Genomic DNA, 144,179 nt, shown 5'->3' on the forward strand with positions numbered 1-144,179 from the left:
TCTCAGGGAGGGGGAGGTGAGGAAGGGAGAGAGAAAATTCAGAACTTGAAATTTTAAAAAATGAATGTTAAAATTGTCTTTACATGTAACTGGGTAAAAATAAAATACTATTTATTAAAAATTATTAATACTTATTGCAATATGGACTGTCACAACTTCTTAGTCATCATGATGATGTCAAAATTCCAGTAATGTCTTTATATTCTTTCCCTTAGGATAATGAGATTAGATTGAGCTGAGTCAGACCTTAAGGCCCATCCTGAGATCTTGCCTTGTGGGGGAGCCCAGCTCAAGCTTGATCTAGGCCTTTCATGTCCTTGCTCCCTTTCATTGGAATTCATGGCATAAATGAAGTGATTCCCCTTGATGGGATCAGCTGGGATCTCATAGATAGGCCTTGCTACCTTGCGCTACCTCCTCCCCCTCTTCCCCTAAAGGTATAAGCAGTTTTTGCATGGGTCTTAGAGTTGGGAAATCCATCAGACATCTCCCAGAGTGGCAGGTTTGTTACCCTGCTATCTCAATTAAAGATGCTTTATTCCTCAACTCATGGCTTTGATTTATTTTAGGACTTGACAATGAGCAGAAGGAAAAGCTTTTGTCTTTCGTGAACTTTGGAGTAATCCTGCATTGAATTACTCTAATTTTTTTAAAGGTGACTGGTACTGTATCTCATGTTTTCTTTTATTTTTACATTTCCATTTTTCCACCTGGTTACATGGCATTGTGGGTAGACCACTCACAGCCTTGCTTTGCCAACAGGATTTGTGATTGGTTGAAAATGGGTCTGGGATTGGAGAATAGGTGAATGAGCTCAATCCAACTCAGGCAAGTAGAAAAATTCTGAAATTATGTGAGGATTTTCTTGGGCCATTTTCATCCAGAATCCACATTCAAGGATACCCTTGCAAACTATATATGGGGAACTGAAACTAGGTGGAATAACTTAGAAATGAATTATTGTCTAGTTCAGGCCTAGGGTTTTCTTTTATAATGCATTTTAATTATCATTACTGGGTAAATTATTTTTGAATTTTTGTGGTAAATAAATGTTGTAAAAAGTTGCTGAGATAAGAAGGGAAAGAAGAAAATAGGTGTGATAGCCAGATATAGAGATATGGTCTAAGTAACAGAAGAAGGAAGAAAAAGAATTGGGATCTGACTAGAATAAATCCATTAACCCTTGTACCTTAGTAGGCTTAGGGGGCCAGGAAAGTCAGGAGGTTCCTTGAGTTAGTAATCTTAGGGCCAAAGGCAAAGATCCTTTGGATTGGCTCCAAGAAGGAACTGGTGCCTCCTGGGAGTTAGCTTGGATTAACAAGGCCTAATACCCAGGGCTAGACCCTTCACTGTGGCTTGTAGAGAAGGTTTATTGAAAGATGGCACCTAAATTGGGCCTAATCTGGGAAGCAACATAATGTAGTGGAAAGACTGCTGGATTGAAGTAAGAGGACTAGGATTTGAAATGCAGCTTTACCACTTGCTATTATTTGTGTGATCTTGGCAAGTCACTTTACCCTAACTTGGCCTTAGTTTCCTCCCTTGTAAAATGAAGGGCTAGAACTAGATGGTTTCTAAGTCCCTTCCAGCTTTAAATCTTTGATCCTTGGAGGATGGGAAAGATTTCAACAGGTGAAAATTAGAGAGGATTTATCATTCCTGTCATGGTGGATATCATGAAGCCAAAAAAAAAAAGACTTCAAAAAAAGATGAATCTGGCTAATGATGAATTGTCTATAGTTTAGCTGAAACATGAAGGGAAAAAAAGTGAAGGGGAGGATAGAGAGATAAGGTGGAAAGTTGCATGCCTTTTAGGTTCTTCCCAATGATTATCATTAATTGGGTGATGCTTTGATACCTTAAAGAAGTTATTCACTGGCACTGAAGACAAGATGAAACTCTCCTGTAACGGGAGTAACACACCTCATAAACCATGCAACACCTCTCATTGCTAGAGAATGGGGGAATAGGACCAAATTCCAGACTGATTCATTTGATGCCGCCAGCTATTTCTCCAAATGGTTTGGTTCCAAGATAACCCACAGCACAACCTGCCAAGCTCTCTTCTCCTGAACTTTTGAAACTATAAGCATTACAGTTGATACTTAATCCATCTAGTTCTACCTCATTTACCCCCCACTGACCAGAATCAGCTTCTTGCTCTCTATAATCTATCTGGCACATTCAGAGTTATTGGAGACTCTCTAAGTCTCTTTCTCTAAGTCTTTTTAAGCCATTTTTTCCTAAGGACACGAGTTCATTTGGCTGGGGGCATGAATTCCAATCCACGAGGTTCAAGCTCATTTCATCATAGATGACACTCAAGCCGTTGAGGAGAGACTTTGCAAACAGGCTTTTTTTTTTTCTGTAAATTTTATTATTTATTTTAAACTTAAGTACAAAACAAGAAAAGGAAAAAAATGCCACATACACAACAGAACATGAGAGGATTCAACATAAAACAATAAATTTCCATTTCAAGAAAAGCTATATAATAAATACTACACATTGTTTTCAAAGCTGCCCAGCTTTTCTTTACTTCCTTATAGGTTTTCTTTTGTTCTCGGCTATGTACTTTTTACTTTATTTTTTTCTTTCCCTCCCTCCCCCCAATTCTTCCACCCTTGCCTTAAAGAAGGCTACAATGAAGCATGTGTAGGGTATATTGTATGTGTATATATATACACATACATACATATAGATAGATATTTATTAGCATACACATATGTACACATATACACTCATATACATATATGTAAGACCATACTATGCTTATTTCCACTTGTCGTCTGTTTCTCTGAAGGTGAGTATTATCTTCCTTCATAAGTCCAAGTCTTGCCAATAGGTTTTTAAAAGTCTAATAACCCATTAATTTAACACTGGTGTGTTTGTCATGTTTTACCAGCTCATTTCACCCAAACTTAAAAAACATAACAAAGAAAGGCGAAGACTTGAACATAAGCTGTTGTAGCTTGAAATCAATCAGTCTTAGCTGGGTCTATGTTATCCTAGGCCCTTTGGTGAATACAAAACAAAGAGAAGATGTGGAAGGACATCAGCAAGCCAAAGGGCATTTAAAAGAAGGCAAACAACATGTTGAGATCATTCCATATTAGGATCAATGCAACCATTCAAGTAGCCGACAAAAATTACTAAGTGTTTACTATGTTCCGGGCACTGTGCTAGCTACTAATGATACAAAGATAATAAAAGTCGTTCTCCTCTAGGTGGTTTAGTGGATAGATCTCTGTTCCTGGAGTTAGGAATACCCGAGTTCAAATCCAGCCTCAGCCACCTACCAGCTGTACGACCCTGGGAAAATCATTTGGTCTCTATCAGCTTCAGTGTCTTCATCTATAAAATGGAAATAATAGCATCCCAGCACTGTTGTGCGGATAAAATGAGAAATATGTCAAGATTGCTTTGCAAACCTTAAAGTACCATAAAAACACTAGTTATCATCATCGTCAATAAGAGAGATAACACACATAAATAACCTGGAGTTCCAAGGCTAATTTTGGAGATTAGTGTCTTGTGCCATATATACATATCACAATGACTTTTCTGCAGGAGGCCATATTAAAGGTATCATTGAGGGTATGTATAACTGGAGAAAGAAGGTGCACCAGCCATGAAACAAGATTGAGAGGTAAGTGTTGAATAGCCTGAGCCATACATTTAGTTTCATGAAATACTAGAAGACCTAGAGGAAGGCCTTCAGTGCACTGAGGAGATAGATCATATTTATGGAGGGACGTGGAAAAAACATACACAGGATATGAGGTGTGTACAGGTTGCAAGCTACACCAGCAGAGAGATCATGCCCATTTAAAAGATTCTTAATCTACTGGAGTAGCAAAATATATCAATAACCATAGTTCCATATGTTTCCAAAGAGACATCAATGCTTCTTTTTTTAAATATTAGAACCAGACAAATTGGTTTTCAAAATAAAAGTGTTTTAGATACCTTTTATCATTCATTATTTATTCATTCAACAAACACAGGTTTGCTGGAAAATGTTTAACAACCAGCTCTCCAGAAAAAAAGTTTAAAAGTGCCACTAACACAATTTTACGTTTAATTTCCATTATTAACACTTTCTTAAGTCTAGACAATCAATTAAAAAAACCAAGCCCCGACTTATAGTATTTTCTGATTTCTGTGGTGTAAATATTCATAATGAGTATTTAACAACTGGTCCTTAGAGCTGGCTCCAGCTCACCCCTGCTCCAAGTGCTGATGATCAATTTCTTTACTAAGGACCTCCTTTAGAGCCAGTGAAAGACATCTCAAAGGTAAACTCTTTGAGACTGGGTAACAGAACTCTGAAAAAAGGTGTCTGTGTTTCAGTCACAAATACCACTCCTCTTTCTTTCCCTCCCTTCTTGTTTCCAGGATGGGAGAAACTTTACAAATTAAGTTCCTCAGCAACCAAGTAAGAGGCTGAATAGCTTCATTCCATTTGCTTATCAGTGTTTCATAAGATGATAGAATGGTGTGGTAGGAAGCATACTAGTCTTAGAGGTAGAAAATGGGATTTCAGCTCATTTCTTCCACTTTCACATTCCCCTTCTCTCCTCTGGGCTTCAGTTTTCTTAAATGTCAAATGGCACACTAGATAGGGTGACCACTATGGTCTCTTCCAATTTTTAAAACCACAGTAGCAACTTCCTCATGTGTATCTACTGGTATTGCTCTGTTTTGACTACCAAACACTGATTCATCTTTGGTGAATTTGTCATTGCTACTGTACAGTCAAACATCTACAGTTTTGTAATAGCAACACTGCTTTTCTGCTTACTCCCATGTCATGTGTGAAAGGAGACAGGAATGAAGGAAGTGGGCAATGGGACTTCATTTTTCAGTTTGTGTATGGAATCCAAAGTTCAAGTCAGGGCTACCAAAAGAATTTTGTAACTTCTTTCCTTTGCATGGGATAAGATCGCCTTCTTTGACCTCATGAGTCATCTTTTAACACACTTGTTATGAAAGTGATGAATATTCAGACAACTGAAGTATGGAGATAGCAATGGTGGGTAGAGGTGCAGAAAGAATCCCCTCATATAGAGGGATATGACTATGGGTAAGTGTTCACTGTGGTAACTTTTTACAGGATTGATTGTGCCATTTAGTTATTTGACACAAATTTTACTGAAAACTGAATCTTATCCATTTATATAATAAAACTTAAACTTTGATTTTTACCTAATTTTCACGGAAATCTGTATTAGAAACATGTTTTTCTGCCTTCTTAAACTGAACAAACCAAGCATAACCTTTTCTTGGTGACCTAGGGCCATCGCTGAGAGCACTTTATTCAACAAACAGTTATTGAGTGTGACTCTATGTCATTATACTATAACTTTCCATAGTGAAGCCCTCAGGGACTATTGAGATGGAGGTATTTGCCCCTTCTGAAATGGCCCTAGATTTCCATGTACCTTGAGATATTTATTTCAGATTTTTATAGTTTTTTTCTCTTCTATCATTCACTTTTTTTCTTTTTCTTTCTTTCTTTCCTTTTTTTTTTTTTTGGCTCAGCAATGGAGCTAAGTGACTTGCCCAGGGTCACACAGGTAGTAAGAGCTATGTGTCTGAGGCTGGATTTGAACTCAGGTCCTCCTGACTCCAAGGCCGGTGCTCTATCCACTGCGCCACCTAGCTGCCCCCATCATTCACTTTTGCCAGTGGTCACAATCAGCATCCCTGTTATAAGCAGTACTTTTCCCCCCTTTAATTGATATTTCTAATTTCTAGTGGGATGTAACAGCAGATAATCAAGTTTGTCAAATTAATATCTAAATTGAGAATTAATAGACTTTAAGTGAGGGTCTGAGTAGGTTCCCATCAATAAAGTTTTAGTGTATGACTTTCCTCCCATAAAGTGTTTCCCATGCAGATGCTAAGATGATTCAGGGATTTCTTGATAAATGACAACCCGGAGGTAAATTTATTGCGTAATCCTTGGATTATCAACACTAAACTAGGCATCAGTCATGCTCACCAAAGACTGTCCTTCACCATTATGGAAAATGTCTTCCACAGAGTGTGAATGATAGATTCCCTTACAGACGGTGAGTTACAAACATATGTTCGTGTTCATGAAGGACATTTGGCTGAATTCATAAAGCTCCAGAATATTATGGTACCTCTTCAATAAAAGCCGTAGCTACTCCAGATTTCTGACAATCCATACAGGACAAATTGAGTGGATGAAAAATACAGAAGGACAGAAAGGACAACCAGTTGAGTCCATTTACTATTAAGTATGTCATGAGTAGGTACCATATATGGACAATGACCTGGGCCCAGAATTGAATAGGGGGAATAAAGAAATTTGGGAAACTACATATCATTCCAACCTGCTCTCTGACACAAAAACTCAACTTTATCTTGTGATGCTAAATAGCTTCAAATCACAGAACGAGATATTTATGAAGAATCAAGATTGTGTATGACCCAAAGATGAATTGAAAGACACACAGCAAGTAAGAGTAGGCTGCAATAAATCACCAACAACGACTTACAGGAAGAAAGAACAAATAGTAAGAAGGTGATCGTCTTATTGTCTATTCTTGCTGTCCATGATAGTCTGTGCTGGTCAGACTACATTTTAGGACAGACATTAATAAGCTGGTCAGTGTACATAAGGAGTGCAGGTGGGTGTGAGGAAGAGCAGTGAGTTCATGCTATTGTGAGTGTTGATTGAAGAAACTAGGGATGTTCATCTCAATGAAGAGAAGGAACAGTAGGGATACTTGCCTTCTCACATTTGGAGGCTGCCTTATAGTAGAGGGTTGATTGTTTTACTTGGCCCAAAAGGTAAGAATGAGGAGCAAGGGGTGCAAATGGCAAAGAAGAAAATGTATATGCTGTCCCTAGGGTAAGGAAGAAACAAACAAAATAAAACTCCCTAATAATTAGAGCTATCTAAAAGCTGAATAAGCTGCCTTGTGGTATGAATCCTCTCTCATTTGAGATCTTCAAGGAAAGGACAGAAGACCGTTTGTTGGTTACATTTCAGCAAGGTTTCTTTTTCAAGGTATGGGTTCAGCTAGATGGCTGCTGAAGTCCCTGACAAATATGAATATATAGGACTTTGCTTGTTTTGGTCTGGAAACTGGTGTAGAGAATTCCTACTGTGGAAACTCCCTCTATCAAGGAAGGTCTGCTACATTTCTGTAACTTAGAGAGTTTCCTGATTCACTAAGAAATGAAGTGACTTGCCCAGGATCACAGAACCACCATGTGTTAGAGGGAGATTTGGAAAGCTGGTCTTCTCAATGTCCAAACTGACTCTTTTGGCCACACTGCCTGTCTGGCAGAAGGATTATGATTTGAAAAGTATATAATAAGAAAAGGAGGTGGGCTGATCACATAGCGAAAGTAAGGGATAATAGAGGGAACACCTCAGAGACCCCCAAAAAGGTCTCCCGTGTATTAGTAAGATCCTTTCTGTAAGATTTATGAGAGAATATGTACAAGAATCACACCACCATCATCATCACTGGCATTTGTAGGTATTTGAAGTTTGCAAAGCTCTTTTCACAAATATCTCATATTATCCTTACAACAAATCTGGAAGGTAGGTGCCATTATTATCCCCACTTTACAGATGAAGAAACTGATGCAGACAGATGTTAAATGACTTGCCCATGGATACACAGTTACTTTCAGAGACTGGATTTGAACTCAAGTCTTCCTCTATCTACTTAGCCACTTAGTAGGATGAGAAGGCATGGTCATTTGACTAGGCTAGTACCTGAAAGACAGACAAAAGTTACCCCCAATTCAAATTCACAAATGCTTATCGCTAGAGGACTGCCCACTGGGCGAGAACATTTTGGCTTTTGTCCCTAACAACTCATGAAGACCATCTATTATGAAAGGTATGTCCATGCTAATAACATTAATGGATCTTTAAAATATTGACGTATTATAAAAGAAATGTGTAAGTCCCTTGAGGATCAAAGATGGAAAACACATACTTCCTGGCCTTAACCAGTTTGTGACTTAGTAAGGGAAAATATATGTGTCCTCATTTAGATACTTCATTGGATCCATGATTTCATCGATGTGACCACTTATTCCAACGAGATAGATCTCAACCTGACCATGCCTTCTCATCCTGCTAAGTGCCAACAGTGCATTAATATCTCATTTCCCCTACATCCCCTAGGGCAGATGTTTTCTAAGACAATGTTACTATAGTTACCTTTTGGGAATTTGAAAATAGAAAAACAGTGGATTTGGTCATGTGGCAACTTATCCTCTTTCCCAAGTAGTTGGGTCTGAAGGGAAGAGAGCTAACTGTATAACTGAGTTAAGATCTTGGCTTAGGCTGCTTCCCTTTATTTGAAGTAAACAAACAAAAATGTAAGCAACAAGAAAAAAATGATGGTCCAAGATGTGCTGGCTGTAGTGTATCCACGTGTAAGAGTGTATGATAGGGAAGGAAAAGGAGTAATTTTAGCCTTCGGTCACTAAGCAATAAAATGCACAGCCTGGAGGTTTACTGTTTTTATGTTTTTAGGATTCCTTGAGATCAGTTCACCCTTACATTCTACTGAGGGATAAAATATTAAGGAGATGCTGTCCAAGAAGCAGCTTTTGTTCTTGACAAGAATATGGTCTTCAAAACGAAGGCAGTGTCAGTACATATATCTCTCTACCTTTGACAGAAAGATGGCAGATTAAAAAATCACTATACTGTAAAAGTATCAGAAGGCATGTAATAGGAATGTGGTGAATCATCATTTCTTATTAACTTCTGAGGATCAAGAGACATATATCACTGCATTTGGAATCTATTGACATTCTGGATTGAACTTTTACATGACTGGATTGCCTTTGGGAACATGCAAAGCTCATTCATGAGCCTTGTTTTTCATTAATACAGAGGACCAACTCTTTAATACTAACATTCTGCTATTGTTTCTATATCTCAGAGGTTTGTACTATAACTGCCCCAATGAATTAAAAATGAGTTGTATAACTTAGATTGCTTACAGTCTCAGGGAGGGGAAAGGGAAGGAGTACTGGAGAGACAGAATGTGGAATTCAAAACTTTAAAAACTTAAAAATTATTTTAACATGTAATTGGGAAATAAAATAAAAATTATTTAAAAATAAAAATGTGAGTATCACATAGACAGCAGAGTAGAGAAGCATGGAGTTCATTGTAATATATAACCATTGAAGAACTCCAAATAATAGGAGTAAAAGATGTCATCAAGGAGTTGTATGATAAAAGAAGATCATAAGATCATAAGATCAAAACGAAGGATGACAAGTGGGTACCCAGCACGCTCCACTGCTAGTTCTACCTTTGCAATGTCAGGAGAAAGTGAAGGAGGCCTATGGTATATGAGGTGGATACCACATAGTGAACTTATGTAAGGACATGCACAAGATCCCCAGGATGGTCAAGCATAGATGGAATGTGGTCATTGCAGGGAACTCCCAAATGGATGAGATCGTAGATGCATTGAATATTTGAGTTATAGACGTTTGGTGTATGGGAATTCTGAGTAGCATTGCATTAATGTCCATTCAAGTACCTCTGCTTCACAGGTAAGAAACTTGAGAGTCAGACAAAATAAAGTAATTTAAACCACATATCCCAAAAGGACCCGGCAGTGAATGGCACAGTAGACTCCAATGCATTGCCTTGACTCTCAAAAATATTGTCTCAGAAGTTCTAAACTTTTGTGAACTGAAAGTTTGAAACTGCTTCCTCTTTACATAAAAGGAAATCAATTAGTTACCCAATTCTTATCTTGTGTGATTAACGACAACAACAGGTAGAGATTCAAGAAAATATTTAAATCATTGTAGAGAGACAGGAAACAGACATATCTCTGATTTAGTATGGCTAAGGTGTGAAAGGAGAGGGAAGAGTAGACATTGATCTCACAGGAAAATCTCATAATAAAGGGAGAGGTATGCATATCATACCCTCATATATACATATATGTTGTTATGTATGTATATAATTCTAGGCATCTGTAAATACCTAGATGTATATACCTCTTTAACAGAGCTAAACTCTTGAAGGAAAAATGAGCTAAGCCCAAATAAGATCAGCCTCCCAAACGGCTGCTCATGATACATATGAGACACCCATCCCTAAAGCTGCAAAAGGGAAACAGAATCCTCCAGGTGAGAACCCACCACCACAAACAATCCCTATATTTAGTTAGATGAGGGGGAAGTAAATTGTTACATGTGGGTTACCACGTTACCTTTTGCTTGAAAATTAAATTTTGAAATGTAGTTTTTTTTTTTATTTCCTATTGCTTTCCCTCCTGATATTGTGTGTGTGTGTGTGGTGTGGTGTGGTGTATGTGTATGTGTGTGTGTGTTTGTAAGTCACTTTAATACTTTCTTGTGATTTGGACTTTGAGTGACAATTTACATTTTTTGAACTTGTATTGATTATAGTTAGGCAGAATTTTGTATTATTCACTTTCCTTGTACTTTTTATGTTTCCGGTGTTTAATATGAAATATTTTTAAGCTTAATCATCGATTTCCCCTCCATTTTGACATTTAAAATCCTGGTTTTCTTCTCTTGTTTTTTTTTTTGTTGTTATTGTTGTTGTTTTGTTTTGTTGTCTGGTTTTTTTTTTTTAATCTCCAAATAGACTTTCATTTCCTAGCTCTGGAAATTTTGTTTTATTTGTTCATATGTCATTTTCTCTGAGCAAGCTATTCTTCTAGCTTTCATGATCTTGAGTTTATTTCTGTGCTTTGACATCAATTTACATATTTGCTTGTTGTTTGTCTGCTATATTAATCCAACATCGCCTTGCTTATTGTTCTGGTATGGTAAAATTCCATGTATACTGATGAAGTTAATGTTCCTGATTTTGTTTAATATCTTAAGCTCTGAACATTTTTTTAAAAAAATGGGTGTGGAATTGATTGATAAGAATTATGGTATTAGAATTATTGAAATTGATTTGGTTTAGTGAAGAAGATAATGAGTTCCATTTTGGTAGGAATAGTAGATGTTTTATTTAGTTTGGACTTGTTTCCTATTGAGGAGTCAAGGAAGCTATTTGTAGGATCAAAATTCATTTGGTTTCCTTGCTACCTGAGGCATAAAAAGCCTGGCTTACGGGAAACTGATGTTAGAAGTTTAAGCAAATCACCCACTGCCCAGTAGTAGAGCCCCCCATCCTATTAGGTTGGCTGATTTCAGTGGTGAATGTAGAGGCAGAAGGGAGGAGCTGTTTATCTGAATTGCTATGTTTTTAACATTGGGAATTATATCTTTTGTACTTTTTGCTATTAGCAAATTTATTATTATTTCATTTTATTGTCCATAAGTACCTCATTACTTTTTAACCCTGAACCTTTATCACTGGACTGGCCCAGAATATTCATTCTGGAAAAGTTGAGTTGGAGCAGACAAGGTAGAGAATATGGTAGAGAATCAATCACAGAAGAGTGAAAACATTGATATAGAGTAATTATGGCTAAGTTGAGATTAGATAAAGTGAAATTTTATTGGACCGAGTAGTATTGTATGACTTACTCCAGCAGAGTATAGGAGCATGTGAGTAGAAGCCTAGGAGAAAGGTACTTCATATAATCTAGAGTTGACAATTGGAAAGGGATAACACAGACAGGATAAGTGGGCAGCAGATTAGAAAGTAAGGTACAGTGTGCAGATGAACAGGTTGACTAGAGGGTGTAAAGGAAGAAAAAGCCAGAGAATAGGTCAAGGGTGGGGAACCTGTGGACTTGAGTCGACATGTGGCCTTCTAAGTCCTTGGGTGTGGCCTTTTGAAGGAGTCTAAGTTTTACAGAGCAAAGTCTTTCATTAAGGTGATTTGTTCTGTGAAGTGTGGATTCAGTCAAAGGGCCGCACTTGAGGACCTAAAGGGCCACATGTAGCCTTGAGGCCACAGGTTCCCCACCCCTGGTGTAGGTCATGTACTGGGAAAGTAGACAGGAGTGGAGTAACCAGAGGTCACAAAGTAGATAAGGAATAGGTTTAGAATAGGAATTCTTAGCCTGGCACCTGTGAACTTGTTTACAAAATACATTTTAATAACTGTATTTTGATACAATTGGTTTCCTTTGTATTCCTATGTATTTTATTTAATGCATCTAAAAACATCTGAGAAAGGGCCCGTGATGCAAAAAAGGTTAAGGATCCTTAATAAAAAAGGAGTATGATGTTAAGGAGAAATAGAATAAGGAGGATGTGATCAGAAAGAAAAAAATTCAGAGTTCTAGCTTATAAATATGGAACATGTGAGTAATGATGAGATCAAGTTCATGACCATGTTTGAGTATAGTTGATGTAGAGTTTTCATTCCGTCCTCCTTTCCCATTCTCCCCACCTCTCCTAGCCAATCTCAAGTTTCCTTTTCCTATGTGGAGACTAGAGGGGGTTGAGGAATTTGCAATTTCAGATAGAGAGAATCTAATTGGGCCATCTTAATCATTGTTTTCCAATGTTGGTGTCATTGCATGGGAAAGGGACGAGTACCCAACCTCTGTCCTGCATGCCCTCTGGTACTAGAGCTTAGAGCAGAGTGCCAACCTCTGAACTACCTTTCTGTCTCTACTCTCTGTCCCTCCCTCCCTCTTTTTCACTCTTGTTCTCTCTCTCTCCTTTTCACTCTTTATCTCTTCTCATGCAGATGACTGCAAGGACTCCCAATTTTGGGATGCTTTGTCATATATGTTGATATCTATATATCTACACACACACTTGCCTTACATGCCACTCCTCTCTTTCTCCCTCTTATTCACACTGCTGAACTCCATGCTAACCTAATCCTTAACAATTCTTCTTTCCTCTTGAAAGCTCCATATGCTAACTTCACACAGCCAGGAATTTGTTTCAGCCATTACACCTTCTAACAACAGCAGAGTTACAGTAAGTAATGTGCTCCTATAACAGCAGAATCCTCTTTGTCTGTGACACAAGGAAGACTGTACTTTTTCAGGTAAATGTACTTAGAGGAAGTTGGGGGAGGGGGACAAATGAATGATAGATAAGAAAAGATTGGCCTAGTCTCTTGTTACACACACACACACACACACACACACACACACACACACACACACAAAATATAGGAGTGATCAATCAATCAAATAACAAACATCTACTAAGCTCCTATGCTCTTACAGGCATTGTGCTGCAAAGAAAAAATAACATCACCCATTTCAAGGAGCTCACATTTTGCTGGGGAAATAATATAAAATATATACAAAATGGATATATTATAAAGGTTTATCTAAGTTGCAAATTTTTACTTTTGTTTGCCCTGTTTCCCTGTAGTGCTTAGGAGTAAAATCATAAAAATATTCCTCCCTCTGCTCTCCCCAGTGAAATGTGTAGGGTGTTTAGGTGTATCAGGACAAGAGTGAAGAGTAGAGTCTAGATTTTGTTCTATAGGCAAAACTGGGTAGTGAGCAGCTCAGGTCAAGAAGGGAGCTTGTGGCAGCAAGGAAAAAGCAGAAGATCCCAGAGCACAGGAGCTTTTGGTAAAGGAAAAGTAAGGGTCATGGTGTACCTCATGGTTAGCTAAGAGTTGTCTATGCCATTGAATAAAAGGAAGCAGTCTCCTAGAGCAATGTTAAAACCCTGGGAGTCACCTAGAAATGGATACTTGTTTCTCTTTCATTATATGAAAACCAGAAGCAGCTGGACAAGTTTTTAAAAACAACAACAACAATAAATGAACAATGAAATTATAAAAAGTATGGGAGACAAAAGATGGCAGAACACATACCAGTAGCTCAATGACTTTGGAAACTGTCCAGGAGTCTGCCAAGATGAATTTTTTTTTTTCCATGACTACTGTGGAGAGCCAAAGAAAAAGTATGATTCTTTCTCCCCCCGAAATTTCTTAACTGAGACGTGTTCTCAGAAAACTATAAAATTGTTCTTCCTTCCTTCATGGATGATTATTGGGAAGCGTTTTTTGTCAAATGACACTAAGGAGGGTGTGTCTCACACAAGCCTGAGAGGGAGGTTTCTAAAGGTATGAATCAGTGTGGAGGAAAGAGGGAGGGGGCAGGAAAGGTGGCACCAAACCATCACAAAGCCTCCCTGAGAGTATGCATTGTGGGCTCCTCCCTTTAGTTCCTTGGGTTTCCAAGCCATATGTACCTAATGAAGACATGTGTGATTCCAGGAAGTCACTAGGTAAGCCGCCTGCCAGAGGCCACACAGGAAGGTGATGTATCTAAGAATAAGTAAACTTTGACGTACACAGCCCTGTAATTTGAGGAGTAGCTTGTGAGAAAATTGAGTCTGACAGCCATATGGAGAACTATCACTCTTCAAAACAAAATGTCTGCTTGAGTTAGTGTCAAGGCAAATATGGGAAATAGATCTTCTGGGGCAATTAAATCTACTAGTATATCCCAAGAGGGCTTTTCATATCAAGTTAAACCTTCATTCATCCGAAGGGGGTGAAGACGCTGGAGGGGTAATTAATATTACTTGAGAAAGGTATTGGAAATGAACTTGGAGCATTCTCAAAAAGCCTGATGTGTAGAAGAAACTCATAGATTACTCTGTGAGCCATGTTTTTAAAATTCAGCCAGGGGTATTTTAAATTCTCCTCTATTTCCAACAGCTGGTCTGATTCCAGCTTGAGCCCAAGGAGGAGGGAAAATGAGCTGAGCTCAGAGCAGAACAAGGTATTACTCTAAAAATTTGTATAGCTCTTCTACAATGCTTCTCAAATGTTATATATATAATATGTATATATAATATATATTATATATATATATATCTATATACATATATATACATATATATATATATATATATGTTATATATAATAATATATATATATATATATGTATATATATATATATATGTATATATATATATATATATTTTTTTTTTAATTGATTTTTCCCTCACAGAATCAACAGCTTCTAGAAGAGGCAGGATGAAAATGTAAAAAAAAGCCCCTGGTTTGCATGAAGAATCAGAGGAGGGCCTCTTTAGGCACACAAAAATCAGGGTTTTTATTTATTCATGTATTAAGTCCTATCAGTCAAAGAATTTGGAAATAACTTTTTGGAGAAGAAAACATTTTTATTTTAAGGCCCCTATTTTAGGATTGCTTTGCAGAACAGGGTGGGTTAATGGTGTAATTCTTTTCTAAAAAAGTTCTCTTGCTGAGAACTCGTGTACTCTCATTTGTCAAAACAAGCTACCATCATAAGACCTAAGATTCGCAAACTGTGTTGTAAGAACATCAGTGCCATGTGACATAAAGTTAGGCCAGGGAATGTTTGTCTGTCTTAAAAGGTATAATCAGAGTGGTGTAGGATGTCAGAAGGGGTTTCAGAGTTCATCATAACAAATGCTAGTTGAGTGATCTAGTCCAGCTCTGTATCTGAATAGGAATCTTCTCTATGATATCTCAGAGAAGTGAGATCTCAGACACTGGGAAGATCAGATGGTATTCCAAAGTGTTTGCCTTCAGTGAAGAGTTATCATTCAACTCATTTTTATTGATGTGACCTTCATGTGAGATAGCTGGGTGTGATGAAGGTCCAAAGATAGAGTACATAGAAAGCACTTTATAAATTATTGTTGAATAGAATGGAATTGAGGTGTCATTCTAACACCCTAAGGATGAATTGGTCATACTTTCCCTATTTTACCACATTGTAATTGTTTAGGGACTACTATGGCAATTAGCCAATGGATGGACATAGGACCACATGACTGTGGCAGAGTAAGGAGTGTAGTTAAAAGAAAGTTTTCTGAGAGGGCGGCTACAATGACATTCTTTGTGTAAGAGAAGTTTCGAGTGCTATAGTCTTACTTCATTGCCTACTTTGGCTCTCTGTAGTGATTCCCTCACTCCTTCATGGCCCCCTGGCACTGGATAACTGCTATGAAATTTTCTTTAGCTTCAACTCTTAAATTTAGTGAGCTATGAACTCTGGCTTGACCAGGCAATATTTTCTGTTTACTTGCTTAATTTAGAACTTGTATAATGCCATCTTTCCCCAAGGAGGGAATTAATTACTATTCTTATTCCTTTCCTAAAGACATAAATTACCTGGGACTATGAGAGACTCAGAGGGAAGGCTCTTAGGTACCAGTCAAAAGCACCTCTCAATCCAAACTGAATCTATACTTAGAGCACAGGTTCTGAGGGCTCCCCTCACCTCTGATTATGTCAGTATTGGGGAGCATATCACCTGACAATTTTCTCTGAATCACCGGAGTTACATAAACATTGTATACTGCCCGGTACTTTGAATTAGTCAATGAGAATGAATGAATGAATGGAGTGAGGGAAGAATGAAGAAGAGTTTCTGATAGGGTCTCTAAACAGAGCCAAGATAATTTTAAATAAAGATAATAATTCTATACATGCATTTCTACAATATCCCAGAGGGAGAAACTGAAGGGTAAGATGAATTATATTTCCATGTCAAACTGGCATGAAATCAGTGTGGAGGGCATTTGATCACTCATCTACCACTAAAAGCTTTGTATTTGAGAGGAAAACCATAGCAGCTCTATTTCCAAGTCAAGTATTGTGGTGAGGGAAAGAAAGTGATGTCCAGGAATAGGGGAGGGAGAATATAAATTATAAGGAAAGTCGGCACCTACTCCCAGGAGGCCTCCGCAGCCTCATTACATGCAATGTGATCTTCTAAAAAACAGTAGGCTTCTATTTCCATTTCTTATCCCACATCTTCAGCTCTGCCTGCCCCCTAAGCTAGCACTGTGTATTGCTCAAATATGGAACTCCTTCAATGTCTACTCAGAGCCAAGAGCAGTTGATGAGAACACATTTGAAGTGACTGGGTTTGGCCAAGCAGGAGAATCAACATAGGTGTAGTGACAGCCAGTTTCATCAATGTCTGAAGCCTTCTGGAAACTGGCAACAAAGGAAGAAAAGTGGCGCAACAGATGTTTTCCTGATATCTCTGTCTTTAATTGCCATCTTGTATTCCACGAAGACTCACGCTTTCCAAGTTTTCTTTCAGGTTTTTTTTTCTTTTTCTCATGTTATTACTATGTTTTCTTAATTCCTCTACAAAGTCCCACTCCAAAGACTCATCATGGCTTGGAGGTGACCCTGGTTTGTCAAAGGACATGCCAACAGAGTGCACCCTGTAGAAGATTCTACCATGTTGGAAAGTCTTTGAGTATGATCCTAATAATAGATCAAGTCTGTTTTCTCAGGACCATCATAGCTAAGTACAGAGAGGCTCATGCCCTGTAATCTCACTACTTGGTGACAAATTATTTGATTGTGGCAACCTTTGAAATGAAGAAAACTACAAAATGGTTCTTGGTCCTATGAAACCTTCATGTGCTTCTGCCCTGATGGTGGCAGAGTAGTGAGAAAGGAGGCGAAGGTTGTTAGGAATGCAATAGTCTGTTTAGACTTTTTATAAACTTCAAATTGACTGTTGTCACTCTAAATGTGGGATCCTTGCCCATTGACCTACGGTGGTGGATATACTATTATAAGAACTGAATCAAATCAATATTGACAGTTTCACTATTTTAAAAAATAGAAAAAAGGAAATTTCTGCAAAGTAAAAATATAGTTAATAGGTAATCTCTAGAGAATCAAATAGAGGTCTAATGTGGTCTAATAATTTACTGAGAAAGTAGAGACCATTTACTGTGAGCTTCCTCTTTTTCCTTACTTTTCACTTCACAACCCGTTGTAATCATCCCATATTCCCTATATTATTCCAGTCTCTAATGATGAGCTAGTCCTTCCTATTAAGGCTAATCACTTTACAAGTAGCCTTGATTCCTTCCCTTCCATTTTCTTCAGAAAACTGTCCCTACAAGTATTAGCCCTTTCTAATCTTCAATCTTTTCCTTACTATTCTATCCTTCCTTGCTGCCTGTTAACATGCCTAAGTCTTCCCATCCTCAAAAAATCTATCACTAAACCCCATCATCCCCTCAAGCTATCATCCTTTATTTCTCCTCCTCTTCTCAGCCAAGTTTTTAGAAAAAAAAAAGTTGTCTACACTTGTTGCCTACCCTTTCCTCTCCTTTCACTTTTTAGCTCTTAGCAATCAGTTTTCTGACCTTGTCTCTCAGCTAAAACTTTCCTCTCCAAAGTAACCAGCAATCTCTTAATTGCCAAATTGGATGATGTTCTAAATTTTCCTCATTTTTTTTTTTACTTCTCTGTAGCATGTGACTCAGGTAACCTTTTTTATTCTACCAGGGTTTCTGTGACACCTCTCTCTGTCAGTTCCCCTTTATCTGTCTGACCGCTCTTTTTCAATGCCCTTTGCTGAGTCATCATCCATTCCATGCCCCCTAACTGTGGATATTTGCCAAGGTTTTGTCTTAGGCTCTCTCCTCTTAACTATCTATATTCTCTCATGACCACAACTTACATGAGTTTAATTATCATCTGTATATTGGTGACTTCCAAATTTGTATTTCTAGTCCTAGTTTCTCTCCTGAGTGCCAGTCTCATATCTCCAAAGGCCTACTAGACACCTCAGATTCAGATACCCCCATGCATCTCAAACTCAACAATTCCCAAATTCACTATGGAATACTTTTAAAAAAAACTTTATCTTTTCCCCAAAACAATCCCTCTTTTGAACTTCCCTCTTTCTGTTGAAGATACCACATTCTCTACAAAAAAGTGCGATGGGATATTAAGTTCTATACATACTTCAGCCAACTGCAAAGTGCTAAAGATACAGTCCACTGTTGATTATCACTTGCATAAGCCTCTTTGTTTACCATTATTTTCTTCATTAAGGATGCTCTTGATTTTTCTGTAGATAAATAATATAAAGCTTTTGTATAGTGGATAACTAAGCAGTTTGTTTTGTAGTCATTGACATTTTTTTGATAACCTTTTTTGGCATTAATAAGGTCTGAGACTTATTTCCACATAACTTCCACTCCTTAAGGCAACCTTGTAGATTGATCCTTCAATGCCATCACAATTGCGCCTGTTCTAGAATAGCTCTTATTTATATATATATATATATATTTCAGTCTAGCTCCTTCTTTCATGTTTGTTTTCTGTGGCACCATTTCTACTTTCCCTGTAAGAATGTCTAGGACTTCAATATTAGGTTGAAAATGTGAAGGTCCCACCATCTCTAATAGTGAAAGCAGCATGTTACAGCAGTCTTTAAAGATATGAAAAAAGTTCCTTCTTTTATTTGTTGTCATTACCATCCTTCCATGATCTTGGGACAACTTTCCTTAGTTATATCTCTTCTCAAGTTTTCTTTAAACCAGTTTTTACTTTCTCTCGGATTTATAAAACAATACTGCTCATAATCATGTAACATCCTTCTTTATAAAATTTTGTAAACAACTTGACATTCTAAATTGGTTTTAACTTTGGCAGCTCTCTCCATTTAGCAAGCAAGTCAATTGTTTTCTGAACAAGGGACTTTCTGGAGGTTCTTTTGGTATTATTCTGTGGCAATGACCATAGATTGGCTAAACATTTATATAAAATTACTATTATAATTGTCTATGTTCTTTATTCATTTTTCATCGCTAAATATTCATTTAAATATTTCAGGATTGAGTTGTTTTATTTCTATTATTATTCCTACTTCTTTCTCTTTACTAATTCTAATCTATTCCCTGACAAGTGGGTGGTCTGGTTATAGAGAGCTGATTCAGGGATAGTTTCCATGTCAATAAAGAGTCTTTTCCAATTTATTAAAATACCATTTTGTCATGTTATTGGCATCTGGTATGGCTAGCATCTACCAATTCTTTTTCAAAGAAAGCTTTCAGGATATAAAGATGGAAGGCTTCCTTGAAATCTACAAATCCTTGGCTTCTCTTTTCCACCTTTAAACTGAGATCTCCAAATATGAAAGTTTATGGTGATTTCATTTAGAAAGTCTTATCAGATTTCTCCACCAGTCTCTAAACATCCTTAGAAATCAGTGTTCATGCATACACTGCAATTATTTTCATGGTGGTCTTTTTTGCAAATACTTATTGATACTGCATTCTGAAATATATTATAAGTCTTAGTCTCCAATTCACTTCTTTGTGTCTCCAAGGAATACTTTTGTGGCCCATTCCTCTTTTTAGCTGCACCTTCCTTTTTTCTCTTGGTTTTGTTTGAAGTAGGTATGTCAAGATGGATATGATTTAACTGTTTGAGACTATGTGTCTATTGGACAAAGATCTCACATTTAAAACAAAATTATTCAAATTATAGTTTGTAGATGGTTTAATATTCTTTGATTCTTAGAGCTATCTGACTTCTTTTCTACTATTCTGTCACCTTCAGTGATGAGAAAGAAGGGAGCTGCAAAAGACTGAAGGCCAGCTTGTATTTTCCTTTGTCAAAATAGGTTTCCATCACCAAATTATTCATCACCAAGTGACTAGACTACTGTGACAAGCCCTTTTGTATTAAGTGGGCCTGTTCCAGCAATCTTTGTCTGTTGCTAGAGGGCATAAATGAAGTATTTCAAGTGTTGTACAATATACCTGAATTTATAACATAGACTTGGAAAACTTATATTATACCTAAATCATTTTTATATCAATCTAATTATCCCTCTTTTCAGTTTTCTCCTAATTCTGCTCCCAGGCCAAGGATAATTTATTGTTAATTGACCATAATTCATCTAATCCCTTTCACATGTTATATACTTTGATTTATTTAAAGAAATTATCATGTCTTCAGACTTGTTCTCCTTTCTATTCTTTTGTTATAACAGAGTTTCCAGTCTCCTCATTATACTGGTGACATATACTCAGTGCTCAGATAAGACTTTTCAAATCTCCTTCCAATTGGTGGGTTCCAGGGTTTTGCTGGAGTTTTTTCATTCACTTGAGAACAGAATAACCAGTCCAATGAAGTGCCTGACTATACTGCTGAATTAAATTTTGTGTATTAGAGAGATAAAGTTGGAAAAAGTTAAAATGCAGCATCCAGCCTGAAATGCTGAGAGGTCATCAAGGCAATAGCCATAGGTAATTAGTGGTGCAGGAAATTCAGTCTCCCTTTCCCCCCCACCCCCATTCTGGCCAGCAGTAGGGCTGGCCAACTAGGAACCAGATAACATGGACTGATCGAATGCATTAGATAACAGCACTTTTACTTCCATAATGGCAACATTTCTCCCTAAGGATTGAGTAGAATAGGCTTCAACTAAGCTAATTTTTCACTTTTGACCTTTCCTTTTGAACCCTTCCTCAGCCTTTCTTTCAAGGTCATACAGAGTTACAAACAAAAGCAGGTGTGTACTGATGCATAGACTTGCCCTATGAGGAGCCTTTCTTTTCTCTAGGAAGAATTCATGAACGCTTGTCTATATGTGAACTCACATCACCTTGGGTTTCTTTTTGTCCCATTGATACGAAGTTGTAGATATGAAGTTCACAGAATGATGGAGGAGCTCCTGAACCAATCCAAGGAAATAATAGAAAACTCTTAAGGATGATATTCTGGTGACATAAAGCTGTGTGACATTGCCGAAGTCACTTAGCATTTCTCAACTTCAATGTCATCTTTTGTAAATGGTGATAGTAACAGCACCTATCCTCATAGGGTTGTTGTAAGAATTAAATGAGATAATAAATGTGAAGTGCTTGTTAAAAGTTAAAGCAATATTTATTTATTTATTATTATTAATTATCATCTATTTTTGCATGTTTGGACATTTTATGACTCCAGCCCTGCTCTTTCATGATCTGGTCTGTCACATTTAAATCTCTTCCCAGTTTTTCAGTACCCTGAGGGGAATGGTGATTGTCTCTACTGTTAACTTGGCTCTGTTTCTCCATCTGCTCCATTTTAAGGGCCCATTGACTATCACCTCAATGTTATTTAACTGCTTAACATCAGATTAACATTTATGAAGGGAAATTTACTTCAAAGACATAACAAGAATAAACATATAAACTTTCCCCTTAACATTTTTGGAGTTTATTAATCCCCCTCATATAACTTCTGTATGGGATAGGAGTGAGAGGATTAAGTGCACAATTTAGCTGAATTCCTATATAGCATTGGTCTTACCAAGTTCAAGTTCAAAGTTGCTCTGGCTGAAATCCCGGGACCAGTTCCTCATTGTTGGGCTGGCTGTAACATTCCACTTGTATTCACAGACTCTCAGATCCCAGTGGCTCAAGCTTCTAAGTGGGATCAAAGACTCCATTCCATGTACCTAAAATGGAAATGTACATATGAAAAGGCCAAAGATCCAGGTTCATCTTGGGAGCCACATAGGGGAGGGAGATTGAAGGAGGCTCTAAGGCCCTCCTCTCTTTCTGCATGGTGTGAATGAATTAGCTGCTTCCTCCTTCAGACTAAGTGAGCAAAAGCCCCACCAGCTGACTCAAGGCTTGTGAATACTCTGACAATTCTAATTACATAGTCAATGGGGAAAAAAGTTCCTTTTAACCTCAGGATAGACCAACAAAGAATGAATCAGTCGTCCAGTCTCCTGAAAGCAGTTCCACACAGATGAGGCCCTCTTAGGTGGTCAGGGAATTTACCAGACTACCTCATCTCATATGTAGCTGTTGTTGTTGAGGCCTCAATAAAAAGTAAGCTGGTACAATGATGACAGCTGACTCCTTCTGTTGGGGGTCAGCTCTCAAGGTAGAATACTCATTTTTTGAGGACTCATTCTTCTCCTTTTCCCTGTAACCTCTTCTGTGTGTGCTGTAAGAGAAATTTCCCTTCCCTATGCCAAAATTAGTAGTAGTGATTTTGAGAAGTGGCATAGCCATAAGAAGCATGTGCTCACACACTGCCTAAGAGAACATTGCTCCTGAATCATAAGCCATGTAGAGGAAAGGGAATTCTGAATTTCCTAGGTTGCATCATTCTAGAATTTAGTCTTTTAAGAGATAAAGTAAAATTTCTCAGGCAACACCTGAGTTTTCTTATGGGTAACTCTAATTTCAAGAATTCCACATAATTCCACAGTATCATACTTAGAGAACAAAATCATCAAGAATCTCTGCTGAACTAGAAGTTAGAGGTGGTGGAAATTATAGGCAAGTGGCATCTCCCCACAGTGACCAACAGAGCAGCTTTTGGCAAAGACTGTGAAACCAAGGTCAACAGGAGCAGTGTGACCATCTCATCAATGTAGCAGCACTGATGGCATAACTATACCCTGCCTGTGCACACTCTGGCTATGGGTGTTCTCTACAAATATGACTCTCTATGTATTACCTCTATATGCATCAATTCTCCATGATGATGCTGGGTGTATCTTTGAGAGAGCATCCAGGTTTATGGAGAAGTTCTGCTGCTCGTTTTCTTAATATGCTACTTTAGTAAATGCCTTTGTTTTCATCTGATTGTGTCTACTGGCTGATTATAGGAATGTTGTTGGGGACTTGTGAGTTATTGTCATTGGGATGAGGATCCCCAGAATACCTCATCTAATCATCCTCTGCAGGATCTGACCTGCAGGTTGGGGTGCTATACACTTGCTATGTAGAAGGCATGGGGTTTTGGTTTGTTGTTGTTGTTGTTATTGTTCTGTTGTTTGTCCTGTGTTCTCAAAGAGGACCATGACGTCAGGAAGGTGATATTTTAAATGAATTGGATTTAAATGAGGGACAGATTGCGAAGTCACCGTCCTCACTTTCTCCTTCAGAGTCATCTAGGTCTAGTGGCAAAAGACTGGAGATGGCCCCCAAAGCGTGGTGTTAGGTGCTGGAGATGCAGATACAAAAATGAAGCAGTGTTTGCCTTCATGCGGTTTGCATTCTGCTAGGTTAAGCACAACATGTCTATTGATAAGAGAATGGAAAGTAGAATAAAAGACAATACAAAGTAAATTCTGGAGGGAAATAGAAAGCACTAGCATCTGAGCAGAGGGGCAGGAGAAGCCTTGATTAGAAGATGGCATCTCAACTGAGACTTGAAGGGAGTAGGGATTCTGGAAGGAAAAGCTGGGAAGTAAGAACATTCCATGCAGAGGCTACATTCTGGGCTAAGGCACAAGGATGAAAGATAAAATATTTTGTATGAGGAGCACCAAACAGGCCAATTTGACTGGAGCATAGAATATGTGATGGGTGATGATATGAAGTTAAATCAGGAAATATTGGAGCCAGACTGTGAAGAGCTTGAAATACCAACTAGAGGAGTTTGTGAAGTATTTTGGTGATGATAACAGTTAGCTTAAGAACTCTGATGGAAATTGCTGATGTCAAAGAAAACAGGGCATGAAAATTGTACAGTTTTACACTAAGCATTGAATAATCCCATCTTAATTTGTTTACCATGTGAATCTGTGTTTACACAGATCAGGTTTCTTTAAAGTAAGGACTAGCTGTAAAGTACCTCTCAGTTTTTGGTTAGTGGAAGTATCAATGCATATATAATATTCCTAACACCTCAATAAATGTGCTTAAAACTTAATTCTCACTTTTGATGTACTGTCAGCTTCATAAGGAAGTTTGAACTGTGAAAGAGTATTTATATTCTTTTTATGTCGAGACTCACATGTGAATCTAAGTGTCTGGATATATTTGGGAGATTTATCACTACTTTGCCTTATTTCCCTCCTACAGATAGTCTGGGAACTTCACTCTTCACTATATTCTATTGCTCAAGGTATTGTTTATTGACTCATTTGGCAAGTAAATGGTTCACAATGTTAAAGGAATGAAAAAGATGTTACTTGCAGGTTGAAGAAAACAGATACAGCTCATGAAGGCCTCATAAGACATGCCAATCACCTGTAAGAACAACCTGCTCTAGAAACTTGGGTAACCTCAGGAATTCATATTCATGCCCTTGGTGGATTTGCAACAGGTGCTTATTCTAACATGGAGCAGATGTCTATCTAATATGGAGCCTCGGTATGTCTTCTACAAGATTCTTGAGGGTATATCTCACCAGCAGGCACCTCTGTGGCTCTTCTGGCCATCTGTGCAATGTAACTTACAATACCAAACAGATGGCAGAGTCATTACTCCCTGGTGCCATTTTCCATGTTGATTTCTTCATCTTCTGGTGAGGAATAAACCTGGCTATTCTTCTTTAGCAGATGGCACTCTTAGCCAGTAATGTTTTAGACAAAAGTTAGCAAAGATGTCTTTTAACTTGATAGAAACACTCGGCTTGATACTAAGCCAAAAAAAAAAAAAACCCTGCCTTCTAGATTTGTCCCTTGACTACAGTTCTGATGACCTCAAGGCTCTCAGAAGCAGGCCCAGAAACACATTCCATCTCAAAACTTGTAGTAAGTTCTCTATCTCCAATATCAGGTTGAGTTGGGGTCGCTCCACAGTCAGATGTCCTTTCTTTCCCATCATTTGGACAGCATATCTTTTGCCCGGATTAGCAATTTATATGGGTCGTATTTGTCTCCATCCCTTCAGTCGGGTCCTTTCCTGCTTTCCATGCTATTCAGGTAGGGAGATAGGACTGGATAGGGGTGGGGGGGAAACAAAGATTTCCCTTTCTTTTGACACATGTAATGAGGAGAATAAAATCTTACTGTATTTGCTAAACTTCACAGTAAGAATCAAACTAATAATGATACTCCTTAACATAGTTAAATTAGCATAAGTCAAGGTCTAAAAATTTGGGTTCAAATAATAATAATAATAGTCATTATAAATTAAAAAAGCCCTAATACTTAAGTATTGCTTACCATGTTCCAGGAACTATGCTAAGTGCTTTAGAATTATTATCTCATGCAGTCCTCACAAGAACACTGGGAAGTAGGTGCTATTATTATCACCCTCATTTTACAGATGAGGAAACCGAGGTAGAAGTGAAGTAATTTGCCCAGGGCCACACACTAAGTGTCTGAAGCTGAACTCAACTTTTTATCTTTAGTCATATGAAAAAATGCTCTAAATCAATGTTGATTAGAAAAATGCAAAATAATACAATTCTGAGGTACCACCTCATACCTATCAGATTGGTTAATGTGACAGAAAAGGAAAATGATAAATGTTAGAGAGGATATGGGAAAATTGGGACATTAATGCACTGCTAGTGCAGTTGTGAACTGATTCAAACATTCTGGAGAGCAATTTGGAACTATGCCCAAAGGTCTATAAAATTATGCATACTCTTTAACCTAGCAACACCACTACTGGGTCTGTATCCCAAAAGAGATAAAAACAAAACAAAACAAAAAGAAAAAGTATATATGTATATGCATATATATATATATATATATATATATATATATATGTGTGTGTGTGTGTGTGTTGTGTGTGTGTGTGTGTGTGTGTATGTGTGTGTGTATATATATGTATACACACACACACACATACACCCCCACACACAAAAGGTTGAGATACATATGTGTATATGTGTGTGTGTGTGTGTGTGTGTGTGTGTATCAGCTCTTTTTGTGGTGTCAAAAAAAAGAAAGGGAAATTAAAGGGATGCCCATTAATTGGGGAATGGCTGAATAAGTTGTGGTGATTAATATAATGGAACACTATTGTGCGATAAGAAATGATGAGCGAGTGGATTTCAGAAAAACCTGGAAAGACTTACATGAATCGATGCAAAGTAAAAGGAACAGAATCAGGAGACTATTGTACAACAGTAAAAGCAACATTGTGTGATGATCACTATGAATAACAGTTCTCAGCAATACGATGATCCAAGATAATTCCAAAGTACTAATGAAAGAAAATTCTGTTCACATTCAGAGAAAGAATTGATGGAGTCTGAATGCATATTGAAGCATACTATTTTCACTTTATTTTTTATAGTTTTTTTCTTTTGATGTTTCTTCCTTTACAACATGACTAATATAGAAATATGTTTTACATGATTACACGTACACAATCTATTTAGAATTGCTTAGCATTTGGGGGAAGGGGGAAAGGGAGGGAGAAAAATTTGGACCTCAAAATTTTTAAAAAATGAATGTTAAAAATTGTCTTTACATGTAATTGGAAAATTAAAGTATTTATTTTAAAAAAGAACTCATCTCTTTCTGACTCTAGACCTAGCACCACCTTCAAACTGACAAGATAGGGTATTTTTTTTAATTAAAGATGTTAGAAAGCATCAGCTATTTTGATCATATATTAATTTCCCGTAAATAGAATTACCCTAACTGGAAATTTCAAAATGGTTAGCAGGAATGAATCAGGATCATTTTGAATACAGATACACTCCCACTTTAATAAAACTCAAAATAGATAAAATTAAACTTATAACCACAAATTTCTGGAGGAGAGGGGATCATTTTGTATGGTAAAAGGAACATTCATTTTTACATGAATGATTACCCATAGATTTTCTTTGCATTATTGTAGTGATTTGAAGCATTTTTCAAAATATTAAACTTTGTCTGAAAAGAAAATAATGCACATGGATTGGATTATCTCTTCCATCTCTAAGTCTTGTGTTACTTTCATATGTGATGGAAAAGCTGAGAGGTCAAAGAAGTTAGAAGCAATTGCCAGATGAAGACCAGACAGAAATGAAGACAAAAACCCTTCTAAAGTGTTGGTGTAAGTCAACAGGAAAGTAGAACTTTATTTGCAGATATTTTCACTTACAGATTTAATAATTACACCTAATAATATTAATAATGATAGCTGACATTTATACAGGCTTTAAGATTTGCAAAGCATTAGGTCTCAAAAGTGTTTAAATCCTCACAGATTTAAAGCTTATTAAAGCTTAAACCTCCAACAAGATTTTTGGGATAACTATATGCTATCTCATTGTAATTCCACAAGTACCGGTGAGGGAGGTACTACATTATTATCTCCCCTTTCACTCTAGGAAAAACCACTTTGATAACTGTATGGAGGATGGATTGGAGTGAGGAGGGACTAAAACAGGAAGAATAAATAGGAGGCCCTTAAAATAGTCAAGGTAAGGGGTGACAAATCCCTGAGCTAGGGTGAAGAGAAGAGGACCTCTACAAGAGATATTACAGAGACAGAAACAGGAAAATTTGGTAACTAGTTGGTTGTATGGGATGATTAAAAGTGAGAATTCAAGCACCACATCGAAATTGCTAACACTGGTAGTATATAGGTAAGTTTAAAACAGCATAGTTTTTTTTGGGGGGGTGGGTGGGAAAGTCAATGAGTTCTATAAGAGGACCACCATTTTTCTGAGGCAGCTTCTTATCTTGGGTGCATAACAGATCCTCTTAGACTTGGTGAGTGGCTGAGACCAAAGGCAAGTGGTCTCCAGATGATGATGATGAGATTGAGTACAGAGAAAATAAGTGCTGTGTATCTTTTATGAGTTTGGGCAAAATAAACCTTTATTCAATGCCTCACCAGCACCTCATTTCATCACAACCTGAAACCGAGGCCCCAAATGAATTCTGTTTTGGACATGTTTAATTTGTGATGCCTATGGGGCATCCTTTTGGAAAGACCCATTAAACTGTTCATGATCTGAGACTGGAGTTTGAGAGATTAGGGATAGATATATGCACCTGACAATGATCTGGATAAAAAGGTAATATAACCAACAGGACCTGATGAGGTCATCAAGAAAAGGAGTGCAGGGAGAAAAGAGGAGAGGGGCCAGGACAGAGCCTAGGGGGATACTCATAGTTAAAGAATGTTACCTGGAAGATGAATTAGCAAAGGAGATTGCAAAGAAGCAGTCAGTTGGATAGGAGGAGATTCAGAAGGGATCAAGGTCATGAAAACCCAGAGAGGAGAAAGTATTCAGGAGGAGAGAGAGGGTGGTCGACAGTGTCAAATTCTACAGAGAAGTTGAGGACAATGAAAATTGAAAGTGTCTACTTTCACTTCCTTTTCAGGGTCTGGACCTTGGGCCAGGAAAATGCCCCTACAAATGCAGATCATCAACACTTCTACAACTTAGTCTCGGAGAGTTATGTGAAGTACTGAGAAACTGAATGAATTGACCAGGGTCACATAGCCAGTATGTGTTAGAAAGGGAATTTGAACCCATATCTTTGACTCTGAGTCCAATTCTCTATCCTCTATGCCAGGCTCCTTTTTTTTAACTGTTCACAAAATTTGTCCAATGTTTTTTACCTGTGAGGTCAGCATGGAAAGGAAATTGAATGGGGAAAGAAGACATGGGTTTTGTGCCTCCTTTGCCACTGATTCATTACCTAACTTTCAGAGTCACTTTCCCTTTTCTGAGCCTCAGTTTCTTCATCTGGAAGATGAGGAAATTGAACTAGATGATCTCTAAGGTGCCTTCCAGTTCTGTGATTTTCATAGTTTAGAGAAAGGACACCTAAGGTAAAGAGTGGGGAAATGAGTTGCCTATGCTGATTCATTGGTTTCCTTTTTGGCTCCAAATGCTCAGCTCTTAGCCTTCTAACTGTCCTCACAGGGAAGCTCAGCTCCTGGTGCATGAGGGAGAAGCATAAACTAAAGACTTGTGAGGAACAGGAAACTCTAGCTGAGGCCATACTTTTCCAGGCTGGGACACTTGTGAAGAAAGCAGAAACAAATCACTCCCACCCTCTTCTGCCCAAAGAACATGAAGAACAATGGAGGAATAAACTTCATAAGGCATTTCCTTGGACTTCAATACCAAAGGGACAATGATTTATCTATGATTGAGTGGGTTTAGGGATCTCTTGCTTTTAAACTAAGACATATTATAGACAGAACAAAGAAGACCGGTTATTGGGGCACGGAGACAGATTAATTTGGTTTGAAGGAAACACAGCTCCCATTGTATGTGCAAGGTCCTCTCCCTGCTTCTGTAAACCATGCAGTCAGAAATAGGAAGCTCCTTTGGGGCCGTGTTATTTTAATGTTTAAATTTGGAGAATATTTGAAGCCAGGCAAGCAGAGGAGGGACCTAGTCCCATATCGGAAACACAGGCTTCCTGAGCCAAGCAAGTGACCTCACATGAATGACCTTCTCTACTACTTGGCAGCCCTATTTACTTTTCAGTTCCTGGAATTGTTAAGAAAATCCTTTTGGTAATGAGACAAGGACTCAGTATAGTCACTGCCTTCTAGTGATGCATTAGAAAAGGAAGGGGGACAGACTGGCTACTGAAAACTGAGGTTTGTGGTCTGAATCTCAACCAATCTCTAGGAATATAGTAATTTTCAGTATTATACTTTCTCCAGCTTCTGTCTGCTCCTCCATTCCCCCCACCCAAAAAAAAGGATCCCAAGGAGCTTGGGAGATTAAAAATGAGACCAGGCAAAGGGATTCTATCATTCACAGCCACCTTACCCTGCCACTCCCCTCCACATGTCACCATGCTTAGGTTGGAGCTTGCTTGTTGTTCTGCTCCAACCCTTGAAGTGGGAACTCTAGGTATGGAAGGGCACTCCTATCAATGCAGAGTTACCTGAGACACGTAGAGCTTAAGTGACTTTTCCATGACCACTTAGCTAATAAGTACTAAAGATAGGATTTGAATCCAGGCCTATCTGACTGCAAGCCCAATATTTGATCCACTATGCCGCACTGGGTCTACTGCAACAATAACATCACAGAATTGAAAATAGGAAAATCAGTAAACTGAAATGTTTTCCAGAACTTTGCAGGTCTAAGTTTGTAGGGCTGTTTCTCATTCATCATTCTGTCTATTTCGACTATGTTTCAGAGTGATTAACTCAACCTAATCTTTATAATGCCAGTCAAAATGTAGCTTAAAACTATAACTGCCAGGGGCAGCTAGGTGGTGCAGTGGATACAGCACCAGCCCGGAAGTCAGGAGGACCTGAGTTCAAATCCGACCTCAGACCAAACATTTGACACTTACTAGCTGTGTGACCGTGAGCAAGTAACTTAACCCCAATTGCCTAAAAACAAACAAAACAAAAAACTATTACTGCACCCAAAAGTACCCATTATTCGTGAGTGTGCCAGATCCCCCAGCTCATATACTATAGATATATGATTACCACCATAATACCTCCAAAATTTTTTTCCATAATATTAAATTTAGAGCTAGAAGGATCCTGAGACTCTACTTACTGAAGCCCATCATTTTACAAATGAAAAAGTTGAAGCCCAATGAAATAAAGTGAGTAGCCCAAGGTCACAGAGTTATTATATTGAAGAGCTGAAATGAGAGCCAAGATCTTTTGACCAATGCCTTAAATAGGGATTTTTGTACCTGGGGAAACTTGACAAACTGAGCTTGGTAAAAGCAGGATGGAATGTGCCCTCCATCAACAGTGAGTGGTCCAGGTCACCAGTAGGGACAGCATTTTTGTTGGAAAAGTTATAAGGTGAGGAGCTATTGGAGTGGGGAAAGCTCATCCCAGAGCACTGAGGGACTACAAGTGCTAAATTTACCACCTTGGGGCAGAGTCCCCATTGCCTATCCTAGTTTCACCTGTGCTCTGAAGTCCCATTTTAGTTTTTTCTAGTTCCTAAAAAGCTTGTCATTCAGGTTATAAAACACAGCAGCTATTGGGAAATTTTCAGCAGTGCCATCTTACATGTTATTTGAAAAAGGCAACACTATTCACATCAAACTTAGCACTGTGTTGGGATGCCAAACATAGGAGAAATGGATTCTACTTTCTCTCTCCCTTAGCCCCCATACACTGTTACTACCCTGTTCAGTCATTTGCCTTAAGTTTCTTCATCACTGTCCTGTGGATGTGAAGAATATTAGCATTATGACTTCAGAGGGAGCAAAGATGGGGCATGCCCACTGTTAGAAGTAAGAGGCAATCACTGAATTTCTTATGAATAGTTTCCCTTGTCAGTATTCTAGTTCAATACATACTTATTGAATGTTTCCTATGTATAAGGCACTGTGCTAGTCCTTGCCTTCAAGGCATTTATAAGCCTGGGAGGATGCACATAAGAAAAATGCACAAATAACTATGGTATGCCAATATACCAAAGATATGTGATCTTCTTGCAAAGTCAGATTGTAATCCATCTATAACTTAGTAGATACATCTTAAAGAGTTGCCTAAGGCTCATGGTCACCCAGTTAGTAAATGTTAGAAGATTTGAACTCAAATCTTCCTAACTGCAAATCCAGTATCTCATTGTTTTTCTATATTACAAGGTAAGGGGATAATGACAGATAACATTCATAAACACTAAATGCATATAAATCATTTTATATCCACTATCTTCTCACAACAACCCTATAAGGTAGGTAATATGAATGTAACATCCAACTTATTTCAGGTGAGAAAAAAGTGTCATTTAAAGAAGTTAAATGATTTGTTCAAGGCCACACAGATAACTAGGGCAGTTAGGTGGCACAGCGCATAAAGTGCCAGGTCTGCAGTCAGGAAGACTCATCTTCCTGAGTTCAAATATGAGTTCAATTCACTTTACCCTGTTTGACTAAGTTTCCTCATCTTTAAAATGAGCTGGAGAAGGAAATAGGAAACTGCTCCAGTATCTTTGTCAAGAAAACCCAAAGTAGGGTCACGAAGAGTCAGACATGACTGAAATCACTGAACAACAACAACATAGAAAACTAATAGCCGAGTGAGGCCTGGATGAGGTAGCATATCCTAGTGGAATGAGCACTGGTCTTGATGTAGGGAGTTGGGGCTCAAGTCCCAACTCTAACACTTAAGGTATGGGACCTGAAGTTAGTCACCCACGTTCTCTGAGTGTCAGTTTCCCTAGGTATGAAACAAGGGACCAGCGGCTCTCTAAGGCCACTTTAAGTGGTGCCATTTCTAGGGTTCTATAATTCTCACCCAGGTCTCCTGCTTTCCAGGCCAAGGTTCTTTTTACTATATTGTACTGTCATATGTAATAAACCATGAAATGTGTCATAAGACAGAGTTAAACTAAGTGGTTTGGGAAGTTGAGGAAAGGAGTCAAAGGGGAGATATTAGTAGTCCATCCACTAAAAAACTAGACTACAAATTCCTGGGCATAGGAATTGTGCTAAGATTTAAATTAAATGTCGTCATGAAAACATGAAGAAGGGTACAGAGATTTGGTGTCATTATAATTATGCTCATATCTGAGCACACTCAACCTTCTCTTTGTGGAATAATGGCTGTTAAATGCATGTACCTTAAAAACTTCTCAATGTCTTTAAAGATCTTTCAAAGATCCTTTAAGATAAACCGGTACTAAATCACCTGACTCTCCCCATTACAATCAGGAGAGCTTATCATTTATATAATACCATCTTTCACTGATACTATTATATCTTTTGTAGATGTAGTCTGCAGTCGTACTGGGCTTGGAGTTAGGAAGACCTGGGTTCAGTCTCATGTTAGACTCATGTCTCACAGCATACTCGATAAGCAATTCAGGGCAAGTCATTCAATTTCTATGTTTCAGACATCTCTCTAGAATTTTTCTACTAAGTCATGGATGGATCATGATCTGAATTGTTGGAGCTCCCCACCCTGACAAATGACAGATCCTTCATATATTGGCCTATCATCCTGTCTGATTCCAACTCTCCACCTCTCTCTCCATTACATCTAGCAAGACAATTCCTCCTCTCATTCCCCTTCCAGTGTCACATAATAGATACTGTAAATGTTTATTCCTTCCCTCTCCTTCATTTCCCTCTCCCTAGCCAGCCAAAAGGAATAGGGGCCAGAGAGGATTCAGAGGTTATATAGGGTGCTAATTCTACTTCAAAGTAGTCCAGACAAAGCTCTTCCCTTAATAAAAGGGAGAGATTAGTTCTCTCCACAAGAGAAAATTAAAACCAGGGGCTTCTTTCCTTCCTTGTATTGAAAAGCCTTCATTACCTACTGTTAATTTTTAGTTCAATTCCTACATAATCTGATTTGGAAGCACCGATGTACATATTTAAAATATTTACGAATCCTATTCCACCAACTTTCAGAGTGACTCCCTATTGTTTCATCTATCATCCTTTCTTGATGATGATATCCTATTTTACTTGTGACTTTGGGACAATGGAAAATATAAAGAAGATAATTGTTTTAATAAAGGATTGGATGTCACCCCCTCTAAATGTTGGGCACAATCTCATGATGTCAACCAGGCCACAAGTGCTATTTAGGTCTCCTTGCTTAGATAGTAATCAGAATCTTCAGGACTTTCTGAGTTAGAAGGGTTCTATAGGGTTAGAATTTTATCTCTAATTGCTCCAGGAAAACTGCAACTTCTGGTAGATTTGTTTAATCATCTTTTTGATTCTGGAACAATCATTCCACCTGAGTCTACACACACCATTGACAAGCACATACCTGGGGCACACATCCATGGATATTCACATATAAGCCAACACATGCACACATGTACACACACGTGCATGCCTTACTATATATAGAAACTTGAACTTGTACTTTTCCTTATTTAAGTATCACTTTGCTAAAACTCACATTTATGTAGTATTTTAAAGTTAGCAAAGCTCTTCACATACATTATCTCATTTGAATTCAAATAGAAAGGGAAAAGATTAAGCAGATAAGTATGATCATTAAGTGAAATGTTCACAAATGTTATGTATATTTCACTTGATAATTGTATATTAAAATGCATTTTTCTATTCTAGTTCATCTATGACTGTGATAATTTTGCATGGGTAAGATTGAAATATAAAATGAAAACATAATCAAAAAGGTGCAGAGAGAAGACCTTATTACACATATGGACCATTGCAATAATCCCCTAACTGGTCTCATTATCATTGTCACTCCTTTCTAATCCATTTTTATGTTGTGGCCACTTTGACCCTTCTAAAGTACTCCTTTCATTGTATTACTCCTTTGTTCAAGAAGCTAAACTTCTCCCCATTGCCTATAGCGTAAGATTTTGAATCCTTAGTATGATATTCAAGGCCCTTTCCAGTTTGACTCTAACCTGATTTGGCAGCATTGTTCCCTATGACTCCCCCTACATGAAGGGACTTGGGGGTCCAACCCCCTTATTTTATTTAAACCCTTTACTCCATTTAGATTTATCAATTACTTAACTATCCCTCTTAATACAACTTGTATTTTCCAACCTCTGAATCTTCAATCAAACTCTTCTCTAGAGTAGAGGTCTCAAATTGTGGGCCACATGTGCTGAAATTTTTAACGTAGCCCAAACCAGAATAAAATGGAATTGGGAAATATTTAACAAAATAAACGAAAATATAATACGACATGGATAATGTTCATTTGTGATTTTCTAAATCAGTATGTGGCCCACAGAGATCTAGTTCTATTAAAGTTTAGCAGTGCTGCTCTTGGGTATTTCTTATCAAAGGATCGCTGACTTGGAGTTGAAGAGGACTCTGGGGTCACCTAGTAAACCCTGATGATACGATGTTTCCACTGCTCTTTCCTCAGAACCATGTGATTCCATCTCTTCAATTTACTAAGTATTTACTCATACTTCAAGACCCAGTTAAAGTTCTATCACACTAGGAAAAGATATTCCTTGAATATTCAGTACCAGAGTGGCCTCCCTCAATTCTCTGAAATCCTGTAGTGCTTATTGGTACCTCTCACTTATAACTTATGGCCATAAAATCATCCATTTTGTTGTAGCAAGGAACTTAGAAGTAATCCAATACAAGGCCTTAATTTCAGAGATGACAAAAGTAAAGCTTAAAGAACACAGATGTTAGTAGAGTATGGATCAAGGTGTACTCATCAGGGGAAAAGTCTGTGGAAATACTTATCCCAGGTGTGCCAGCACACCCAGCTCACACTTTATGTTCACTTACACTAGGGAGGTGAAGTGAATTGATTTAGGTCATACAGTAGTATGACCTACATACATACATACATACATATATACATACATACATACATACATACTAAGTGGCAGAGCCAAGCTTTCAAACTCAAGACATCCCCTAGACATCTTAAACTCAACATATCCAAAATTGAACTCATTATTGGCTCTCCAAATCCTTCCCTCTTTCTGATTTCCTTATCCTTGTGGAGAGTACCACCATCCTTCCAGTTACCGAGACTCACAACCCAGGTGTCATCCTAACTCCCTTTCAGCCTTCTCCATATCCAATTTGTTGTTGCCAAGGCCTGGAGTCTTTGTCTTGGTAACTTCTTTCCCATATGTCCCCTTCTATCCTCTGACACTGCCACCATCTTGGTGTAGGCTATCATAATTTTTTCCCTAGACTATCCATCCCCTTATTCTGGACATTTTCCCTGATTGACTTCTGGAATGCTCTCCCCCCTCATCTTTGCCTCCTAGCTTCCCTAGTTTCCTTCAAGTCCCAGCTAAAGTTCCACCCTTCATAGGAAATCTTCCCCAATCCCCCTTAATTTAGATGCCTTCCTTCTATTGATCATTCCCAATTTATACTGTATAGATAATGTTTGTATACCTTCATTTGCATGTTGTCTCCCCCATTAGATTGTGAGCTCCTCATGAGCAGGTACTGCCTTTTGCTTTCTTTGTATCCTTAGTGCCCACAGTAGGCACTTAATAAATATTTATTTACTGACCTCAAATCTGTCACTCTTTTCATTGTGCCATGTTGCCTCTCAAGGCATATAATACTGCTTTGGATCAAAAGATCATGGGCAGAGCTAGAATGGAAACAAAAAGCCTATTTAGTCTAGCCCTATTGTCTTATAAATGAGGAAACTGAGGCACATAAAGGATAAATAACTTACTCAAGGTCACATGGGTAGCATGTGGCAAATGTAGAACTTTAACCCTGGTCATCTATCTGTCTATCCAACGTTCTTTTCACTCAACTATGTTGCCGCCTTCAGGAAATTAACTGTGTATAAGATGCTTAATCAATTGGAACAATTGCTTCCACAGGGCTATGCCACAATAACGGGTGGAGACTGTCAGGAAAAGACAAGGGCACTAGGCTTGGATTTCAGTTGGGCACCTGTGCTTAAAATAGGTCCCTAGACCTTCAGACTAACTGTTCTAAGTTCTAAGGGGATTCTTGGTTTCCTTCTGAAGCTCCTTGAAGTTTGAAGGTCAGCTGAAGCTCGTGAGTGCCATGGGATGTTAACAAGGAAAGTAAAGTCAAATAATGGAAGAATGAGTCATGTTTTCTTGATTGGGTCTCTCAACAAAGAACAGAAGGAAATAGCAACTCACTGAGACATGACAGATGGGCTCTTCTTCTGTGAATTTAAAGACTCGCCCATTATGGGGAGCAGAATGAACAATAAAGAAAATATTCTGAAGCAGAATTCTTTTTGGCCATATCTATGGGATGTCAAACATCTGGCTAGAAAGGGGAAGAATATAAAGGCAATCATCTTGATGATTTCAAGTATCATAATACCAACATCATGCTACCCACATAGTTGGCACTTAATAAATTTTTGTTTATTGACAGTGATTTGGCATGTTGAAGACAAAACTTATGGAGAATTGATATCATTAAAAATTTTTTTCATCCAGATGTTTTTTGAATTATTTTGTCATTCAAATGCAGGAAGTGGATAGAAATGGAATTCTACCCTGATGGTCTTGTGGAAGCTTTTTTTAGATAGAAATGTGCCATAATAGTTAAATAGCTGGACTTCGTGTCAGGAAGGCCCAGCTTCAAATACCAGTCACAATATTTACTTGCTGTGTGACCATGGTTATACCATATACCTTCTCTGACCCTCATTTTCCTCATTTGTAAAATGGTAATGATATTATTATAGAATCTCTCTCACAGGACTTTTGTGAGGCCCCAATAAATAATGTTTAGAAAGGACTAAATAAATATTAGTAAATGAATGGCTTAATGAATTAAAAGGGGGGAATTAAGCACTTACTATGCACTCAGGATTGGTCTAAGCATTGAGATATAAATACTAAAAATGAGACAGCCCCTAACCTCAAGGAGCTTATATTCCATCGAGAAAAGACAACAGGTTTAAGCAAGGGATGACTATAGTGTGGTGAGTCACAGGGATGGTGAGTTAATCCACAGAAGAGTTGATTGACAGAGTCATTCCAAAGGCAATGGTAGTACTGATTATTTGATTACTATGTCCAGTAAGAAAAAAGAGGTGGAAAGCAGGGAATTAGAGGAAGCGGCACAAGTGATCATCAGGCAGATTGCAAGTTGGCCTAAGTGGTCTGAGGTCAGTCAGATATATGTTTGCACTCACTCAGTCACACCTCTCTCTCTCTCTCTCTCTCTCTCTCTCTCTCTCTCTCTCTCTCTCTCTCTCTCTCTCTCTCATCATCATCATCATCATCGTCATCATCTCAACACATAATTGTATGCTAGCCTCAGAATAAATCTCCATTCTTCTCTTTGTGCCTACAGAAAATGACTCAAGTTGTTAAAAGACAACTAGCTCTTTGTTGCACTGAATGGGCAAGAGAGGCACAGATAATGCAAAAATAATGAAAAATCCAAAAGGCACATTTTGACTTTATAATAGAGTCTCTGATTTCCTTTTATTAGAAAATTTGGTTTTGCAATAATGTTTCACTTAGGCTAACATTAATATCAGTTTTCACTCCCTTTGCATGCAGCAGATATAGAAATGGTGGAGCATGCGATTGTTCTATGAATGAGAAACTGACTGGATGCAACTAAAGACCCTTGTACAATTTCCAAGTCTATGTATACCAGTGTGTATGTACTGTTAAACATGTTTATAAAGACAGTGAGAGGCCATTTGTATTTGGAGACACCACTTCAATTAAGGAACTGGTGATGTTTAGCATGGAAGAAACTTGGGAATAGTTTATCGTAACTGAATTTAAATAATCAAAGGACTATCACATGAAATTAGAATTAGATTTATTTTAATAGAGAATAGAATTAAAATTAAAAAAAATACTAGTCTGGAAATAAAGAGATAAAGGTTCTTACTTAATCTCTTCAATGAACTTGTCATGACTGGCCAAGTCACTTTATGGCCTATGCCTCAGTTTCATTACAGGTAAAATAAATCAGATTTTATAATAAGATTATCTCGAGGTATCTTTTTGATAAAAGATCTATGATTAGTGCCTAATGGGTGAATGGACAGGGAAGATGATTTTCAGTTAAATTCAGTTACCATGTATTAGGCAAATACCATTTAAAAAAATTTTTTTAAATCTTTTTTTTTAGGCAATTGGGGTTAAGTGACTTGCCCGAGTCACACAGCTATTAAGTGTCAAGTGTTTGGTCTGAGGCCAGATTTGAACTCAGGTCCTCCTGACTTCAGGGCCTGCGTTCTATCCACTGCGCCACCTAGCTGCCCCCTGGCAAATACCATTTGTAAGGCAATGGGCTGTTAATGAGGATACAAAGATGAAAAATGACATTGTATCTGTCCTCAAGGAGTTTATGGCTTACCCACTATAAATGACAATGTACACGGCTAAGGAAAGTATATGGTAGACTTAATAATGACAATATAAGGAAGAATTTTCTTATAATTAAAACTATCTAAAATTGAATAGGATGCCTAATGAGGTTTCAAATTCCCCAGAATCACATAATTCTAGAACTTCAGAATTGGAAGAAGTCTCAGAGGTGATCTAGTCCCTCTACAAGAGGCCTAACAAGTGACCTTTTGCTTAAAAACTTTCCAATGAGGGTGACCCACTGCTTTCTGAGATGTTCAAGCAAAGGTTGAATGGATGATTGCAGGGATATTATAGAAGGAATTCCTGCACTGATCTGAGTCTTAGCCTGGACGCCCTTTAAAGATACCTTCCAGTTTTAAGTTTCTATAATAAAGTGTCTCTTACTTCAATCAATGAATAAGCATTTGTTATTCATGTACTCATGCCAGGCAGAGCACTAAGTTCTAGAGCTTGCACTCTACTGGCACAGCAGTTGGGAGCCAAAGATACCTACTGTGTCATAATGAGATTTTTGGTGTAGGATTTAACCATCAGGAAAGGCATTGGTTGCTGTCTGGTAGGAACGAACATTTTTTATACGGACTTTATGTTACAACACGTACTTTATAAAACACTGGCTATAGGATCCCATAAATGTGATGATTTAGTCAATTTATTCAGTTTGTTTGGTTATTCTATTTCTCTAGCTAACCTACACTTCTATCCTCATTTTCCAAGATGGCTTGGAAACTCATAATGTAAGAACTCATACGCTTGCTTGGATATTTAGTTTTCGATCTTTTCCATGAACATATAATGGATATCACAAACAATCTGCCTCTTTCCCTTTCCTTCCTACCCCCAATCCAAAGGTTGTTTACTGTCGAAAAGAATTATTTTCCTCTTCAAATCGCCTGGTTGACACCTGGCTCTAAAATTCATCTCCTCTCCCCTCCCCTCCCCTCCCCTCCCCTCCTTTCCATTGTTTCTACTGCATCAGGGATACATGTTTTAAAGGTTTCTAACAATAACAATATCCTGAAGGAATGATGTTATTAGACAAGAAAAGTTGAAACCACAGTCAAATACATTTGGGTAATAGAAAAATACAAAGCCCAATTCTTGAATTCTGTCAGAATCCCATCAGCTAGAGTGTCTTTTTTTCCCACTTCCCCACCCCCCATCCACTCCACCCCCAGGGTCCTTCTCACTGTCTAAGAAAATCCTCATATTCTTCAGGACTTAGCTTAAGACCTCCCCTCCCCCATCTTTGTTAGGGCTTTATTACTGTATCCCACACTGACCTATCCTTATTCTGAATCCTTTTTTTGTGCTTCTAGTTTGTACCAGACAATTGAACATATGTTTTTGGTTATTTCCCCTCTGATCCTCCTTTTTCTCCTCCTCAACCAGGTTATAACCTAGTTTAACCAGTCAACAAGTACTTTAAAGCACCATATGCTAGGCACTGCACTAGGTGGGTATATAAGGGAAAAATGGACTGCATATTGTATCAGAGGAGATAACATGTATTGTTTTGTGAGTATATGTTCATACAGAATAAATACAAGAGAGTTTATTGGGAGAAGGGTAATAGCATTTTGGGGAAGAGAGTCAAAAATGCTTCATATGGAAGACAGTGCTTGATTTGGTTCATGGAGGAAGTAATAAATTCTACAAAGTAGAAGTGAGGAGGAAGAGAATTCTCATGCATGGAATGGATGATCAAGTGCAAAGGCATGTATATGGGAGATGGAGTGCCATGTGTGAAGAAGTCCATTTTGGGTAGACCATAGAGTTAGGAAAGTAGAATAATGTACAAAGAGGCCAACAGAGTAGGTTGGGGTCTCATTGTGAAGGGCTTTACAAATCTAACCCCGGAGTTTATGTCTTCTCCTAGAACTAATAGGGAACAACTGGATTTTATTAAGCCAAGGACTGGCATGGTTAGATATGTGATTAGTGAGAATCACTTTGGCAGCTGTGTGGAGGTTAGATTGAAGTGGGAAGAGACTTGAGGTAGGCAGATCAGTTCTAAGATTATTACAATAGTCCAGGTGAGGCATGATAAGTGTCTGAATTAGGGTGTTGGATGCGTGAGTAATAAGAGGAGGATGGATGTGAGAGATGCTGTGGAAGTAGAAAGGGAAAGACATAACAACTGGTTTTATGTGTGAAAAATAAGACAGTTCCTTGAAGGAAGGGATCATTTGATAATTTTAACACTATGCTAGCCCATAATAAGTACTCAATATGTGTTTCATTTTATCCTTTCACCTCTATTAAAGATCTACTCTGATAGCTTTTCACAGCATGGAGGTGACACTGAGTCTTGAGCAGAAAACAAGATTTGGCAATCTTACCAAGGTAGCCCAGTGACATCTGCCATCTGTGGACCAGCTAGACTTCCTGCGTTAGGGGAGACTCATCACTAGAAGTCTGGCTTCGCCATGAGAAAATGCTGCCCACTGTAAATCATGAAAAACTATCTATGAAGGCATGGGAGGGGGTTGCAATCCTTATCAGGTAGGGGTTCCCACATTGGAAAAATAATAGAGTTTTAAAAGCTTGAAGTATTGAAGTATGGTGCTATCATTATTATAGCAGGTTTGGCCAAGAACTCAGCTAGGAAGGTCCATGGAGGACACACTGCGGTGAAGCCTGAGGATTACACATGCAGATGTCAGCCAGATGGCAAAGCTCCATCATGGACACACAAACACTTCAGCTTAGTTTGCCCTCTCTAGGTAATGGTTCAAAGGTCAGAGGAGAAAATGACCCATGTAACTGCCCCTGGAGCTTTACATGTGTCCTACTCAATCCTTTCCTCGTGGTCAGTTCTTCAAGGAGGCCCTGGAGAAGACAGAAGCACATTATATAAAAAAAAGAGCTATAGAATGCAGACACCTTCACATCTTCCTGGTGATCTTGTCTTTTCTGATGTACGTGGAGCCACTTCTTTCTGTTGTGACGACCCCATGGATGTTGTGTGAACCTGCTTGGTGGCTAATGTTGGGAAAGTCTTGTACTGAGAAAGAATTCCAAATCCTGGGAGACCTTCTTGTGAAGATCATCAAGTGATGAAGTTAGTATCCACAGAGTATTATTATCAATGGAGTATCCTTCCTCAGAATCTATGATACAGCAAAAGATAATGTTTCCAGATTCTTTGGGATAAGTTAATTGATTGCACAATCAGTGACTGCTGTAGCTGATGTAGTTTCCTGTCCCTCTGATACAGTAAGTCAGCGAATGATGATGCAGGCTGAGCACAGCAGAATTGATATTGTGTTTAACAAGAATCCTGGAGGAAGATTGCTAAAGGCAAAGGCGTCACAGCACTCTTGTAGTGTGGCTAGTACAAAGTTCTTAGAGGCATGGATGGAATTTTTAAGCCCATCCTGTATGATGTTTAGCACCTGGCTAGAGTCTGTTGAACCAGCCAACTTTTATAGGTCTCAACTGGGTATTCAGCTGTTCTGTATGAAGATGGAAGACCTGAGCCTGCTTTTTGCAGATGTCTTTCCAGTTCCCCCAGCTGCCTTCCCTTTGTAATTACCTTCAGCTACTCTGTGTTATCACTTATATGTACCTATTTATTTACTTGTTGTCTTCCCCACTAGAATGTATGATTCTTGTGGGTGGGGACCATTTTGTTTTGTTTTACCTTTCATTGCAGGTCTACCAGGGGTGGGGAACCTGCAGCCTGGAGGCCGTACATGGTCTCCTAGGTCTTTGAGTGCGGCCTTCTGACTGGGTCCAAGTTTTACAGAACAAATCCTTTTTACTAAAAAGTTTTATTCTGTGAAGTTTGGATTCAGTCAAAGGGCCACACTTGAGGCCCTAGAGGGCCACATGTGGTTTTGAGGCTGGGCCTTAACTCAGTTCTTAGTACATAATAAGCATTTAATAAATTCATTTGAACTGATTGTCTGTCTACCTGACTCTCCAAATCCCTAGGAGAGTGATTGCCACAAACAAGTTACTGATTCAAGAAGTTTTATAAGACCTGAACAAGTTGAAAAACAGCTGAGTCCACGCAGATCTGAATGTGTATCACCAAGTCCAACTGCAAAGGCAAAGGGTAGATGGGGAAGAAACAGGCAGACTTATTATCATCCAAGAATAATCAGAGCTCAAAATACTGCATTTTGAATAAGCAGACTTGATAGCTCAGAGGCCCAGGAAAAGAAATCCTTGCTTTTAAATAAAAAAAAGCATTTCTTCTTTTGGGGGAGTTCTGTATATTTTATAGCAGAATGTCTAACACGGATCATAATTGCCAAACACCCAGCTGTGCAAACTATTCTGTGTAGTCTTTAAGTGAAAGCACTTAAAACATACATTTTTGGTCCTATACATTGCGATTTAAATTAGATGGTCCAAGTTGATCTGCCTCTTTATCTCCTCAAACCAAATGAATTAATATACTGTATCATCAATTTAACCAACTGAATAGCAGCTTGAAATAAATAAGTCCTTTTTTTCCCCCCAATTGCTTTTCTTTTTGTCTGCCATTATGATATGGCCTGGAAAAAAAGACACTAGGGATTTCTTGAAGGTCATTGATCCAAAATGCCAAGTATGTTTAAGTATTCTTTGTAATCTATATTCCCTGCTTTCATTTTTAATCAAGATGCCCTGAGATTACTTTCTTCATTTCATCATACAGGATGGGCTTAAAAATTCCATCCATGCCTCTAAGAACTTTGTACTAGCCACACTACAAGAGTGCTGTGACGCCTTTGCCTTTAGCAATCTTCCTCCAGCAATTTTCTTGGTGTACATGTATATGGCCAAGCCTCGCCAGAAGGATTCTTGTTAAACACGATATCAATTCCCCTATGCTCAGCCTGCATCATTCGCTGACTTACTGTATCAGAGGGACAGGAAACTACATCAGCTACAGCAGTCACTGATTGTGCAATCAATTAACTTATCCCAAAGAATCTGGAAACATTATCTTTTGCTGTATCATATATTCTGAGGAAGGATACTCCATTGACAATAATACTCTGTGGATACTAACTTCATCACTTGATGATCTTCACAAGAAGGTCTCCCAGGATTTGGAATCCTTTCTCAGTACAAGACTTTCCCAACATTAGCCACCAAGCAGGTTCACACAACATCCATGGGGTAGTCACAGCAGAAAGAAGTGGCTCCATGTACATCAGAAAAGACAAGATCACCAGAAGAATATTTCCAGAACTGGGTGTTTATCTACTCCTTCCCACAAATACCTGCTTACATTTATCCTTAAAGGCAAACTTAAGGGCCTATGTGGGGAAGTATCTGATGGCATTTTCTAGGTTACCCCATCAGAAGGAAAGTACCCCTTATTTCTTTGAATATGAACCATATAATCCATTATGCCTTTGTAATGCTTATCAGTAGCCATTTTCTTTACTTGAATGATGCAAATACAGTAGTATTTTGACTCTCTTGATGGAGGTTCTATTTTTTCGGAAATAGTAGTGGCGATTCCACTAGCCGAGAAATTCTTGGTGAAGAAGATGGCCTATTCTGTCATAGTCATGAGGTGGTCAAGAAGTGGAATTGGAGGCATATAGCCATAGTAGAAGAGCCAAAAGGTGGGGAATATGTTACTGCCTGCATAGCCCCTTCCTCCAGTTCATATCACAATAAGTGCCAGGACAATGACTGTCTTGGTCCATTATAAGTGAAGGAGTAAAGACCTCTATAAAACCCATTCCCTGATGACTGAGTTATTTTATAGGAACCCTAGTAGCACAGCCTAATCCTATAAGACCACTTAGGGATGTGCTATTGAAATAGCAAATGTGGCTATCTCAGGCATCATTAATGAAAATGGCTGTTCAAATTACTCCTGGGTAGAGTGTCACCTACTCCTTTAAGCAAAAGGATAGGACTGGTTGAAAAGCACCTAAATTTACTATCCATCATCCAAAATCAAATTAGCTGACTATGCCAAGTCTAATTACATACAAATGCTATTATTATACCACATTGATACCAAGGTTAATGTGTCAAAGAAAGAATTTTAAAGGCTAAGAGGATTGCAATAACATAAAATTTTCTATTTGTTGAAACCATCCACCGTTTTAAATACTACAGAAAACCTCAGTCTCCTGGTAGCTGATGAAGGAGAATTGGAATTGGCCACCCATTCTTCTTTCCTTTCTCTTGTAACTGGACCTTCCAACAAGATGGTCCACCTGGTTTGTCTCAACTAATCTTCAGACTTGGAAACTTAGAATCTAATGAATTACTTTGCTGGCTGAATAACAAAAAGAATGAAGGGAGCAGATGCTGAATGCAGGGAGACGAAGTAGTAGGTTATCTCAATAATATAGGTTAGAGGTAATGAGAGCTTAAGGTGGTAGTTGTGTAAGAGAAGAGAAGGGAATGGATGTGAGTGCCATTGTGGGAATAGACTTGACATTTGATAAATGATTGAAACTGGGGTGATGGGGAAGAGAAAAGGAAGAATCAAAAATAATGCCAAGGTTATAGACCTAGATGACTAGACAAGATAATTCTGTCCTCAAAAGAAATACAGGAATTGGAGGAGGAGCAGCTTTAAGGAGAAGGTGATGAGCACCATTTTTGGACATACTGATATGGGATACCCAGGATGCCTCCTAGAAAGCAGTTTGATAATGGGGAACTAGCTATTAGGGGAGACATTAGAACTGTGTGAAAAAAATAGAGACCTTTACATAGAGATAATATTTTAACTCATAGAAGCAGATGAGACCGCTAGGGAGAAAATATAGAAAGAGAAAGGAAGAAGGCTCAGAAGATAGTTCTGGCGATTATCTGCGCTAAAGAAAATAAGAGATGGATGATATTCCAGCAAAGGAAAGTAAGAAGTGGTTATTGGGGGTTAAATCCGGGGAATTGGGGTACAATGATATGAGTAAAGTGTCCAGAAACCCCAAGGCAAGTTAGAGTTGGGGAAGTGGTTGCGCTAGGTAGTCTCCAGTTCCCATATCAGTGTGCCACTCAGTGTCAGCAGAGTGGACATGCCTCAAAAATGGTCCACACAGTTTGCAGAATTTCAAATGATGGTCTCTTTTCTTTTGCTTGCCTGTCTCGACTATTGTATATTCACTGGGGATAGAGATGGGGGAGGGAGAGAGGAGTATAATGGGTTGAATTGTTCCAGGAGTCAGGAAGGAAGAGGAAGAGTTCTCTTACCGAAAAGTACTCTATCCCTACCTTTATTTATGTGCCCATTTTATAAATCCTCTCAGCTTCTGAACAATTGTTTCTGATCTGGGTGTGACTGGTTTGTTCTTGCCTGGTTTCCTGCCTTACCATTAGCCTCCCTCTTGAAACAGATTGATTCATTTCAATTTCCAGGGGAGGCCAGGATAGAGGGACTGGGGGAATTGGGGAATTCTATCATGTGACAAATTGCTAGACCTAGAAGGAATGCTTGCCTCCGAGACCTACCATTTCCTTACAGGAATGTCTTCAGTTCAAAGGGCGAAGAGAGCAGTGATTGATTTCCCAGGGACTGTACAACAGGCTCTCTGTCACCATCCCAAGATTAACATTCTTTCTTGTTGCCAGGGCATTGAAAATATATTCCTCATTACAGTAAAATTGTTATAGCACTCTCTCAGGTCAATGTTACTAAGGGTGACAAATTGTATACTACAGAGAATAAGGAACATCAGAAGTCATCCAATCCTACTCCTTCATTTACAGTTGAGGAAACTGAGGCCCAGGGAAGCTAAGTGAATTGCCCAAGAGAAAACATCAGATGCAGGCTTTGAACTTGGGGTCCAATGGTCTTTTCACTATACCAAATTGCAGAATTACTGAATTTTAAAACTGGAATGAGCCTTAGAGACTATTTAGAGATTCTTCATTTTATCTGTTGGTAGAACAAAAATAAAAACAGAGAACCAGAGAGGTAGTCTATAAGACTACCCAGGTTTCCTGATTTCTCATGATCTTTTCCCAGAGAATCTTTCCATCAAAAGGAAATTCTGAAAAGAAACATTTTCTATTACGCTAGAAAATACCTGATGTGAGCGTATCTCCGTTTTATACCTTGCCTATTATCAGTTCTCAGTACGTCACTGAACAAAGTTATCATTACAATCATATATCATAGAGCTTCATTTGATTTATAGATGTACATTTATACACACACACACACACACACACACACACACACACACACACACACATACACACACACACACACATACCTATAGGAACCTAGTAAGCCTTGTCAAAGAATACAAAGACTTAGGCAAGAAACCAAAGGGCTTTCATCACTGCTGCTCATTGAAAACAAGGAATCCAAAAGGAAAAAAAATAGAGATAAAGAGCTGTCTAAGAATATGGTATCTGAGAGCAAAATTTGGATCTCTAATCACAACACAAAGTATAGTTATGTTAGACTCCTTGCCAGAATGTGTTTGCTGGGTATCTTACAAGCATATATACTTATATGTAAGTGTATATACATAAGTGTGTATATATATATATATATATATGTGTGTGTGTGTGTGTATATACATATAAATGTATACAGACATACATTTACTTGTTTGAGGAGAGTCTACAGGCTCCATGTTGGAATGAGCAAGAGAAGAAAGAACCCTTGAGAAAAGTAAGGAGAAAGCAATTGTAAGGAAGTTGGAGGACCTTGAACTTGTGGAAAAGAACAAAGATTGAATTTGGCAAAGAGATATTTGGGAGAACTTGAGAAGAAGCAGAAGGAAGTGAAAGTCTCCATCTGATTGAAGTAAGAGATTGAGGAGAAAGCACCCGAGGAGAACTCAATGAGAAGGAGTGGGCGGTTGGGAAGACCAGGGAGAAAAGGCAATTAGCAATTGAAGCAAATTGGGAAAAAAGTAGGAAATAGTGAGTAAAGATAAAGGAAATGGATATGGCTATCAAGTTGTTGAAGAAAATAGCAAGGAGTTATATGTGACTCTCAGCTTATTAGACATGATAAAATGGAAGCAAAGTTCTTAAGGAGATAGTTAGGAAGTGAATTGTCAATATATACAAGCAATTGGATAAGTAAGTCTGATGACCTTATTCAGCGTGAAGAATATGAAAACAAAATTTCAGTGACTGACATGTGTATGTGGTATTTGTATTTCAGCCAACAAGTGACCTGTATATTTTCAAAGTTCAACCTAGCTTTTCTACTAGAAGAAAAAAGGAAGGGACTTAAGAAACACTTAGACGCACTCAAGGAACAGGGAAATATCCTATCAGAGGGGGCAGCTAGGTGGCACAGTGGATAGAACTCTGGCCTTGGAATCAGGAGGACCTGAGTTCAAATCCAACTTCAGACACTCAACACTTACCAGCTGTGTGACCTTGGGCAAGTCACTTAACCCTGACTGCCTCCCCAAAAAGCAAAAAAAAAAAGGAAAAAAAAGAAAAAAATATCCTATTAGAAAATGGAAATGGGACATCAATATAGAAGAAAACAAGTAGAAATTTTTTTTTGTTTTAAAACCTCTAAAGTGGCAGAGGGAGAATTAGCACAGTGTTTGGCATATAGTAGGTGCTTAATAAATGTTTATTGAATTGAATTAAAATTGTGTCTGTAGGTTGGAGAGTAGAAGAATGGTATGCAAAGAATGAAGGAAAGAAAAAGGATTGTGGCATATTTGGAGCTAAAATACAAATCTGAGGGTTTTTCAAAAGAAGACAGAATTGAATGTTCATATAGGAAAATAGATGCTTGTCTTCCATGGAATAAGGTAGCTACAGCATTTTTGTCTCATTTGAGTGAGAGATTATTTAATATGGGTCAGAGGAGAAAGGAAAGAGTAGTAAATATTGGTAGCTCTCTGCTCAGGGGAACTGAGAAAGCTATTTGTTGATTGATAAAAATGGAGAAATATATTATCTCCACAGGACAGGAATTCAAGACATAGCAGAGGTTTTCCCCAAACTTATTAAAAACAATTGCTACTACCTACTTCTGAGATTCATTTGGCACAAGCTGTATGATAAGGTCTTGTTTGTACATAGCTGTTTATGTGTTTACTCCATTTGATAATGAGCTTCTTGAAAACAGGTACTGTATTTTGCCTTTCTTTGGATATTCAATTTTTAGCATGGTGCCTGCCACATAGTAGGCACTTATCAAATGTCTGTTGACTGGCCTTGTCGAAGAATACAAAGTCTTAGGCAAGAAACCAAAGGGCTTTCATCACTGATGCTCATTGAAAACAAGGAATCCAAAAGGAAAAAAAAAACGTGGGAAATAAACGGCTGTCTAAGAATATGGTACCTAAGAACAAAATTTGTATCTCTAATCATAACACAAAGTACAGTTACGTTAGACTCCTTGCCAGAGATAGAGTGTATCTAACAAAGGATGGCAAAAATGTGTTTGCTGGGTATCTTACAAATCCAGTCAAAAGGGATTTAATCTTAAAATGGATAAAGGGAGGAGAAACCTAATATCAACCCAGCTAGACACCATAGAGTAGCTACAGCTAAGCACAAATAATAGCAGCTGAAAGAGCTACAAATTTATGAGATGACATCCAGAGAAAAAACTCGTACCTCAAAACATTCACACTCAAATGCCCAAAGTTTAGGCAACAAGCAAGATAAACCAGAGGTTCTAACACACAGAGCAAAATATCACTTCACAGGCACCACCGAGGCTTTGTCAGGTGATACCTGTGCCTGCAATATGGATCTTGACGTGCATATCTTGTACAAAATAAATAGAGTGGGCAAAAGGGAGTGGGGTGGCATTGTACTTGACGAAAATAAACTCATCTGACTAAATCCACAAACCAGAGAAGAGAAGAATAGTGATGAATATTTGGTTGAAGATCAATGAAAGAAAAAAAAAGATGCGGTTTTGTCATTAGAGTATATTATAGAAAGTCTGGAAAGAAAAAGAAAATAGATATCGACAAGGAGTCTAAGAAACAGTTTTTAAGACTGTCATAGAATTATTATATAATAGTGATGTAGGAGGTTTCATATCTGCTAGAGGTCTTTCTCTTTAAAAAATCAGAACACCTAATTAATTCTTGGGTTGCTTTAATGGTGTTTGTTGCTGTTGTTGTTGTTTTATTTATGCTTCAAAAGGTGGAAATTCTACTCTGGATCTGATTTTCATCAACCATGAGGAATGGGCTGGTGCAGTGGAAATGGCAGGAAATGTAGAGGTGACAACTAATTGCTAAAGGTTGTGATGAAGAAAAGAAAAATACCCCACAGTCTGATATACACTTTAGGGGGAAAGCACATTTCTGATGATTTAGATTAAGAATAGGTAAAATTCCATGGATTATGCTGCTATAGGAAAAGTCAGTCCAGGAGAAATGAGAAATCTTAACAAATGAGATTCTATAAAAGTGAAATGATTCCATTGAGAAGAAAAAGGATTTGCTGAAGAAAACAATGTGGATACACGGAGAACTTGCCAATGAATTAAGGTAGTAGTTGGGGAAAAGTTATGTATGGAAAATAGAAGCCATGGAAAGTAAGAAAGGAGGAATACAAAAGCTGGCACAGTTCTGTAAGAATAATTTCAGAAGGAGTGGCTGCTGGGTGCCATAGAACTACAGACAAGACTGGGAGTGGGTTAAGCAGGGGAGGCTGAAAGTGGTTAGGCACATGGACCATTTATGAACTGTAAGGTTTATAAGAAGAGTGATGATGATATATGCTTATCATTTTTTGAAGGAAAGGCGATAGACTAGAGGTTCAGAATGAGATATACCGAGACATACATCTTTAGTTATACGGACTGTTTTCTTTGGTTTAACTATTACTTATTTGTTATAAGGGGAAAGGCATCAACAGGAAGTGGGTCTAAACTAGTGGGTAATGACAAAAATGCAGAAGAAAACCACATTAATAAAATATTTAAAAAGAAAAAAGTTCCAAGGGGACAAAATGACAATTTTATTATGACTTTATTATAGTTAATATACACTTTTTAAAGCTGAAAAAAAAGAGTAGCATTAGGAGAGCTAAGTCATAGAATCTGGCTTCAAATTTTGGCTCTGCTACTTATCAATTGTGTGACTTTAGGAAAATCACTCTATTTCTGTGGTACCTCTGTCTCAAGTATATAATTAGGATGTTGGTCTAGATGACCTCTAATGGTCTCTCTCAAAAAAAAATGGGGTCAAAATCATATGATGCTCTCCAGTTAAAGTTTTGTGAGTCAGATTAAGGGGAAAAAAAAACCCACTACTCTGGGAGCTTCCCTATGGAAACACCTCCTCCCTCCATTTGCCTTTTATAGGTATAACACTTTTAAAAGCCAAAGTCTAGAATTTCTTGAAACCGTATTTGTAAAGCATACACAGAGATTCACACTTATGGAAGAAGCCTGCCCAACTTTGGGGATGTATCACTCTAAAAGGATATTAAATGCCTCTTACAATTTCCAGAAGAAAATGTCTTACAACTAGTTCTGAGCTTCCATTTGTGTCCTTCCTGAGCACCAAATTCCCTTATTGGATTATGCCCCAGTCCAACATGAGTCTAACACATTAGTAAAAACAAGCAGATATCTCCCCAAGTCCCACAGAACAAACCTTGAGAAGATTGATGGAATACTCCTGTTTGGGTAATGTGGTCCCAATCTGGTCCCTCTTCTCTGCAGTATTACAAGTCCTGGGTGGTCTTGATGTTCTGTAGCATACATGACAGACAATAGGTCAACCAGACTATTTGCATTATGTACATGATGCTTAATTTGTGGCGCTTTCCATTGTCCTGACTAGTGGACACATTCCCCAGGAGGCCTTTGGTGGGAGTTTGGAGTCACACTGTCTTCTTACTCTATGCTATTCATTTTCCAAATGGGGGATATGTGGAGATTTTGTTGGTGGCGTTGAAATTCCAAATGTGTGGCAGGACCATCTGGCCATGAAGTTAGAATTACAGCAACAGAATCAGAGAATAAAACTTTGTGGTGGAGAAATGGCTTTAAGCATTCCATGGCTCCTCCCCCCCCCCCGCTGTGTTTCTCTCCTCCCCAAATATCCAGAAAGCAGTGCCTTTAAATTGAGCAAATGTCAGGGGAAAAAGTCAAGAACAGGGTGGAAAAAAAAAAAACCAAGCAAATGATTCCAGTTAGAAATCCTTCCTTTCAATAAAAGTGGAAAGGGCTGAGCCCAGCAGTTTCTCTGTTAGCCAACAAAGATGTAAATGCTGAGCATCTTTCAGAGGAATGTGCCTGTTACCTAAAGCACAGCTGCTATGAATTTCTTACCCATCCCTTCTATTTTATATGCTTATGTCCAGACAGAGCAAGGGTACTTCTGGCCTGGCAATGGCCTTGTAACTTAGATTATAGTGTCTGTGGTTATCTTAAAGACTCCAAAATTGGTTTTTTTGGAGTCTAGGATATTGGATTTCCACTTAAGCTTCCTAATCGGCCAACACTGAATCACTGTAAAATTGTGATAAATCCCTCAACGTGTATAAAATCCCACTCAGTAGGCAATCCAGGGTCATATTAAGGCTACATGAAAATAAAGTGGGTACAATCATAAGAAAACTAGATTTAAGGGCTATATATTGGGTCAATTCACATTCAGGGAAACTTCAAGTGTATCCACTAGAAGTTCTTATTAGAACTAGCTGCATCACTATGTAGATCACTAAAGGAAAGAAAAGAAACACTTCAATAGACACAGACATAGATAGAGACAGGGACATGGACATAGTAGAAAGGTAGGGGACCCTAAAAGGCAAGGTCATGGGCCAGAAACTAGGAGAAGACAGTTCTACATCTTCACTTATCTGGGTCACAGTTCCCTCATCTGTAAAATTAAAGGACTGGATTAAATGACCTCTAAGGGGTCTTCCAGCTTCAATAATCTATGCCTATATTGCTTATCTTCTATACACCTTATCTCTAAATAGTTGCATTCTTACCCTATAATATAGTCTTCAAAACTGGAGTTACATAACCAGAAATGTAGAGATAAGGCTAAGTCTTACAAACAGTCCACCATGAAGTTATCTCTGTCAATCAGTGATCTCTGGAGAAACTTCTGAAAGGTCCTTTCCCCACCTTTGAGGTTGTGAACTTAATTTAACTATGCTACCCCAATCACATAATGACAATTAATGAAGACACATTTGAAGACCACTTAAAGAAAGAAAGGAATGAAATAAGGATCCATCAAAATCTTTTATTGAGTGCCTTCTCTGTGAACATCATTGTGTTCAGTTTATTTGTGTACAAAAGAAATGGGACACCCAATCCTTCCCTCCAAGGAGTCTATGATGTAATTAAAGAGATGAGGCATATAGTTATAAAACAACGAGGGAAACTGATAGATTCATATGATCATAGATTCATATGGCTCTAGAAGAGATGAAAAAGTGTATTTTTCTTCCTTCTTTTCAGAAGTGGGGGGAATACACTGTCAGACTAGGTTGACATTGATTATTTTGGTTACCCTGTTTTTTTCCCTCTGTCTCTCTGTCTCTGTCTCTGTATCTATCTCTGTCTGTCTGTCTGTCTCTCTTGCTCATTCTCTTTTTTATTACAAGGGATAGCTCACATATTAGGGAAAAGAGGAGGAATATATTTGGAAATGCAGGTGATAGAAAAATGTAAAAATCCATAACTTTAAAAATATATAATATCAGTCTGGGGAAAAAAAGACAGCACTGTATGCTAATATAGTATGATGATGGGCTAACCTGAGTGGCATAAACAATAATGCAAAGGGAGATAGAAATCAGGGAGATCAATATGGGCTGAAGTCATCAGAGAAGAACTGAGTTTTTAGGGATGGGTAGGATGTAGATGAGGAAAGAGTGGATCAAGCAGAGGAGTAGCATGATGAATGGCCTTTGAAAGGAAGATTCATGTGGCAGCAATGTGTGAGATGATTAGAGAAGGAAAAGATGAATAGGAAGAATTGCATTATCATTATTCATACTTTATACTCATGTCTTAGGGTTTTTTTTAATCTCCACTTTGTTTGCACATTTTGTTGACTTTCTATTCAGGGCTAGCAAATTCTGCATGGAACATTGTAGTCTCTGAAGAACTAAAATGGAGGCTCACTCAAAGGATGATGGAGAGATGCATCCTGGGCATGAGCAGGTTGTAACACAATGGAAATAAGGAATTGCTCTAGGGAAGTGGAATTAAGGATGTGATCAAAGAAATATATTTGAAAAAAAAGATAATGAACTTATCACATAACAAGAGCAAGAAATAAATTGGATGGCCTATGTTGCCCATTTGTATTCTCCTGATGTCGAAAGAATGTGAGGAAGAAGGCCGCTTGCACATTGGGTGGACTCTCTGTGGTAAAATTATGGGAGGATATGGACAAGGGTCACATAGCATAGATAGATACAGAAGAATTCCAATCTACATTACTGGAAAGAAAGAACTCCCAAATTGTTAAGATCATAGATCCATTTAAACATTCGAGAAAATTCTGTCGTCCTACCCCTTAATTTTGAAAAAACTCACATCTTCAAATTCAAATAAAGTAACCATCAAAGCATGTCTTGATAATTGACCCAAAATATTTGATTATGAGACCTTTGGTTTATCCCATATGGGATAATGCTTAAACCACTTAAACTTTCCTAAGGTTGTATTTCCTAATTCGAAAAAATGAGATAATAAATCTAAACAGGTATTAACTAAGTCATAAGGTAGTAACACACAGGGCTCTGTAAATAGTAACGTCCTACAGAGGTACTAATTGATCTTGGAAAATATTACACAGTTATCAATCCAACGTCTTTCAAGTTAGCAAAATGTAAACATGCAGTTTACATAAATCATGACATAAGTATTTCTTTGGACTCGCTATGTGTAACTATAGAGCACTAGCAAAATACTTTACACATACTATCTCTTAACCTGGAGTCTATGAGCTTGTTTTGTTTTTAATACTTTGATAATTGTATTTCAGTATAAGTAGTTTTCCTTGTAATTGTATGCATTTTGTTTTATTCATTTATTTATTCTAAGAAGGGATACATAGGCTTTACTAGACTGCCAGAGGGGTCCATTACAAAAAAGGTTAAAAACCCCTGAAATAGTAACTATCTCATTTGACCCTCACAGCCCAAGGCAGATGCTATTATTCCCATTTTCTAGATGAGGAATGGTGAAATGATTTGCCCAATCACACAGTTAGTAAGTATCTGAGGTAAGATTTGAACTAAGGTCTTAACTCTATATCTAACCTGCTAATGCACTTCACCATTTATTTGCCAGTAAATTAGAACAGAAGTCAGGACACAGACTGTTGAACATGCTTTAACTCATGACTCCACCCTTCTTTAATACTGCCAAAAATCTATTATTTCAACATACTACCTACATAGATCACAACCTTGCCAAGCCTTAATAAATAATTTTACAGTTTGCTGTGGTCAATAAAACAAAACAAAATACTGTGGTAACTAATTTTCTGATCATGGACCTCCTCTAAATTAGCTATAGCTTGGTTTTCAGATGACAGTCTTAGACTGCCCACTTTTTCCATCTTGGAAGGATCTGCCAGAACTTGTGATCCACTGACATAACCTTGTATAACTCACATCATCTCCATTTCACTCAAATAGAACTTCCGCAGGACTCCACACAGTGAAAAGCTGTTTTGTGTTTGGGAGCCAAATGAGGCAATGGGCCACAATGGTATTCTCATAACCAAAGCCTGTTTAAAGTTCCTAAATGATGGAAAAAGGTAATGAGGTTTTTCCTTAATTTGATGACTGGGTCAACAGAGTGACTTACCCTTCTAATAAAATTATAGTTGAAGTCTTTGAGGCATAAGCTAAAAGAGAGATGGCAGAACCTACTCCTATCCAATCTCTCCTGTCCTGCAGCATTGCAACCTGGAAGCCATCCTCAACTCCTTAATATACCTCACCCCAATATCCAGTCAATTGCCAAGCCCTGTTGAGTCTACACCCACAAAAAGTCCCTTGTCCATCTCTTTATCTCATTCCTAGCACCACCACTGTTATGTAGGTCTTTCTCATCAAGTCCTGGGATGTCTGGGAGAAGCTCCTCACTGATCCACCTACTTCCAGGCTCTTCCCTTTACAATCCTTTCTGGTTTGCTTAGATCTTTCTCCCCTCCACCTATTCTGGGATCATGACCCTGGCCTCCTCAGATGCAACACTCCTCCTATCTCCCAGCCCTGAGCATTCTCATTGGCTATCCCCCATGCTTGCAATACTCTCCACAGAATATTTTGAAAATAGGATAGCTTTTTAAAGAAACAAACATGGAGTAGTAGGGGGGTACCCTCTCCTAATTTCTACACATGAAATTCTATAACTAGTCTTCTTTCTATAACTAAGGCAGCTAGGTGGCAAAGACCTGAGTTCAAAGCTGACCTCAGCACTTACTATTGTGTGACCTTGGGAAAGTTACTTAACTTCTGTCTGCCTCAGTTTCCTCATCTGTAAAATGGGGGGTAATAATAGCACTAACCTTCCAGGATTATTATGAGGATCAAATGAAATAATATTTGCAAAGCACATAGCATAGTGCCTGGCATATAGTAGATGCTATGTAAATGGTAATGCTAGTAGTTGTAGTAGTAGTAGTGATATTAGTAGTAAGTCTGGTCTTGTCTCTACTGTTCAACTTTCAGTGGTTCCCTACTGCCTTTAGGATTAAAATAAGTGGCCTTTAAAGCCCTTCACAGTGTGACTCCAGACTAACTTTCTTGCGTTATTACTTCAAGTCACTTTTAAGGAGAAGCAGATGACAAAGTGGCTAGAAATCTGATCATAAAGTGAGGGAGACCTGGATTCAAATCCTGCCTTTAGCATATACTGGTCATCTGACTGAGCAAGTCACTTGCCCACTTAGTTCTGTAGGCAAAAATCTATAGCATTTTAAGATTTGCAAACTCAATATCTCCTTTGGTCCTTACAACACCACTGCAAGGAAGGAGTTCTTTCATTATCCCCATTTTATAGATGAGGAAACTGAGGTTTAGGACAGTCAAGTCATTGACCCATGGCCACATAACCATCATGTACCTAAGTAACTAATCTCTCCTTTCTCCAAACACCTTGCATTTACTAATCTGTTTACATATGATATTTCTTACTAGAACATAAGCTTGGTTGGTACTACAAAGGTTGATATAGTTTTTTTTTTTCATTTGATGCAGTAAATAGAGCACCAGGCCTAATGTCAGGAAGGCCTGAGTTTAAATCCAGCCTCAGAAACTTACTAGCTATGTGGTCTTGGGCAAGTCACTTAACCTCTGTTTGCCTCAGTTTCTTCAACTTTAAAATGGGGAAAAGAATACCACCTCTCTTCCAGGGTTGTTGTGAGCCTCAACATGAGATAATATTTGTAAAGCTCTTAGCGCAGTGCCTGGCACATAGTCAGCACTCTATAATGATAGATATTATTATTATTATTGTTATTGTTGTTGTTGTTGTTATTACTACAGGTGATTAGAAAATGCTTGTTGCATTAGACATTTCTTCCTTTCCTCCCCTACCTTTTTCTTTTCTTTTTGTTAGGACAATGCTTTCTAACCTGTGAAAACTCAAATATCTCTGGAAAGGGGAAACACATATAACTGATATCAGTCATTTGTACTTAGTATTAATTAATTAATAAAAGCCTTACCATTGTGGACTGCCACAGGCATCCAGTATACTATGTGAGAGCACTGAGCCACTACGAAGATAAGAAAGGACAAAAGAAAAAGGAAAGAACTAAAAAATGGAGAATGTTGTAAAAATCTTCACCTAGTTTACAATTTTTCTCAAGAATAATACTGTTGGGTCTCTGGCATTGGTCAGAATTAAAAACTGCCTTCTGGCTTTCAAGATGCTACCAAATCATCGCTCAGAACTGGCAGAGATCTGATTTCCAATCATGCAAGCTCCACACTTTAGAGACCACTGTCTTTATTCTTGCCTGCGTTATATGATGTAGCTTTGTGAGTAGCATCATTCAGCTACAGCTAGGGAAATCATTTGAAAATATGCATTGAAACAAAGGGAAGCTAAAATATCTGCATTCTAATATTACTGATTGTGGCTCATGTTGGAATCCCAGCCTGCCTATGAGGTCTAATACAACATCTAAAAGTCATGCCTGAAGTCCCAACACAAACAATGAATGGTAACATTTACAAGATTTCCACTTTCCTTCAGAATTCAGCCTGACCACAAAGGCGTTGGTGGTAGTTTCAGCAATAGTCACAAATGGAGCCATTAACATAATTTCTTTTCACTTCAAACAGGAAAGATAGGAAGAAATGCAGCACATCATTTCCCTGGGGCTCCACGGGAGAAACCAAAAAATGAACAGGAAAGTGGCTGTAATGAAACAAATTAGCAGATGAAAGGCACGTATTCATATGGTCTAGTTCTCACTCCAGGGTAAAGATCCCCTGTGGAATTCAGCAAATATTAACTGATTTAAACATAAGCTTAACATAACAGTGCATTTCTTCCATCTCAAGCCAGATAAAAGAGAAAGTACAGAGCTGCCCTCAAAGTCAGGAAGGCCTGGGTCCATGTCTTGCTTCTGCTACATAGTAACTGTGATCCTGGGCAAGTCATTAATTTCTCATTGCTCCAGGCAACTCCTTAAGACTTGAATAAGATGTTTCCTCACCTGGGATTGTTGCAATAGCTTTCTGGTTGCTCTTCTTGCCTCAAGAATTTCCCCACTTCAGTCTGTCCCCCCCTTCAACTATCAGAGTGATTTTATTCAAGTGTAGCTTGGACCACACCATGCTCCTCTTCCTCCCAGCATCTCTATTCTATAAATACTACGACACCCTATTATTACCACCATGATCAAATATAAAATCCTATTTGATGTTTAAAAACTTGTCTAACTTGCTTGCTTCTTATCTTTCCAGTCTTCTCATTTTTTTTCTCCTCTCCATGTAATGTGTGATTCAGTGACTTTGGCCTCCTAACTGGCAACTTGCAATTTAGCTGGCTGTCATCCATGCTTGGAACTCTCTCTTTCCTCACTTCTGAAACCTGACTTACCTAGTTTCCTTCAAATCTCATCTAAAATCACACTTTCGTCAAGAAATCTTCCCCAGTCTCCTTTAATGCTAGCACCTTCTCTGTATATTTATTTGCAATTTATCCTGTATATACATTGTTTGTACATAATTGTCTGCAGGCTATCTTCCATGTTAAACTGTGAACTCTTTGAGGACAGGGCCCGTTTGTGTCTTTCTTTGTCTTTTCAGCACTTAATAAATGGCACTTGATAAATGCTTCTTTTCTTGACTTGACTTGGGAATTATCCATCCCTATGAAATCATAGGTCCAGTCCCTATTCCTGACCAATGCGAAAATGTACGTATGTATGTGTGTGTTTGTAAGTGTGAGTGTGTACATGAACACAAAAAAGAAAGAGCTGCATAAAGTATGAATAGGTTAAAGACAATGGCATTAAAATATTGAAGGCTGAAACACAGGAAGATTAAAGACTTCATTCTCTTCTAGGAAACAGAGCTGAGAATCACAGGTTCCTGGGATAAATCTGGTTATTTCAAAGAAAAACTGAGACATGATGAATAAGCATAATCATTATAACAACTTCATGTTTATGTAGCACTTTAAAATTGGGAAAGAGGTTTCTTCAAAACAACTCATTGGATAATCATTATTGGTATTGTAATTCCGGTTTTACAGATGGGGAAGCCAAAGTTGAAATGACTTGACTGTCTTCACAGAGTAAGTGACAAAGCAGGGAGTAAGAATAGTAGCTGGCATTTATATAGCTCTCTTAGGTACATAAATATGTATTTTACATGCATTATCTCATTTTTTGCCCCATGGTCATACTGTGAGGTATATTAATATACTCATTTTACAGATTAGGTAACTGGAGTAGAAAGAGGTAAAGGGACATACCCAGAGTCACACAGAAAGTAAGCGTCCGAGGTTGGATTTTAACAAGATCTCTCTTGACTCCAGCAATGAAAAATAAACTTAGGTCTGGGAGAGACACAAAACCAGTAACTGTGTGAAGAGGAACACATCCATTAAGAAAGAGTTTATTGTGCTGTGTGGGAACACATCACAGAAAGTTATTTCAAAGAGTCACAAAACCATTGAAAATGAGGAATAAGTAATTATGGTACTTAGGAAAATTTGAGAGGCTTTTCACAAAACCAACTGAATTCTTTTGAATAAACACTAGAAAGCCAGGAGTATTGACCACACTTACAGGTTCTCCATTATGGATAAAATGCGTGTGTGGGAATGAATATATAACTGTGCATGAACAAACAGCTGTTACAATTCATTTTCTGTCCTCATCACCTTTTGGAAATAAAATGATCTTTTTTTTTTAAACTGATACTATACTTTGATACTGTTATGTACAACAAAGCCAAACTTTGGCTTGCTAATCTCTTTTTCTAGCCTTGTCTTTTGAGAGGAAAGCTCTAAGTAAACCTTAAAGCTCTATATCAATGTAAATTGTTAGTATTGTAAGTATTTTATCTTATCTTGCAGGCTTGCCATCTCATATTAACTATGGGAATATTTCACTGTCTCATTGTTGGTATCCATCCATGAATTAGATTGTAAGTTACTTGAAGGAAGAAGGAAGGAAACAAGCATTTATTAAGTGCTTATTATGTTCCAGACACTGTACAGAGCACTTTACAAATATTTCAGCTGATCTTTGCAAAAACCCTTGGACACAGGTACTACTATTATCATCATTTTGTAGTTGAATGCACTGAGGCTCAGTGGATAGAGCTCCAGCCTTGGAGTCAGGAGGACCTGGGTTCCAATTTGACCTCAGACACATGACACTTACTAGCTGTGTGACCCTGGGCAAGTCACTTAACCCCCATTGCCTCACCACCCCCCCCAAAAAAAGAAAAAAAGAAGAAACTGAGTAAGCTAATGGTTAAGTGATTTGCTCAGGGTCTCACATCTAGTATGTGTCTGAGGCTGGATTTGGAGTTAGGTCTTCTAAGACTCCAGACCAGCAATCTACTCATCATACCACTAAAATGCTTCCTTCAGGGTAGATATGAGGTAGATGCCATTTCTTATTTTATCATTGTTTCCACGATGGATTTAGGACAGTGCTTTTTAAAATAGTACATGGTTAATAAATGTTTGTTGGGCTTAATAGAAATAATACTTCAATAAACAAGCATTTATGAAGTATTTGTAATGTGCCAGGTACTATGCTATGTTCTGGAGATACAAAATCTGAATGAAACAACCTTTGACTTCAAGGAGCTTAGCTTATACCAGGGGAGACTTCATGCACACACATGCATATGTGTGTGTGCATGTGTGTTATCTCCCACTCACACATACACACCCCTCCCCCAGGGTATATGGACATCTATTTATTCTCTAAGCTGGATGGCTCATTCTAACAAATTCTCAAAGTAGTATGTTGAGCTATTTTAAGAAGAGCCATCATATGCATTATCTTGGCGTCCTAAGTTTAACCCTGTTGAAAGGAAATATACTCCCCCTACATATCACCTTATGTCTTGAGCTCTCACCAATGCATTTCTGTTCACACAACCAGCCATTCACAATAATTACACTTTCAAATCTTACACATATATTACATTTATCCAACAATTAGGAAAATGAAATAGTAATATTATTACATGTATTCATATATTAAAGCAAATGATAAATAATAAGTACATCAAAACTGCACATTGACCTCAGTCACGCTTCCATGCTAAACTCATTTTCTGTGGAAGAGAGTCAGCACACAGTTACAGAAAGTTGTGAAGGGCATAGATGAATGAGGAAAACCTGTGTGTTCAGAGTAATTTACATCTCAAGAATTAGAAACTTCTGCTCTAGAATTTTGGACACTTTGCTTCCACTTACTTCCCCACCCTACTCTCCCCCAGCATACACCTCAGGTCTTTCCTATATACCTGTTAAGTAGCTTTTTTTATATTGTTATTTTTCAATGTTAAAAACAACAATAAAAAGCAAGCAGCGCCTCTCCCTTCCTCCCATAAATGAAAACATATCTACTATTCAACATGAAGAAAATTCCAGATTGTTGAAACCCACAAACTTTTCTCTTGTAAACTGCCTTATTACTTCCATTCATCTTAGTAAGTACTATCTATAACTCAGTTTTCCTTGGGAAAAAAAATTGGTTTGTCTTTGACATTGCAGAAGAATGATCAACTAAAGAGCAATTTTCCAACTGTTGTTCCCAGAATAAACATCAAATAACCAAACATGGAGAAGTCTGCTTTTTATTTTCTTGAGATTATTATCCCTTGGCTTTTGGGATAATTCATAGTCTGGCATGCAACAGTTCTAAGCAGACACATACTAGTCACAGAGTTAGAATCTAGTACAAAACCTTTCACTTTTTCCATGAAGGCTTCCTGGATTGCTTCAATTCTCTCTGCACTGTTTGGTTCTTCACAGTTGTGTTATGTTTCCTTCCTTCCTTTTTCTTTTAGCATCTCATGTTTTCTTTAAGGCTCAACTTACATAAGTAGCATCTGTCGAAAACCATCAGCAAGCATTATATGTAATGGGGATAAGCTAGAAGCATTTCCAATAAGATTGAGGGTGAAACAAGGATGTCTATTATCACCACCATTATTTTATATTGTACTAGAAATGTTAGCTTTAGTAATAAGAGAAGAAAAAGAAATTAAAGGAATTAGGATAGGTAAAGAAGAAACAAAACTATCACTCTTTGCAGATGATATGATGGCATACTTAGAAAATCCTAGAGCATCAAGTAAAGACCTACTTGAAATAAAGCTCAACTTACATGCTACAGTTTATATGAGGCAGCTTGTGGTAAAAATAGGTAAAGAATAGAACTTAAGAGTAAAGAAGTCCTCAGTACAAATCCTGACTCAGATACGAGCTGTGTGACCCTGTGTAAACCACCAAACCTCTCAGACTCAGTGTCTTCATGTGTAAAATGGGGATAATAATAGCACCTGGATTCTAGCCTAGGACTTCCTGACTCCACATTCAACCTTTATTTGTTGCAGCAAGATGTCTCTCTCAAGAGAAATACCATTTGTATGGCATCTTAAGATTTGAAAAATACTTCCCAATTGACCTAGTGAGAAGTCTGGAAATAGCTGTAATGTTTACAACGGTTGTTAACATTGTTGACATTTTCCCATAATACGGATATAGAGAGGCCCCATAATATAATAGATAAAGAGCTAGCTTTGCAGCTAGGAAGACCTAGGTTCAAGCCTTGCCTCTGACACATTCTGGCTTTGTGAACCTGCTGGGCTAGTCACCCAACATCTCTGTATTCTAGGCAACTTTCTAGGATTATAGATGTAGACCTGGATTGGTAGATAGAATTTCCTTACCTGGGATTTCATTATACTAATGAAATCACACATTCAGTCCCTGTGTCTACAGAAATATAAGTTTTACCCTTTAGTCAATGAAAGAAGAAAGGAAAAAAAGCATTTCTTATTTCCTGTGTGCCAGCCGCTCTGCTAAGATGACAAGGTAACACGCTAAAATATAACACGGCCAACACTATTACAGGAGAGATTTTGAGGGCATTTGTAGTTGTATGAGAGGCTAGAAAATTTCAGGGATCCTTGAAATGGCTTCAGAGAATGTGAAAGAATAAAGATGTGATAATTCTTAGTTCATGTCCTTCTTGTTCTACTCATGGACTATGAAACTTTTCTCTTCATCTCTATTGTCTCCCCTCTTCAATCTATCTGGAGCAACATGCTACATTAATCTTCCTAAAAGTGTTCCTTGATTAGATCACTTCTGTATTCATGAATCTCCAGTAGCTCCCTATTTCCAAAAGATCAAGTCAAAATTCTTTAGCCAGGACTGCTTTTCCATTTTGTTCCTGTGCTTTACATGGTACCTTGTACAGAGTGGGTGCTTTTGATAAATCCTTATAAAGTGAATCAGAGATGACCTATAATTTGATCCTGACCTACTTTTCTAAATTCCACCCTCACTACTACCCTCTGTAAATCCTCCACAACAGCTAAACAAGGGTATACACAACACTGAAAATTCTCTAACCTTCACATCATTTCCTCATTCATGTCATCTGCAAGCTCGGCATGCCACCTTCACTCCTCTCTGCTTAGCCAAACCCTATCCTGTCCTTCAAGGTCTAGCTCAAATTGTACTTCCATGAGGCCTCCTACGATCTTTCTAAACCACAATAATCTTTCTAACCTCTGAGTCCCAGTAGCAAATGCTCTCAGTATGGCCCAAGTGGTACTTGTTTTTCTTCAGTTATGTTTGACTCTTAGTGACCCTATGTACTACAGAACTCCAGGCCCTTCTATCCTCCAATATTTCTTGAAATCTATCCAAGTTCATGTTCATTGTTTCCATTACACTAGAGAGGATCATAGATCAAAGCATCATAAATTTAAGACTTAAAGGGACAACCTCGTGTAACTTCTCAATTTTAAATATGAGGAACAGAGACCAAGAGAAGTCAAGTGACTTGCCTTGAGTCACACAGCTAAATAAGTACTTGAAGAGGTATTTGAACCTTTCCAAGTCTAAGTCCATCCCTCTATTCTCTCAAGATACTGCTCACCAAACAGGCACATTTGAGACAAACCTGGAAAGACTTACCTGAACTAATGCTGAGCGAAGTACACAGAACCAGGAGAGCATTATATGTAATAACAACAACATTCCACAATGAGCAACTATGATGGACTTAGCTCTCCTCAGCAATACAATGATCCAAGACAACTCCAAATGACTTATAAAGGAAAGTGCTATCCACACTAAGAAAAAGAATTGTAGAGTATGAATGCCGATCAAAGCATATTATTTTCGTTTTGTTGTTGTTGTTTTTCATTTTCCATGGTTTTCCCCTTTTGTTCTATTTCTTCTTTCACAACATGACTAATTGTAAATATGTTTAACATGATTGCATATGTATTAACATTATCAGATTGCTTGCCATCTTGGGGAGGGGGGAAGAAGGAGGGAGAAAATTTGGAACTCAAAATCTTATAAAAATGAATGTCGAAAAATATATTTATATGTAGTTGGAAAAAATAAAATACCATTTATAAAAATATAAAGAGAAAAAAAGATACTGCTCATCAGATACTGGATTTGTTATTGTCTTCCCCAACTAGACTGCAAGTTCCTTTAAAAAAGAGTCCATATCTTATAGGTTTATTTGACATCATCATCATCTTCATCATGGTCATCATCCTCACCACCACTGCCATCATCAGTAATCAAGAATAACAACAAACAATGAGCATTGAGATCCTAGCATAGGATCTTGCCCTGAAGGAGCTTACACTTTAGTTAGACATGTAGGATACATAGTTAATTAAAAATAAATGGGAACACACGTCTGATGAATAGTACAGTTTTATTAAAGTCAGGAAAGAGTGTGGTCATTTTGGCTGGGGTGATAATGTCCAGCAGAATTTGAACAGGATCTTGAAGATTTTATTACCTTGTCAGTATCCCACACAATATATGGTGTGCCCTTATGATTTAATTCACTAATTTATTCATTGAAGAAAGATTTCTTAGATTTTTGGCCATTGTGCCAATACTAATTTGGCAACAGGTTTAGTATATAGAAATAATAGCTCTCATTTGTGTAATGATTGGAGGTTTCCAGAGTACTTTCCTCCAACCCAGTCCCTTTGAGGTAGATAACTACGTATTACCACACTCACTTTTTGAGAGAATGGAGTCTCAGAGAAGTCAAGTGAATTGCCCATGGCCACATAACTAGTATGTGAAATTTAACACCAGTGTTCTTTTGACTACACCATAGTGCCTCCTTATACAAAAGTTAGATGAGAATTAGGTATCACCAAAATCATGAATAAGAGTTAGTAATTTTTCTTTCCTCATTAGAAAGGACAGGAAAAAAAAAGCTAACATCTGATTACTGGTTTCAGTGCAAGCTTTGTGAATCAATTTTATTTCTAGGAACAGAAACATCTCTTTTTGAGAAAAGAGTTGATGATAGAGAGTAAAGAAGGTGCCCTGAGAAGTTCAGCCTAGATCAGATCACAGTATAGCTATTTATTACTTGTGTTGCTAGAACCAAAACAATTTTTAAACATTCCTGGGTAAGCTAGCCTTAAAGGGCCAGCTCCCCAGAGTCCCAACTTGGTGAGTCAGTTCACCTAAGCCCATACAGATCTACATTCTAATAATTCAGCTGTTGTAATTGATACTGTTTTGTTTTGTTTTTTTAAGATGGTACAGATGAACAGATAAACCTTGCCACAATTCAGTTCACCTGGCCATCATGGGTGCAATCCAAGTCATCATTAAGTACAACATATTAAGGATTGCTGTTCAGTTTGGACTGTATGGTCTCAGAGATGCCCTTCAAATCCTGAAATTCTGCAATTCTGTGATCAATAAATAATCAAACATTTATTAGTTGCCTGCTATAGATTAAATACTGTGGGAAGACAAAAGGAAAATCCCTTCTTGTTCACCATCATCAATGCAAGTCCAATCCAACAAGATGCATCCAACATTTATGATACACTAATTGTGTGCATGACACTATGCTAGAGACTATAAATATAAAATAAGGCAAAGCAAAGCACAAACAAAAAAATAGTCCCTCCCTGCAGGAAGCTTATAATCTACTGTAAGTCTGTGTGGGTTTGTGGTGTGTATGGACAAAATAAACATATATAGCATTATATTTATATGTGTAGATAGATATTGGTATTTACCCATTTAACTATCCATCTATCTATCTATCTATCTATCTACCCATCCATCCATCATCTGTCTGTCTGTTGGTCTGTCTGTCTATCTATCTGTTTGGAGGAGGCAAGACAGGTCACTAACAAGTATGAGAGTTTAAAAAGAATAGCACATGAATTGAGCTTGAAGAAAGTTAAGATTCTAAGAAGCAGAGGTGAGGAGGGAGCACATTCCAGGCAGAGAAGACAGCATATGAAAAGGCATCAAGACCGGTCTAGCTCCCCAGGTCACTGCTATTTCTAGGGTATCTACAATAAATTATACCTGGATTGCTTCAGGCAATTTGTGGTTCTCCTAGGACTTCTGATTTAAGGTTCTCATAGGACTTCTGAATCCGACTCTCCTTTCTTTGTATTTGTTTGGCGTTCTATTCACTATTTTCTACTTAGGTAAGTTTTTGTGACTTGCTCATGGTTGAAGGCTTTGGTCCCTCAGCTGGCCCATTTTTATTACCATTTTCCTGTTTAAGGATGAAAGTGTTCTTAGAGTTATGTGTACTTAGAATGGGAAAATGTCAACTTGGGGAGGCCACTTGGCATTAATAGGTGACTGGTGATGAAATTAAATTCAGGGAGAGTGACTGAGATATATGCACTCTGAGACTTTACCTTATCTAGAAAAAAATCAAGGGATAATAACAACGACATCCGGAAAACCACTTAGACATCACTCACTCAATTCCCTCATTTTATAGATGAGTAAATAGCAGCTGAATCAAGGAAAGGTTGATTTGTCCAAGAACCCTCTAGTAGGGATTGAAATAGGATTCAAGTTCCCTATCCAGTGTTCTTGAATGGGGGAAGTTACCTGGAAAAGGAAAATAGATAATCAATTGTATGAGTACTCTCTTCCTCTCTCCTCAAATCTTCTCTAGGTCACTAAGAGGTTTTTCAGATGAGGAATCTGAGGCCCAGAGAGACTGACCAGGGCCATGCAGCCATTATGTGTACAGGGTATGACTTGAACCCAAATAGTTCTGACTCAGAAGCCTGCTCTTCAGATAATTAAATGCTTATTGAATAGAATTAATTCATACTAGGCAAAAATATATACTTACTCTGGGCTCAGGCTTTCTAATTCATAAAATAAAGGTGGGAGGTAGACTAGATTCCAATTAAAATTATATGAGATGAATATTTTTTTTTGAGCTGGAGAGACTTTAGAGATTGTCTAGTCCAAACATCTCATTTTATAGATGAGAAAATGGATGCCCAGAGAGACTGAGGCACATTTCCAAGGTAACTAAAATGGAATGTGCAAGTACTGGTTTCTGAACAGGAGCAGCATGGTACCATGGAAAGCACATTGGATTTAGAATGAAATAACCCAGGTTCAAATCCTGTATCTGTCACTTGTGTGACCTTGGGGAAAATCATTAACCTATCTGGGCCCCAGATTCCTTATGTTAAAAAGGAGGGGGTGGACTAGATGATTAAGGTCCCTGAATTTTCTATAATACCAAACAGCTTCTCTAAGAATGAGAATAAAATAAAATACTGAGTTAAGCTTTCAAAAATTCAAAGTGATACATAAAATAGAGAGAAGTCAAACTAGGTCTGGAGTTCGTTAGCTCTCTTTGCATTCACTTTTGCCCACCTTTCCATTTACTCTGTAATTGGCGGGAAGTAGGGGTGGAGAAAAATCTAAATTTTCGTTAAGTAATGCCCAATCCATTTTATTTGGCTTTGTCACCTACTGTGGTCACATAACTTTTTATGCAAGGGACTTATTGCCCTTATGTTCCCCCTGCATCCCCAGGTAGAGAGATTTGTTTTCATCATTTGAGCACTCACTTGAAGATAGCAGTTGGGAGATGACCCGCAGGTGTGTGTGGTGGAAGTGTAGAATCCAATATCTGTGTCTGAAATCCAGAAAATGAATATGCCACACACTGCCCTGATATACTTATGATCCAGGGTTTGGTGCTCTGTGTCCTAGGAAGGACTACATGGAGCTAATTATTCATTGTTGGTACTATAAAGATTATCAATTTCAATGATCAATGATCAATATCAATTCAATATCAATAATTCTTGATGATCAATTGATCATCTTGGTGATGATGACTTTAAGTCAAATAGAATTGGCTTTTTAGGGAAAGGTAGTCTCTCATTTTGTAGAAATATATGGCATTGGAGGAAGGAGAGAAAAGATAGGTAGAAAAGACCTCATTGTAGAAAAGCGATGTATCTGGATATTTCAAATGTCCCTGGAGGTCTTTCTCTGCATTTTTGAAGGTATTCTTGTGTGTTGAGTGTTCCCTGTGAGTCTCAAATACAAGGTCACGTTGCCAAGGTGACTGAGGTCTGAGGCATGGAAAATATCAAAAGAATTTTCAGGGATGGATCTTCATCACATTGTCAGTGGTACCCACCCCTTTTGAGTCATTTCTTTTTCTTTAGGTCATATTAGTGTCAGATGTCAGAAGAACCTGATAGTGAAATACTACAGGGTCCTGGCATATGTTCAATTGCATTAAAAAAGCAGAAGAAATCATCAAAAAATGGGTTGAATATATACTATTATATATTGGGTTGTGTTGTTGTTGTTCAGTCATTTTTCAGTAATGTCTGACTCTGTGACCTCATTTAGGATTTTTTTTTGGGGCAAAGTCACAGGAGTGGTTTGCCATTTCCTCCTCCAGCTCATTTTACAGATGAGAAAACTGAGGAAAGCAAGGTTAATTGACTTGCCCAGGGTCATACAGCTAGTAAACATCTAAGGTCATATTTGAACTCAGGAAGGCGAGTCTTCCTGACTCCAAGCCTATGCTACCCAGCTGCCGTTATTGTACATTATTAACAGTTAAATGGCACAGGGGATAAAGCACAGAACTTAGAATCAGGAAGACTTTAGTTCAAATTCTGCTGAAGACACTCTCTGGTTAGGTGACCCTGGACAAGTCACTTAATCTCTGTTAGATTCAGTTTCCTCATCTTTTAAATGAGGATAATAATAACTTCTACTTCATAAGGTAGTTGTGAAGATCAAATGATGTAATATTTGTAAAGTGCTTAGCAAATTTTAAAATGTTATATAAATTGTAGTTAGTTTTTATTAAGATATCTATATGATTATTTTATGATCATTTAAGGAAAATTGAATAAATAAAATAATAAAGAAATAAAGTAACCAGAAGTATAGCATAGGTGTTTACTAGGCAGTATTAGAACAGCATAGTTTAAATGCAACTTGGAAAAAAAGGGGGAGGTTTGAGATTGTTTACACAACTGCTTCCTCCTCTTAGCACAGGTGGTTGAGAATAGACTATCATTCCACCCAACTATAACTCATTCATCCTTAAAAAAAAATATTTTCTGAGTGTTCATGTCAATTCAAAAAAAAATTTGTTCACTATTTATGATGTTCCTGTAAAGAAACAGGACGAATAGCCTTTAAACAGAAAGAGCCCTGCGGTTCTGTCCTTGGTAACATTCTAATGCCACCACCAAGGAACTTAAGGTTATCCAGCTTCAGGTTCTCAGCCCTCTGGGGGAGTGGATTCTATTGTTCCCAAAGCATAATCTGAAAACCTATCCTTCCTCTAAACTTCCCTTTTTATGTTAAAGGCATCACTATACTTCCAGTCACTCAAATTCACAATCTCAGAGTCATCCATGATTCTTACATTGTTCACATCATCCAATTAGTTGCTATTTCCCCCTTATATCATCTTTTCCCTACATACTCTTCTCTCTACTTGTACAGTCATTAACCTAGTACAGAGCCTCATTCTATCTCACTTGGACAAGTGCAATACTTTGTTCCTTACTGATCTCCCTTATTCCAGTTTCTCCCTTCTCCAGTCCATCCTCTTTTTAGCAGCCAAGTTTCCCTTCTGCTCAGTATGCTCCACTGATTTCTCTTCACTTCTAGCATCAAATATAATCTCCTTTGTATTTGACAGTCAGAGAGGCAAAAAAGCATTTATTAAGGCTTTCTTGTGTGCAAGGAACTGTGCTAAATGCTGGAAACATGTGTATAAGCAAAAAGAAAGATCCCTGTCCTCAAGGACCTGACATCTTAATCACTGAAGGCACTAGAAAGCAGCTGAAAGCAGGGGTGGGGTACACAGGTTTTAGAAGTAGAAGGAAGGTACCCCTTCAGAAGTATGATGGCAAATCAGAAGTATGGTCAGGAGGAGGATGAACCATAGCTAATCTGAGCTCATTCCCCAAACTCAGGACCTCCTAGCAGAAACTCACCAGGAAAGGGGGTGGCACGGTAGAAGGATGTTCCAGGGTGAGAAGACCTCAGGAGATGAGGCAGCAGTGTTTGGCACTTCAAGGCCCCCACAGCCTGGGACCAATCTACCTTTCCAGCCCTATACAGTATTCCCTTTCATGCCCTCTGAAGTCCAGCCCAATTAGACTCAAACAGGATATTCCATTTCCTAGTTCCATGAGTTTGAACTGGCTGTTCCTCATGGCTAAAATGCTCTGCCATCTTACCCTGGCCTCTTAGATTCCCTTCAAGGTTGGATTCAGTGCCATTACCTCATGGATGGGAAACTTTTCTTTACTTCTTGTCTGATAATGCCATCTCCCTATCTCTGTCTCTGTTTCTCCATCTCTCTTTCTGTCCTTGTCTCTCTATCTCTCTTTGCTTCTCCCTCTCTTTCTCTCTCTCTGTTGTTTCTATCTGTATGTCTTTTTTTTTCTATCTTTCTGTGTATGCTTCAAAAAAACCCTATTTCACATTTACTTATTTGTGTATGTGCTGTGCCAACACCCTCTCTCTGAAACTATCCCATGTCACCTAGTAAAGTATAAAAATTTTGATGGCAGGGATTTTTTTTTTGTCTTTATATCCTCAGTCCTTCCAAAGCATCTGGCAATAAGAGTCACCTAATAATATTCTTGGTGAACTAAATGACAGCTCTTGAAGCCTTGATCTGAATTGGCTCTCATGACTGTCTCAGTTTTTCCATTTATCTGGATTAGACTCAGACCTAGGCCATTCAGATATACAAAGTAATATTCAATTTCCATGCAGAACAGGCAGGTATGTTGGAAAAGGGGCCTGACTTTGAACTTTTCTCAAGGATTTGTTTTTTAGAAGACACAGCTGAGGCATTTTTTTTTCTCCAGAGCTTTTCAAACACAATTGTCAAGGTCATGATGTTTTTAAAATAACAAAAAAAAAAAAACCTCTGACATTTAAAAATTGAATCCATCTTTTGTCTTTCTCCTTTCTACATCTTCTGTGCCTGTATTTGTTTGTTTTTATACAGTTCATTGTGAAGAGGCTACTGGCAAGCAAAACAATATTATTGACCTGGAGAGAGAAGAGGGCTGACTGCTGTTTGTGTTGTGACAATCAACTGTACCATAACCTAAGCCCACTACTGAGCACATAGGAATTACTACTAAAAGAGAAAGGCCCACCACCCTGAGCAGGTCCATCCAAGTTATTGGAATACAGAATAAAACTTATATTTGTTTAACAGAACCCAACTTTCCCATGGCCAGCTCCCAGGCCTTTTGAATGGATTTGGTTTTCACCCAGCAGGTGGTCAGAATGTATGGAATGATTATCATTTTAGATTGTGCGTCATCAACCCTTGTGTTCTATAAATGGGATGTGTCGGGAGCAAGAATTTTGATTCCCCTAGTGATTAGGATCCTAATTCTGGGTTTATGTGCTTCCATCAGATTCAAATTTTGGTGTCATGTCATTTTCTTTTCCAGATGTGAAATGAACTTTGGGATGCTTACTAGAGACCCCCAAAGAGAAAACATTTGCAAAGGACAGAATTAATTTTAAAATTCTCAAATGTCTTTTGATAAATGATGTGGCATTCAATTTTTTGGGGGGCATTCATTATTAAGAAGCTTTCTTCTGCCTCTTGTCTTATGAGGAGTTTGTCAGATCCTTTGCCTTAAAGCCTACTGTCTGGATGATAATTTCTTGTGGACAAAATAAGGGATAAGTTGCCAATCATTGGCTGATGAGTTTATATGAGAGAGGCTTAGTTTCTGTAATTATGGAAAAAAGGATGACAATAAATTTCAAGTATTCCTAAGCTCCCTGCTGTTCCTGGTATGCAGACCCCAAATTTTAGGAGCACTTTTATTACTGATGTGAACAATTGAAATTATCAGAGAATGCCTATTTTTCTTTACCAAAAATGGTCTGAGCAACAGATCCATTGAAGAGCAGTGATCATCAGGTAGAGATATCTTTACAGCAATAAACAATAAGATGATTGGAAGGTTGTATAAATAAATAACAATAAAGAAATAAACAATTTTGCTCATGAGAGCAAAGGACTGTCAATAGGTTATTGAAAAAAAATTTAGGTCATTAAAAAGGATACAAAATCATTAAAATGGCACATAAATGGTGAATATGATTCTGAAAAGCATTTGTACAGTTTCAAGGCACGCAAAAATTCCTGAAAGTATATTGGTAATGCATTATCCTTCCCATATTACCTCAAAATAAGGAGAAATTTAGTTGTGCCTTTGCTCACCAAGTTGGGAGAATTTATTTCTTCCCAGGAAAGCCTTCCCCAGAGAAGGAGATCTTCAATATGTTTTGCTGCTCTGTTCTCTAGGAGGAAAGAGGAAAGAAACCAGGAAGAGAAAGAAATGAACAAAAAACCTACTTTCTCATGCTCCTCTAACGAGTACGAAGAGAGAAGAGAGAGGGGCTCATAGAAAGGATACTCAATGTCATTTAGCCCCACTGACTACTTCCAACCTTGTTTGATCATGTGCTCTTTGCCCAGTTATTTCTTGCTAGAAAACCACTCTATAGATACCATAGCATATGTCAGGTGTTACAAAGAAAATATTGAATCTTTTGCGTTGCAAGCTCCAAGAACCAATGAATGCCACCTTTCTTTTCAAAGGACAAGCCGATTTTGATTCAAGAGGTTCCTGCCCTGTTGATAAGAGGAAGCCATATCCTTAATATAAATCCAGTGACTTATTGCTCTAAGTCCACTCTGACTAGAGCTGAATGGAAGAAGGGTCAGGTATTAATGACTGTCACCACAATCCAAACAGCTAGAAGATAACTTGATGTCAGTTGAAATCACAATGTTATCTAGGATGGCTAAGTCACTAAGCTTCTGTTTTTTTTTTTTTGGTTAGTCAATGGGGTTAAATGACTTGCCTAGGTCACACAGCTAGTAAGTGTTATGTGTCTGAGGTCAGATTTGAACTCAGGTCCTCCTGACTTCAGGGCTGGTGCTCTATCTACTGTGTCTCCTAGCTGCCCTGACTAAGCTTTTAATAAGAGGTACTGTTGGAAGACTTGGTTTAAAGAGGTTTACCAGGTTTAAAAAGATTTCACCGTAATTATGAGGACACACCTTCATTCCTTCAACAATTATTTATTAATCACCAACTTTGTGCAGTATGCCTTGCTAGATACTGAGGAAAATACACAGACAAGTAAAACAAAATGGTTATCCTTCTGGAGTTTAAACTATAGTGGGAATACAAAAGCATCTTCTGTATCCTATAACACGTGAAAGGAATTTTCTGGTTCCTAAGGAAAGATTAAGGCTAGGTGAGGATAAGGAAAGTGTGGTTATATGGGGGAAATAGAAAGAGAAATTATATTTAAAATTACCACAGCATGTAACTACAGCAATGGATGATAGGACACTTGGCAGGTCATATTGCCCAAAATAAATAGGCAATTTTGCTCATGAGAGCAAAAACGTAATAAAGACTGGAGATAGATTGTTGAGAAAACATTTAGGTCAGTAACAAGAATACAAAATCCAACTATCAAAGTGCACACAGGAACTACATGAATTCAACTATAAAATATTCTTTGTATAAATGAAGATGTATTTAAATAATTGGAGAGTTATTAATTCCTCATGTTTGGGCTATGCAAACATAAGGAAAATGACAATGTTATCTAAATTAATTCCTTTGTTCAATGTTCTAGCAACCAAAGCTAGCTACCAAAGGATTACTTCATAGGCCTAGAAAAAATAGCAAAATTCACCCTGAGGAACAAAAGTTCAAGAATCTAAAGGCAAATCATGAAAAAAAAAAGGATCAGGAAGAGAGCCTAGCAGTATCAGATCTCAACTACATTATAAAGCACTAATTAACAAAACAACTTGGTACTGGTTAAAGAATAATAGATGTCAATCAGTAGAGTAGATTAGTTACATGATATATATAAGCAAGCAAACATAGTGACTGTTCAATAAACTAAAATATCACAGCTACTGCAGTAATAATTCATCATTTGACAAAATCTACTAAGAACACTGAAAAAGTCTGGCAGAGGTTATGGATGGACCAGCATCACATGTTATATGCCAGAATTGCAATTTAGATATAAAAGTTTATCTACTAGAGAAATTAAAGGATCAAAGAAGGAAATACCTTTCACAATAATGGATACAAGAAGAATATATGACCAGATAATTGAAAGAGGATCATAGAAAATAAAATAGATGATTTTGATTTCCAAAAAATTATAAATTTTTTGCACAAACAAAATTAATATAATTAGAGTTAAAAGGTAAATGATAAAAACCCAGAAAAATCTGTGCAGCAGGTTTTTCTGACAAAGGTCTCATTTCCAAGATATAAAAGGACCTGCATAAGAGACGTAATGTTGTATATAATTCTTTTCTTTTCTCCTTTGTGCATGGAAATGTTCATTTTATCTGGTGTTTAAGTCTGGAACAGGGGTGGGGAACCTGCGGCCTCCAGGCCACATGTGGCCCTCTACGTCCTCAAGTACAGCACTTGAGGACCTAGAGGCCCGCATGTTGTCTTGAGGCCACAGGTTCCCCAGCTGGTCTAGAAATTAAAAGATTATATAATTTGCTTTGCAATATTTTTGGGGTGTCCGCATGACACAAGGGAAAGAGCACTGATTTACAAGGCAGAGGATCTCGGTTCAAATCCTGCCTCTGATACTTACGACCTGCTTGAACTTGAACAAGTCAATTATTCACACTGAGCCTCAGGGCCATCAACTGTAAAATAATAAAGTCTTGCTGGATGATCCCTAAAGTCCTTTAAATCTTTAGATTGATGGTCCCAGCATGTGGTGTGTGTGTGTGTGTGTGTGTGTGTGTGTGTGTGTGTGTGTGTGTTTGTGTCTTCCCATGAAACTACAGACTATAGTCTGTAGTTTTGTGGGAAGATACCTAACAGATAGGCTGAGGGGGCAGAAAAAAACATCAGATTATACAGTTAAGTACAACTGCTGTTGTGCATCATTTGTGCTTGAAGAGGACCAAAATGACATCACTATGTTTGGGTCAAGGTACAGTGTGTCCGCCTGTAGCTGATCAGTCCAATATGAGCTTGGAGGGCTCGCCCACAGGTTGGGCACAAGTAGTCCATTTGAACATTTGGGATGGAGATGCCTTTAGATTTGTGCATCTGACATTCATTTTGAACTACTGCACTTCTGGTTTCCTCACAGAGCACAGAACCTTCTCTGATGTGGGCACATCACTTTGGGTGATCCTGTGCCAGCATCTCCCATGCCTTACAATCAATACTAAAGTTCTTCAGAGAGATCTTGAGTGTCCTTTGCATTTCTTCTTCTGACCTCTGTGTAAGCTCTTGCCTTGTGTGAATTCTCTGTAAAATTGTCTTTTAGGGAAACATGTTTGTACCTTCAGAATCTTTCTAAAACAATTCAAATAGAAGCAATTCCGTTTCCAGGCATGGCACTGGTAGATTGTCCAGGTTTCACAGCCATACAGCAATGAGGTCAGCACAATGCCTCTATAGACCTTTAGTTTGATAGGCAGCCTAATATTTTTCTCCCATACTTTTCTTTGGAGCCTTCCAAATGCTGAGGTAGCTTTGGCAATGTATATGTCAACCTCAGCATCTATATGGACGTCCCTGGAAAGTATACTGCCAAAGTAAGTGAACTTAACCACAGCATTCAAACTTTTTCCATTTGCTGTAACCAATGGCTCCATGTAATGATGGCACAGTACTGGCTGGTAGGGAACCTGTGTTTTCTTGGTATTAATTGTCAGACCAAAATCAGCACAAGCAGAAGAAAATCAATCCATACTCTGTTACATCTCAGACTCAGAGACTACATTGAGTGCACAATCATCTATTCAACTGCTAGACATAAGAAAAAAAAAACTTCATTAATCCAAAGAAGGAATGGGCTGCATCAGTATGTAATGACTCCACCATCACTGGTCATTTTCAAATGGAGCTTGATTGACCATTTGTCAAGAGTATGATAGAGGAGGTACCTTTTCAGGTAGGGGCTGGAAGAGAATTCCTTTTAACTCTGCTAAGGTATGTTTCCTTTATCTCTGAGCTAGGTCCTCTTGACTCTGAGTTTCCGTGAGAAATGAAAAGTGAATGCTTTAGAAATTGTATGGTAGCATAAAGTGCTAAGGAAAGTTAACCTGCAATTCTCAAGGATAAAAATTTTGTTTGAAGAACAAAACATTGGCGCTATGAATAAAGTGCTGGTCTCACAATCAGAAAGGTCTGGATTCAGTATACTAGCTGTGTGACCCTAGACAAGGCACATAAATTCTCATGCAAATTTCTGAAGTGTTAAGTTGTAGAGTACTTGTTATTCTGCATTGGTAGAGGGAGTTTCTTCAATGAGAATTTCCTATACAAAGGAAATCCCAGGTCCAGTTTAAAAAAAAAAGGTTAATGCAAAGAATTACCACATTTGAGAAAGCCATGGAAGACTCCTCTCAGGCATAGCTATTGTTTAAAGTGAGGCGCATCTACATTAAAAAAAAAAATCCACAGAGCTAGCTTTCTTGTCTGGCCTCAGGCTCAGAATGAGGTAGTCCTTCCTGACAGCATCTGGTGCATTGGCTAAGAAGGAAACAGAGGCTCAGAGACAGCAAAACCATTGCCTCTTCTCTACTATCTGCAAGTGCTTTGCCTTCCAGGGCAGCTGGTGTTTAACATGAAAAACTTAGGTCTCTTTGGATCACAACCAGATTATACTCCCACCTGTTTACGGTCAGTGTCCACTGACCTCAATATTTTTGGCTTTTTCCTGTATTTTCTAATCACTGGTCTGGTCTTCCTCAAATTGAAATGGAAGGAAGAATGGAGTAAAGGGGGGGACAGGTCACTTGAGAACTCAAAGTAAACAACAAGCAACCAGAAATTCTCATCCTATAATGTGCTGCATTGTGAAAGACCAAATTTTCACCTGGTCTGGGCTTCATATCTTTGCAGTATATGTGGAGCCAGCCAGAAGCTATGGGATGGGGTGTGTGTGGTGTGTGTGTGTGTGTGTGTGTGTGTGTGTGTATGTGTGTTGGGGAAGGTAGGAAAGGGGAGAGTGCTGAATGGCTAGTGAGGTGGCAGAGTTGAGAATAACTTTCATATTTTACATAGATATGTCATCATATGTGGCTACTTAAAGGACTTGGTACATTTTTTTTGCCTGTTAGGGATTTTACAAGTGGACCAGATCGTTCATTTTACAGATGAAAAAACTAAGGCCCAGAAAAGCTAAGGAAATGAAGCAGTAAGTTAGGCAGGGGTGAGGAACCTTCGGCCTCAAGGTCGCAGGTGGCCTTCTAGGTTCTTGGGCGCAGCCTTTTGACTCATCCAAATTTTAGAGAACAAGTCCTTTTATTAAGGGCATTTGTTCTATGAAGTTTGGATACATTCAAAGGGCTGGACTTGAGGACCTAGAAGGCCACCTGTGGCCTTAAGGCTGCAGATGTCCCACCCCTATTAAGGGAAGAGCTGGCCTAGAATCTGTGCTGCTTCTTTTTAGTCCAGTGCTATGGTTTTATTTTCCCTCCTCTGAACCTTGTCCCATCTGATCTTCTTCTTTTTCATCCGTATTTTCAAAGAATTTGGAATGGAGTTAAGACAGTCATTGAGCACTTAATAAGAGCTTACCATGTGCAGGTAGGTGGCACAGTGGAGAGAGTGTTAGACCTGGAGTCAGGAGGACTGAGTTCAATTCTGGCCTCAGACACTTACTAACTGTGTGACCCTAGGTAAGCCACTTAATTCTGTTTGCCTCAATTTCCTCATCTGTAAAATGAATTGGAGAAGGAAATACCAAACCACTCCAGTATCTTTGCCAAAAATGTCCCAAATAGGGTCATGAAGTATCAGATGTGACTAACAACACAGCAACAGCAAAAATGTGCCAAGTACTGTGCTAAGTACTAGAAATACGAAGAAAAGCTAAAGTCAAGTCCGTGGTCTCAAGGAGATCACAGTTCGAGGAGGGAGATAATATGCAACTGGCTGTCTCCAAACAAGCTATAGACAGGGAAATTGGAGATGATCAGCAGAGTAGCATTAAGGGAGATCAGAAAAGGTTTCTTGCAGAAGATGGGACTTTAGCTGGGAACTGAAAGGCGGTGATGAAATGAGTACTGGAAATCTCTTTATCCCAGAGGAAGTTGGCGCCTCTAGTTTTAGAGATCAGATCCTACCTTCTTACCTTATACAATGGCCCCTAAAGGGTATCTGTTGTGCATGAGTGGCTGCAGAATCGGGATCCATTCAAGGATGGATCTTTCTGGCCAACCTCAGGTTGAGTTGCAGCTCCTAATAACACTGTGGTCTGATGGAGGATTCCCATCCAACAATACCTTTAGAAATTTCTCCTTGCAAACTTCTGCATTCTAATTATTTTGTTACTTGTCAGGTCAGCTGGAAATCTCTTAATCCCACTTCTATCCTCCCCCAGCATTGCCTTGGCTAGAGTCTGACTATCCACCTGCATCCAAGTCTGTGGGCTGAGAGGCCTGGAATGATTTCATAAATTACAGCCCCAAGGGATCAGTGCTATTATTTAACTCCCTTTTTTATTATCAACACATGGCTGAGTACTGGTGTGCCTGTTGAAAACTTTATTTTAACGAATAGATTCTTTTCCAGACTACAGAATCCTCAAATATGAGAGCTGAAAGGTACCTTAAGGACTAGTTAAAATCTCCCATTTCATTGATAAGGAAAGTGAGGCCCAGAGAGGTGAGGTGAATTGCTAAAGGTTTCACAGCCAGTTTGTTCATAAGCTGTATGCCTTAAACATCTCTAACTAAATGTATGATGAGGGTTTATTGGAGAATTCGTCATGTTCTGCCGCATTCAATATGTATGATGCAGAGTAATAGAATCATAAAGCCTATCATATCATAAATAGCAAAGCCTTCTTTGTTTAGGGCTCATTTTCTTTACCATATAAGACACAGATGAGGTTAAATTGTGACAACCAATGCCCTTGTCAGGTAAATTAATTCAATTATTATCAGTCTATTCTTTGGATGAAGAAACAGGCTCAGAAAGATTATGAGGCTTGCTTGATATCACATATTGATAATAATAACTAGCATCTATAATGCTTTAAGATATGAAAGCATTTTACAAACATCATTTAATTTTGTCCTTAAAATATCCCTGGGCAGATGCTAATATTATCTCCATTTTACATTTGAAGACACTGAAGCAGCTCAGTTAAGTGACTTGCCCAGGGTCACATAGCTGGTAAACATCTGAAACCAGATTTGAACTTCTAAGTCCAACATTCTCACTACTGGGCCATCTAGCTGCCCTGTCAGTAAGTGTTGGGAATGAAATTTGATTACAAATCTGGTCCCTCAGTAGATAAGACAGCACAGGAGAAATAGTTACCCTCACTTTTTAGGCATCATAGGTCATTTGAGAAATTAGGAAGTACTTCTAGTACAAATACTTCCAGGAGAATGTCACCTCCTTTAGGGAAGAACCAGTTTTCATTTAGCCCTTTTTTTTTCATTTTGTCCCCCAAAACCCTAGTGTGGTGCCTTCCAGATTAAAGAAATTCTTGCTAATTTTTTATTAAACTGAAATGAATTCAAATAGCAAAGAGACCTTAGAATGGTGCTTCCCGTAGGCCTTGTGGGGAAGCCAGAACTACAATATCTTGGCACTTTATAAATTAGAAGTGAACCCTGCAGGAGTGTGGCAAGAGTCCAGTTCAGTGACACTAAGGGAACTGCCCACTTTCTGTTTTGGCTACCAGTAATGAAAATGCCATTAATGCAAATAGGGCAACTGCCTAAATAGCAACAATGCACCCATACCCCTGGAGGGACTCAGTCCTCAGCAGTGGATGAATTCTTTACATTTTCAAAAAGAGGCATCTAAGCATACATTAATGAAATGTAAGGATTAATTAATTCTAATCCTAATATGTACATCACAGTGTTTTTTGCTGCTCAGAAGGGCTGGGACTCCTAAACTCTTGCCAGATCATGTAGTTATAATCAAATACCAAGGATCGTCTCACTCTCCCCTCTCCACTCCTGTTTACACCCAGCAGAATGACTTTCTCTTCACCTTTGTTCAGAGGTCATATTGCCTATCTTAGAATCAGTTATACCACCCATTTCTATAGGAGTTCACTTATCTGAGGACTACAAAAAAAAGGGTGTGTAAGGGATGCTAACAATCCAAATTTAGACTACAAGATGGAAAGATTAAAAATGTAGCAACAGGATCCTAGCCATCCTTAAAAAAACAAGGTAAAGCCCTTCTCTGTGCACTCTTTTTTTTTTCCTTTTGTCCTGGGAAGGCAGGAACCTGAGTTTTTGTTTCAGTTCTGCCACTAGCTGATTGATCTTGAGTAAGTTACAACCTCTCTGGGCCTCAGTTTTGTCTTCTGTAAAATAAATGAAAAGACATTTATTAAGCACCTATATATGCCAAGCACTGGGCTAAATGTAGGTTATACATGTACAAAAAAGCGAGACACGCTCTGTTCTCAGAGAGCTTACATTCTAATAAGAGGAAACAGGCTACAATATGTAGAGTTCAGCACCAGAGCTGATGGTAAGCTTCTGTGGTCATCCATCTTGCTGGAAGGATTGTAGTTGATGTCTCCCTGTTCATCCAAATGGTGTGATTAAATAATTACCAAGGTTCTTTCTAGTACTACAAAGCTCTATGATACTTTTTCTAGGTCGCCATCATGATATCTCCCTTATCTAAATTCTATTTTAACTTATCATCTCTGCTTCACTGCCTTCTCAACTAGACTGCAAGTTCCTTGAGGCCAGGAACTGTTTCTTATGCTTTTAAAGTACCTCCAACAAGACATAGAATAGTGTTGGTCATGCCATAATCCCAGATTCATAGACTAACAGGATTGAGAATGGGAAGAGACCTTAGAGAGAAGCTAACCCAACTCCTCATTTTACAGATGAGCTCCAGAGAAAGGAAACATCTCATGGAGAGACCAATGAGATCATGCTTGGAAAAATCCTTTCACACACAGCATCATAGTGATTGTAATGTAACATCCAAGAATAATTGTAATTGTTGTTCTTGGTAGTAGTGGGAGATCTAAGAGATAAATTAAGGATTAATTAATTAGTAGTATAGTTGGATAGGCACAAGAATTGATTGAACTAATGAACAGAACAAGAAAAGTAATCCTGACAAAAGGAGGGGTAAAAGTTCTGACTTGATCAAGAACTGGGAAGAGAAGTAACATAGCAGAGGAGTATTCAAAATGGAGTTACATCATGCAGCTTTCATTCCCAGGTCTGTTATTTATTTTCTGTATGTCCTTAGGCAAGTCATGTCATAGGATCTTAGACAAATCATCATGGAATCACTCAGTTAAGTGCTAGATAGATGGTTGTTGACTGACTGACTTGCCTGAGGTCATACAGGTAATAAACAGCAGAACTGGGATTGGAACCCTTGTAACAATCCAAATCCAGGATTTTTCTAATATGTCATGCTGCTTCTCAGCTCTTGTTCAAGTTAGAACTTCTATCTCTCACATTATTTTCTCTGAGCCTCAATTTCCTTATATGTAAAATGATGGTGTTTAAACCCAATGATCACCAAGGTGTCTTTGAGCTCTACATGCAATAGAGCCAAATGAACAAAAGTTCATCTGAAGAAAGCGGAAGAAAAGCAGAGAGAAAGTGGACCAATGTTGATATTCCTCTATAAGGAATCTGTGTAGATTGCCGAGACCAGCTGAGTTCTGTAAAGCTGCTCAACCAGCTGTTTCTCCTGGGTCCATTGAAGTGTTCATTGGTGAAGGCAGCTGGATGCTAAGGGCTGGACAATTGCAGCTGTGATGGGTTGGAGTTTCCTTCCCATAATTTCACTAGCTAAGTGTTTTCTCATCAAATCTCATTATCCTCATTCTTTCCCAGGCACCCTCTAATTCCTCTTGGCCAGTGCTTTTGATATTAGCTTTTGTGTCTTTCCCCCCTTGTGTAATAACTATTACTAGTAGTTAATATTTATCAGGTACTGACAATCTATTAGGACTAAGAGTCAGCACTCAGCTTATAAACCAGATCTAACATCAACAGTGATTCAAAAAATCCTATTAATCCAAGAAAAGCTAAATGTGTTCCAAAATAAGGCTTACTCATATGGTATGGTTATTTCTCAGACTGTTGTAAAAAGTCAAAACAATTAAATAAAGAAAAAATTTTAAGAGCTTCACACAATCCAGAAAGAAAAGAATCATTTTTCAAAATAATTGTTTAGATTCACACTAGAGCAATTATTCAGTATAATGCAGTCTTACTTATTTTTTTTAAAGCAAAGTTGGCTTTAGAGAAAATTTCTGTAAAGCAAAGCTTATTTCCATTAATTTCCATTTAAAAACAGAGACATATTTTTTTATCTGATTTGGAGTGGGAGAGTCTGGAATAGTCTGTTTGCAAGGGATGCTTAAGAAAGGAACTAGACCAGGGTGGGGAACCTGTGGCCTCAAGGCCACATGTGGCCCTCTAGGTCCTCAGCCTTTTGACTGAGTCCAAGTTTTACAGAACAAATCCTTTTATTAAGTGGATTTGTTCTGTAAAGTTTGGATTCAGTCAAAGGACTAGACCCATAGTGTACTGAATATTTTAAAGGTTGCTTTGACACCAGGATGTATTTTGCTGGAAGGGTAGGTCATTTTATCCAACCCTTTTATTTTTACAAATGGGGAAATTGAGGAAAAGAGATATGATGTTACTTGCCAAGATCAAACAGCTAATAAGTGGTGGAATCAGAACTCAAACCCAAACCAAGGTTTACTGATTCCAAGGCCAGTTCGTTCTCCTCCTGTCTTTCTTTCTTCCTTCCTTCCTTCCTTCCTTTCTTTCTTTTTTTCTTTCTTTCTTTCTTTCTTTCTTTCTTTCTTTCTTTCTTTCTTTCTTTCTTTCTTTCTTCTTTCTTCTTTCTTTTCTTTCTTTCTTTCTTTCTTTCTTCTTTCTTTCTTTCTTTCTTTCTTTTCTTTCTTTCTTTCTTTCTTTCTTCCTTCCTTCCTTCTTCTTCTTTCTTTCTTTCTTTTTCTTTTCTTTCTTTCTTTCTTTCTTTCTTTCTTTCTTTCAACTAAATCCCACTTCCTCTTCTGACTACATATTTATAGCTTCCCTTTTTCATGGTTCTTTTTTTCCCATTTTCTGATTGTTCACAATGGACAATAGAGTTGAGCTGAAATATCACAGAGAGATGAAGACTCAACCTGTGATTTCATTAGTTAAGGGAACTCTCAGGTGAAGAAACTCCTACCAATTCATATCTTCTATCATCTATGTTAAAATCTTTCTAGACTCAAAGAAGGAGCTTAGAGCACTGAGGAGTTAAGTGAGTTTCCCAGGTCACACAGCCAATAGATGTCAGAAGTGGGATTTGGACCCAGGTCTTCTGGTCTGTGAGGACAGCTCTCTGTCTACTACATGATTCCTCTCATGTTACAAATAAGTTCTGTTATCAAATTCATCATATTTTTAATCTCCTTGTGCCACAATTTCTTCATCTATAAAATGTGGCAATTTGACTAGGGTGTCAATATGACATACTGGCTAGAGAATTGACCTCAGGGAGTCAGGAAGACCTGAATTCAAAATTCACCATAGGCATACACACACACAAACACACACACACACACACACACAGACACACAGACACACACATACACACACACAGAGACACATACATGAAATTATGAGATCCTGGGAAAGTCACTTAACCTCATTGTACCTCAGTTTCCTTGTCTGTAAAATTAGGCGATTAGACTCAATGATTTCTTAGGTTCCTTCTAGCTCCAAATTTATGATCCGATTGCTAGATAATCTCTTCTTTTCCAACTGTAAATCCTACTGATGGTGGGAGGACTAGAACCCAGGTCTTCTGATCCCTAGTCTAGGGATTTTTCCATTCTATCAAGATGCCTCTAATTTCTTAGTTTCTATCTCATGAAATAGCAAAATTAATTAACTTAATATGAAATACTCTTTAAATAAACGAAGAGATATTTCTCAACATATGCTAAGAAAATCTTTACCATAAATAGGAGGAAATAACAAGACTTTCCTAAATGAGAAAACTCCCTCAATTGATAGAGGTATCTTCTCTGTAACTTACCCTCTTAGAGAAATGCCTGGAGCATTGAAAGGTTAAAAGAATTGTTTAAGGTTACACAGCCAGCATGTATCAGGGACAGGATTTGAATCTAGATCTTCCTAGTTTTGAAGAACAACTTTCTAGCAATTACTCTATAGCTACTTTCTTTTTATTAAGGTGCTAAAATAATATTCACAGTTAAGACAGGTCTCTCTAATTAATAAAAGTAAGAAAAGGAAAGGAAAGAAAGGGAAAGCACAAGAAAATAGGAATAAAAAAGAAAAGAGATAGACTGAGCTGTGCACTGAACTTGACCTTTTAATTCCTTTAAAAGCCACATTGCAAAGTCTGAATGACTAAGGTCCTAAGCAGATGGTACTCTGTTTTCATAATTACAGTATGTGCATTGAGGGATTTCAAGGCATAAGACAGTTTCCAGAACATCAAGAAATACCTTATTTTCATTTGGTCATTATAAGCCCTCCTCACCCACACCCAGTCAAGATGCTAGTTAGCCCTTCAATCGTCAGAAATAATTGTAAAACATGTCTTCTATAGAAGCCCTCTAAGTAGAAATCTGAACTCCAATGTTCTCACATTTGGAAAACAGGATTACTGGGTGGGGTCAAAGAGTGGCTGGAATTTCTGGCTCATATATCAGTTTTACTAAGAGCAACTCTGAAAACTGAGATTTATCCTTTGGAACCCTCATCATCTTCTTGATATGCACTTTCTCCCTCTCAGTGGCATCCCTTGTCTTGACACATACCTCCCCCTCCCCTTCCCTGATCAACATTACCTCTCATGAAAACACCTGATGAACAAATTTATATAATAATATATGTTTTCATAGTCCCAAGAACTGACTGCCAGGACTCAGAAACCCCTAACCCAAGCATATCTCAGAGTATAAGAAAGTCTTAGAAGGGGTTGTTAAGGACATAGTTGTTGCCTCATTTCCCATCTCTTGCTCTGGGACCAGCAATCAAATTGATGCTACTTTTCCTTCTGGAAAAGGTGTGTCATCTGATGGCCTTATGAATGCAGTCACATCTCTGTGACTCTTCAGACTGACATACCCTTCCTTGGCCACCATTCCCATATATATGTTGTCTTACTCAATTAGAATGTAAGCTCCTCAAAGGAAGACTCTCTCTCTCTCTCTTTCTCTCTCTCTCTCTCTCTCTCTCTCTCTCTCTCTCTCTCTCTCTCTCTGTCTCTGTCTCTCTCTCTCTCTCTCTCTCTCTCTCTCTCTCTCTCTCTCTCTCTCTCTCTCTGTCTCTCTCTCTCTCTTTCTCTCTCTGTCTTTTTCTCTCTTGTATTTGTATCCTCCAAGTGCAGGGTAGTACTTTTCAAAAGATGCATGTTTAACAAATACTTTTTTTATTCCTTCATTTATTTCTCCATCCATCCATTCTATCACTCATTTCCTAGGCCTTCAAATGTATGGTGTATCTTAAGACTTTCAAGAGCTTAGGTCTTCATTAATCTTTACCTGTGGTTTGGAGAAATTTCTTTCTGAATTTGTTCACATTGCCTGGTCTGGTTATCTCAGGTGGATGAACTACGACGCATAATATAAAATTGCAACATGGAAACATAAACAGAAAGAAAATGTCCCAAATATCCATACTTCTCAGGCATGCACTGTTCTGACATGCTGAGGTCTTCTTTCCTGGATCTTTTGATCCCTGCTGTTAGCTCGGTAGTATAGGGCCCAGTCAGGAACACCAACCCAGAAGCCTGAGCTTACTCTGTTTTTATCCATCAGTTAAAACACCTATATTAAGGGCCTACTATGTGCTAGGCACTAGACTAGATGCTGGGGATACTAAACATGAAAATGAGAGAATTCTTGTTCTCCATAAGCTTACATGGTCACAGATTAGTATATACAGACCCTATGCTAAATTAACACAAAACATTTTCCTGAGGATGGGGAGGGCTGAACAAGTAAGAGAATTAGAATTCAAGAAGGTAGTGCTTGAATTGAGTCTTGGAGGTATTTCAGGTTTCTAAGTGGTAGAAGCAAAGAAAATCATTCTAGGAGTATAAGACTGTGCAAAGGTAGAAAGATGGGAAAGAGTGATGCAATTAGATCAAATAGAGGGTCATTACAATGATCAAGCTAAGAGAGGATGAATGCCTGCATGAAGGTACTTATTATATGAGTAGAGAAGGGGACAGATGGAAGAAATCCTGACAAAATGGATGTGATAAGACTTGGCAACTTATTGAGTGTATACAGGACAGAGAGCGAGAGCAAAGCATTGTGGGGTGGCTTCTAAGTCATGAACTTGAGTGACTGGAGGAATGGAGGTGCTCTCAATAAAAGTCTGAAAGTTAGGAGGAGGGGTAGGTTTGCAGAAAACCCTAATACATTTTTCTTTTAGACATGTTGAATTTGAAGTGCCTATGTGATATCCAAGTAACTATGTCCAGCAGCCGGTTAGAGATGTAGAAATGGAGCTACAAAAAGAAATGAGAGCTAGATAGATATGTAGGTTTTGGAGTCATCTGCACAGGGATAATATTTAAAAATATGGTGACTGATGAAATTGCAAAGATGGGGCACATGGAAAGAGAAGAGGAGAAGGCTCTGAGGCATCCCACACATAGAGATGTGTAGAGAATCTAGAAAGAGGGTGTGGTCAACTGTGTTCAATGCTGAAGAGAGGTCAGGAAAGATGAGCACTGAGAAAAGGCATTAGAGTTTGCCAATAAAGATTGCTTGTGACCTTGATGAGAGCAGTTTCTGTGAAGTAGTGGGCTAGAGATTGAAGTGAAAGGAGTCTTGAACTGAGTGATAGTTGGGAAAAAAGAGGTAACTGGTGAAGACAACTTTTTTTTTTCCGCTAGAAGTTTGGCTACAAAGGGAAGGAGAGATATAGAATGAAAACCTCAAAGACGAAGGCAGCTGGTGCAGTTGGCAACAGTCAATGACTTCCTGTCCCATAGATCAATGGCTCTACTTTTCTGATTAAGGTGACAAAAATGGCTGATAAGATTTCTTATTGTCTTACTAAGGGATTTAGTATACTTCAGTTCAAGGAATGAAGTTCCAATAGCAGAATTTTCATGATGATATAAGAAAGCAGGTGGAGAGAATATTTTGAATTTTTGAATCCTAATCATGACACTCAGGTAACTCACAATGCTAGCCCTGAACATTGTTCAAAATGTGGGACACTCAGGACAGGAGAATTTGATTAGAACATTCTGAAGGCAAGAATTTGGTCTTATTTTATCTTTGCACACCCAGCTTCTATTACAGTGCCTTGTATACAGTAGAGGCTTAGTGAATGTTGATGAATTGAGTTATGCAGAAGTGCTGGAAGTTAAAATGTAAAATGAGGGAGTTGGAGTCCCCCTAGGGTCCCAAGGTATCCATGGATAGATTTAGGAGGGCCTGTGAATTTGGCATTTTTTCTGTCTTAGCAATTATATTTCAATATAATTGTTTTCCTTTGCAATCATATATATTTTATTTTATGTATTTAAAAACTTTGCCATGATCAGAGACCATTAGGCTTCACCAAACTGCCAAAGGAGTCCAAAGTTAAGATGATCTCTATAAGAACTTATGAGTAAGGTGTGGTATATAGGGAAAGGTCCTGTTTCCATGAAGAGGAGAGGGAAAATAAAGGACCAACGAGAATATCGGGGGGAGAGAAGATTGAAGATGACAGTCACTTATCCTCCAACAAGACACTCATCTCCTGACTGGGCATTTTTACTAGCTTACCCCTATCTGTGGAAAGCTCTCCCTTCTACTGGCTTCCTTCAAGTCCCAGCTAACAATCTTCTAGGAAGCCTTTTCCTATCCTTCTTAATTCTAGTGCCTCCCTTCTCTTAATTATTTCCTACTTATCTAGTATGGGTTGTTATTCTTCACTCTCAAAGAGGACCAAATTGACATCACTGTCAAGGTACATTGGCTGATCAGACCCATATGAACCCACAAGGCTCTACCACAGGTCCGGCACAAATAGTCCATATGAGCATTTGGATTGGAAATGTCTCTAAATTTGTACATCTCACTTTTCTTTCTGCAGTTCTGCAATTTTGAAATTCTGAATTTTCAATTCTCTTGTAAATCTGTCTTTTCTAGTATATAGCTTATTTATATATAGTTGTTTGCATGTTGCCTCTGCATTAGATCCTGAGCTTCTCTGGGGCAGACTTTTTGCCTTTGTATCCCTGGTGCTCAGCATAGTGCTTGGCCCTTACTAGGTGCTTAATGTTTATTGACTCACTGACTTATTGGGTGGGTGGGGAGAGGAAGAGAGGAATTCAGGTCCTGGAAATAAAAGAAAACCTGACTAGAGCACATAACAAAAACAAAACACCCATAACCACTGAGAGGGGCTCCCCCGGAGTTTAGATTACTGTAAAGTAGAGCTACTCCCAAATTAAAGCTGACAACAATGGCATAGGCTATTTTATCAGATAAGTTCTTCATTGAATTTATTTTTATTGAAATAGATCAAAAGAAATGTGAGATGTGCAAATTTAGAGAATCCACCCCAGATGTCCCCATGAACTGTTTGTGGCAAACCTGTGGTAGAGCATTCTGAGCTCCCTTTGGTCTGATCAGCCACAGTTGGACACAGAGTAACTTGACTCTGGGAAAGTGATGTTATTTTGGTCCTCTTCAAGAATGAGGGACCAACCAAGTTCCTCATTATCATATGCCTTTCAAGCAGAAATTGTCTTGTTAAGTCAGGACTAATGTAGGAGTTCACCCAATAGGTAGGAAATTATACTAGATGATCTCTACAACCGTTATGTTCTATGATTCTGTACATTTACTCAGAAAATAAAGTGAAAGAGAGCTAAAATGAAGAAAGCTAAAGGCCTGGACCTCTGGTGTCCTCCACCACCAAACCTTCACCCTCATCTGACTAGGGCCAGTGTTAGAGGTTAATGGAGTAGCTGACATTAATTTGTAACAATTTGAGAGGCATTGCTTGCAAAGGCCTCCTTATCCCCAGGTATTTCTCCTATAGCTTGAATAGATATTTTTTTCAATTTTTTATCAATTTTTTTCAATTTATAAATTGAATTCTGTACTATTAAATTGACTCTATAGCATGCATGTTGTCCTTTCTTACCAGGTTCCTTGCAGGCCAGTGCAACAACCTACTTATCGTGGTTGTCCATGGACAGGGTAGAGGGATGGGGAGTGACAAATGCTAGGAAATTAGACTGACCTCTTTGGTATGGTCATTCTTGGGGAATATGTGGTGTGAGATAGGGCATGGATGGAGTAAGAGAACCACACTTGTCTATATAGTCATCAGTCAAATGCATCAGAGGTCATAAGAGGGTCACAGATTGATAGTGGAAAGGGGTCTCAGCAGTCATCTTGTACAAATATTTCATTTTAAAAATAAGGAAACTGAGGTCCATCAGGTAATAGGTGACCAAGGTCACACAAATAATAGGTAGCAGAGGTAGATTTGAGCCAAATACTCTGACCCTAAACCCAGTATTCTACTGCACCATGTAGCCTTGTCCAATGTCAAAGCCAATGTCCTTGGGAGGATGAGAGAATCTCGCTCATTTATTTGCAAATAGTTGGTTTAGTGAGCAACAATTACTTAAGAAAAAGACTTTTAGGTCAAGTTGTGAAACCATAGCCACAGGAAGATATACAGAATAGGTTTAAAGGGCAGGGTTTATTCAAGTCCCAGTCAAATCTTACCTTCTCAAGGAAGCCTTTCCTGATCCCCCTTAATTCTAATGCCTTCTATCTGAAGTGAAGCTTCCTGGGCAGCTAGATGGTATAGTGGATAGAACCAGGCCTGGTGTTAGGAAGATTCTTTTTCCTGAGTTCAAATCCCACCTCAGACACTTATTAGCTATGTGACCCTGGGAAAGTCATTTAACTCTATTTGCCTCAGTTTCCTCATCTGTAAATTGAGATGGAGAAGAAAATGGCAAACCACACTAGGATCTTTGCCAAGAAAACCCCAAATGGGGTCATGAAGAGTCAAACATAACTGAAAAACAATTGAACTTTCCTCTGAGATTGCCTCCAATGTAGCCTGCATAAAACTTATATGTATGTGGTTGTTTGCATGGCGTCTTTCCCATTAGGTTGCGAGCTCCTTGAGATCAGAGACTATTTTTGCTTTTCTTTGTATCCTCTGCAGTTAGCACAGTGCTTGACACATAGTAGGTGCTTAATAAACTCTTGGTGACTTGTTGAATACATTATTGCTTGGAAATAGTTTAGTGTTCTGGTGAGATATTGCTTACAACCATCAGGTACTTGGAAAATATGAACCATTGTTACTCTTCTCACAAGGAAGTGAGTCACTGTGATGGAAAAGGTTGTATATTATTTAATATTAATGATGATGATAGTATTTATAGAACATTTTCAAAACACTTTTCATGTTGTCTCATTTGATTTTCCCAGCATCACTCAGAGGTATATGATTTTATTTTCCCCATTTTACAGATGAGAAAACTGAGACTGAGTTACCCTTGGTCTCACAGTTTCTAAGTTTCTGAATCAGGAACTATAATTAGATTTTCTTGACTCCAAGTCCTACACTCTGCCCCCTGCACCACCTAGCTGACCTGTCTCTGTGTTGTAGAGATCATGACCCGGAAGACGTAACCCTTTCAGCTCTGGAATTCTTGTTCTCCATTTCCCCTCCCACCTTTGTGATTGCCTCTCATGGACAACCATAAGTAGGTAGACTTCCAGTATGTTTCACTCTCCACCCCAGCCATCTTTTCCCCATCTACCCTACAGTACTACTACAGCACAGCCCCTCCTGACTTCCTCTTCCCAGCTCTGGAATAATAATCAAATCAATAGTGCCATTATACCTGGGAAGAGTGTTTCAATTGAATCCCCTAAGCAGAGACTTTCCAAATCAACTCTTTGTTTGTTTGTTTGTTTCTTTCTTTCTTTCTTTCTTTCTTTCTTTCTTTCTTTTTTTCTTTCTTTCTCTCTCTTTCTTGCTTTCTTTCTCTCTTCCTTCCTTCCTTCCTTCCTTCCTTCCTTCCTTCCTTCCTTCCTTCCTTCCTTCCTTTCTTTCTTTCTTTCTTTCTTCCTTCCTTTCTTTCTTTCTTTCTTTCTTTCTTTCTTTCTTTCTTTCTTCTTTCTTTCTTTCTTCTTCTTTCTTTCTTTTCTTTCTTTCTTTCTTTCTTTCTTTCTTCTTCTTTCTTCCTTCCTTCTTCCTTCCTTCCTTCTTTCTTTCTTTCTTTCTTTCTTTCTTTCTTTCTTTCTTTCTTTCTTTCTTTCTTTCTTTCTTTCTTTCTTTCTTTCTTTCTTTCTTTCTTTCTTTCTTTTTAACATACCCTTCCCCAGAGCTTAGTAGTGCTTTTTACTTCAAAGGGTTTTTTTTTTAACCCTTCCACACTAAAAGTAATATGGGACAGTGGGAAGATTTAGAGTCAGAAGACCTGGGTTCTGGTCCTGGCTCTGACCCTTTGCTTGTCATTTATGACAAGAATATGAGGCAAACTCACTGTAGAAGGAATTGAATCTTTCAATTGCTATATAGCCTTAGAACTGATTGACTGTGCAGCAGGGTTTCCCTGGTGACAGCTGCCAAATATTGGGCAACATCCCAAAGCTTATGCAAGCACAGAGGAAATGGCATGGCCCCAGAGAGAGATCTTGTAGGAGAGTAGGAAGTCCTATGCAAGCCACAGTCTGTGTAGGTCTGGACATTTAAATGATGGTTGATGATGGATGAGTTCTAACTTGGCACAAGCAACACTGAATGCAACCAAAGGAAAGTGAAATGAAAAGAGCCTTTAAAATCAAATTTATAGATGTGCTCAGCTGAGGAAATAGGAGGTTAGAGACCATAAGACAAAGTGGAGTCATTCTACCTAAGAGGGAGATGCCAGAGAGCTCATCTGAAGTGTGGATAGAGATGAGAGCTTAGATTTAGAGTTTGAAAGACGTAAGTTCAAATCTTGCCTCAAATACTCACTAGCTGTGTGGTCCCTGCCAAGTCACTTAATCTCTCTGTGCCGCAGTTTCCTCATATAAAATGGGGAAAATAATGTTGTTGTTATTTGTCCTTTGAACTAGAAGAGGACCAATGATATCACGATGTTGGGATCAAGGTAAAGTGAGTGGCTGCTCAGTCCAGTAGGAGCTTGAAAGGCTTTACCACTGATCAGGCACAAATAGCCCATTTGAACATTTGTGATGGAGATGTCTCTAGATTGGCATATCTCGCATTTCCTTCGTGATTCTTCTTTGCTTACAAAGCACAGCACCTTCTTTGATGTGGGAGTGCCATGCTAGGCAATCCTGTGCCAGCATTTCCCATATCTTACAATGGATATTAAACTTCTTCAGAGAGACCTTGAGAGTGTCCTTGTATTGCTTCTTCTGACCTCCATGTGAGCATTTGTCTTGTGCGAGTTCTCCATAAAATAATCTTTTAGGTAAAATATGATTGGCATTTGAGCTATATAGCTGGTCCCTCAGAACTGCACTCTCTGTAGTAGAGTTTGAGTGATTGCCAAGGGGAAAATAATAGCACTTACCTCACAGGGCTGTTGCAAGGATCAAATTATTATCATATGAAAAGTGCTTTGCAAGCCTTAAAGAATTATACAAAAGCTTTTTGTTCTTATTATCATAATTATTGTTAACCTCTGAGTTTCTGAACTCTGGGAAAATGCTGTAAGCATTTTATCTTCGTTGTACTTGTGTATGAATAAAAGAACCTTCACCCCCTTCATGTCCCCACCTGTTCGAATATCTTCCTGACTTTCCAGAATGTGTTAAGGATAAAGATAAACTGTTTGACTAAAACAAAGAAGACCAATGCCAGACCTCAGAGGTTTGCCCAAGAGAAATGAGAGATCCACAATTGCTCCTCCCTTTTGCACAAAGAATATTTTTGACACTAGGATGGGGGATAGATAAGACATGAGAGATGTCCATATATATGTCTACTGTCAGCCTAGGTGGGGGCAGCAAGGACAGCATTTGGGTGTGTGTGGGAAAGAGTGAATTAGCAGCTGTTTAAACTTAGAACATCAAAACATAATTGAGCTTTGTTTCCAGTCAGGATCCTAGTTTGATAAGTTTTCTTAATCAAAACATTCTCTCCCTAAGATCCAGTTGGAGAAGATTATGATTAAGTAGATCTCCCAAAAGTTTCTTTGGGGATGGGAGAGTGGGAGATGGGGAAAAGAGATTTCTTGGCATAGCTTAGGCCAAAAGAAGTTTTTTTTTTAAATCTACATTTGTCTAACTCTTCCAAAGTAAATTTCCAATTTGTGCACTACTTTATTACCTTTTTTTCACACCTGATTTAAAACATTGTGCAGTTCGGACATGTGAACAATGAAGGGGAAAGAATCACTGTAATTATGAATACTTCCCTTCCTCTTGAAGCTCTATGTATGAAAGACCTTGTGTGAGCATATTCAATCAGAGGCCCCCACCAGTAGATGGAGCTTTACCAGTAGATCTTAAAGACTTACCTGGTAGATATCCAACTGTCTCCAGTTCCTCATGCCCATCTCCAGCATCCCCATTCTCCCTTTCCCTGTTGTCTGCTGGGGCAGTTATGTTGTATAGTGGTAAACCTTGATAGGGAAACTAAGTTCAAGTCCTGCCTCAAATATTTACTAGCAATGTGACCCTAAACAAATCTCTTGACTGTTCTGTGCCTGTTTCCTCATCTGTAAAGTGGAGATAATAATAGTTTTTACCTCACAGGGTCGTTGTGATGAGAAACTATGGAAGTATTTATAAAGCTCTTTGAAAATCTTAAAGTGTTATATAAATAGCTATACTTGTTATTATTTCTACTGGGGAGGGGATAGCAGCTGGCTTGGCAAGACTTTACTCATCACTCTGCCATTGATTTATGATCTCAAAGATTTAGGGAAATGACAAATGTATTCTCTTTCTCTCAAAGTAATCAGGGGCTCCTTGTCCTAGATAGTGTCTTGACTGGCAAAATGAATGGGATTCAGTACAACAGATGTGTTTATTTAGATTGTCTTAGGGGCTCATGTGATTGCTTCATGATCAGTTTAGCAGCGGTGATCCATTAAACAAAGCAGAGGGATGCGCTCATCTTTGCCAAAGTAGGGGACTCTGGGTATAGAATGTTGTATAGAGTGTTATGCATAGTTGATATATTACTTGATTTTGCTAAACTGCTTATTAATTTTTCTCTTTCTTGTTCTTTGATGTAAGAGGTAATTCCCTGAATAGAGGTGGAAAGACAAATGTGTTCAGAAATGAAGATGATTTAAAAACCAAAGATGTCAATGAAAATGTGGGGGGAAAGAAAAAAAAAGTAGAGAGAGATGGGGTGATCTCATGATCCAGTTTTACTAACCAGGAAGTCTGGGTCTCATCAGTCCTTGTTTCTGTTCATGGCTTACGAGTCAATGTGGTAGAGTGGAAATAACACTGCCTCTGAGGTAAGAGGGCTTGCGTTCAAACTCTACCTTAGACGCTTGTTATTTGAGTGACCTTGGACAGCTTACTTTAACCTTCCTGGTTCCCAATTTCTTTACATATGAAATGAGTGACTAATGGCCACTCAGGTCCCTTCTAGTTCTAGATTTATAAGCCTAATAGTATCTTGAAATTCACACCCTCTTATTTAAGGACATAGCCCCAATTCTACCTGGGAGTAGAAAATAGTAATAGTAGAAATATTATTAGAAAATGTGAACAGTTAATATTTACTTAGTGCTGAAAGGTTTGTAAAGCACTATACATGTGTCATCTCATATGGTCCTCAGAACTCTGTGTGGTAGATCCTACTATTAATCTTCCCATTTTACAGATGAAGAAACTGAGGTACAGAGAAGATAAGTGCCTTGCCCCAGGCTATAGAAAATCCCTAATTCTTAAAATATAGTAATGGAAAGAACACAGAATTGTGACTCAGAAGATTTGGGCTTTGACACTTAGAGACTGGAAGACTTTGGACAAATAATTTGACTTCTTTGGGATTGTTTCCTTATTTGTAAAAATGCCTGGGTTGATATTTGCCTCCTTTATTGGTGCTGCCATTGATCACTGGAATCCTCCAAAGAAGTCAAGGATCAAGAAATTGATTCTGGTCAAATGGACCGAGGTGTGAGGAATTACTCTCCAGGAGGATCTTAGGACCCCTGGCTTGATAAATTTCCCCAAACACGATTGTTTCTTTAAGCCTTTGGGATTTTTTTTTTAAATATACTGATCCTGGGATTGCTACTATTGCTGGACTTTGGTGTCTGCTTTGGCTCCAAAATCCTGGCTTATATCTTAGACTCTGGGTTTGTTAACACTGTCATTTCATTTTAATCATTGGTTATTTCCTCAGACAAATGACTACAACCCTGTTTAGTCTCCTCAGCTTAGTTCATTTCCTTAGTTCATTTCCAGCACTAGCCTTGGTCTTGCCAATAGTGAGAACATATACTCACTAAAACATCTCTGAAATTAAACATATATGATTTGCTTCAGTCACATGGCTGCTCTCAATGTCTCCATGCCAATAGGTCCTTTGCAATTACATGAGCTAATTAGGAAGTCAGTCTGGTACCATGAAAAGAGTCCAGATATTTGGAATAAAAAGGCCTGGGTTCAAATCCTACCTTTTACTTGTGTGACCTTGAATATGTGTCTGGGTGTTTTTTTTTCTCATCTATAAAATTAATTTGCTGCACTGAGTGACCTCTTAGGCTACCTATATGATTCTATCCTAGTGTGTCATACAAAAGTAGAAACTTGAGAAATGCAATTCACCAACATATTGCCGATAATGTTCCAAATAATGCAAATTCAAATTAAAAAAATAAATGAGTTGACTTTGAAGAGATAAAATTTCTGTTTTAACTCCAAGATTCTATGAATTCAGAATCTCTATCACTGGTTTAAGCCCCCGGGCTGTAGAGTTTCTGGGACTCCAACACTATTAGGTTTCTCCACCCAGTGGTGCTTTTTATAAAAAATGGATTGACACTCCTACTATTTGAAGGACTTGTAGGTGCTAACCCATGTTCTAGATTTCTCCAAGCATAGCTGCTCTTAGTTCCTATCAGCTATTCTTGTTGGCATCTCCAAAGTTGCTCTTCTCCATAAAATGTTTGGGGCTTTTCTTTCCTAGCACATCTGTAAGGCAGCCTAGAACAACAAAGTAGGGATGCTCATATAGTTTGCACAGAATTTATGTAGCTCGTCCAGACTAACTCTGTCCAGAATTTAGAACTGTTTTAGAATTGCCTAAAAAATATATATGTATATTATATATATATATAATAGTCTAATGTATATAGGGTACACCAAAGTCTTAGTGCTGTTTTAAGCTATTAAAGCTTAAATATTAAGCTTAAAAATAAATTTATTATTAAATTTATGACTAAATTAGTTAAAAGATTAAATATATTTTTAAATTCTTAAAAAAACTCAGTTTATTTAGATATGGCCTATATATAAATGTATATATTGAATAGTAGTAACCTAAAACAGAACTAAGACTTTTGGGACACCCCATAACAAGAGTTGGTTGTGGCTACAGAAGCCATCTTATCCAATTCTTTTATGGCACAAATGTGGAAACCAAGGCCCCAGAAGATATGAGAGAGAGAGAACACAAGCACTTATTAATTATACTGTAGGGCAAACACTGTGCTAAGCACTTTACAAACCTTATTTGATCCTCACTATACTTCTGGGAGGTACTATTATACTACTATTATGCTACTATTATAAGCATTTTATACTTGCAGAAACTGAGGCAGACAGAAATTAAAGGATCTGCCTGAGGTCACAGAGCTAATGAGTGTGTGAGGCAATATTTGAACTCAATTTTTCCTGATTCCGATTTCTTCAGAGGCCATTTAGTTCATCTCTTGTTTTACAGATGAAAAAGTGGCCTCTAGAGGTTATTACTTTCCATTGCCCACAGCTACGTGCATCAGAAGTGAAATTTGAACAAAAGTTCTATGACCAGAGCTAGAAGAAGAAAAAAACAAACAAACAACTTTCTAGCACCAAAATGGAGACTATCATTAGACCAACTGAAATAGATTTATAGAGAAAAGAACTAAAGTCACTGGACTGATGGCCATTTCACATTCTGGTCCTGTGTTCTATTCAGATTCATCCAATGTTGTACAGGTAGTAACTAACCAAGATGGGATTTTAACCTGACCTTTTGATTTCAAATCTAGCATTCTCTACATTGCACCAAGCTGCCTTACCTAATGTTCCCCTCCTATTTCCCCTTTGGTTCTCTTATACTGTGCCCTGAGGTAGGGCATGTCTTGTTTGGCTTGGTCCTGCCCAGAGTTAGACCTAAGGGTGGAATCTTGGGTTATCTAAAATCTTCCATTGCATGGACTGAAGTTTTGTAGGGTCTGATACCATGGGTAGTCAGAAGATGTGAAATAGATTGGAATTTTGGAGAAATAGTAGGGATATTAAAGCTCTGGAAGTAGACAGAAGTAAAGACATGGTATGAGCTGGGTCACAGAAGTGAAGCAAAACAGGCAAATATCAAGTAATGTGAAGGAACACAAATAGGAGTTGACAAGTATGAGCCAGAGCATCCATAATGTATGCAGCAATCCCCAAAAGACTGAGGAAAAGCACAAGGGGTGATGTCTAATAGTTCTGGAAGTGACCTTGGGTAACATCCACTCCATTACCTTCATTTTAGAGATGAGCAAGAAGAAGGCCAGAAGTAGACACATTCCTAAGGTCACACAGCAAATATGTGGCAGAACCTTGATCCAGAGCCACATCTTCTGTCTAGATTTGGAAAAGGATAATGTTCCTGTTAAGTCATAAAACATTCTGATGCAACCAGCCTATTAGAGCAAATGTCTCCTTCTCTGAAATCATTATGTCTTTAAACTGTACAGATGAGGAAACTGCTGCCTTAAGTTGTTGTGGTGCTTTATTATATCTGGTATCTCAGTGATGTGGGCCTTCCTTGGGGTGGCACAGGTTGTAAGACACTCATTCCTCCTCATCTTGTATGACTCTTCTCCAGTCCAGGAAACAAAGAGAATATGTGATGGCTATCAGCCCAGGGACTTTAGTTCTTTTCTCTATAAATCTATTTCAGTTGCTCTAATGATATTCTCCATTTTGGTGCTAGAAAGTTATTTGGTTATTGTCCTTCTAGCTCTGGTTCTAGGGCCTTTGTTCAAATCTCACTTCTGATGCACATTGCTATGGGCAAAAATGAGTAACAACCTCCACAGGCTTTTCTTTCTTATACATAATGAGAGAGTTAGACTGAATGGCCTCTGAGTACCCTTCCAGTTCCAAAGGTCTATGATCCTATGATTCTATGACCCTCATGTTAACAAAAAACTCTCTTTAGATTAAAAGAAACCCAACATAGTGTTCTCTCTCTCTCTCTCTCTCTCTCTCTCTCTCTCTCTCTCTCTCTCTCTCTCTCTCTCTCTCTCTCTCTTTCTCTCTCTCTCTCTCTTTCTCTCTCGCTGTCTGTCTGTCTCTCTCTCTTTCTTGCTGTCTTTCTCTCTCTCTCTCTCTCGCTGTCTCTCTCTCTCTCTCTCTCTTGCTCGCTGTCTCTCTCTCTCTCTCACTATCTCTTTCAGTGTGTGTGTTTTCACACACACACACACACATATGTAGATAGGTAGCAAATTAGAGATAGAGGTATTTTAAGATACATTTTCTTATCTTTAGTCAATATTTAATATACAGCAATATAGAATAGTGGCTAGGCTAGAGTGCAGGCCTTTCAGGAAAGCCTGTCTTTGAATCCTGCCTCTGATACTTGCTAGGTGGATGACCTTGGGCAAATCACTATACTGTTTAGTCCTTAGTCTCCTCATCTATAGAATAAAATAACAATACCTGTAAGTACCTAACTCAAAAGGTTATTATGAATATGAATTAATATAATTAATATAACATAAGTGCTCTGTAAATAAGCAATTCATAAAAATAAGTCACTTTCATTGTTTTATTATTATTACCTCCTGGTAAAGAGTAAAAGTAGTCAGCACCTTTTCATAATGGCTCCACAATTCTTCTCTCCAAGTCACAATATCCCTAGGACTTAGCGAGGTCAGCTGTTTCCTTCAGGGAGTATATTCCTTCACCTCACTTTTGCTCCTCTTCAAGTGTCTCTGCCAGCAATGATAACTGAGAAGGACTGGAACCTATCATAGGCAGCAGACCTGGGAGTACTCCAAGACATGTGGGAAGAAGACAGAATTAGTAAGTTACTATTTAGGTTCTTAGAAGGGCATCTGGAAAACAGGCATGGCCTTTTGCAGGCTGCTGGAAGAGGGGTTAAAAATGATACTCAAGTATGAGAAGCAGAGTCAGCCCCTGCAAAAAGGAAAAATCATCCATGTGGTCACAGTGCTCAGTCCCCAATATCAGAAGAAATATATCTTGGCTTAGTGCCTTGTGGAAATGCCATTCTGCTCTACATGACCTCTGAGCCCCACCAAAGTGAGCTCATGCAAAATTAATTCCTCTAACTCTTTCGCACCATCCCTGGGTGTGGCAATGAGTTCCAGAAAACTCTGGAACTCTCAAATTCAGCTAATAATGACACGGTCAGGAAATAGCATATGAAAAATCTGTTTTGTTATTTTTATTTTTTGAGTCCTAACAAGATGAGTGATGGGAAGGAGAAGGTGAACTTATAAAGAGAAGCAACTAAGAAGGTTGCAATGAACAACAGGAGAAATAAGGCTATGAGTTCACTGCATCCTGGCAGGGCTGAGGTAGAGGGGAGGCTTAGATTTGAAATGCCAGGTAGGATAAAAGGCATAAGAAGAGCCTGGGATTTGTCAGAATAAAGTGGAGAGAACCAAGAGAAAAATTTATACAACAACAATGTTGTTAACAATTTTTTTTCATTTTGTTTTCCTGGTGAAAAAGAATTTATTAAGTGTTTTCCATGTTCCAAGTACTATGCTTAGTTCTGGGAATACAAAGACATAGCCTATTTATTTTAAAAAAAAATTATTTTTTCCAATTATATGTAAAGATAATTTTTAGCATTCATTTTTACAAAATTTTTGAGTTCCAAATTTTTCTCCCTGCCTCCCTCCTCTCTCGTCTTCCTAAAATAGTAAGCAATTTGATACACTTGTTAAGAACTTTGAAAGACTGACAAACTCTGACCAACACAATGACCACCCATGACTCTAAAGAATGAAAGATAAAATGTGTTACTCACTTCTTGGCATAAATATGATACACTCAGGGTGCAGAATGAGACATATTTTTTGGACATAGTCATTATTTGAATTTGTTTTGCTTGACTGCACCTATTTGTTACAAGGGTTTTGCTGTTGGAGTTTTTAGTTTTTAATGGTGGGGGAATGAAAGGGAGAGAAAATAAATTTTTGTTAATTGAGCAAAAAAAAAAGTAAGTGGGTTTGAATGCTCAGCTCTTTTACTTATACTTGTACAAATGCATGCCTAGAAAGGTGTGCTAGGTGTGTCAACATACTCTGCCCAGGAACATTGCCTGAGGTGGGAAGTGGAAGGAGAAGAAGAAAGGAAAAGGAGAAGCAATGACAAGCCTACATAACTCTGTGACTTTGGGCGCATTCCATCCCTTCCCCCTTTTAAGGCTGTGTTTCTTCGTCTTAAAATAAGATACTTTCAGAGAAGTGATAAATCAGAAATATATTTTGAGGTGTGTTTTCAGACATGGATGATATTGATTCATTTTACTTGACCATACTTATTTGTTACAAATGAGGATGTTTATAGGGATTTAGTGGGAGGTGATAGCTAGTAATAATTGAGAGGGAGAAATGGTATGAAATGCTTGTCTGAAGAAGAGCACTAACTACTCCCTCTCTGTGGCCCCTACCCTTGAATGCATGGAACTACAATTTCCTCGCTCTGTTCTTAAGGCATGCTTTTCTGTTTAGTTACAGTGATTTAACCCTAGGTAAGAGGAGTTTCTGGAACATACTACAGAGAAAACAACAGGAGAGGAGATTCCTCAGATCATTGCCTTGGAGGAGCTTTCTCTTGTTCTTTCCTATCAAGCCCCTTCCCATTAGCAAACTTTGACTTATTCTGCGTCCATGTGTGAGTCCTGGTTAATTTGGTATTTTCTTTGCTTTGGGGAAGATATGATAATATATATGAGCCAAGTCTAAATTATTGAACTCAATCTCTCCACAGGGATGAAAACCAATGATTAAAAAGGAATACCTTCTCTCTCTTTGTGTCCTTGGATGGCTATAGTTCTGCTATAGTTTTGATGCCCCTCAAAGACACACAAAAACAAAATCTTAAAGCAACTGATCTGAAAACAAAAAATATTGAAAGCAAACAGACTCTCAAAGAAATGAGGAATGGGATAGTCTCAATGTGAGAGCCACAGCAAGGTAAGTGATGAGAAGGCATTTCTGTTCTTGGATCCAGGGATAGCTGCTATCATTCTTGATTGGCTCCTGCTGTTACAGATACAGTATGTCCCAAGTGTCTTGCTCCCTAGTTGTTGTCTACAACAGCAACAGTAACAATAACTCTGAGCATCCATCCAGTGCCCACTAACCTTCCAAACTCTCTCAGATGCTTTCGTGCTTCCCTGGACCACTCATGATATTTTGGCTCTGTTTTCCCTCCAATTAGGCAGAGAGAAGGAAAGACTAACTCTCTTAGGAAGTAACAATTGCCAGTCCTTAGGTCAGAATGTGCTGAGATTTGTTTTTGTCCTGTCCGCAGACACCTAATCCAATTCCTTGGAAAAGAGTGTCATACCAAAAGATATGCCAAAGAGGAAAAGAAAAGAAAAGGAAAAAAGAAAAAGGAAGGAAGGAAGGAAGGAAGAAAGAGAGAGAGAGAAAGAAAGAAAGAAAGAAAGAAAGAAAGAAAGAAAGAAAGAAAGAAAGAAAGAAGGAAAGAAAGAAAGAAAAAAGAAAAAGCAAAAGCAAACAGGAATAGAAGAAAAAAATCTAGAAGGGGACATAATCAGGACAATATTATTATTTGCTATTAAATTTAATATACATTAAAATATATACAACATAAATTAATGCTTTTATGTCATCTTTTAATTTGTATTAGAATGTTTATGTGCATTGATAATTAAGATCATAGTAAAAAAAAAGCAACTAAAAAGTACATTAAGCAAGAGCCTTAAACTGTGTGGTCTCTAAGCTCCTTATAGCTTTAAACTCTACTTCTCTGCCTCCCCTTCCCCTTTTCCCGCTTCTCCACCCTCAAAGGGAAGACTGAAGTTTACTAGTTTTTTATCTCTGTTTCTAGATCTATTACCAATATGCAGTGATCATGAGCAAATCACTGCCCTTCTCTGGTGTCTGTGTCTTTCTGACAGTAACCCAGGGTCAAGATCCACCATTGTTCCTTTGATTGTTCCTTTCATGGGCATTGAGAAGACACAGACAGCCTTGAGCTCCTTGGAACTCAGCTATAAAATTAAGTATTTGATTTTTTTAAAACCCTTGCTGAATGTCAAGATATCATACAAATAATAAAAAATGGATTTACCTATATTCTCTTAGTCATACATGTTGAATAGCATGTAAAAAACTTATAGAATATAACAGGAAAGTATAAATGTGAGAGGCAGCAAGAAAGAGTTGCACATGTAGTGGTCTCAAGCATGTAGGATAGAAACTCTATTGACAGCACAGACTCATTTTCTTTGTTGTCTTTGTGTCTTAAACACCTAGTTCTGTGCCTTGCATGTACTGTCAATCAATAAGCATTAATTAATCATCTACTATGTGCCAGGCCCATGCTAAACTAAAAGAAAGGAAAAAAAAAGATAGTCCATGACCTTGAGGAGCTCATAGTCCATTCAAAGGAGCTCACTTAATTTATATTTGAGTTGAGTTGAATTGGGTATGAAACTGGTGAGGACTGTTCTCACTTAAATATGTGAAGTAGGCAAAGTATATTTTTGAATGTTTTCTTTTAATTCCATTCCTCTCCTCCCCTTAGAGAACCTGAGATCATACAACTTACATACATACATACATACATACATACATACATACATGCATGCATAGGATGTTGAGCTGGACAGGACCCTAGAGATAAACTATTCAATCCAACTCTTTCATTTTACAGATGAGGAAACTCAACTATATCAATCAGCCAGTCAGAGGCCATAAACGAACATCAAGGTATTTAATGAGGTATGATTGAAGGAACTGGAACTATGTAGCCCAAAAAAGAGAAGGTAGAAGGGGAAATACATCAAGTAGTTGAAGGGCTGTCATGTAGAGAAGAGATAAGAGTAATTTTGCTGGGTCCCCAATGGAAGATCTAGAAGAAATAGGTGGAAGAATCTGGAAGAAAGAGGACAAATAAACAAATTTGGGCTTATTATAAGAAGAAAAAACCTCCCGACAATTAAATCTGTCCCAAGGTACAGTGGGCTCCCTCAAGGCGTGATGGGTTCCTTCTCTTTAAAGGTCTTCAGACTTGTCTGAAATGTTACAGAGGGGATGCTTCAGTAGGCCTGGGTTGTACTAGAAGGGAATGAAGTCCTTCCAACTCTGATATTCTATGGTTATCTTCCAGTTCTAAATCATTATCCTGTAAAACCCAATGGTTAATGCTTTTTATCAGAATGAGCAGCACATATGCGGCCTTACTGCAAAAGCCGGCACCGGTCTTTCCAGGCTCCACCTCCTTTGCTGGTCTTTTACTTAGCTCAGGCTGATACACATCTATAAATCCTCCAGAGAGACAAACACCAGAAATGACAAAATCACTGCTTGTACCAAGTTCCTTAACTAAAGCCCTTGAAGGCCTTGGGAAATGACTCAAAATGCCTGGAAGGAAGTTTAATGAGTAAAAAAAAAAGAGCAGCTCATTTAAGAAAAGAACAAAAAATAATAAAGCAGTAGCTAAAATAACATAGGGAGGGCAGTACATTCATAAACTCTGTTTAGAGAAAAACATCCACAGGGACACCTGGTAAGTGTCTAAAGGAGAAATACGGGATCATTGCTTGCTTTAAACATGGGCAGTGCTGGTGGTGGCCTATATGGTGAGATATGAGAGCTATAAAAAAACAAAAAACAAAAAACTCCTTACCCCCAGTAGATCTCCCTACCTAAGAACCTTACCCTAAAATTCTACCATTAGATATCCATTCCTTTGTTCGTAGCACTGTTGTCTACCTGAAGTCTTCTTTTAAAAGACAGCTACCTCAGCAAGTCTAATCCTTAAAGGTATTGATATCTTAGTGAAAATTAGTTTCCCAGAGGCAATCCAGAAGGATCTAGATAAATTGGACAGTCTTAGATTTGGACTTAGAAGACCTGGGAAGAATCCTGGTCAAAGTTACCATCTGAGTAACCTTGGGCAAATCATGTACCCTTTCGGAGCCTCAATTTCTTCATCTGGAAAATAAGGATGAAGATATGTGAACTGCATATCTCACAGGATTATTAAGAGGAAAATATTTTGCCAGCCTTAAAGTACTACGGAAATGTATGCTTTTATTATGATAGTTTTTTGTGTACCTGCTTAACCCTGCATATATTACTGAGGGAAGGACATCTCTTTGTCTCTTCTTCAGAGCTAAGCCAAGTGCTTTGAATAAAGAATATGCTTAGGAAATGCTTAATGAAATTGATTTGAGATAATAGGAGTTTGGGCTACATATGGCTGCATCTAAGACAAGTTCTACCTAAGGCAGGGGTAACAGCTTTTACTGGACCACTGGGTGTCATAGCTGATATTGGTAGGGCAGGGGTGGGAAAGAGGTAGCATCTCTCTGGTGGTGGGGGAGGTGTCTTGCAACAGGAGTGACAAAAGAAGGAGGGTGAGGCGGAAGCCTAGTGCTGGAATTCCAATTGATGACTCACAGCTGTTTGAGGATATAGGCTATGACTTAGCCAAAAATCATTAGCTTGGATCCTAATGAGAGGAATCTGCCCAGCCTGGGCAGATTCCTGTGTGATGCTTTGATGGTGGGATTCAGACACCATAGACTAGGATAACCAGAAGGAAGCTAGCTGCTAGACAATAGCTTTTCTCTTCATCCTATGAAGGATATTCTTTGTTTCCTGAAAATGGAAGAGGGTCACAGCTGGGAATGGTCATTCTGTCATGTGAGTGAGATAAGGGAGGTCACATGGTAGTAGCTTTTCCTGTCCAAGATGGTGCCATGTCTCTTGGTAGACTAGCAATCAAAAAGAGTTTAAGTTTAGTTCAAAGAATTTAAAGCTAGTCTGCAGTTTCCTAGTAGTCAATTCACTTTTATAACCTGAGATTCCTTGTACCTTTTGTATATATGGCTTAATTGTTCCCTTGGGAATCAATCCTTATTTTGCATCTGATTTGGACTTGAGGGAGTATAGCCCTGAAGAAGTCAGGAAACCTTGATATAGTGGCAATAATTTATAGGCAGGAATATTAGAGTATAGAGCTTATTAATGGGTTTCAGAGTTTTAAATTACTCATGAGGTTATTAATCCAGTAGAGAAGTAAAACAGTCTGGAGATAGAATTTTCTTCCTTGGCACCAGTAAAGGTGAAGTTCTTTCTCAAGGAAAGCTGTGGGTTTTCAGATGGGAGTCTTGGGCTTGAATAAATTCAATATAGTTTGACAACAATAACAAAACATTTATTACTCACCTTTTATGTACCATGTACTGTGTTAGGTGCTGGGAGTATTAAGAAAAAGAATAAGAAATAGGTACACAGATAAATAGTTTGAGAGAGAGGAACAACTAAGAAGTAAGAAAATTTAACAATAAGCTCTTGTAAGCTGGTTCAAGCTGGCCAGTCAGCATATATTTATTAAGCACCTATTATGTGCTGTCCCTACTCTCAAGGAGTCTGAAGGGGAGACAACCTTCAAACAATTACTTGCAAAGAAGCTATGTACAAGATAAATTGGAAATAATCAACAGAGGGAAGATACTAGAATTAAGGTGGATGCGGAAAGTCTTCACATAGAAGGAAGGATTTTAGCTGGGACTTGAAGGAAGTAAGGAAAGCCAAGATGCAGAGGAAGATCATTCCAGGCATGGAAGATGTGAAAATTTAAAGAGTTGATAGATGGAATGTCTTGTGTAAGGAATAGCTAGGAGGCCAACATTATTGGATTGGAGGTTATGGAGATTTAGGGCATAAAAAGAAGCCTAGAAAGGCATATTGTGTGTATGGGGAGGGGAGCAGGTTCTGAAAAGTTTTGAATGCCAAATAGATTATGGAAGGGTGGGGCATAAGGTATAAAAAGACTGGAAATGGAGTGGGGGGAACAAATTATGAAAAGATTTAAAAGCCAAATAGAAGATTTTCTATTTGATTTGGAGGTCATAAGAGGCTACTAAAGTTTTTGTTTGTTTGTTTGTTTGTTTGTTTTGTTTCCTTTTTTAGCCAGGATATGACATAGACAGACCTGCATTTTAGAAAGATCTCTTTGGCAGCTGATAAAGGATGGAATGTAGTGGGGAGAGATTTGTGCTAGGGGGAAAAACTAGCAGTCTATGGCAATAGTTCACTCATGAGATGAAGAGGGCCTGCACCATTGTGTTGGCAGTATTAGAGCAGAAAAGGAAATATATGAAAGAAAAATTATGAAGGTAAAATTATTAGTAACAGATCAAATATGGGACATGAGACAGACACATAGGTTTTGAGCCTGAGAGACTAGCAAGTTACTGTGCTTGGCAGTAATAGGAATATTTGAAAGGGGAGAGGGTTTTTCAGGAAAGATAACGAATTCAACTTTGGACATGTTGAATTTAAGATGTTTATAAGCTATCTCATTCAAGACATCTAACATGCAGTTGTAGATATTAAAATGGAGGTCGGCAGAAAGCTTAGGGATGGATAAGTAGATTTGAGAATCATCTGACCAGAGATGATAGTTGAATCCAGGACAGCTGACGAGATCTCCAAGTGAAATGGTATATATAGAAAAGAGGGCCCAGAACAGAGTCCTGTTGGATATCCATGTTAGTGGGTATGACTTAGAGGAAGATACAGCAAAGGAGTCTGAGAAGCAGTCAGAGAAGGAAGATCCTTGGCCTTAGTGTTTACTACATGCTCTGTGCTTACAACTTATTGCTGTGTTGAATGGGATAGTCATCTAGTCAAGGAAGTATAAAAGGAATGCCTAGCAACAGTGAGGGCCCATTGAAGTTCTGTAACATAAATTTGTAGTGGATCTGATCAGCATGGTTTTGTGATTTTCTCCTGCTTTTTGCAGCAACATGTGTATAGAAGTGAAGGTGGAGGATGGTGTGAGTGATCCAAGGCTGAGGCTTGGCAGGGCAAGATCTTTGCTGGGATGAGAGGGCAAAGTACCCAAGTCAAAAGGAAAATGTAGACCAAGGGGTCAAGATGGGGAAAGGAGGAGAGTGTAGTAGCTGTTGCAGGGGTGATGGCCTAGGAAAGAACTCAGAGGTTGAGGGTTCAGTGTAGAAGAATAGGGTTTGGAGTTACAAGTCAGAGGAAGAGAAGAGATGAGATTAGAATGAGTCAGATAAAAGAATGTCAGTGTTCATGAACGTGGAAGTGGCACATTTGTGAGTGATGGCAAGATCCAGAAGATAAGCTATTTTTGTGTATGGCTGAGGTGGGGTGGCAGAATAGATCATGGGAAACAAGCAAGCTAAGGAGCTGTGAGGTTAGGGTGTTTGTCAATATGTACATATGTTGAAATCACCTATTATGAAAGAAGAAATTGGGGAAGTGAGAGGGAGACCGTGAGCCAAGAACTGAACTCACTGAGGAAAGAAGAAGAGTGTCCTAGAGGTCAGTAGGTAACCAGAATTTTGATGGGTGGCAGATATGATTGAGTGAACTTCAAAAGCAGAGAGATTGTTACAAGTAATGGTGATAGAAGGAGGACAAAGAAGCATTCTAACCACCTTCCCCCTTGACCAGTAAGTGTAGGGCAATAAGGGAAAGTGATGCCGGTGCTAGAAAGAGCAGTCAGGGAGGCTGTGTAATCAGAAGGGTCTCAGTGAGAGCCAAAGATGAAAGGAGTAGAAAGGGAAAAGATTTAAAATGAAAGGAAGTGTGTTACTTATGGGGCAGGCATTCTAGAGAGCACAGTGCAGATAGAGTTTAAGTGGAAAGGTGGTAGCTTTAGAGTAAAACATTAAAGGGATGATGGTTTGAGAGGAAAGGGAAAAAGGGATCAGGTACTGGGGTCTGGGGAATGGGGTTTGAATGATGACCTAGTAGTCTTCAGAATCACTGGGATGGGGAAAGTATGTCCAGGGGAGAGTTTGTTAATCATTGAAGAATGAGTTTAGTTAGATTTTTATTGTCCATAGGGGTTCAGTTTCAGGGTCACTTCTCTCAGGCAATTCAGAAGGAACAAATATGTGGAACTGAAGGAATGGTCTTACTCTTCTTTCCCCTAGGAAAGAGAACAGACTGGAGACTCGGTAGAACAACTTTTCTACTCTTCCTTGGAAAGGTGCTCAATGGAGTAGTGATTCTCATCTTCCCAGGAAAGGCTGAAAACCAGGAAGGAGACACATGCTGATGGAATGGCACCATTTCTATTTATCACAAAGACAGGAGACATAGCTAACATTTATATAGTACTTTAAGGTTTGCAAAACCCTTTACAAACATAATCTCATTTGATCCTCACAATCATCCTGGAAGGTAGGTGCTATTATTATTCCCACTTTGTAGATGAAGAAATTGAAGTAAATAGAGATTAATTGATTTACCCAGAACCACACAACTAGTAAGAATCTGAGGCTGGATTTGAACTCAGGTCTTCCTGGCTTCAAATCCAGTGCTCAATCCATTGCTTTACGTAGCTGTCTCTGCTCAGCGAAGGGGCCAGTTATAAGAATTGCTGAGCTAATAAAACTCAGCAATCGATTGGATGCAGAAAGCAAGGAAAAGGGAAAAATGAAGGATAACTCTGAAGTTTTAAACTTGACTGACAGGGGAGGTGGTGGTGGTGATCTCATAAAGTTGTTCCAGTTACTTTTTACTGGGTTCTGGGGTGAGATTAGTGACTCTCAGTCTCTCAGAATTATACGGCACATTTATGATATCATAGTGTTTTCTTTGGTAGGCAGGGTAAGTACATTACCCTGATCTGACAGATGAGGAAGGTGACAGTCAAAGCAATGAAGTGAAATCAATAGTCCAACAGTAAGAATGGGGCAAAGCAAGGATTACAACTGAAGTTCTTTGATCTAAGACCAGTGGAATTTACAACAAATCCCTTCTTCTGAAAACCAGAAAACGAGGGCTACAATTACAAATCCAAAGGATGATAATTCCCCCGTGTCTCACTTCTGTTACTACCCCAGTAAAAGACACGCGTCAATCCAAGAACTCTTGTGGATACTCATCTCTAGAAAGAAAGCAGAGAGGCCCCTGACAGCAGCCCCTTTCCAGAATGGACCAAAATTGGGCTAGTATTAGGGGCATATTCCCTCAGATAGATGACTGAAGAACAAGGAACAAAATCTATATCTATAATTTAATTCTTTTTTTATCTGAACACTAAAATCTCAAATGCACGCTTGGATCAAGTTTCAGAATTTATTTGGAACTGTGGATTGTTCTCTGACAAGACCACCCTGAAGCATCTGTTTGTTTTTTTTTTTCTTTAGGGCTTCCCTCTCCATTCTCCCCTTCCTAGGTTCTCAGGACCCTCGTGTTTCCAAGTTCTGCTCAGCAAGGCTCCATCCTAGGGACTGCCTGTAACTCTTTTTCTTCCCTCCATCATTCTTTCTACTCCATTCCACAGAGATATTTTCCAAGGAGATAGCTAGCTAAGCCAGTAAATCAATATGAGCTCATTTGACTTTCTAAATAAGTGAATTCCATAAGGGAAGGGGTTGGGCTGTATGCTATAGCTTTATATATTATACTGTGGGATGGGAATGGACCTTGTGATTTCATTGGTATGGGGAACTCCCATGTGAGGAAACTCCTTCTATCAACACAGGTTGGCATTTTCTCTGTAAGCTGTGGTATAAGAGAGTTACTTTGTGAGTTCAAATCTGGCCTCAGATACTTATTAGCTGTATGACCCTGGGCAAGTCACTTAAACCTGTTTACCTCAGTTTCCTCATCTGTTAAATGAGCTGGAGAAGGAAATAGCAAATCACTTCAATATCTTCACCAAGAACACCCCAAAAGGTATTAGAAACAGTGGGACATGACTGACATGACATGACACATGATCAGGATTTGTTAGAAGCAAGACCAAACCTAGGTCTTCGTGGTTTCCTGAACAGATCTTTATCTACTATTCAACTCTGCCTCTCATTTTATAGGAGACCTGTGAAAAAGAGGTTTGGAAGAACCTGGGGTCCAGAGTTTCTTCACTAATAAAGCGAGGAGGTTGGACTAAATTAGGGGGCTCTTGGCCTAACAATTAACACCAGGAAAATACAGGTGCTCCATCAGCCACCACCACACCATCCATACACAGAATCATTGGTTACAGCAAATGGAGAAGTTTTGAATGCTGTGGATAAGTTCACTTACCTTGTTAGTATACTTACTGGGGATGTACACATTGATAATGAGGCTGACACATGCATTGCCAGAGCTAGCTCAGTGTTTGGGAGTCTCTGAAGGAAAGTATGAGAGAGAAGAGGTATTAGACTGACTGACAAACTGAAGGTCTACAGAGCTGTTGTGTTGACCTCATTGTTGTATGCCTGTGAAACCTGGACAGTATACTAGTGTCATGCCAGGAAACTGAATCACTTCCAATTGAACTGTCTTAGGAAGATTCTGAAGATCACCTGGCAGGATAAGATACCAGACATTGAGGCTCTTTCTTTCTCAAACTAAACTTCCGGACATTCAAACTCTACTTCAGAGAGTGCAACTTTGATGGGCTAGCCATGTTGTTCGAATATAAAATGTGCACTTGCCAAAAAGACTATTTTATAGAGAATTTACACAGGTGGTCAGAAGAATCAATACAAGAACACTTTCAAGGCCGCTCTTAAGAACTTTGGAATTGATTATGTGACATGGGAGACATTGGCACAGTAATGCCCAGCATGGTGTGCCCATATCAGAGAAAGTGCTTTATGAGCAAAGCATAATTGAAGTAGCTCAAAAGAGATGTGAGACATGCAAATTTGGAGAATCCACCTCAAATGTTTACATGGACTTTTTGCCTGCCCTGTGGTAGAATATTCAAGCTTGTATTGGTCTGATCAGCCACAGTTAGGCACACTTGACTCTAGTGTAGTGATGCCATTTTGGTCCTCTTTGAGAACGAAGGACAACAACCAATATGGACCCCCAGGACGTAGGAGAAACTTTCTTCCTAAATGTGCCCACAAGGTTTTAATTCTGTTCCTAATAGTTAAAAAAAAAATGTACATACATATGCAGGGTAAACTCTAGAATTCATTTCCTTTTGTATTCAATAGGGAGAAGGGGAAGGTTTAATGACAGGTAAAGGGACTGAGAAAAAGTTGGAAACTCTTGGCTCAGATGATTTCAGAGGTTTCTCCTACTCTGTCATCCTGGGAGTCTGTGATTCTGTCAGTAAACCCCTGGTGTCCTAAATAGAATAACAATTTCAGGGAAATGTATCCTGACCTTGACCAGGAAAAAAAAAAAAAGGTGATAAGGCTGACACTTCTGGAGTCTCTGTGTCTCTAAGGAAATGAAACTGCCATGTGGACAGAAGAATCCCTTCATCTAAAAACAATAACCGAGGTGCCACAAGCTATGACCTGAGACAGATGAGATTCCCAGGGACGTGATTGTGGGCCTACTCTCCATGAAGTCTTTGTACAAGTTGTCCATGACCCTGTGCAGTGTATACTTGCCACTAGGCTGCCATCATTTCAATCACTCCCTTGTATTTCTAGAACAACTCTCAGAAAGAAACTTAACATGCAAAAGCTCAGGAGGGCTCCAGGGAAGGATGGAGCAGGTCGCTGTTATCAACCCCATGTTTCAGTTGAGGAATTGAGGCCTTAGAAAGAGGCCAAATCTCTCCTCTGTTTTAAGATCCCTTATTTCAGTTCTGCCATTTTGGGGTTCACTTGATGCCCATTAAAAAAAAAAGACTCTGGAATACAACTTAGCATTCTTCAGATGAATCTGCAAAGGGAGGAATACCAATTAGTATCATACCAGCCAAGAAATGAAAAGAAGCATGGACAAATAATTCAAACCAGGAAACCACTTCAAGTCTACAGATCTCACACATGATGAAACAATACCACAACCAAACACGTCTGTATAACAATACAGTAACTAAGCATTCGAAGGAAAATCTAACCAAATAGCAATCTCAGAATTTCAAAATTAAAAGGGATCTCATAGATGGCCCCTGAGTCCTATATGTGCTTGAACAAGAATTTCTCTGTAATAATAAAATCTGGGATTTAGATGATACTTTTAAGTCTGCAAAGTGATATATATATATATATATATGTACGTGTGTGTGTGTATGTATACATATATACATATATGTACACACATACACATACATACATACAAACACACATATATAGATATAGATAGATAGATAGATAGATAGATAGATAGATAGATAGATAGGTATATAGATATATATATATATATATATATATATATATATATATATATATATATATAGAGAGAGAGAGAGAGAGAGAGAGAGAGAGAGAGAGAGAGAGAGAGAGAGAGAGAGAGAGATAGTCTCATTTGGTCCTCACAACAGCCTTCTGAGATAGATGCTCTTATTGTTCCCATTTTATAGAGAAGGAAACTGAAGCAGCCAGACAGGTTAAATGTCTTGCCCAGAGTTATGAAACTGGTAAATCTAACAAAGAATAGGAAAAGGATTCCCATGTATAAAATATTTATAGTTTCTCTATGTTGGCAAAAAACTGGAAACGAAGAGAATTGTCTACCTATTGGGGAATGACTGAACATATTATAGTATATAAATATAATGGGATATAATTGAGCCTTCTATTTTTATATTGTTCAGATTTAAGTAGCCATCATTCCCATAGCTGCAGTGAATAACTCTAAGTCACCAGTAAGTCCTTAGGGTACAACTGAAAGTACTCAGTTTTCTATAATGGGTATAAATGAAGTGTTAATTTACCAAAAGCAACCAATTTCTCTTATAAAACCTGATGATGGAATGCCCAACTGGTGAGGGTTAATGAGGTACTTGATGAGGGTTAATGGGGTTCCTAGGTGGTACAGTAAATAAAGCACTAGGCCTGGAGTCAGGAAGTTCTGGGTTCAAATCTAGCCTCAGACACTCGCTAGGCATGTGACTGTGGGTAGTCATATAACCTCTATTTGCCTCAGTTCCTCATCTGTAAAATGGAGACATACTGGAGAAGAAAATGGACAACCATTTGAGTACCTTCGCCAAGAAAAACTCCTGGACAAAAGTCCACGGTGTCATGTAGAATCAGATACAACTGAACAACAACAACAATGAGGTAAACTTGCATCTTCCATGAGATGGCAGAGGAACAATGGGTAACATTTGGAGAAAGTCAATAAGCATTTATTAAGTACTTACTATGTATTAAGGGTTGTGCTAGGGACTCAAAGAGGGAGAGGGAGAGAGAGAGAGAGAGAGAGAGAGAGAGAGAGAGAGAGAGAGAGAGAGACAGAGCCCTTGCCTTCGAGGAGTCAATATTCTAGTGGGGTTAAAAAACTGTGACTGTGAATAGCAAGTGAAGACTTGAGCAGCTGTGCAGGTCCAGACACTGCTGGGAGAACATGGCAAAATGGTAACCTGGACATAGGCACCCACAGCTCCTTCTGCAGTTATCTATCTCACTTTTTCTTCAGTTGTTATCAACCTCTCTAGCTGTTGCTGCTGCCACCGCTAGGTCGTTTGTATTCTGGGTATGCACCATACTTCTGTTAGAACACCCTTCATTGTCAATGCTGTAATTACAACTTCTACTACTGCAGCTATGAATGACTTGCATTTTCCTTTGCTCCTATTATCCCATAGTGCTTTAAGGCTTAGGAAAGCACCTTTCTCACAATATTTTATCTTTTCATGCAATCTCTGATTCAGCCAGACTGGGTGTCTTGTTGATTTCCAAACTTGATGTTACCAGTTGACATTTATATAGTACTTTTAAGTATGAAAATAACTTTACATGATTAATAGCGTGATGAAGGAAGGGATAACACATTTATTAAGCACTTACTGTATACAAAGCACCATGCTTAGCTGGTGATACAAAAAGAGACATTAGACTACCCCTGCTCACAAGGAACTTACAATCTAATAGAGAAAGCAACATGTATAGAAGGTTTCAACTACAAGTCTGACGGAAAAGGCCCATAGCCCTTAGGGTACAGCTGTAAAGCTGATGGTAATTTTTCCTCTTTAATATCACTTCCAGTGAGAGATATCATTTCAGCTTCTGATGTTAAACCATTTGACAGTGTCAATGATATTGGTGGCAAGAACTTTCTTTTTGGGGTCTTTAGTAGATGTGGCCATACCACCTGTAGGAGCAAGTGCAAGATTGCATCGTCATAGGGATTGCTTCCCTGGTTTATGACTTTGGGCACTGGGGAGGTACTAAGCATTCATTTAGTACCTATTATGTGCCGCTTCAAAATTTTATATTATTTAATCCTCACAATGACCCTGGAAGATAGTTTTTATTATGATCCCATTTTACAGTTAAGGTAAACAGAGATGAGGTGACTTGCCCAGAGACACAAAGCAAGTTTATGAACTCAGATTTTAACTCAGGTCTTCTTGACTCCAGGCCAAGCACTTTTTCTGCTGTGTAATCCAGCTGCTTCTAGGCACTGGGATGGAAGCATTAGTATTCCTTAGGTTCCTGGGTTCAGGGTCCTGAGTTGTTTCCATTAGGTCTGAGAAGAGATAGATGGTGGTCAAGGTGGTGGTTCCACTCTCTGGCACATACCACCTCCTGTCTTTCCCTCAGGGTTCCTTGCTGCTTTACTATATCTCATTTGTTTCTTATAATACCCCAGTGAAATAGGGGCTGCATTTCCCCCTAAACCTAGGATTTTTTCCCCTTTTCCTTCATAAACATAGTGGTTTTTATCTTCAGCTGTTTTACTCTAATCTACCTTACAGCAATCCTATTCCTAATAGCTCTCTTCTTCCTACACTCAGCGTCCATTCTACCCCCACTGTTAATAAATATTTGCTGAATTAAATTGAATTGAATTTCAGTTAGAGGCCTTAGTGGATAGAGTGCTGAATTTGGAGTCAAGAAGACCTGAATTCAAATCCAACTTCAGACACTTACAAGCTGTATGATCTTGGGCAAGTCACTTAACCTCTGTCTGCTTAGGTTTTGTCATCTGAAAAATGAGGATAATAATAGTACTTACTTCCCAGGAGTGTTGTAAAACTAAAATGAGATAATATTTGTGAGGTTCTTTGCAAACCTTAAAGCCCTATATAAATGCAAGTTATTATTATTAGTATTATTGTTGTTATTATTGTTAATTATCATTACTATTATCCCACAGAATCTTAGATTTCTCTTCTGTAACATGGGAATGATTTTTGGGGAGCAACCTGGAATTATGCCCAGAGAGTTATAAAACTATATATACCCTTTGACCCAATAATAACTCTATGTGGTCTCTTTCCCAAGGTGATCAGGGTAAAGAGGTAAAGAACCTATTTTTCTAAAATATTTATAGCAGTTCTCTTTGTGGTAATAAAGAACTGAAAATTGAAGGGATGCCCATCAATTGGGAAATGGTTGAATAAGTTGTGGTATATGATTGTGATAGAATACTACTATACTCTAAGAATGATAAGCAGGTTGATTTTAGGAAAACATGGAAAGACTTGAATTAAATAATGAAGAATAAAATGAGCAGAACAGAGAGAACATTGTATGCAGTAACAGCAATATCATTCAAAGAGTAAATGTAAATGACTACGCTGTTTTGGGTTATATGAGTATTCAAATCAACCACAAAGGACCCATGAAGGAAGATGCTATCTACCTCCAGAGAAAGAACTGCTATATGGAAGTATGTAGACTTAACAATGAAATCTAAATAGTAAATTTGTCAAAGAAACATTTATAGAAACAGTAACTATGTGAAAAATGATAATGATAAAATAATATATTAACATTTCTGGCACGCAGTTATATCAGCCCTCAGAGAAAAGTCCTATCCCTAAAAACATACATTGACAAGATAGAAAAAAGAAATGATTAATTAACTGAATATGCATTTTTAAAAATTATCAAGCCAACAAATAAATAAAACTAGAGTAAGCACAAAGGAGATATTAAATATTAGAAGACAAATACATAAAGTGAAATACAAAAGAAAACTATAGAAATTATAAAACTAGAAGTTTTTTCTTTGAAAGCATATTTTATAAAAAGCATGAACAAACATCAATAAACCTTTAGTTAATTTGATTAAAAAGAAGAGAGCGCAAAATCAAATCAACAAAAATCAGGACAACCTGCAATACCCCAGGATGCAGTGGGTGACCTTGGTGTCTTCAATATCTGACCAATCACTCCATAGCATCTGCCTAGGCTAACTTTGTGGCCATTGGAACAAATTGTTCTCATCTTCCCATTCCACTGGGGAAAGACTTTGAATGCTTTTGATAGACATCTCCCTAGCTCACCAACAGGTTTGAGACTTGTCAGTTACCCTCAACCTGGTTTATCCCGTCTGGTGAGACAGTTTTACTTGTGTAAGGCCTCTGTGCATACTACAGCTTCTTGGAACCACAGGATAGAGTTGGGTGGTAGATAGGCACTAAAGGTGGATAAGTAGCCCGGAAAAGGGCTCAGCAAGCCTTCACACTGGAGGTACTAGTCCTCCCTGAAAACCCCATACACTCCATTAAGGAAAATAGTGAAAAAAAGATAGAGATAAAGAGGGAATAGCACTTCTAGACCTCAAACTATATTTTAAAGCAACAGTCATTAAAGCCATCCCATAATGCTTAAAAAAAAAAGAGGTAAATCAATGGAACAAGGTAGACAAGGGAGAATCATAAATGATGGACTTCAAAAATCCAGTATTTAAACAACCAAAAAATATAAATTACTTAGGAAAGGATTCCTTATTTGATAAAAACAACTGAGAAAACTGGAAAGTAGTCTGGCAGAAATCTTATTTTGATCAACATTTTGCACCATATTTCACAATGTATATTTACAATAGTGCCAGTGGATAGTCCAACTCTTATCTCACACATTAATTAGCTGTGTGACCCTAGGCAAGTCACTTAGTTTCTGTGTACCTCAGTTTTCTCAATTGTAAAATGGGGGTCATAAGGCTACCTTCCTCACAAGGTTGTCATTAGGTCAAATGAGATCATACTTGTAAACCACTTACTAAAGTATGTGGTATGTGGTAGGTGCTTAATAAATGCTTATTCCCTTTACTTTCCATTCTAAATAGATATGTGACCTTGATATTAAAGATAGGACTGAAAAACTTAGAAGGCCATCAGATCATATCCCTCTCAGAGCTATGGGTAAAAGATGTATTCTTAACCAAAGAAAGGATGATGAATACAACAGATAAAATAGATAATTTTGATTACATGAAACTAAAGCTTCTGTACAAACAAAATCAATGAACCTACGATAAGAAGAAAAGTCCTCAAATAGGGAGAAACCCCCACACACAATTTGTATCCCCTTGATAAGGATTGATATTAAAGATTTATAAACAATTAATAGATATGTTCATATCCATGTATATATGATATTATATATACACATATGTATATATGCAGGTATCTGAATACCAATTCATATATATCTATATGTGTGTATGTTATACATATCCATACAAAAATATGTGGGTCCAAATCCTACATTTCTTGTTTATTAACCTTTGTGTTCTTGGTCAAGCTGCTTAATTTCCCTGGGCCTCAATGTTTTCATTACAAAATAAAAGGCACGGATTATAAGACCTTTAAGGTCCTTTCCAATCTGAAATCCAATAGTATATCTATTTCCCTCCTGCTCCTACTCCCCGTCCTGTCGTATTGCTTCTAGTTTTCGTGTCAGCCAAGAGAACAGGAGAATCTTGTTTTAGCCTCAAATTCATGAAAAAGGAGTTTTATAAGATTTAGGAATTTAGAAGGGGAATGGACCTTAGAAGTCATCGACTAGAATATTCTTATTTAAGAGATGAAGAAATCAGCTTTGAGTTGTTTTTTTTTCCTCTTCCCCCTGTCCTCCTGGACCTTCCCCAAGATAAACGATTTGTTTATTAGGAAGTACAGAGCAAAGATTTGAATTTAGCTCATCTGACTCCAGAGCTAGTTCTCTATCACATCATGCTGCTTTTCCGATTCTATTCTTCCTGATTCCACCCAAGCCACTCTCTCAGGTATGGATGGTACTTCATTTCTGCGCCTTAGGAAATAATAACAAAAATGTTTTTGGTGCCCCTCTCAACTAACAGAGATGCTGCTAAATGGAATAAGAAAAAAAGCTTTTGAAAGGGTCTTTGAAATGCTAAGGGTGAGGCATAGATCGATCTATGTTAGACTTTTCACCCTGTCCTCTCTTTGCCTCTTATTAATTCAGACCGTTGCTTCTCCTACATTGTTTTCATCTCTCATCTTCCTGGTGTTCAGACTTCTCTTATGCTCTAACATCAAAATTCTCTTTTCAATCTTTCAAAAGTATTTCCTGTAGCATTTCATGAATCATGTTTGAAATTTCTGTGAAAAGCTTAAAGAGGAAGAGGAATGCGGTTAGGGGGGAGCCTTCAGTGGCGATACCACTTTTGGATTCCCTTTCAACATCTGTTCTAGCTGCCAAAATCCTGGGACTAATGACATGGAACTAAGAGATGAAAGCTAGTGAAGTGGATAGTAAAATTCCAATATGTCCTGGGCACACATGTGAATCATCTAGTTTGAGTATACTAAGAAATGTTTCTGGGAAAGGGAAGTGATTAGATCTAAAGAGAGGAACAGGTGAACTAAGCTAGAAGCCAAAATTCTGTAGCAGAAATACAATCGACTCTAGTGCATCTGCCCTTTAATGGAAGAAAATAAAACAGATACAGTGACTAAGCTTGGTGTTGAACACATCATAGACCCTTAAGAAATATTTGATTGGTTTGTTGAAAATGTAGAAATCAAGTTTAACAGGATCTAATTTTAAAATTCGCATTTGAATGTGGAATGCTTCTGATCTCAGAATTTACAATACAATGTGTCCAACAGAACTTTGAAAGTGTGGCTGACTAGCTCACCTAAGCTTACCTGGCCTCTTCCAATTATTTGATTCACGAACCTTCCTCCCTCAACACAAAGCTTCCCTAGGCACAGTGGACAGCAAAGTGTTATTTTGGGCTAAGAAATCTGTCTTGTTTGTCTTTGGGAATTGGGTTAATAGATTACACCAGCAAAAGCCAACAGTTACCTACAATTATTGGTTGATCCTACCTAGACTTGATTCACAAGTGTGGCTTTATGATACCATTCTCATTTATTGCCCTACATAGAAAGGTTCCTACCTGAAGGACATTTGTAAGATTCCACCATTTTTCCCCAGCAGAAGGACTTGGGGTTAGAGAAGATTTTACTTATGAATGGCTTTTGGCAGACAGACAGAATATGGGCCAATTAAAGGTGCTATTTCTTTAAGAAACAAGAAGCAAACAAGCAAATGTAACATATAATCTCTTGCTCAGACCCAATGGTGAAAACCCTAAGGCTTTGGATTCTGTAACCCTGAAAGATGAGCTCAGAAGTGGGGAGGAAAATTCATGTTTTATCATGAGTCTAGGTGAGTTTCATCTAGCTCTGGCTTTTTATGCCTAAAGGGAGGCCTGCGTGTTTAAACCTGAACTGGCCAATTTCAAGGCTCTCCCCCTCCATCACCCACTTCTTTCCCATGGGAAAAAAATGGCACTGAGAAGAACAATGTAAGTTAAACGGCAAGCAACCTGAGAAATGAATAAATAACCTGTGTTTCACAGAATGACTATAGCCCTACCCCCCACCCCTGACCCAGAAGTATCTGAGACACATATCATCAAGAATTCCTGTCCTTCCCCACATGGATAGCCCAAGTCTCGAAGAAGTTTCCTATGGGTCAGTTATGCCAGTGAGTAATTAAGTGATCTCCTCCCCTCAGCAGTCCAGAAACCACCACCTTGCATGTTTATGAGGCTATCCAACCATTTTCCAGGGCCTCATAATTCATAAATATCAGGATTGGACCAGAACTCATGTCTCTCTTGTCTTTAAGTTCAGCACATATTCCAATAAAACATCATATAGTGATTAAGGGATAATTGAGGCATGCCAGTTTGGGAGTGGTAATATTTTATAAGCAGATCTCTAAATCACATGGTGTGGCATCTAGATATTACATAGAAATTTGGTATTTGTCTACCAGAGAGAGAATAACATAATTTTTAAAAAAACTCTTTCTGTATCAGACCCAAAAAAGACATAAATAGAAGGAGCTCTGAGGCTAGGAAACTCTCTCTAGCAATGCATGTTGGGACTTTCTTTTACAATTTATAATCTTACAGAATTGCCTAAAGCACTAAGGGGTTCAACAACTTCCTCTCTCTGGCTCACACAGCTAGTATATGATAGAGGCAAAACTTGAACCCAGACCTTTGAGGCTTCAAGGAGAGGTCTCTATCTAGTACTCCATGTTGCTTTTAATGCTCAAACGATCATTACTTAGAAAATTGTGATTTCAGTTTTCCCAGGCCCCCAATAACTATTTCAATCTTTTTATCCCATCTTCAAAAAAAACCTAGAAAAAAGAGAAAAGATCAGTCAAGTGACTTAAAGAAAACTTTTTCTTCCTCTTTCCACCAAAGCTAGGGAAAGGTGGGGCAGCCAATGAATGACTCACAGTTTTGGGATGAAATCTAGACAATATCCAGTGCCTTGGCATTTGGGGTGGGGAGGGACAGGGTAGGATATTTTGTTGGAAGGCTTGACAGGCCTGGATGATGTCCCTTCTAAAAAGACAAAATCCACAATGAAAATGAAACTCAGATGCAGATGGGGAGTATGAGTCACCCTTCTAAAAAACCAAGTCAGACCAAGCTAATGGTTAAAAAGCTCAAAGTCCTGCAGGGACTGCATTAGTGCGAAAGTCTCTCTTCAATGAACGATTCACTGTATAGTTTGGGGGGAGGATTCCCTATATGGGGAAAGAAAGAAACTCCAGAATCTCTTCTCAGTCCTGACTGAAAGCCTGGCAAACAGTATGGTCGGAGTCAGAGGGCATTGGTTCAAATCTGACTTGTGATGATTATAAGTCACTTAAGTTCCCTGGGCCTGAGTTTTCTTGACTGTAAAATGATGATGTTGGACTAGATGGCCTTTGGCCATCTTCTAGTTCTGTGATTCTCCCAGAGATTCAGTTTATCTGATAAGCCTTTTTTTTTTTTAAATTTATCTCAAAATGGGATGCATGACAGTACTGTTATGGGGAGGCATCTTGACCTCAACAAAGGGAGAAGTAGAACCAATGGATTAAAATGTAAAGAGGAATAAAAAGGTTTCTGTTCAACTATCATAGCGTGGCATGATATATGGGGAAAGACTATTGGATGTGAAGTCAGGGTACTTGCCTTCAAATCCTGGCTCTGCTGTTCAGTAGCTACGCTATCTTGGACACTTCATTTCTCCACTCTGAGTCTCAGTTGCCTTATCTGTAAACTGAAGGGGTTAAATTTTATTTCTAAGGCCCCTTCCAGTTCTAAATCTATGTTCCTATCAATTAGAGACACATAATGATAGAATAGGCAGCTAGCCTGGAGTCAGGAAGATCTGAGTTCATGTCTGGCCTTAGACACTTACTAACTGTTTCACTCTGGGCAAGTTACTTAACTTCTGTTTGCCCCAGTTCCTTATTTGTAAAATGAAATGGCAAACCATTCCAGTATCTTCTCTAAGAAAACCAAATGGACAGTATGGTTATAAAGAGTTGGAAATAACTTAGCAACAATAATAGAATGGGCTGTCTCAGGAAGTAGTGAGCTTTTTGTCACTGGATGCAAACAATCAACTAATATTAGCAAGCATTTATTAAGCACCTACTATGTACCGGGTGCCGTGCTAGACTCTTGGGCACACAAAAATGAAACCTTAACAGTTCCTGCTGTTATGCAGCTTACATTATAATGGAGAAGACAGCATGCACATATATTTTGTTATTGTTGTTTGGCCATGCCCAACTCTTTGTGATTGCATTTGGGGTTTTCTTAGCGAAGATGCTGGAGTAATTTGCCATTTCCTTCTCTAGCTCATTTTACAGATGAGAAACTGAGGCAAACAGGGTTAAGTGACTTGCCCAGGGTCACATAGCTAGTAAGTAACTGAGGCCACATTTGAACTTGGGTCTTCCTGACTCCAGGATTGGCACTCTATCCATTGTGCCAACTAGCTGCCCATGCACATTTATAGTTGTAAACAAAACACAAATTAACCTTGAGAGGTCAAGGAGATAGGGAGGGAAGAAAAGGCACATGTTAACAGCATAGAAACTATCATCAGAAGGACATTGATAGAGATATAGGTATGTGTGTATGTGGAAAAAAACAGATGGTCATATAGCAAGAACAAGAGATGATGAATTAGCAACCTTCAGGTACTTTACATGCCTTACACACCCCTCTCCCCCCATGACCCCATACACTGTGATCCAGTCACACCGGCTTCCTTTCAGTTGCCTGGCCAGGACCCTCCATCTTCCTCCACCCACCTCCCAACTCTAAGCATTTTCACTGGCTCTCTACCTTACCTAGAACTCTCTCCCTCTTTATCTCCAATTCCTGGCTTCCCTGATCTTCCTAAAGCCCCAACTAAAATCCCACTTTCTCTAGCAAGCCCTTCTTGATCCTTCTCAATTCTCACACCTTCACTTTTTTAAGTGTTTCCAATTCATCACGTTTGTGTCTTCTTTATGCATAGTTATTTACGTGTTATCTCCCCTACTGACTGTGAGCTCCTTGAGAGCAGGAACTCTTTCTTTGTACGACCCACATGAGGCACAGTGCATGGCATGTACTAAATGGTTTGACTGAGTGACTACTGGAACATCCTCAGACCACTGACTTGCATACCCATGGAAAGCATCTTGGAGACCAGCAACACCCTTAGTATGTAGCACAGGAGCTGAGTCTCAAAACAAAGCAGGAATTCTAAGAAGCAGCGGTGGGCAGGGAGGGCATGGCAGGTATCAGGGTCAGCCAGTGAAAACATATAGAAGTAAAACATGGAGTGTCCTATGAGGAATAGCAAGAATGCCAATTTGCTGGGAATGTAGGGTGAGAAGAGGGAGAATAATGTGTAATAAGGCTAGAAAAGTAGGGTGGGGCCAGGTTGTGAAGAGCTTTAAATACCAAATAACATTTGGACTTAATCCCAGAAGGGAGCTGATGGAATTGAGTAGGAGAGTGACAGACTTTCACTTAAGGAAAATCCTGTTAGTGGCTGGGTGGAGGATGGACTACAGTGGAGAGAGACCTGAACTTTGGGTGCTATATAAGGGACTATGAGGGGGAAGGTTATATCATATGTGCCCTAAAGTCTCATGTCAGTCATATGATTGAAGAAATCAAGTGAATTGAACTGGGCCACTGCAATTTTCTACTATTATAGATTTAGTGTAAGCTTTAATATCTGTATCTGATTGTTGATTGTAAACTCTCAACCTTGCCTTAGAGGCATTAACCTTCACATGTGGGATGAGTAAAGAATAATAAGAGATCTTATTTTCCTTCTACATTTAGGTTCCATCTTTGTGTTGCTACTGAAATAGCAATCTACAAGATTGAAAAAAGATGTTTAGTAAAACCATTGAAATGTACTCTATTTAGCTGGTGACGTGGATTTTAACCTCTTTTATTTCCCTTTTTTTAAATTTGAAACCGAGTAAACAACCACAAAAACAAACGTTGGAATTAGAAAAATCTTTTAAAAGATAGTATATGAAACTGAAACCATAAGCTGCATTATTCATAGCTAGTTAAACAAACAAAAAAAAGTGTATGTTAAGTTTTAAAAGATAGGAACCAAAATTCCCTGTTTGCTTACAAGTCTTTTTCTTTTCTCTTCATCTCTTGTATGTTTTTTTTTTCTAGTGTTGGTGGATGAACAAGCTGAAAGATGATGTTAATGAAAGTTGTACAGGAGTAGCAGTGAATGATGTCATTAGAGGACTATATAACCAGAATAAAATATGTACCAGTTATATACGAAGAACAGTAGATGACCAATTGGCAAACCACATGGTCCGTTGGAATCCATGCAATGTTTAAGGATCCATGGAAGGGCTCCCTGCACATTGGATTGACCTCCTATGGAGGGCATAGGCAAGGATGATAATGAAGGTGAAGGCCTGAATGAACTGCAATCACTATTGGAAGCAGTAATCCTAGGGTGTTTATATTTCTGATTTTATCAGGAGACATCTAAGTTAAAATACTGGTTCCTACATGAATTAGCTGTGTAACCTTGAACAAGTCACCTAACCTCTCTGTGACTCAGTTTCCTCATTTGTAAAAAGGGGACATCAAGACTTGCATTGCCTACCTTACAGGATGGTTGTGAGGAAAGCATTTTATAAGCCTCTGAGTAATATACAAATATGAGGTCTTGTTATTATCATTTATTAAATCAAGTTAACTTTTCTTCAGGTGTCTTCACATTTCATACTGAAGGAATTGTGCAATCATTTACACAGATCTCTTAGAATAGGCAAAATGATAGCATAGGGCAGCTGGAGCCTAGTCATTTTAAGCAGTTAAGTAGCACAGAGGATAGAGCCCTGGGCCTGCTGAGGAAGACCTCAGTTCAAATCCAGGCTCAAACACTTAAGCTGTGTGACCCAGGGCAAGTCACTTACTCTCTGTTTGCTCAACTACAAAATGGGGATAATAACAGCACCTAGCTCTCAAGGTTGTTATAAGGACTGTGAGATACTATTTGTAAGGTGCTTAGCATGATGCCTGTCACATTCATTATTGTTGTCATTCAGTTGTGTCTGACTCTTCCTGACTCCCTGGACCATACCATCCATGGAGTTTTTTTTGGCAAAGATACTGAAGTGGTTTGCCATTTCTTCCTCCAGTGACATGTCACATAGTAGGTGCCACATAAATGCTTATTCTCTTATTTACCTTGTATAAAGACCTAGACTTTGAGATACTGACAACTTTTTCATTTATTTGTAATTTTATTAAAATTATAAAAAATTATTAATATATATTATTTAAATTATATTTTTATTTTATTAATTAAATCAAAATTTTTAAAATTTATTCAGTTTGAAATCTCACTCTCAGACTGTTTTTCTCCATGTTTATTCAAATAAAACTCGGTCCATTTGTTTCTTAAAATTAGTATGCCACCCAGAGACGAAGAAAATCAGAAGTTTATGGAGAGACGGTCTAGCCAAATACTTTTCTTTTTGGTTCAGATTTGCAGCAAGGTGTGTGTGTGTGTGTGTGTGTGTGTGTGTGTGTGTGTGTGTCTCATAGTAACACTAGATTGCGTAGATGTAAATTCTAATTGATTCAATCATTTCTCTCTCATGATCTGTGACCTCCTATCAAAATGAACCATTTCTCTTAGCCTCTTTTAGTTTGAAACTTTGCAAGCTAGGGTCTCATCTACTCTGCATGGATAGCCCAAAGTCTATACAGCTTATTCTAGGATTATCAGTGCTGCCCTGGTATTGTCTTTGGGAACCTTGCCCAAAGTCTTGAGTTAATCCCTGCTGAGTTCTGGTATGTCACTCTGGGTAATTACATTTTATTTATTTTCAGTGGGAGCATAGGTCACATGTATGAAAGTATGGCCTGCTAGAAAGTTTACAGTTTTAGGAATTCAAAAGCACTTATCCTCTTGTCCACTTTATACTGGATTGTAATATTCCTAGCCAGGTTCTCAGGACCACAGACCTCCCTCTTTCTATGAAATTGTGATACCAAGGCTGTATTTATATACAAAAAGTGATTTGCAAATAGTTAATCAACAGACACTTGGGAAACACCTACTATGTGTCAGGCACTCTGCCAAGTGCTGGGAATACAAAGACAAAAATTAAACAGCCTCTCCCGTCCATAAGGAGCTTACATTCTGTTGGGGGTGGTGGGTAAATATGTAAAAAACAATCACAATATAAATACAAGCCAACTTATTTTTTCCAGGGGCAAGGGGAACAAGGAAGGGGAAATACTAGCTGTTGGAATTATCAGGAAATGCTTTAAGTTGCCATTTTAGCTGAGCTTTCAAGGAAAGTAGAGATACTAAGAGGCTGATACTGATAAGATACTATGAAAGAAGTACATTCTAAGGACAAGAAACAGTCTGTAAAAAGTTATGGAAACATCAGATATCATGTCATGGGTGAAGAAGAGGGAGAGAAGACTGGGCTGCTCCAAAGAGTGTTTGAAAAAGACCAATAGACAGTAAACCTGGAAGGGTAGAGTGGAGCAAACACCAAATCCAGTAGTACTTGATCCTAAAAGTACTAGGAACCTCTAGGATTTATTGAGCATGGGAGTATCATGATCAAATTCATGCTTAAGCAATGTCACTTTGCCAGTTTAGTTGAGCATGGATTGGACAGGTTTGAGATGGGACAGTCTGGAGGCTGGGAAATCAACTGGGAAGCTACCGTGATAGTCCAATAACTGTCTCAATTCCATTATTTTAAAGTGGCAGTCAGGATTTGGAATCAGAAAAAATGAAGTTGAAACTATAGCCCTGATGATTCCTAACTTTGAGACCTTTGGAAAAGTTGTTGAACCTCTCTGTTATTTTGTTTCTTCATCTGTACAGTTAAAGGATTAGACTTGGTATTCTTCAGGGTCCCTTCCAGAAACTAAATGTTTTTCTATGAAAACATATATTTTTTGTTTCCAAAATACCTGTCTGCTTGAATTGTCTTTCCCAACTTCTCCACAAAATGTTTCTAAATGGTGTGCATTGGATTGTAAGACATCCCTTTACTCAGTCTAAAAGCTGTGAAATGGATTAAGATCAATATAGTAAACTATGAGCTGTCTTGAAAATGTTAGGCATCATGATCAATCTGGAGCACTTTCCCTCCCTCCCTTGTTGCCTCATTCCCTACTAGCAACAACTCTGTGAAGAAGAGAAACCTAAGTTTATTTATGCCTTTTTTTATAGTTGAAGATATTGAGACAGAGAATGATTGTGTGATTTGCCCACTTTCATACAAGGAGGTAATTGGAGAGACATTGGGTCCTAGCACCCACCTTTGTGACCCAGAAGAAAACATTTCACCTATCTAGGCCACAATTTCCTCAGTTATAAAATAAGGGGGTTGGATTACATGACCCTTAAAGTCCCATTCAACTTTGGATCTAGAGATTCTATGTCCCAGATTTCTCAATTTGTATCAAAAGTGTTCATTCCACTCTGCCATGGGACAGGGACAGTATTTTGGGCATCTTATATAGACTATGTCAACACAGGTGTTTGGGTGCATGGGGAAGGCAAGATTTTACAGGCTGGCACTGCTAGTCTTGCATACTAGCAAATATAGAAGCAAACAGATTTCAGAATTAATCGCTGACCTTCATGACTGACCCAACTCTGATAACATGTACCCATAGAGGTCAAATGTTCCAGGCAAAAAGGTGACCATGCCCGCCATCTAAGCCTCTGTAACATATACCTTGCCAGCTTAATTAGCTAGATCTCTCCAGGAGATGACAGTCTGCCTCATGGACTGCAGAGTACAGACATTCTCAGAGCTTGAAATAAGCACACATTTTATTCAACAGGAGCTAAAAATATTCCCCTGTCCCCTTAATCTTCAGACTAAACTGTTCATTTGAGTTTGGCTGGAAGAACATTACCTTCCAGCAGGACTTTAATGTCAGAGCCCAGAGCAGCAAGAAAAAGCTGGGGTGCTGGAGATTCTGTTCCTAATTTTGTTAGATTATATTTAAGGTACTGGTCTCTTGACTGGAGAAAACCAGTGGTAATGATGACCACAATTCATTCTCTGTCTCAGTTGTGGACTTCCTTTCAGCAGACGGTTCCTTCTATTTTTCTCACATAGACAGTGTTGCTCTGTACTTAATTACACAGGTGTGGATATGCAGCACTTTTATGTAATAGTGCATTGTTCTGCTTTTCCCCCCCCTCTCTTGACATTTATTGTGATTTTTACTTAAAATAGTCTACATATTTTCTCCTTATAACTACAGAATTAGAAGGTCATCTAATCCAAGTACCTAATTTTAAATGTGAGGAAACTGAGCTCAGAGGACTAAATGGTTTGTTGCAGGTCATACGTTTCATAAGCAACAGAGGTGAGATTAGAATCCACGTTTTCTGACTCCCTGCCCAGTACTCTTTCTGTGGAATCACCCTAACCTCCTCTGGGGGCTGGGAAAGCCACCTACATATTTAGAAATGCAGGTGATAGATGAATGAAAGATAGCAATAAAATTGAAAAGAAAAAGAAAAACAGTGGGTCTATCCATTCGAGTTAAATGATTTCTTTTGAGCTGATGCTCAATTGCTAATGTCTACTTTTATTCAAAATTGGGTCTTGGCACTTCTTTATAGCAATTAGATCATTTTATTTTCATTTGATAATATTGTCCAAATATAGAAAAAGTATCTTGGCAGCTTTTTTGAACCACTAAAAAAAAAACCCACTATTTGTGAACAATGTCTGTATCACCACATTTTAAAAAGATTTAAGAGCTTATCCTTGGTCTGCCAAGATAACAACTGAGAATTTCATGATTAGGATGAGAACTCATGGAAACATCTTTCCTCTCTTGTTGCTTACTGAATTTCTGGTGCTGACAGATTGCCCTTTTGGTAATTTGCATTTCTCTTTATTTATGCAAGTCAGTACCCACCAGCATATCCTGGAATTCACTACACACACACACACACACACACACACACACACACACACACACATACATACATAATGCACACATAAACATATACACATAAGTGTATGTATATATATATGTGTGTGTATATAACTGTCCACTAAATATTTTGTATAAATCTCAAATATTATAAATGTATATGTAATATGTTATATACATGACATATTTTTAATATATACAATTACAAATATATTATCTTAAAATCAGTTGTTATCGGAAACAAAGTCAATAGTACTATAAGAGGTGTTTATATGGCTAAGAAAACAAGCAGTTTATCTCAAATAAATCAAGTTAAACCTACTGAGAAATCAGTCAGAATAACTAGAAACAGTTTCATAAACATCCTTTTCTCTTTGGTATAAAGGAACCTTTTCTTGCCCAGAAACACTGCCTGCCTGGGGAGGAGCCTAATGGTGAACCTTTAGTTTTCAGCTATGGGTGGGCCCAAGAAAAGGACAATAGGCCCTATGTGCAATGGTGACCAAGGCTGGACAAGAAAAGCAGACGTTTCAGTCATTTCCAATTTGTTACAATTCTATGGATAAAGTCTGTTTCATCTTCATGCCTTTCTGCTCTCCTCCTCTGATCCAGATTAGTGAGCATGATAATGGCTAAAAGTTAGGCAACAGAAGAGTGCAGGAGCTAATGTAGCTATAATAAGGACTAGCATTTAAAGGACGTTTTATGGTTATAAAACACTTTACGTAAATGTTTTCATTTTTTCCCCTCATAACACCTCTATGAGGACAACAGCCTTGGACTTTTAGTTCTTTGCACAGTGCCTGACACATAGTCACTATTTAATTAATTACTTGTTGATTAATCAGTAAACTGAGGCTCTAAGTAACTTGCCTCAGGTCATACAATAAGTGACAAGGGGCAGAGTGTAGACTTGAACTCCCAAGTCCAGGAAATTACATTAGCTCTTTACTCGAGGGCCTGGATGATCCACACTGAATAATGTCTCTGAATAATCAAGACTTATTGCAGACAGTGGAGGACCACAACGACCCCTTTTTGGCAAGTAGTAATTTCTAGAAGCAGCTCAGAGTGTACACTCAGCCTGTAAAAATAAAATAAAAATAATAAAAAATAGAATAAAAATAAAAATAAAATAGCTATAAGTCCACATATATAAACCAAATTTTTCTAATAGTAACACTCAACTCATCCAGAGTGACTTTCATGTAGAGATCATCGAGTACCTGAGGAAGGATCTTCCTGGTCCGAAAGGTTGTATCTTTATTATTATTATTATTATTAATTATTTTTCTGGGAGAGATGATATAACCTTCACTCTAAATAAAATCTCTTGAATCATCATTAGAAAGGGAGGAACAATGAGGTAAAACTTGGAATTTCTATATTGTATTTTGTCCAAAGTGCTTTTCAAAATTTTAAAATTTTAAAAATTGAGCCATATTATACTAAGTGATTCCCTGTCTTCTTCTCCTCTCTTCTCCCAAGATCTTCAGGCACAGTCCTTTTTGCCTTGTAAAGATTTTTTTCTACTTCCTTTCTACTTCCCCATGCTAGAGGGGTTTTAATTTTCCTAGTAATTTTCCTAGGCTAGGAGATTGCAGGTTGATCCAGAAGAGGTTGCTGATATTAGCGGGGAAAGAAGCAAAAGTCAAAAGATATCAGGGGGTTGGGATATGAGAAAGAAGAACCAGATTTCATGATATTTCTCAATAGTCAGTGAGTCAGCTTGGCAGACAAGTTTCCATCTGTTATTTTGAAATATAATTTAGTATTACATCACTGGGATTGGTGTGAGGATTCCCTTTCCCTTTCAAGATGAAAACCAGAAAGTTGAACTTCATGTCTCCTGCATTATTATGCACAGTAGCCATTCAAGTGATGTTTGTTGAATGAGAAAATAAATGAAATGAATTAATGCTTTTATTGCTTGCTCACTTTTTTTTTTAGTCCTTCTTCACCCTACCTGTTAGATCTCTTTCTGATAAGTGTAGAATATGCTCCTTGGGAAGAAAAGTTCATAGCTAATAGGTGAGAAATACCTGGCTATAGAAACCTGCCACTAAAAAGGACCTAGGGCTCAAAATGAGTGCCAAGTGGCTTGCTAAATCAATATGTACTATTGCAGTATAGAGCAGAAGACTGTAATGACTTCCATTATACACGTTGTTTCCATAGTTTTTGTGCACTTCTAAGCTATTAAAACTGTATTAAGACTTCTGAGGCACCCTGTACTAAACATTGAGTGAGCTAAATCAGAATTCTGATGTGATCATAATTAATGCTTCTTTACTATTGCTTGACCACTGGGATTAATGTGGTATTCTCTCCTTAAAGAAAGTATAAATATGGTTTGAGAGAACAATATTTGAATGAGGGGTTAGGAAAGGTAGGGTTTACTTGTCCCTTAGCATGTTGTCAGACTCAGCTATTTATCCCTTCAGAAAAGAGCTACATCTAAATTTGTTTTATTTTTAAATAATTTTATTTCCTTTTTATTGTAATTTCAGATCTCTAATTTTATCCCATGTGGCTAATATCGATCTTATTGACCTTGGTTTGCTTCCTTGAGCAAAGACAAGCAATGCATACGGTTGGGCAAAGAGGAGATAAGGTACTCCTTCCATCTATACCAGGGTCAGAACTGACTGACTCTAACAGGCATGCTTCAGCCTGAATCTGCAGGGAGTAACTATTGACAGCATCACATGTATATGTAGGAGTGGCTATAGATACTGAGGCAAAGATTTAACTTTGCTTTTCCTGAACTAGACCTTTCTCTACCAGGCTGGCTTAGTGGGGCTGGGGGTGGGGAGATGTTGTGGGTGGGTTGGTGGAAATCCCGTTTCTTCATTTAGGGGTGTGTTGTGTGTGTGTGTGTGTGTGTGTGTGTGTGTGTGTGTGTGTGTGTGTGTGTGTGTAGCGGTGACTGAGGAAACAGGCAAGGATCTTTAGCAATTAAATGGCTAATTATAGGGCAACAGAGGAATTCCTGTAGCAGCTGCCCTATCTTTTGCTCTCACACAATTCCAACACTTTACCCAGAATCCTAAATCCTCTATACAGCTTTAACGTTTGAGCCCAAAGAAAATCAAGCCCAGGAGAATTCTTTCCCTTGCCAGGGTGTTTGTCGAACAACCTGTTTCCCCAAGACTTAACAAACTGGATTCTGACAGCTTTGCAAACCGCCTACGGAATTCAATTTAGTTTAAAATCCATAAACAGTTTGGGACAGCGTTTGGAACTCAGACATTCCCACGGCCCAATTCCTATTTAGAGATTTATTTCTCTATTTAAAGTTCATAAAGGGAATGAATGATAAGGCTCTCAATGTTAATTGAGAGCATGAGATATGCGAAAGAAATGTTTGGTTGCTTCCCCAAAAGGTTGAAATCATGACTGTCCATGTCATCGGGTCCCAAGATCTCAGGGCAGCTTCTTTTCCCCTCACCCCACCCCACTCTCCCTACTTGGGGTACAGTGGTTGTTTGTGAACCGAAAGGCTGTTTTATACTGTTATGGGTTAGCAGAAGTCCCTCCAATGAGTTTGAATTTTAAGTTCTTTACCCAAAAAAAGCCCTATTCAGATAGCAGCATGCCAGTGCAGTTTCTCATGCAGATGGGAAAGAAAATGAAGCCAAAATAAAGTATACAGTATCTCTGGGTTACATTTTTTTCCCCCTTCAGTGCAGCTTTTCCACAGGACTTAGCCAGGGACAAAGAGACGCTGAGTAGCTCCACTTGGGAACAACAAAATCATGAAGGCAACAGTAGTCACACCACTGTTCTCTACAGGAAACCCCCGTCTCCGGTGAGAAATAAGAAACACAACAGCCACAGGATGCGCCTTGGGTCAAGGGGACGTGAAACACCAGCTGCCTCTTGGTCCTCCTTTGTGTTCACAGTGGATGAGTCTGTGCCTTTTAGATCCCATCTCTACAGCTCGGGGCTGAGATAGTAGCTCCTGAAGTGTGAGCAGAGGCAGCAGCCACTGGTCTGGCCCTCATTTCTTGCTGAAAAAAAGCTGGGAGCCACGATGGGGACAGCCTTGCTCCTGCTGATCCTGCTGCTGCTCGCCCAGATGCTGCTCAGCCCTAAGTCCTGGGCCGGGGCCAGCAATGAGGAGGAGGAGGAGGGGGAGGCAGCTGCTGTGTGCGCTGGGACTGCCTGCTACACTGCCCACTGGGGCAAGCTCAGTGCCGCTGAGGCCCAGTTCGGCTGCAGTACCAATGGGGGAAATCTGGCCACAGTGAAGAGTGAAGAAGAGGCCCAGCATATCCAAGAAGCCCTGGCCCAGCTGCCTGAGAGGGAGACCCCAGCCCGGATGGTCAAATTCTGGATTGGGCTTCAAAGGGAGAAGGGCAAGTGTATGGACCCTGATGACCCATTGAAGGGCTTCAGCTGGGTGGGAAGTGGTGAGAACACATCTTACTCTAACTGGAATAAGGACCCCATGAGCACATGCATCTTCAAGCGCTGTGCCTCTCTTCTTGTGGATCTTTCTTCATCTTCTCTCGCTGCTGCCCACTTGGTCCCCAAGTGGTCAGAAAGTCCATGTGGCACATCAGGTTCACCAGGCAGGAACATTGAGGGCTACGTGTGCAAGTTCAGTTTCAAAGGTATGTGCCACCCTGTGGCTCTTGGGGGGCCAGGGGAGGTGACCTACACAACACCCTTTGGGGCCACTAGTACCTCCCTGGCTGCTGTGCCTTTTGCCTCAGCAGCCAATGTGAACTGTGGGTATGGAAGTGAAAAAAGAAGTCACTACCTCGTGTGCAAGGAACGAAGCCCCAAGCTGTTTGACTGGGGCACCCCAGGCCCTTTCTGTGCCTCCCCAAATCATGGCTGTGCCTTCAACAATGGTGGCTGCCAGCAGGAGTGTTTAGAAGGGGGGGATGGTTCATTCCTCTGTGGCTGCCGTCCAGGATACCGCCTTCTAGATGACCTGGTGTCCTGTATCCCACGAGACCCATGTCATCCCAACCCGTGCAGGGGGAAGGCAAAGTGCAGTCCTGGCGGTCCTGGACAGCACTATGAGTGTCAGTGTCCTGCAGGCTTCAAGCCCACTCCAAATCGGCTGGATTGTGATGATGTGGATGAGTGCAGCAGATCCCCATGTGCCCACAATTGTGTCAACACTCCTGGCAGCTTCCATTGCACCTGCCACCCAGGTTATGAGCCCCACGGCCATAATGGAATGGAATGCTGGGATGTGGATGAATGTGCTGGGGAAGGCTCCCCCTGTGCACAGCTTTGCATCAACACTGAAGGCTCTTTTCAATGTGCCTGCCAAAAGGGCTACAAGACTGCTGGGGAAGATGGGACCCAGTGCCAGGATGTGGATGAATGTGCTGAGGCAGGAAACCCCTGTGAAAGTCTCTGCTACAATGGACCAGGTTCTTTCCTATGTGGCTGCCCACCAGGGTGGACTTTAGCACCCAATGGTATCTCCTGCATTGCTAGCCACACCGTATCAGGTCTTCCAGATGGCACTCACCAGGAGAAGGATGAGAAGGAAGGAAAGAAGATGGATGAAATGGAGAATGAGAAAGAGGAAAAGGAGAAAGAAAAAGAGAACACTGGTTCTTCTCCCTCAGTTTTGGACACAAGCAAGAAACCTGAGGTCACCCTAGGAGCTAGTGTCCCCTATAATGTAGCACCTACGATGGGGGGACCTTCCCAGCAGACTAATCCTCCCATCACTCCAGAACCTTCCAGGCCTCCCGTATTAAGTAGGAAACCAAGAATTCAGGAGATCTCCGACATCATCCACCCCACAGTGATCGCCACTGATGGAGGATCTCAGAAAGGAGAATCCTTGGCCAATGGAAGTGATGATGACAATGATGATCAGAAATTACTCCTGTTTTATATCTTGGGGACGGTAGCAGCCATCTTGCTTCTTCTGGCTATGGCCCTGGGGTTAGTGTTCTATCGCAAGAAGAAAGCGAAAAGGGCAGAGAAGAAGAAATCCCCTCAGAATGCAGCTGACTGCTACTCCTGGGTCCCTGAGCAGGCTGAGACCAGGGCAGTAGAAAATGAGCACAGGTAAAGCCTGGCAACTTGTAGGGAGGAGATGGAGGCAAGGGAAGCCAGCAAGGGGGAGGTGGGAGGGAAGTGTTCTTGTTAAGAGGCTATGAACCCCAACAGAGATCAAACTGAAGTCAGGAGACAAAGCTACCACAATCAATAAACAATCTGTCAGAACTGTACTTTAAATTAAACTGTTAGAGACACAAGGGTATCATGGGTATTTTGATATGTATGTATACATGTAAAGACTACATAAATGTATATACATAGCTCTTTGGGCATATGTCCACACACATAACTTGTATAATGGATTATGGGCATTGAGAACATTTGTCAAGCCAATCTATGTTTCAGTCTATTGTCATCATTAACTTTAAACAGCATTTTAAAATAATATATAAGCGTATACACATATGTAGATATATGTGTATATGCATATATATACACACACATGCATACATACACACACATATATATGTATATATATATATATGTGTATATATCTCAGCATACTTCTCAAGTTTGGAACTGGAATTGAAGCAAACAATGGTAAACCTGTGCTCTGGGGACACTCTTTTCTTGTATCATTTCTCTTCTTTTCAAAGCAGATGATTTGGACTTACATCTATTTCCTATGAGTGAGCAACATACCTGTACCTTTAAAACCCAGAGATAAGGTTTGTGGGGAATTAGATTCTGGTACTACGTTACATAAATGTTTCATGAATATCAGCAATGAGCATCCACTGTCCCTTTTCATGTTCTGTTGGGCCTTAATCGATTTTCTTTTTCCAACCAGCATTTTGTGAAGTTGCCCATGCTAAGAAAAAAAAAGGAAGAGGCTGGGCTAGGAGAAATTATATATTTAAAAAACTTCTTCTTTTAATCTTTTCATTTCTTTTCAGTAGGCTATTAGAGAAAAGCCATTTGGATGACAACCATGAATTATTTTTATAACAATGGAAATAGTCTTTCAGGTCAGAGAGTTGGTACTGAAGAGTGCACTTAATTAACACTACATATGTTACCAAATAAATATCTTTTTTCTTGCTTGTTTTCCACTGGTTGCATATTGAAGAAACTCACTGGGATGGGCACATATGAAGTAAATTCTCTTAATAGCTAAGTCTTTAGAAGTTAGGATTCCTCTTTCCCAAGTTGTTGGCTTTAAAGTCATTCAGAAGCCTATGATTTGAGGGAGAATAACAGAAATTATTTTAGGTGAATAAAAGGTGCTATTTTTAAAAAATGTTTAACCCAAAGGTTTAAAAAAGACAAATAAAAATATCCAATTAAGCAATGCCCTTGGAGATTTCCAGATCTGGCTAGCCAGCTACCATGTCAGATTTAGTCCCTCTATCTCCAGAAAACACTGAGGCCATGTGGCAAGCAAGACAAGATCACAGTTCATTAGGCTTGAACTTTATTACAGTGTTCAGTTACAGGATGAATTCAGCCAGAGGACCCATATATTGGTGAATGTGGCTTGGCAATAGGGATAAAGTATCAGGAGTCCTTCATGAACATGCTCTCAAAGGGATTAAAGGAACCACTCCTTTTTGCTTCAGCTCTGACTGTAGCTGCCCAGATAAGTGATTCACCTGGGTGATGGGCATTCCTTTTATACTTTTTTTTTTCTCTTTCTCTTGAGCCTGGGGCCAATTTGGCTACTGAAGTTCAACTGGATTTACATAATGTGTGTATGCCTGTGTGTATGCAGGGTGGGTGGGTGGATGTCAGCTTCATATCTGGGACAAGAATTTATTTTGGGAAATGAGATAGGTCCCCAGGGGGTTTTCTCAAAAATGAATGAAAGAAATGAGGGTAAAATGAACTTTCTTTCTTTCTGAAATGCTTGACTATAAGAATGAAAACTTACATTACTGTCTTCCAGTTGCAATAACTGTATTAGATGATTTTGCTGAACTCTTTATATGGTAAAATTTTATGGGACAGAAAGTGCTCATTGGGAACTTATGAATGTGTTGAAACAAAATATTCTTTAAAAGTGAGTAGAAGAATGGAGAGATTACATGGTGCAATGGAAAGGGCACACGGTTTGGGAGTCAGGGAACGTGAGTTTGAATCCCAGCTCAGCTACCTACTAAGGGTGTTGGACTAGATGACCTCTGGGATCCATTCAGGCTCTAAATCTATGACTATGAACTTCTTTGCTAGAGGTTTTCAGAAGACAAACTGGCCAGTAGCTCTGACTTACGTGAACTAGCTGTAACTCATTTCTTCACCATTTCCTAGTGTATCTTCCACATTTGGACAGTGAGATACATAATAACTTTGTATCATAAACACCTGAAGTTGATAGGAAATCATAATACATTTGAAGAAACTGATAGCAAGATTTCAGTTTACCACTAATGAAAAGTATACTAATTAATAATAGACCAAAGGTGGGGGGAAAAAAAAACCTCTAAGGAGATATAGGAAGACAGATAAACAAAAACCTAAAGCTTGTCTTGCTTTCTTAGCAGGTGACTATTTTCTCCAATTTTCTGTCGGTACTATATAGCCAATGGAATACATTATTAGTCTTTAATTTAGTAATTCCTTCATTTAACTTTGCTCACTTGATTCCATAAGGTAGTATAAGTGATAGTATATGTAGGAAATATTGGAAGTACTTTGAAATTTGTTATAAAAATAAAACCAACATATTAATTGTCATTTGTGGTAGATATTGTAGCCAGGAAGTGTTGAACAATAATGAAGTCTGGAATCAGTTGGAAGTTTAGGGTGGAGGCTCCGGCTAATCTAATGGCATTGTAGGGTTTCCTAAAGAAATTTTTGCTGCATTTCACTCTTTTAATTAAGTCCTTAATTTTGTCAATTAAAAAGACAAACATTCTGATGCAGTGAAAGAATTCTTTATGAAAAGCAATACCTGAAAAGAAAGCTTGTATAGGAAAGCTATTTCAAAGCAGATGTAATTTATAACCATGACATTTTAAAATGAACCAGCTGAAAAGGCTTTTTTCCATATGCCATCAGAATGTACAGAGACTTTTGCTTCTTAATGATTGCCTGATTTTTACTAGGCTGCATGGATATTTGTTGGTATCCCTAATTATTAGGAGGAGTCATGTGAGCAATTGAAAGAGATATAATGTGTTGCCTGGGGCACCTTGGTGCCTTAGGCTAATGTCTCTAAGACATTTCAAAGTTGTTTTCCTGCTTCTAGGAATAATATGTCTTAGCATCTCTTCACAACTTGCCCAAGAGGATCACCTATCTTAAAGGTCAGGAAGAGTCCCAAGAATCCTTGGATAGTCCACAACAAGTCAAAAAAGGGAGTTGAGAATAAAATTACATGCAGTATATTATAATGTTGATGTAAATTTCTATTTTTATTTTCCAAGGAGGAAAACTGAGGGAAAGGATAAGAAAGGAAGATGCATTTCATGTAGTGCTTCCAAAAGTAGCTTTGGATGGTTTGGAGGCCACTGAGATTTCTATTAATTTTCAGATAAGGTGGTCCAACTCCTCCATGTTGTTGCCAGTATTTTATTTTTTTAATTTTTTTTTTTGGTGAGGCAATTGCTGTTAAGTGACTTCCCTAAGGTCACACAGCTAATAAGTGTCAAGTGTCTGGTCTGAGACTGGATTTGAACTCAGGTCCTCTTGACTCCAGGGCTGCAGCTCTGTGCCCTGCACCACCTTGCTTCTCCTTGTTGACAGTATTTTATAAGTGGACTTTACAGTTGCCATAGCTATGTGGTAAAATCAAATTGGCCATGGTAAAAAAAGATTTTTGTCATCTGATATGAAATTAATAGCTTGATAATTCAACTATTCAAAGCACTGAAATAGATGGACCAATTTCACTAGTGTCCTGATTCTGTACTCATGTTAGAAGGAACATTCAATTCAACAATTGTAATTTGCACCACTTCAAACTCTTATGTTAAATCATTTGGAAATAATGACATTCATTATACAATGAAGGAAGATTTTTCACTGAGAGTCCTATCACAATTAGTGCCTTTGATTAAGCTCCTAGAAAATTTTGAATTTGCTGAAATGAGTTATATACTCAATTGTTATCACACATTTTAATATATTCATTATTGTAAACTAATGGAATATGATACAGGACCACCCTATTTTCTGATTTTCAGAACAGTGGTTAGGCTAGCACAAACATATAGAAGGCAGCCTAAAAGTTTCTGTGAGGGTTTATACATCTATTTCTATTACCTGGCTAAAGAGGGACCATTGATTTGCCCAGTAGAGTTAAAAGGGAGAGAACTAAGCAGGTAAATAGACTACTTCAAACTCCATACATGGCCATATCCACTAGGCTTCCCTTTGAGTATTTAATTCTATCTCAATGCAGGTGTCCATTACCATGAAGTAAGTTTTGGACTAAAAGAACAGAGCCTAGAAGAAATCAAGCAATTAAAAATTATGCCATGTACCTAAAATAGTAGTTCCTTCTACTCTTCCATTCTTTATCCATTTTCTTGGTTTCATAACAATTTGTATTTGTGTGGGGGAGGGAGACATTAACTGACCCTGAGCAAACATATCAAAGTTTAGTGTAACAATCAATCTATGTTACTTTATGATTTCAAGTGGTTTCAACTCAAGAAACATTTGTTAGGTGCCTACTGTGTGTAGGGCACTGGTTGAGACCCAATCAGGAAAAATGAGTGGACACACCATGATGAATAAAGCTTTTTAGTTCTATCAAACCCCAAAGTTATTTCTGCTCTATGAGCTAACACGTTTTATAATCTTATTAAGTAATATTGGGTATATTAAAGATAGATATTTGTGTCTTCTAAGCCTATGATCAAGGGAATAGAAGGAAGGAGACCAGAGTTGGGGAACTGGCAGTAGGATAGACACCAGTGAAAGGGTATATCTTGCTGACTATACAGACTTGGGGTGGAAAACTGTTGGAGGGGTTTGTGTCTATAACTGAACATAGTACTGCTCCGCAGCAATAAAGCAGATAATTTAAGAGGAGCAATTTTTTGCATACAGAAATATATGCCATTAGTGACTTCTTTAGTTCCATGTGAAAATTCTTAACTCCTCCCTACCCCATTCCTCATTTCTTCCCTTCCCCTTGGGGAGTGGGAAGGATGGTGGAAGTTAAAAGAGCAAAAAAAAAATACCTCTCATGGGCTTAGGAGTGAAGGAGAACTAAGAGCAGGATAATTATATGAAGTGTCAATTATGTTTTCTGTCATTATTACAGACTAGCAAAATGCTTTGTGGTTTCTTTTTAATTATTCTTTATAGCCCCAATATACCCTAGTTCAACCAAATGATTTAAAGGCAAAATGGAGCCATATCTGATTCTTGGCTTCAGTTTATCAAAGATCAATCATCTCAGTCTTAATTCCATGATGTTGAATGTTGTGTGCGTGTGTGTGTGTGTATGCATTTTATTCTAACTGCAGTAAGTGGATGATTTAAGTAATTCTTATTTCAGGCAGGGAAATGGACTAAATGACCTCTCAGAGTGAATTCTAGCCCCAAGATTCTGTGATTCTCTACAGGGTTATTGTTATGTAAAAAAAGAAAGGAGGAGTGTAAATATTGATAATTTTAATGTCTACTTCTAATTAATTAAGCATGAAATGTTTACTTTGGAACAAAAATGATGCACATATATGAGTAGAGGTTATGCCCTTTCATTGTGAGTACATTGTAAGTCCTTGGAGAGCAGGGATTTTGATAATGTTCATTTTTGTACCCCCAGTGCTTATCACAGTACCTTACAACTATTGGGCTCTTAACAAATGTTGGCTGAATTGGTCAGTCTAGTATTCACCTTTTTCCCCTTAATGCAAATGTACAGTTGACTGTGCTATTCAACTATCCTCTCCCTGCTATTAATACAGTCTTATTTGTAAGAAACCACAATGCCTTATTATATAAGAGCTTTTAAAAAGGAATATGGGTATTATTATTAGGTACTTATTGTCTCAGAACTTACATGCATGTGGATATTTCATAATAATAGCTCAGAGACTGAAATTGGATAAAAACATCGGTGCAATTCCAAAGAAACATAATGGCCCCTTTAGCACATGTAGGAAAACCTTTTCCTACTTTTTTTCCTTCTAAACCTCTTCCTATTTTTCTTTCTTTCTTTGGTTTTCCATTGTATAATGAAGAAAACAGGAAAGCACTACTGTCTAGCTGTAAATGTTTTTTAATAGGCTGTACCTACTTCCTTCACTTTTCACAGTGAAAGAAATGGTGTCTTCAGCCTAGGAATCTGAAAAAGAGAGAGAGAGAGAGAGAGAGAGAGAGAGAGAGAGAGAGAGAGAGAGAGAGAGAGAGAGAGAGAGAGAGAGAGAGAGAGCCCTGTGAGCACTCTTCCTTCTGGCTCCAAGCTCAAATTCTTGAAATGTGGAAATCTTTTAGAGTTCATTTCAATCAGCATCTGTCAATTTAGTAATAATAAAAACACTCAGTTTTCACTTGAGGACAAGGTAGCCATTTTCACACAAGATTTCACAAGACTCCTGATTTTTGTCATTTCTTGAAATTTTTTTTTTCTCTAATAAATTTTATTTTGGTCTCTGTTGTATATATATAGGGCACAGCATTCCTTTCTAGCTTTGTTAATCTTATCTGCCAGGCATGGAGGATTTCCTTCACTTACCTCAGCAGATTTTACTCCTTGATTTCCCTTTTCTAATGTTTTTTTGGTGCCATTTTGACTTAATCTTGAGCAAAAGACACAAAACATCTTGGTTCAGCTCTGTCTGAAATAATTGAGAATGGCAATAATTAAACCAAAGGTTTTTTAAAAAATGTATATTTCAGTTATGTATGTCTTACTATCCAAGGGTCATGTGCAGGGTTTTTTCTCTGTGTTAAGGGGAAATCTATGCATAAATACTTCACCAGTTGTGATTTAAAAAAAAATACTTGATTCATGTGCAATTCAGCAGAAGCGATGCCAATCCAGTGAAGTCATGTATCATTGTTAGCTTTTAATAAACATCAGCTTTTTCTTTTTCTTGTATCGCAAATGTAAAGTTGGCCATGCCTTCTGTTGCCAACATATACTAATAAAATTGGAAATAAATGTATTGTGGACTTGATTTAATATGTTTGAAAGGACTATTGAAATATATTGCAAAGTCATGACTTATGTTAAAACCAAAAGCATTGATAGTTATTGTGTATGTTATGATAAAGATGGTTCCAAAGCTGCTATTCCTGTATCTTGATCCTTGTTTCATGGTTAAGGAAATGAATGGAGAGAAGAAAAATCATAATTATATGCCATGATGTTTTACTTAGAAAATCTTGGTAAATCAGAAAAGAAAGTAATTGAAACAATTGATAGATTCAACAAAGAAACAGGAAACAAAATAAATCCACTAAAGTCAACAACATTTATATATAGCAATAACAAAATCCAGATGAGAATAATAAAAAGGGAAGTCCCATTCAACAGAACTACAAAATGCAAAAAAAATCTGGAAGTCAGTTCACTAAAGTATTCTCAAAACTTGTATAGATACAATTATAAGATGCACTTTAAAGAAAATGAAGAATTTAAATAATTGGAGAAATATTCAGTGCTTGTAGCTGAACCATGTCAATATAATAAAAAAAAACCTACTGAAATTAATTTACAGATTTAATGCTATACCAATCAAATGATCAAGACAATAGACTAAACAAGGAAGAATCAGAAATGGCTGAACTCAATAACACTACATATGAGAATTCCTGCAACATAAATTAATGATGAGGAAAGCATTGTAATTAACAAGAATTCCTGGGAAAACTGAAAAGCAGTCTAACATAAATTAGATTTAGACTAACATCTTGCCCCATATGCCATAATAAATTCAAAATGGATCCATGACCTTAATATTAAAGGTCATGCCATTAAAAAAAAATGAAAGAGAACTAGATCAGACACCTTTCACAGACACGGCTATGGAGCAAATTCTTAATCAAACAAGAGATAAAGGTGATTACAAATATATAATATATAAATTTCAATTTCATAAAATTGCAAAGCTTTTATACAAATAAAAATAATGTGACTAGGATAAAAAAGGAAGCATTTGGCTGGAAAAATTCTTTCAATCAAATTTCTCGATGAAAGTTTGATATCCAAGATATATAGGCAGCTAGGTGATACAGTAGATAAAGTATAGGGCCTAGAGTCATAAAGACCTATGTTTAAATTCAG

The 144,179-nt window shown here is 38.4% G+C and overlaps 1 protein-coding gene and 1 long non-coding RNA gene across 2 annotated transcripts; one reads left to right on the forward strand and one right to left on the reverse strand.

Moving 5' to 3' along the window:
• Positions 1–21,707: 21,707 nt before the first annotated feature.
• LOC144455600 (uncharacterized) lies at positions 21,708–98,902 on the reverse strand. Its single transcript, XR_013484321.1, has 3 exons — positions 98,807–98,902; positions 51,661–51,757; positions 21,708–22,163 (listed from the first exon to the last, which is right to left on the reverse strand). It is a non-coding gene; the product is annotated as an uncharacterized LOC144455600 (long non-coding RNA).
• A 34,790-nt stretch (positions 98,903–133,692) lies between these two features.
• Positions 133,693–143,058, forward strand: CD93 (CD93 molecule). The gene has a single exon (XM_020986974.2). It carries the CDS (start codon positions 133,989–133,991, stop codon positions 136,002–136,004), a length of 2,016 nt encoding a protein of 671 aa, XP_020842633.1. The 5' UTR covers positions 133,693–133,988; the 3' UTR covers positions 136,005–143,058.
• Positions 143,059–144,179: the final 1,121 nt, after the last annotated feature.

Source organism: Phascolarctos cinereus, unplaced genomic scaffold (assembly GCF_003287225.1).
Source record: "Phascolarctos cinereus isolate Bilbo 61053 unplaced genomic scaffold, phaCin_HiC Scaffold_2;HRSCAF=192, whole genome shotgun sequence".
NCBI classification, from domain to species: domain Eukaryota; kingdom Metazoa; phylum Chordata; class Mammalia; order Diprotodontia; family Phascolarctidae; genus Phascolarctos; species Phascolarctos cinereus.

Bases quoted from the DNA above. Each gene is read 5' to 3' on its own strand.
- CD93 (XM_020986974.2), top strand. From the start codon at position 133,989: ATGGGGACAGCCTTGCTCCTGCTGATCCTGCTGCTGCTCGCCCAGATG.